This window comes from Scyliorhinus canicula, chromosome 13, assembly GCF_902713615.1.
Source record: "Scyliorhinus canicula chromosome 13, sScyCan1.1, whole genome shotgun sequence".
NCBI classification, from domain to species: Eukaryota; Metazoa; Chordata; class Chondrichthyes; order Carcharhiniformes; family Scyliorhinidae; genus Scyliorhinus; species Scyliorhinus canicula.
The window spans coordinates 11469633-11611702 of NC_052158.1; the positions used below are offsets into that span (position 1 = coordinate 11469633).

At 48.1% G+C, this 142070-nt stretch overlaps 2 protein-coding genes across 2 annotated transcripts; both read right to left on the bottom strand.

Annotated features, from left to right (window-relative positions):
* Positions 1–202: 202 nt before the first annotated feature.
* On the bottom strand, positions 203–11202 carry LOC119976481 (zinc-binding protein A33-like). Its single transcript, XM_038817018.1, has 7 exons — positions 11160–11202; positions 8073–8149; positions 5767–5862; positions 5440–5673; positions 3231–3253; positions 3031–3146; positions 203–1015 (listed from the first exon to the last, which is right to left on the bottom strand). The coding sequence occupies exons 1-7, from the start codon at positions 11200–11202 to the stop codon at positions 450–452; spliced, it is 1155 nt and encodes a 384-aa protein (XP_038672946.1). The 3' UTR covers positions 203–449.
* A 10760-nt stretch (positions 11203–21962) lies between these two features.
* Positions 21963–87187, bottom strand: LOC119976482. The gene is given in 13 exon segments (XM_038817020.1): positions 21963–22762; positions 26264–26379; positions 28087–28109; positions 40478–40619; positions 40621–40709; positions 40802–40897; positions 40990–41471; positions 55501–56049; positions 66028–66143; positions 84178–84200; positions 86162–86395; positions 86489–86584; positions 86673–87187. Coding segments are annotated over 13 exon segments (2928 nt in total). The 5' UTR covers positions 87084–87187; the 3' UTR covers positions 21963–22211.
* Positions 87188–142070: the final 54883 nt, after the last annotated feature.

The following is a 142070-nucleotide window of genomic DNA, read 5'->3' on the forward strand; positions in this document are numbered from 1 at the left end:
TTCATTATCTGGACTATTCCAGACACTCACGCGTTCTGTTCATTTCCGATGCTTGTGTTTCCCGTCGTCAAATTGCTCCCTTTCTGTATCACTTCTATCTGGTTATTTGTTTTTTTTAAATTCCTTTTTGCACTATTCACACATCGGGTCTGTAATAGTCTCTTCGTCCTGTGCTCCCCACTGTTGTTCCATCTCATCCTTGTTCATCTCCCTTTTCCCAACGACAAATCATGGTTTTGTTGGTAGATTTCTTTATTGATTACAGATGCATTGATGATTATTTTATTTGTAGAAGAATGGCTGGCACCATCTGTATCTTTGCCCGTCTGATTAAACCAAATTGTGTCAGATTTTTCTGCACTCTGAATTTGGGTAGCATTTGACCCACCCACATAACCTGTGATCGAGACCAACAGGCAGCTGGCAGGAGGCTGGGAGACGGTGTGAAATTATGGGTTGGATCTGTTGTGACCTATAATCCCGCAGATTGTCAGAGGTGCCGAATTCTGACCACGATTATTCTCTCCTGGGTTGAAGATGGGAAAGATTCTCTCAGTGAAAGTGTGGGTGAAAGTGTGGAGATGGGACATGTTGTCCGCATTGTAAAATGACACCTGTCCCCCTTCGTAATCCAGGAAAACCCCGATCTTCCCGGGATTCACACTCAGGGAGAGGGGGATGTCAAAGGGAGATGTACAGGTGACATAGCCTTTTTCGGGTTCCAGCCACAATAAACAATATCCGATCTCAGGTGTCAGTTCAAGGTTTCCTTTCCTGTTGGCTGAACCTCGGGGCACTCCCAGGCCCCACCCAGTCTTGTTTCCCACTTCTACCTCCCAGTAATGTCTCCCTGATGTGAATCCCGCCGATCCCAACACAAAAAGCCAACGATCAAATCTCTCCGGGGTGTCAGCGAACTTCTGTCGTTTGTCTCTGAGACTCACACTGGTCAGGTCCTCAGACAGGAGAAGCCAGGGATTCGCTGTATTCAGATCCAGAGTCAGAGGGGCTGGAACTGAGAGGAGAGATAACAGACAGTGATTTAAATAATTGATGTTATACACTGGAACACATTCCATTTGAAGTACTGGCTGCTGTGTGCATGAAATTTGCTGTCACTCGAGTGTTTACACCCTTGGGGTTAATGTACATCCTTCACTGGCCTGACGGAGATGCAGCAGAACCAGTGCCTGTAGGTTATTAATCGAGGAGCAATAGAGAGCCGGGGTGACGATACTGTGTAATGGCGGTAGGGGGCGGTGCCTGGGGAAAGTGACAGAGACAGGGGGGAGGAAATCTCGAGACTGGACTGCCATGGAAGAGACCGGTTGTGACTTGTGAGACAGAATTATAGAATAATAATATTTATCAGAGTCACAAGTAAGCTTACATTAACGCTGCAATGAAGTTACTGTGAAAATCCCCTAGTCGCCACACACCAGCGCCTGTTCAGGTATGCAGAGGGAGAATTAAGAATGTCCAATTCACCTGACAAGCACATCTTTCAGGACTTGTGGGAGGAAACCAGAGCACCCGGAGGAAATCTATAGTGCATTTGACCGATCCAGTCTGCACTGACCCTCTGAAAGAGCACCCTATCCCACGCCCGCTCTCCATCCCCATAACCCTATAAACCCAAGCCAACCTTTTGGGCACGAAAGAGCAATTTAGCATCACCAACCCACATTACATGCACATCTTTGAACTACGGCAGGAAACCTGAGCACCTGGAGGAAATCCATATAGACACAGGGAGAATGTGCAAACTACACAGAGACAGTCACACAAGGTCGGAATGCAACCCAGGCCCCTGGCACTGTGAGGCAGTAGTGCTAATGACCAGAAGCGGTGACAATTGGGCAGGAACGATACAGCGGTGCTGAGACCCAGAAGCCAGACAAGTGATGCAGCTCAGTTGCCTGTTGGAGTAGAAATCTCACATCACAAAGGGCCAGACCTCTGCTTCTCTTTGAAAGAGCCGAGCAATTCTTTCCAACAGAGCAGCTTTTACTGTTTGTCCAACTGCCTGACAAACATTGTTCTGAAATCTGCTTCGACAACTCTCTCAGACATTGCAGTCCAACCCACAACAACCCTCGGTGTGAAATAATTGTTCCTCATTTCCCCTCCTTCTTTTCCCAGATGTTTCACATCCTTGATCCTTGGTTACAATCTCACTTAGCAAAGGAATCTTTCCTTTTCTCTGTTCCATCTGCCTGCTATGGGCGAATTTTCTGTTTTCCAAATACATATTGTTCCCGCTCACTTCACACATTTCCCTGTTCTCCACTTTTAGATAAATGCCGATCAGTGGCGGTGGCGGAATATTTGTCAGATTTTGCTGGCTCCCCACCAGGGAACACCAAGAATCTTCCCATATTTTAAATCTGTGGGAAACTCACCAATATTGTACCGAGAGGCAAACCTGAGAATGCATTGGAACTCGATCAAATTCATGGAGTGAGAAATTGCCTCACTGACTTCACTCAAAATAATAATCTAATTAAATCTAACCTGGCCCCTCCCTCCATTTTCCATGTTTGAAGCTCTCCCCTGCTTGTTGGAGAGCGTGTGACTGTGTTTATTTTCTCTACACTAGTTCAGAGCTTGGATACTTAATAAATTCATTCCAACACCTCCCAGATTGACTTAAAATATTTCCGGTTTCAACAGAGGTTACCGAATATTACTTTCATTTCAACACAAGCTCTGTGACGCCTGCATATTTCTCTGAGAGCACGTGGATAAAAATAATACCCAGAACTACAGGTGGGGAGATTGCACTCTGCTCCACAATTTATCTCAGTGTGAAGTTTGAATCCTCTGGTTATCCGGGTGCCTTCCCTGTTTTGACACAGACTGCGGACAGTTTCAGTCACTTACCCAGAGACCCACAAGCAAAACATGAGAATGTGGATTCACGCCGGGGTTAATGGGCATTGAGATCATTCACTCTGGGTCTGGAACCCACTAGGATCCTCTGAACTGGATTAACAAATATGCAAATTCATGTAAAAGGAAACCTTTTACCTGGTTTAATGGCGTTTTTCAATTCTCTCCACGCTGTGTACTGTAAAGGGCCACTGAATTTTCCGACAGATAGAGTCCCATCTGCTACTGACAGCAATCGACTTTCAGAACTAACCCTGGAAATAGTCATTCATTGCTGTTATATATTGGCCATTGTTGTTCCAAAATTGTGCAGAATTTCAGTAAAAGGCATTTCTTACCGTCTCTTCAGACAATCTATCTCCTGAAATAAATCAAACACAATTGTGAGTTGTGAAAGTCTAATTATCTGATTCTAATCCTCTGTCCCAAAGGGTTGGGGAAGGGCGGGTAGGGGGGCAGTGCTGGAGGATGTGTAAGGCTGAGATTGCTAGATTTATTTTTACATATTAAAGATATTAAGTGAATGAGGGTTATGTAGGAATGGTGTTAAAGGAGATCAGACAGCAGTGGAATGGCAGAGGGGGCTCGAAGGGCTGAATGGTGGAGTGGGCTCGAAGGGCTGAATGGCTGAACCCGCTCGAAGGGCTGAATGGCTGAACCCACTCGAAGGGCTGAATGGCAGAGCCGGCTCGCAGGGCTGAACGGCAGAGCGGGCTCGAAGTGCTGAATGGCAGAGCGAGATTGAAGGGCTGAATGGCAGTGCCGGCTCGCAGGGCTGAATGTCAGAGCGGGCTCGAAGTGCTGAATGGCAGAGCCGGCTCGAAGGGCTGAATGGCCTCTTCCTGCTCCTATTTTTTATGTTCTTATGACATTACACCTAAATTGTTGCAGTTTGTCAATAACATGAATTATGTCAGAAGAATGGACACAAAGGAGGAGGAACGTTTTCATTGATATTGATTTCCTGGATTTAGATTCTGCGAGATCGCCATTGTGTCGGTGACACAACAGTTACTAATCTCGTTAAGTGAGAGACTGTATAGTTCATGAGGAGAAAGACAGAGTGATAATATCAGCAGAGAATAGTGACAGGCTGCAATTCTGGAGGAAAATGGGTTGGGTTAATAAAATAAATGCTGCACTTTAAAATGGATTTCAGGAACAGACTGACTCGGGTGAATTTCACATATAATCTGTGAACAAGATCCTTGACTTTGTAAATACGTTCATAAATCCGAAAGATGAGGAAGTTGTGCTAAAAGAGGATAAATCGTTGATTAGGTTTCAAGTGGATTAGTGGCACCTACACTTGCGGATGTCTGTGACTTGGATGAGGTGCAGACCTTGAGCAGAATGGAATCAGTGATATGGGGTTTTATTCAGAGTGGAGCAGGCGCGGGGCAATGGCATTCACCACGTTGATGGGTTTTGATGGTATGAATGTTACAGCTGTCTTCACTGGACAAAGGGCTCAAATCCGAGGGAAAGATTTAAGATAATTAGCAAACTACTGGAGAATTATTATTGACATAAGTTCTGGTGATCGGAAGCGCAACCAACTGTGTATAAAGTGGAAAAGGAATAACATGCAGGAAAATGGGGAACGAGCAAGACGAGGGACAATAAGTGGTTGGCTCCTTCAGAGTCCTGCCTCTTAACCATAGAATGCCAAAACACCGTGTCAGGTACCATATATAACATCAACTTACGTCACCACATCCGCCCTGGATCAGTTTAAACTCAGATTTACCATATCTAATACTGATGGGCAGCAGAATACTCCAATTAATATTGGGAACACTAAACACTTTGTTTGGTCCTCCTCATAGAACCCGCTTACCAACCTCACATTCCCAGCCATCTATGGCGACTGTATGATACTCAAACATACTTTTCGTTATTTTGCTGTCGACTTTGACCCTGTGTTGAAAGTACGACCCCAAATCTCCTACCTCCGCCCACGTCAGGTCGCAGCTCTCTGGCCTGCCATTGGTTATCGTTTCTGTTATTATTTCATGGGGTTCGGGCGTTACTGAAAAGTCCAGGATTTAGTGTTCATCCACCATTGCGTTGAGAAGGTGGTGAGGGAGCTTCATGGACGGACGCACTTCAGAATTCCGACCCACTGACAGTGAAAGTAACATTGCAATTCATGTTGGTGGTCACCTGGAGGGGAGATCTTGCTGAAACTAATTATCAACATCACTATCGGTCACACTCACATCGCCAGAGAATTAAGCGGATTTTACACTCCGCGGCCCCAATTCCAGTTCCTCTACCGGGTTTGGACATTGTGTTCTACATTCCCACCAGTCCCAACATGACTTCAATTTGAAAATCGCCATCCTTCTTTCCCAGTCATGCACCCTCTCTTTCTGACCGATACTCCTTCAAACCTACTTCTTTAACCACTGTCCCAATATTGGCCGCTTGTTCTATGATATTAATAGATACATTATTCCAAAAACGTTTTTCACTCAAAGATACGAAAGAATGTTCATGAGAATGTGAAGATTAGCTGACTTGACCCGCAATATATTCCCTCACCTTCAGAAATATCAGCTCGTCTTTTTGCTCCATCTGTTTCTGCCACTTGTAGAGTTTCTCCTCAATAGAATTTAAATTCTTCTGAATCTCTCGAAGGTTTTTCTCCATTGGTTCGAGAATCCTCTCCTCTTCTTCCCTGAGATCTCTGAGTAAACGTTGCTCTTTCTCAGTGAGAATCTGGTGCATTTTACTGAACTCGGATGTGATGTGGGTCTGCAGACTGCTCGACTGTTCCTACCAAATGAAATGTGAAACATAATTAATGTCCCGCGATAAAGGGAACAAAACTAACCGAGATCCCAGAAAATCAGCACAGGGAGACCTTACCCTAACTTCAGAAATCTTCCCTTTCTGTTTCTGTTCCGTTTCTAGAACCACCCATTTCTTCTCTGTGAGAGAATCTGAGGAAAATTTCACTCGACCCTGGGAACAGGCAGAAGAATCAAAAATGAAAATATAATTTCATGAAAATGTGATCAAACTAAATTCCTGCAGCAAAAATGAATGGCAAGAGATGAAATCGGTAACCTTTTACCTTGTAGATTTCAGCAGCAGGGCCGGCTTAAGGTACCGGCAACTCGGGCAGTCGCCCGGGGCGCCATGTGCTCGGGGGCGCCAATCCCATCACGAGACAAAATCCCATCACGAGACAAAAAAAAACTAACTTGTTTGAAGGAGAGAAAAGGAACCAGACGAAGGAATGAGAGAGAGAGAGAGTCAGAGAGAGAGAGACTAAACAAACTGTGAGTTAAACCCTCACAATCTTAGTTTGGGCTACAATAAGCTGAACAGCCACAAGTGGGCTGAAAGCAAACTTTAGGAGAATAATGCCTCAGACTCTGAGACCGGCTCGGAATTTTTCCTCCTCGGAGCGCTGCAGTTTCTGAGCTGCTGTGCCTATTTAGCCCTCTTGGTGGAAATTGGAATGCGCACCTTAGGTCAGCGAGAGTCAGGTATTGTAGATTAACTGGGTCTAATTAGCTTCCCGAAATCTCATTATACTTCTGGTGCTCTCTCGAAGTGTTGTTTAAAAAACACACACACAAGGCAGATTTTGCCGCCGTAAATAGCATTTGGAGGGAGTTTCTTGTTTCTGGGTACTCCTTGCCGAGTTAACCTTATCTGTTAAGTTTATTTGCAAGGCTGAATTTTGAAACCTAAGCGTCGTGCTTATTGCGTGATTCAGAGTTCGCCCAGACACACTAGGTTTTCAAAATTCATCAGTTACAATACACTTAAGCAACTGACTGTAGTGTATTGTAACTGATGAATTTTGAAAACCTAGTGTGTCTGGGCGAACTCTGAATCACGCAATAAGCATCGACGCTTAGGTTTCAAAATTCAGCCTTGCAAATAAACTTAACAGATAAGGTTAACTTGGCAAGGAGTACCCAGAAACTCCCTCCAAATGCTATTTACGGCGGCAAAGTCTGCCTCGTGTGTGTGTTTTTTTAAACAACACTTCGAGAGAGCACCAGAAGTATAGTGAAATTTCGGGAAGCTAATTAGACCCAGTTAGTTAATCTACAATACCTGACTCTATTATAAAATATAGAGTTTTATAACACTTATAATAGAGTCAGGTATTGTAGATTAACTAATTGGGTCTAATTAGCTTCCCGAAATTTCATTATACTTCTGGTGCTCTCTCGAAGTGTTGTTTAAAAAAACACACACACGAGGCAGACTTTGCCACGGTAAATAGCATTTGGAGGGAGTTTCTGGGTACTCCTTGCCGAGTTAACATTATCTGTTAAGTTTATTTGCAAGGCTGAATTTTGAAACCTAAGCGTCGATGCTTATTGCGTGATTCAGAGTTCGCCCAGACACACTAGGTTTTCAAAATTCATCAGTTACAATACATTTAAGCAACTGACTGACCCTGACTATATTTTATATTATCTGAATCTGATTTACATAGACTTACATCGAATTTACAGTGCAGAAGGAGGCCATTCGGCCCATCGAGTCTGCACCGGCTCTTGGAAAGAGCACCCTACCCCCTATTCAAGGTCGACACCTCCACCCTATCCCCATTACCCAGTAACCCCACCCAACACTAAGGGCAATTTTGGATACTAAGGGCAATTTATCATGGCCAATCCACCTAACCAGCACATCTTTGGACTGTGGGAGGAAACCGGAGCACCCGGAGGAAACCCACGCACACACGGGGAGGATGTGCAGACTCCGCACAGACAGTGACCCAAGCCGGAATCGAACCTGGGACCCTGGAGCTATGAAGCGATTGTGCTATCCACAAGGCTACCGTGCTGCCCCTGATGTTGACGCAATGACATTGACACACGGACAAATCACAATAACGTGAAGAGCATTATATGAAGAAAACCCACACTGGTGGTAAACAGATTTATTCTGAACAGTTCCTCATCAGACTGGAACAAAAAGACCAGTATCTTACACTCACCAACAATATATATATATATATATATATTATATTCCATTTTAGATTTGTTTTATTATTTTCCTAGATAGCAAATGCCTGCAAAAAAGTTATCCGGTTATGAAAACAGAAAAAGACGTCTTCAACAAGAAGAAGCAGCCAGGAAACACCCAAAGCTATCAAGTTTTTTCAGTCCTAAGTCTAACAGTGGGGACAATGCAGGCTCAACTTCTTCAGCTACATCTATCTCTCCAGATTTGTCATCTAATGATTGTGAAGTCAAACCAACTGAAGATACTGTACTTTCTGAAGGATAGAACAATTGCATGCATGAATTAAAACATCAAGATCACAATTGTAATGCTGTTGACGACTTAGGCAATAATGTCACAGCAGGTAATACTGAGAATGTTGAAAGTAAATTTGAAAACTCCCCCAAAAGAAATATCAACTACAATGATCCAGCACACTGGCCAGATGAATTATCAATGGCTGAAAGTGATCACATCATTATCAATGGGCCGTATCCTATTAATAAACAGTACAATTTTCCAAAAGATGCAAATAAACGTAGTTTCTCTGTGACAATGATGTATAGGAAAATAAACAACGGTGAGAATTTTCTTAGAAGGTGGCTTATTTATTCAGAGAGCACCAATAAAATTTATTGCTTTTGTTGCAAAATTTTTGGCTTCTCAAATAAGTCATTGTTAGGAAAATCTGGAATTAAGGACTGGAAGCATGCTCATGAATATTTGCAGTCACATGAAAATGCAGCACATTGGGCCTCACGGTAGCATGGTGGTTCGCATCAATGCTTCACAGCTCCAGGGTCCCAGGTTCGATTCCCGGCTGGGTCACTGTCTGTGTGGAGTCTGCACGTCCTCCCCGTTTGTGCGTGGGTTTCCTCCGGGTGCTCCGGTTTCCTCCCACAGTCCAAAGATGTGCGGGTTAGGTGGATTGGCCATGCTAAATTGCCCGTAGTGTAAGGTTAATGGGGGGGATTGTTGGGTTACGGGTATACGGGTTACGTGGGTTTAAGTAGGGTGATCATTGCTCGGCACAACATCGAGGGCCGAAGGGCCTGTTCTGTGCTGTACTGTTCTATGTTCTATGTTCTATCATCTGGAATGTCTTAAGAAGTGGTTTGAAACATCACTGCGATTGCAGACTAATAAATCTATTGATAAGGGGATGCAGTCACGAGTGGGAAAAGAACGAGAGCATTGGTGTAAAGTTTTGGAACGTTTAATGAGCATCACTCTGTATTTAGCTGAACATAATTTGGCTTTCAGAGGAACTTCAGACACATTATTTACACCGCACAATGGGAATTTTTTAGGTCTTGTCGAGCTACTTGGAAAATATGATCTGACAATGAGTGAACATTTACGTCGGGTTGTGTCTAAAGAAACTCACATTCACTATTGCGGAAAAAATGTTCAGAATGAAATAATCAATTTGTTGGGAAATGCTGTTCAGGAAAATATATTAAACCGAGCTAAAGAAGCCAAATATTTTAGTCTTATCTTAGACTGTACGCCAGATATAAGTCATGTGGAGCAGCTTACATTTACAATACGATTTTTAGATGTAGAAGACATTTCAATAAAGGAACATTTTGTTAACTATAAACCAGTTATAGATACTACAGGCAAAGGATTATATGAAAGTATACTTGATTTTCTGAGAGCGAGCGAGCTAGACTTACATAACTGCAGAGGTCAGGGCTATGATAATGGTTCAAATATGAAATGAAAGAATAAAGGGGTTCAGGCACGGATCATGAAAGAAAATCCACAAGCGTTTTATATGCCATGTGGATGTCATAGCCTAAACTTAGTGGTTGGTGACAGGGCAACAAGTTGCCGGGAATCCACTTCATTTTTTGGTACTGTCCAGCGCATATATATTTTGTTTTCTGCCTCTCCTTGCCGATGGCATGCACTGAAAAAACATGTTAAATGCCTCACTGCAAAACCTTTATGCGAGACTAGATGGGAGTGCAGATTAGACTGTGTCAAAGCCATTAAATATGAAATTATAGGAATCCGAGTAACTCTTTATGAACTTTCAGAAATGCCTGCTTCTGATCCTGCAATGCGACATGAAGCAGAGACTCTTGTAACACAAATAGAAGATTACAGTTTTCTAGTGATGCTGAATGTCTGGTATGATGTCTTAGGCAGAGTAAATGTTGTCAGTAAAACTATGCAGAACACCTCTGTGGAAATGTCTACCGCAGTTTCATTAATGAATAATGTCACTGATTACTTAATTGATTATCGTGCAAATGGATATGAAAAAGCACTAGAGTCAGCAAAAGAATTAGCTACAGAATTAGATGTAGAGCCCATTTTCAGAAGTAAAAGAATAAGCAGAAAAAGGAAGCTGTTTGAATATGAGTGCATTGACGAGGTTCCAAATGCAGATGACCCAGAAAAAAGATTTCATAATCATGTGTTCAATGTAATCTCGACAGAGCTATTAATTCTTTATCAGAGAGATTTGAACAGTTACAAAGTTTCAATAACACATGGGGATTTTTAAATAACCTAAAAGATCTGCCAGATAAAAGTAAACTCAAAGTAGCATGTCAAGGTTTGGAGGATAAGTTAAAGTACCAAGAAAATAGTGATATTAATGGATGTGATCTCTTGACTGAACTGGATATTGCAAAAGAATTATTTCCTGAAGATGTAAAGCTTCCAATAGAAGCCGTTAGGTTCATAAACAATAATACGTTACAGGCTGTCATGCCAAATCTGTGGGTTGCATTAAGAATAATGCTTACAATACCTATTACTGTGGCCACCGGAGAGAGAAGCTTTAGTAAACTGAAGCTTACAAAGACATACTTACGGTCGTCCATGACTCAAGACAGATTAAATTCTTTGGCAATTTTGTCAATAGAAAATGATCTTGTAAAGATGATAGATATAGAAAGTGCCATGAAAAGATTTGCAGATCTAAAGGCTAGAAAAAAAATGTTTCAGGTAGGATAATAAATGTTTTCCAGCGTCACTGTCTGTGCGGAGTCTGCACGTCCTCCCCGTGTGTGCGTGGGTTTCCTCCCGGTTCTCCGGTTTCCTCCCACAGTCCAAATATGTGCGGGTTAGGTGGATTGGCCATGCTAAATTGCCCGTAGTGTCCTAAAAAGTAAGGTTGGGGGGGGGGGTTGTTGGGTTACGGGTATGGGGTGGATGCGTGGGTTTGAGTGGGGTGATCATTGCTCGGCACAACATCGAGGGCCGAAGGGCCTGTTCTGTGCTGTACTGTTCTATGTTCTATGTTCTATCTGTTCATTTGTTCATACTTTTTATTAGGAGCAAATTCGTCACAGCGACAGTTTTTATCATCGTGAACTTACGGAATATAGTATGCTTCTCAGTTTGTTCAGATTCTGTGCAGATTTGAATGCCTCGATTTTGTAATATTGTAATAAACTCTTTATTCTACATTTTCAGGTTTTCTCCTTGTGAAAATTTTAAAAAATTATACTTGTAAGGGCGCCGAAGTTCAGCTTGCCCGGGGCGCCAGCAACCCTAGGGCCGGCACTGTTCAGCAGCTTCTTTAATCGGCAGGAAACGGTGCTCTCTGTGTTCCAGCGAATCTCGACAAATCAGACAGATCAATTTCTTGTCAGTTTCACAAAACAGCTTCAGTTCTTCCTGATGTTCCTCACAGTGAAGTTTAATTTCCTTCTCTTTCCGATTGATGGTTAAATTTCGGGCTTTCTCGGACAGATTCCCCAAGGCCCGATTTACCCTGAGGTTTCTCTCCGGAAACTCCTCTCTACATTCCGGGCAGGAGTTTATCTCCTTCTTTTCCCAACACTGGGAGATACAGGAGCGGCAGAAATTGTGTCCACAATCCAGTATTACCGGATCCGTGAAGAAATCGAGACAAATGGGACAAATTGTCTCCTCACTCAAACTCCGGACCTGCTGTCTAGAAGCCATGTTCCGATTCAAAGCGATTTCAGTTTCGACAATACTGGGCTCTGGAGTTTTTTCAATTCAGCAATTTCCGGGTGCAACTCACTGCAATACTTGGGAATAATTCCGATAAGCTAATCTTCATGACCTTTAGACATTTACACTGAGAGACAACAGTTCCAGCAGTAAAAACGAATTTAAAAAGGGCCCGAACATGGAGGGAAAGGTGACATGTTTCAGTTCGGGAGGGTGGGTGTGTGGGGAAAGGTGGTCCACTGACGGAGGAAGCGGCCTGAGGCGGGATTCGAAGTTTCACTGCACTTTGCTACAGGTGGAACTGCTGACTCCAAAAATCGGTTTTCCACGACCCGGGGACGTTCGGAATTATTTAATACCGGCGATGAATTGTGCACTCGGGGGAGATCACGTCCAACAAATTTGATTGAATTTTTCCAGGGGGAGGAGAAGTGTAGATGGGGGCAGTGTGGTTGATATCGTCTACACAGACTCCAGTGCGGCTTTTGACACTGTCCCGCATGAGAGACTGAAGAAGGATCCCCATGGGATCCAGGGAAATTCGATAAATTAGATCCTGAATTGGCTGAGTGACAGGAGGCAGAGGGTGATGGTCGATGGTTGTTTTTGTGATTGGAAACCTGTGACCAGTGGTGTTCCACAGGGATCAGTGCTGTGCCCCTTGCTGTTAGAAGTATACATTAATTATCTGGACATCGGGCGGCATGCTGGCCAGTGGTTAGCATTGCAGCCGACGGCGCTGAGGACCCGGGTTCGAACCCAGTCCCGGGGCACTGTCTGTGTGAAGTTTGCACATACTCCCTGTGTTTCTGTGGGTCTCACCCCCACAACCCAAAGATGTGCAGGTTAGATGGATTGGCCTCGCTAACATTTCCCTCAATTGGAAAAAATAATTGGGTACTACTGATTTAACAGTGTACTCTAGATCTAGATCTAGGGCTGTTTAGCACACTGGGCTAAATCGCTGGCTTTGAAAGCAGGCCAGCACACGGTTCGATTCCCGTAACAGCCTCCCAGAACAGGCGCCGGAATGTGGTGACTAGGGGCTTTTCACAGTCACTTCATTTGAAGCCTACTCGTGACAATAAGCGATTTTCATTTAATTTATTTAAAAAAGAATGATCTGGGCGTGAAAGTACAGGGTTTGATCAGTAGATTTGCATGCTGCCATGATAATTAGTTGTGTGGTTAATAGCAAGGAGGAAATCCTTGGATTACAGGGCGATATAAACAAGCAAATGGAATTTAACCCTGAAAACTATGAGGTGATGCATTTTGGGAAGAGTAAAAATGCAATGGAATATAGAGTGAATGGTAGGACACTATGAAGTACGGAGGACAAGAAGGACCTTGGTCTGCATGTCCATAGATCCCTGAAGTCAAGAGGACAGGTAGATAGGTAGTTAGAAGGTATTCGAGACACGTGTCTTAGCCGAAGCATATCATATAATAGGAGTAAGTTAATGATGGAGCTGTACATGTGGAATTTTCACATTCTCCCCATGTCTACATAGGATTCACCCCAACAACCCAAAGATGTGCAGGTTAGGTGGATTGGCCACGCTAAATTGGTTCTTAATTAGAAAAAAAATGGTATTCTAAATTTATTTTATAAAAATCATGGAGCTGTATAAAACACTTGTTTGAGCACAGCTGGAGTGCTGTGTATCTCTGGTCACCACACAATAAGAAGGATATGATTAACTATAGAAGGTGCAGAGGAAATGCACCAGGTCGTTGCCTGGGCTGGAGTACTTCTGCTGTGAACAGAGGTTGGTTGGGATGGTATTGTTTGCCACAGAGCAGGGAGGCAGGGGATCACTGGAGGGGGGAGCATGATCGAGTTGCACAACATAGTGAGGCACATGGATGGGGTGGATAGGATTAACAGGGTGATCACTGGGATGGTTGACACCCTCCGAGCACCGGCCCATGAGGGCCAGTCTTCACAACCCAAAAAGGGTTCCACTTGTGAATGTGCAGATGGTGTGTGACCATAAGATGCACATCATGTACGTTGGCACCCAATACCCGGGCAGTGTGCATGATGCCTTCATCCTGGCACACGACAGCTCCTGACCTCTTCGAGGACTCCTGGGTGATGACGCCTGTCCGCAGGCCACAGACCGATGCAGAGACCTGCTACAATCATGTCCATGTGTTCGAGTGGTGCTTCGGCATGCTGAAGATGCTGCTCAGGTGCCTGGAAGGCTGTGGAGTGGCCCTCGAATATCGCGCTAGGAGAGTCTTCCGCATCATGATGGCCTGTTGCTTTCTCAACAACATTGCTCGGCAGACGGGATGATGTGCTAGAGGATGAGGATGAATGCCAGGCTTTGTCTGATGAGGAGAATGTGGAAGAGGGCAACAATGGGCAGGCATGGGGCCCAGGCAGGTACAGGACGTTGCAAATGTGTACACCAGTGCCGACTCGCACGGGACTCTCTAATCAGGTTCACCGACTAGGGAACGTGGCCAGCAACACAAAGGTGGGAACTGTGGGGGCAGGGGAATAGGATGGACCAGGATGGGGATGGTTCACCAGAGTGGTGAGCAGTTGTTGAACTGGCACAAGACAATCATAACATCTGATCATTTCTGTCCCGCCCCCAATGTCCCCTCTGCAGCAAGCCCAGCCCAGCCCAGCTCAGTCCAGCCCAAACCAGCCCAGCCCAGCCCTGCCCAGCCCAGCCCAGCTGAGCCCAGCTCAGCCCAGCACAGACCAGCCCTGCCCAGCTCAGCCCAGCCCAGCACATTCCTCACAACCGTCTGACAGAGCACCGAGACAGGCTGAAACATTGTGAACAGGTGTTTATTGTGAAACAGTGAACATATATGCACAGGTTCCTATCCCCCTAGTCCCTAATGCGATACAGTATGCTGCACCCATGCCAACTTAAGTGGCCTTAAGTGCCCTAATGCTATGTCTAGGTGGCTCCCCAGGTGGTACATCAGGAGTGGAGGTGATCTGCTGTGATTCCGCCCTTTGGCGGCCGGCCCATGGGTGACCAAGCCTGCTTGGTCAAGCTACTCCTTGGGACAGGAGTGCAAGCCTCCCCATCACTTGGTGCTGTGTGCCCTGGAGGGAGTGGACAACCTCCCTCTGGGACTGTGCCACATTACCCAGTGACTCTACCACCACCGCCTGGTCCAGTGCACATCAGCCAGTAACTGTGCCACCTTGCTTTGGGTCTGTGCCACATCAGCCAGTGACTGTGTCACTTCCCTCTGCGTCTATATATATCAGCCAGTGACTGTGCCACCACCGCCTGGGCCAGTGCCACATCAGCCACACTGTGCCACCTCACTTTGGGTCTGTGCCACATCAGCCAGTGAATGTGCCACTTCCCTCTGCGTCTGTTCATATCAGCCTGTGACTGTGCCACCTCCCTCCGTGCTTGCCTCAGGTCAGCCAGCGTCCAGGCAATGCTGCCGACGCCCTCAGCCATGACGTGCTGTGACTGGGCCACGCTCTGGAGCTCCGCTGCAATGTCCTGGTGGTTCTGGTACATGGCTGCCTGTGACAGGGAAGCCCTTTACTGTGACAGGCACCACCTGCACTCACTGTCCCAGGCCTTTGACATCCTGACCCATGGCCAATACCTTTGACCCATGCCACCCCTGCAGTATTGGCCTGGGTGGCATGCATGGTCAGCACTGCCTCCTGCTCCTAAGGTGGTTACACTCATCCAACTGCACCTTCAGACACTGGATGCTTGCTGATAGCCCCTCATTCAGTCCCTGGCTCTGTGACTGCATCATTCAGAATTTTCATTGTCACAAGTAAGCTTACATTAACACTGCAATGAAGTTACTGTGAAAAGCCCCTAGCCTGGCGCCTGTTCAGGTACACACAGGGAGAATTCAGATTGTCCATTCACCTAACAGCACATCTTTCAGGACTTGTGCGAGGAACTGGAGCACACGGAGGAAGTCCACCCAGACACAACAGAATGTACAAACTCTGCACAGACAGTGACCCAAGCCAGGAATCGAACCTGGGACCCTGGCGCTGTCAAGCAACAGTGCAACCCACCGTGCTATGGTGCTGCCCATCTCCATCATCGATGAGACTGCCCTTTTCAGAAGCTCGAAACCCATCTGGGCAGCAGTTAGTCCCTGGGTTTAGGCCGGTCTTCACCGTCCTCCTGCTAGGTGCTTCCTACCTCCACCTGATGAACTGCAGTATGTGTGTGGTGTAAACTAGATCGTGCCAGGAGCCTCTTTCCTAAAGTGCCAGAGAGCAATCCACACAGGGGCAGTGAAAAAAATCACTGTTATCACACTCAGTTGGGCAGAAACCTGCTGAGTCTGAAAGAGGAAACACCTCGTGTCCATTCAGGGAAATAAAAAAAATTAACCTCTGTTTAAACCTCTCAGGTCCTTCATCTGGAAGCCATTCATTCATTTCTCTTAGTGGACTGTCACTGACAGCTTCCACAAATATAGGTGTTAGCCTTGCTTCATTCATCTTCATTCAGGTGTAAGTCTAAGTGCGGTAACCACAATGTTTACAAACATCAACCATTTCAAAGAGAGTTAAGTACATTCCAATCACCCCCACCCACACTCCACGGTTAAGGAATTTTGAAATGCAGAGCTGGTAATTCACAGTACTTAACTGGGGAGGGGGGGGGGGGTGAGGGGGGGTTTCCTATCGTTAACTTGTCTCTGTAGGGGTTCCTTTAGTTAGGAGGTCTCTGTAGGGGAGGGGGTTTGTTTAATTGGAAGGTCTCTGTGCAGATCCCTTTCGTTAAGGGATCTTTGTACAGGGCCTCTTTAGTTAGTGGTCCCTGCAGGAAGCCTCTTATTTTGAAACATGCACAGGAACATACAGAGAAAGAGCGACATGGTGGCGCATTGGTTAGCATTGCTGCCTCGTGGCACTGCGGATCCGGGTTCAATCCACGCCCTGGGTCACTGTCCATCTGGAGTATAGACATTCTCCCTGTGCCTGCATGGGACGCACCCTCATAACCCAAAGATGTAGAGAGTCGGTGGATTGGCAACTCTAAATTACCCCTTAATTGGAAAATTTTAAAAATGAAAAACTAGTAACATACATAGGAGGAGGCCATTTGGCCCTTCAAGCCTTCTCCGCCATTCATTCCGATCTTGGTTGATCATATAGTTCAGTACTCTGATCCCACATTCCCCATATCCCTTGATTCCTTTTGACCCAAGAGCTATATCTAATTCCCTTTTGAAATATGCAACATTTTGGCCTCAACTATTTTCTGTGGCAGTGAATCCCACAGATTCACCACTTTCTGGATGAAGAAATTTCTCTTCACATCAGTCCTAGAAAGCACAGGCTGGTTTAGCACACTGGGCTAAATCGCTGGCTTTTAAAGCAGACCAAGGCAGGCCAGCAGCACGGTTCAATTCCCATACCAGCCTTCCCGAACAGACGCTGGAATGTGGCGACTAGGGGCTTGTCACAGTAACTTCATTGAAGCCTACTCGTGACAATAAGCCAGTTTCATTTTAATTTTTTCATTTTTCAAATGGTTTACCCCTTATCCTCAAACTATGGCCCCTTGTTCTGGACACCCTCACCACCTGGAACATTCTTCCTGAATCTACTGACTACCCCTGTTAGAATTTTATAAATTTCTTTGAGATCGTCTCTCACTCTTCTGAACTCCAATGAATATAATCTCAACCAATTTATTCTCTCCTGATTTGACAGACCTGGCATCCCCAGAATCAGTCTGGTAAACCTTTGCTGTACTCCCTCCATAGCAAGAACATCCTTTCTCAGATAAGGACATCAAAACTGTACACAATACTCCAGGTGTGGCCTCACCAACTCCCTATACAATTACAGTAAAACATCCCTATTCCTGTACTCAAATCCACTCGCTAAGAAGGCCAACACACCGCTTACCTTCTTTACTGCCTACTGTGCATGTGCCCCTACTTTCAGCGACTGATGCACGAGGACACCAAGGTCTCACTGAGTGTCCACCTCCCTCAATTTATATCCATTCAAATAATAATGTGCCTTTCTATTTTTGCTACCAAAGCAGATAATGCCACATTTATCCACGGTAAATTGTTCTGCCATTACATATGCTAGCTCACAGCCTGTCCAAATCCCACTGAAGCATCTCTTCATCCTCTTCACAGCTCACCCTCCCACCCAACTTTGTATCATCTGCAAATTTGGAGACAATACTTTTAGTTCTCTGATCCACATCATTCGTGTATTAAGTGAAAAGTCAGGTTCCGCGTACAGATCCCTGCGGTATCCCACTGCCAATTGGAAAAAAGGGGATCTCTGTGGAGGATCCTGTGGCTAGGGGGTCCCTGGGGGAGTTTCCCTGTTTAATAAGGTCCCTTTAGTTCACAGATCCCATTTGGAGGGAGGGATTCCCGGTAGAGTGGGGTTGCTTCAATAGGAAATCCTGAATCCCGCCTCCAGCGAAGGACTGAGAAACAGGCGGCGGCAGGACCGGAGAATCCAGTCTAATCCAATTACATTTCAGCCACAAATAGTTCTGGTCACCACACTTTCGGAAGAATGTGAGGGTCCTTGAGCGGGTGCAGAGGAGATTCACCAGAATGGGTCCAGAGAATAGGGCGTTTAGCTACAAGATTCAATTGGAGAACATATTGTTGTTGACGTTAATACGGGCGGAGCAGCCATGCCCACATTCCATCGAGGAATAAAACATGCGAACGAGTATTACTCAAACAGATTACTCAGTCATTTTGGGTGATGGACATTAACCAGGACTCAAGGGATATCTGAAGATGTAAAAACCCAATTAGGTTCGTTGTCAAATGTTTGTATGGAAATCTATCCCTTACTGCACCGGTTTGACCCTGAAGATCAATTTCTCCTCCATTCAGAAGCAGAGTTAACTTCCACATTCAGCATTCAAAATGTTCGACTGGCACCGTCAAAGCCGAGGCTGTTATATCCGTGACAAAAAAATCAGTTCTTACTCCGTTCATTTTCTGAGACACCAGGCAACAGATCTTCGAGAAATCTCGATGCCAGAATCTGTTACTGTGACTGGCATTGTCCATTTTAATTCTTCTGGCCAGAGATTAATAAATGGTTAAAATTACCAAACAGATTTTTTTCAGTTCAATCAAATCCTACATTCAGATAAATGTGCTCGGCACAAATTGGTTTCAAGTATCGCATGTTCTTTGAACGGAGAGGTTTTTTTGAAGTATTATCTAAAAGTATCTGTCCCGAAACATATTGTACAATGTCTCAGACTCGGTTCTAGGAATATTCCGATTGGAATAAGCAGCCACTGTGACCAGCGCAGAAACTGAGGGTGATTCTGGTTTGGCTGCACCTTGGAAATGCTGCACTATCAGCCCTGGGAAATGATGGATAATATTCAAGCCAACGCGGTTCCATTTAGGCTGCAAGAAGCTTTGTGAAAATGCTAATTCTAACACCGAAAGCAGATTATTCGGGGAGTCAGTCACGCAGAGTGAGAGATGTGGGTTTCCAAGTCCTGAGGAAGCGGATTGGCCGGAGAGTCAGACACAGAATGAGGAGATGTGGGTTTGCGAGGTGGGTTAGAGGAAGGCAGATGGGATCAGGAGGGGAGGAGGAAGCGGATGCGGAGGAGCGGGGGAAAGAGGGGTTGGGGGGGGGGGCATGAGGAGGAGGAGTAGGGTGCTGATGGAGAGCCAGCTGCCCAACAGGCCGAAGAGGAGGAGGTGCCAAGGAGGTACTACACGAGGCCTCGTGGGTACCGGCACCACCTGTCATTCAAAGATCGGGCATGCCGACGAAGACCCATGCTGAGTAGAGAGACAGTGCAACATATCTGCCAGATGATGACACACCTGGCACTGCAGGGGTACGGGGGAGGACCCTCCCAAGGTGAGGGTCACCTTGAATTTTACACCGCGAGTGGGGACCTGTCTGGGATCTCACAGACCTCAGTGCACAAGTGCATCCATGCTGTCACGGAGGCCCTGTATACCCAGACAGCTCAATACATCCATTTCAATGTGGACTGAGCCCACCAGGCTGCCTGGGCAAGGCCACCATCGCCGACATGCCCCGGGTCCGGGGGGTGATAGACAGGATGCATGTCCCCCTACAAGCATCTGCAGATGACAGACCGCCCTATACAAACCGAAAGGGGTTCCATTCGATGAACATGCAGCTGATATGTGACCATCAGCTGCACGTCATACACGTCTGTGCCTGATACCTGGACAGTGTGCACAATACCCTCATCCTGGCACATTGACGATTCCTGAGAAGTTTGAGAGGCCTCCTTCCCCCACCCTCCCTCAGGCTCCCTCCTCCCCTCCCTCCCACCCACCCTCCTCTCCCTCACCCTCATCTCCTCCTCCTCTCCTCACCCCCCACTCTCCACCCTTCTCCCCTTTCCTCAAATAAGAGGACCAAAACTGTGCACAATACTCCAGGCCTTGTACAGTTGCAACAACACTTCCTGACCTTTATACTCTATTTCTTTATCATTAAATGCCAACTTTGCTTTCTTTATTACCTGCTGTACCAGTGTTCTGCGACTCATACATGAGGACGCCTAGATCCCTCTGCATCCGAGCACCCTGAAGTCTGAAACCATTTAGATAAAAGTTGCTATTCCATTTTTCTGACCAAAATGGATGACTTCACACTTATCCACATTAAACTCCATCTGCCACATTTTGGCCCACTCTCCTAACCTATCTGAAAATGAAAATCGCTTTATTGTCACGAGTAGGCTTCAATGAAGTTACTGTGAAAAGCCCCTAGTCGCCACATTCGCCTGTCCGGGGAGGCTGGTACGGGAATCGAACCGTGCTGCTGGCCTGCTTGGTCTGCTTTAAAAGCCAGTGATTTAGCTCAGTGAGCTAAACCAGCCCCTCTATATCTATATCTATCTGTAATGTTCTTATTTCCTCATGGCAACTCAGTGTCCCATCTATTGTCTATTTATTTTCGGAACTTCGATCATTGAATCCAAATCGTTAATATGGACAGAGACATAGATATAGATCTTCAATAATCCTTTAATAAAACTGATCATCACAAATTGGTGATTCAAGAACTGTTTTGCAGATGTGATCAGTGATGATATGAAGTGCATACAACCCCCATCAGTCCACACATCATGTTCAAGACAGACAGACTGTCGAATCCGTGTTCACAGCAGTGACACATCATTTACATCTTTAAACTGTCTCAAGGCAGCTTCCTGTTTTCATGTAAAAATGTTTTAAAATAAATTAAAGAAACACGATTTCTCTCCAATTTTATTACAGATTCCCCACTGGAACATGACATTCTGGACAATATTTACAGACCTGTACAAACCCAGTCCAGTTTGTCAGTGTTATTTAATCACACAAGGAAGTTACATTATTCAAATACGGTGAGAGTTTGAAGTGAGTCAAACTGACAGATTTATCACAATTACAAGAAACAAACCAACTGGAGATTAATATAAACAGAGAATGATGGAAATACTCAGCAGGCCGGGCAGCTCGATAAGGGCACTTACTCACTGCCTGAGCCCAAACTGAAGACAGCGAGTATCACAGCAGCAGCTGGTCTCCCACCTCCCCTCCCCTCCTACTGAAAGTCAATGTGAGACTCACCGCTGAAAACCATGACAGTGAAATGTCCATCACCGTGAAGATGGGAGAGGATTCGGGAGGTTTGGGGTGGAAATATTGACAGCTGCTCAATGCAGAACTAACACTAACACTTGGGAATTTATACAAAGTGCAACAGTTGAGATTGTTTCATTTCATTTCCTCTCCCTCTTGTGTTTTTCTCTCTCTCTCTCGCCCTCTGAAGAAATTATTTATTGGATCCCCTGGAAAGACTCCCTGACCCCAGTTTGAGAATCACTGAACTGATTCATCTCAAACACGGTGATCTATCGCCACCTTCCGCCTGTGGAGCAACATTACAGGCAGGAAGGTCACCGGCTTCCTGCAGTTCACAGCTCATTCTACCCAGTCTTTACTCAGAGAGTAGTAAGGGCGTGGAATGCCCTGCCTGCAGCAGTAGGGGACTCGCCAACACTAAATGCATTCAAATGGTCATTGGATAGGCATATGGACGATAAGGGAATAGTGTAGATGGTTTTACAGGGGTTTCACAGGTCGGCACAACATCGAGGGCCGAAGGACCTGTACTGCGCTGTAATGTTCTATGTTCTAGTAAGTTCCTCTCTACAATTGAGCTTCTATTTGTTTCTTCTCTCTCTCTCTCCTTCTTTCCCCCAGCCCTACAGAGGTACTTGCTGATCTTTCAGTTCCCAGTTCCCATATAGGGTTTATACCCGGAATGTTAACCTGGTTTCTCTTTCCACCTGTGACTGGGACCCACACCCAGCAGTTTACAGCTGGCAGGAGGCAGGGAAATGGTGTGAAATTATGGGATGGATCTGTCAGTGACCTTTAATCCTAAAGATTGTCAGAGGGGCCGAGTTTCTCCCATCATCGTTCGATCCTGGATTGAAGATTGGAAAGACTCTCTCAGTGAAAGTGTGGGTGAAAGTGTGGAGATGGGACATGTTGTCCGCATTGTAAAATGACACCTGACCCCCCTCATAGTCCAGGAAAACCCCGATCTTCCCGGGATTCACACTCAGGGTGAGGGGGGTCTCAGAGTGGGAGGAGGCGGCAAAATGGCCACTGCCAGCAATCAGCCTCACAGTCCAGAACCCAGACTCTGGGATCAGGGGGATTCCCCCTTTCCTGTTCACAGACTCTTGGGCCACTCCCAACCGCCACCACACCTTCTCCCCCACCCCCACCTCCCAGTAATGTCTCCCTGATGTGAATCCCTCTGATCCCAGGACACAGGCCCAGGAATCAAACCTCTCCGGGGTGTCAGGGAGCGGCTGCTGTTTGCCTCCGAGTCTCACACTGGTCCGGTCCTCAGACAGGATGAGCCGGGGATGCGCTGTGTTCGGATCCAGAGTCAGAGAGGCTGGAGCTGGGGGAAAGTTAAAATAACACAGTCAGTGATTTAGAGAGAGAGTGAGGATGGGGAGGGGAGAGAGTGTGTGAGGGGTGAGGAAGAATCCAGGAGGGGGAGTTAGGAGTAAGAGGAGAATAGGGTCAGGGTTTTGTGGGGGGAGGGGGGGGGGTGAGGGAGGGAGAACAGAGTGAGAGGTAAGGCAGAGAATTGAGCATGAATTGGAAGGGAGCATTAAGAGTGGGCAATGGAAGCAGAAGTTGGAGACAACAGAAGGGGAGGAAGCGGGAAGAGAGGGAAGGACAGAGAGAGAGGGAGGGAGAAAGAGAAGGGCGGAGAGGGATAAGCTTGAGAATATAGAATGCAGGGCAGCAAGGAGAGTAATTGGGGAGGGGAGAGAGATGGAGGACGAGAGAGGTCAGATTGTCAGGGAGATTGGGAAGATGGGTGACAAAGGGGAGAGCAGGATGGTGAATGAGAAAGTGGCAGGATGGGAGTGAACGGATGGGAGTGTGCAGACAATGTAAAGGGAGCGGAGGGGAGAATGCCGGAATTATGAGGGAAGGGGAGGGCTGGAATGGTAGAGAGGATGTGGGTAAAAGAGGGATTTGAAGGGTCCGAGAGGAAGAGTGTGTAGTGGAAAGGAGATAAAGAGCAGTTGGGACTGATGATAGCTGCACCATGAGAGTGGAGAGTAGTGAGCGAGTGCATGGCAGTGTGCCAGAGAGAGTGAGGAAGGGGAAGCGAGACATTGCGGGAAGGGCAGAGGTAAGAAAGGGAGCAGAAATGAAAGAGAGAGAAAGTGAGTGGGGGCGGAGTGAGACTGAGGAAATGGGAAGAAAGGGCAGGTAGAGAGAATAATGGGAGGGAAGGGGAAAGAGTATGAGGGGGTAAAAAAGTGATGGCCAGGGAGTAGAAAGAGAGAGATAGTTGGGCAGTAGATGCGAGAGAAGACATTGGAAGGGAGAAAGAGAAGGTTGTGGAAGGAGGGAGAGGGGACAGAGGGGGAGAAGAGAAAGAGCGGATAGGAAGTGATATTTCCATTGTGCACAGTGCAGATGTCACCACCCAGATTGTACACAATCCAAGCCTGTAAGATACCGTACAAAAAATAATTAGGAGTAGGCCACTCACTCGGCCCCTTGAACTTGCTCCAACACTCAAAATCATGGCCCATCTGATTGAATATGTTTAATGATCCAGCCTCCAAATTTCACTGGAGTAAATAATTCAAAACACCAACAATCCTTTTGACAGAAATCAAATTCTCCTCATCTCAGTCTTCAATGGAAGGCCCCTAGTTTTAAACTCCTCCATAAGGGAAACACCCCTCAGCACGAATGCTGTCAAGTCCCCTCAGAGACTTTATTTAAATACTATCACCTCTCATTCTTCTGAACTCCAATGGGTATCAGCCCAAGCTGCTCAATCTTTCATCATAAGATAGCACATTTATCCCCGGAATCAGTCCAGCAAACGTTCTCTGAACTGTTTCTAATGTATTGCAGTTCATCTTTCAAAATGACGCACATTGCTCCAGGTACAGTCTTAATGGGTGCTGTACAGCTGCAGCAACAAGTGTATATTCATATACTTGATTCCCCTTGCGATAAACACTTTCCACGTACCTTCCTAATCACTTGCTGTATCAGCAGACTTCCAAATTTGTGAATCATGTGGCAGATCACCCAGATCCCTCTCCACTATAGAGTTGTGCAGGCTCTTTTGGTATGAGGCCAGAACAAACCCCAAACTCATTGTAGTCCTGTACGAGACCCCCCAATTTAATAAGGATCTGTTTTTTGTTCATAGAACAAATTTAAAATCCTAGTTCCTCACTAAGATTCTATGGCTTGAAACAAACAGAATAATTTTATTATTCCAGTCGACAAAGTAAAGAGTCAATGCTGTCTATTTTATACTCTAACAAGTAAACTTGAGGCAAAAATGAATTATCATGAAATGTGGTTGAACAGAGCAAAAGTCACATTGTGTATTTATCCTCTGTCCAAATTGAGGTGTCCCTCGCAGGTCCGGCAGTCTCTGCTCCTGGAAAGGAAGTGAAGGCCCCGAGCCTCGCGCTGTATTTATCCTCTGTCCAAATCGAGGTGTCCCTCGCAGGTCCGGCAGTCTCTGCTCATCGGAGTGAAGTGAAGGCCCCGAGCCTCGCGCTGTATTTATCCTCTGCCCAAGTAGAGGTGTCCCTCACAGGTCTGGCAGTCTCTGCTCATCGGAGTGAAGTGAAGGCCCCGAGCCTCGCGCTGTATTTATCCTCTGCCCAAGTAGAGGTGTCCCTCACAGGTCTGGCAGTCTCTGCTCCTGGAAAGGCAGTGAAGGCCCCGAGCCTCACGCTGTATTTATCCTCTGCCCAAGTAGAGGTGTCCCTCGCAGGTACAGCTGTTTCCACACCAGGAAAGTAAGTGAAGGCCCCTGAACCTAACTCTAACCCTATTTGATAAAATAATTTCCTAACTATGTTTGTGCCATCAGCAAATTTAACTTTCATACATTCGGTCTCTTGATCCAAGTCATTGTTACAAATTGTGAATAGTTGAGGTCCGAGCACTGATCCCTGTAAAACTCCAATTTGGGAGATAGAGAGACCATGGGAAAAGAAAGGGAGAAAGAAATCTGGAGGGAAAGGATGGGGGAATTGCAAGGAATTTGTGCAGGAGAATGTGGGAGTGAGAAGGGAGAGGAAGAGCGAAATGGAAGTAGACAGAGGGGAGGGATTATGATGAACATCTGTAGGTGGGGAGGGGAAGAAAAAGGAGAGAGAGTGAGTGAGAGAGGAGAGGAAGAGAAGATTGTGCAGAGGAGGGTGGGAGTAAAAATGAATAGAGATGGCAGAAAAGTGAAGCGCGCACATACCCGTGGAGATGATGTGCAGGTTGTGCTGTAGGAGGGGTGTCAGTGTGTAGGGAAGGAGAGAGTGTGAAGGAACCAGGCAGCGGTGTGAGAGGGCCAGCAGTGGACAGAAGTATTGAGGAGCCTAGAGAAACACTGCTGGCCCAATCACCTCCATAAGTAACTTATGAAAGCCCATAGTATGGCAGGACAGGTGATGTGTCAGGCTGCAGCATGTGGGAGCTCATAGTTACCGGTGTTATCCAGAACAAGCACATTTGCAGCAAGTGTCTGCAGATTGAGGAGCTTTGGCTCAGAATAATTGAGCTGGAGGCTGAGCTGTTGACAGTGCGACATTTCCGGACTATCAAGTGGTGCGAACACTCTTTAGGATAGAGTCTTCTGGTTTGGAAAGTGGTTATGAACAGGAATGTGTAACTGCAGTGGAAGCATTTAAGTGGAATCAAAGGGCACGAGGGCAGGAGCATCAGCTTCTGCTATTGTCCCACAGGCCTGAGATACTTTCAGATTGTTTGTATGGGAGTGGAGGCTGGAGTTTGGATGAACTGCATTAACAAAGATTTGTCTGTGAATATTTAATCTTGGACAATGGAGTTCCTTTAGTCCCTTCACAACTGTATTGGGAATCATGAAAATTAATATGAGGCTTACCGGGGTTAATGGAGTTTATCATTTCTCTCCACGCGATGTACTGCAAAGGACCTTTGAACTTTCCAATGGACAGGGCGCCATTTGTTACAGAGAGTGTTTTATAGTCGTCAATAATCCTGTAGATATCAAACAGTTGACGTTATAAATTCGTCCTATAAAACATTTTAGACATTTTAGTTAATCCAACTTCTTTTAATATTTCTGGTTTAAGAAACAATATGGTTGAAAATGAAAGGTTCATCTTGTTTCTATAACTGAGAAAAAAGATAACATTTAAATTCAAGAGCAGAGAATGGAAACACCAATGTCCTGAAAAAGGTTCACAGTCTGATAACAGATTAGTTACCGGGATATCACAAATCACAGGAGAAGAGAAACATTTAGCCTGTCCACTTGCTGTTTTACAAATATGATTGTCGACCAAAGACAAAGGCTGAAAACATCTAAAATAATGTAATACACGTGGAGTCCCGCAACTCTCATAGCCACCTGCTCTCCTCTACTTCTGGCCTCTTGAATGTTCATTACTTTAGCCGTTCCACCATTGTTGCCGAGGTCCGGAGCTCTGGAATTCCCTTCCTAAACCATTCTGCCAGATCTTGCTTTCCTCTTTTAAAACCCTTTAAACATGTCGTTGGTATGAATACCTCTTGTGGTTCAGTGTCAATTATATAAAACACAAGTTTTGCTGTTGTGTTGTTATGAAATGAAAAATGAAATGAAAATCGCTTATTGTCACAAGTAGGCTTCAAATGAAGTCACTGTGAAAAGCCCCTAGTCGCCACATTCCGGCGCCTGTTTGGGGAGGCTGGTACGGGAAATGAACCGCGCTGCTGGCCTGCCTTGATCTTCTTTAGAAGCCAGCTATTTAGCCCAGTGCTAGTTACGGATACGGATCAATAGTCCAAACTATAATAAAAACAATACCCGTTCCTCCCTTTAACATTTGACTGTCACGGGTTGGTCAGGAGTCTTGCAGGGATATGGACTGTGGAAACATGGACGGTGTGGCTCTCTCAGGGTCAGTTGGAAGGTCACAGCCACACAAACAGCTAACTGGAACCTGCAAGTGAGCATCTCAGGACTGATGGCATTTTGTAACTCAATATAATAATTTAGACTAGTTGATGAAACCTAATCAAATGGTTGCAATTATGTTTGTCACCAGAATAAACACTAGTGCTAAAAACAGAAGCAGAGGTTTTAAAAAAATTCAGAGTATCCAATTATTGTTTTTCCAATTACGGGGCAATTCATCATGGTCAATTCAGCTAGCCTGCACAGCTTTGGATTGTGTGGCATGAACCACGCAAACACGGGAAGAATGTGCAAACTCAACATGGAAAGTGACCTGGCGCCGTAGCAACAGGACGGCATGGTAGCTCAGTGGTTAGCACTGTTGCTTCACAGTGCCAGGGATCCAGGTTCGATGCCCGGCTTGGGTCACTGTCTGTGCGCAGTCTGCATGTTCTCCCCGTGCCTGCGTGGGTTTCCTCCGGGTGCTCCGGTTTCCTCCCACAATTCCCAAAAGTTGTGCTGTTAGGTAATTTGGACATTCTGAATTCTCCATCTGTTTGCCGGCATGTGACGACAAGGGGATTTTCGCAGTAACTTCATTGCAGTCTTAATGTAAGCCGACTAGAGAAAATAAAGATTATTATTATTAATAATAACCACTGTACCACACGAAAATAGAAGCAGAGTTACTGTCTCTTGATGAATGAAACTTTAATGTGACGGTAACGAGAACAGAAATCCAGAACAAACCATATCTGAGTTATTTTACCAAACTGTGCAAAGTTTCAGTAAAGAACATGTCCTACCTTCTCGTCCAACAAGCTTCCTCCTGAAAGAAATAAATCCTGAACAGTGAGGCGAATAAGAACAGATTTAGAATCAGAGAAAGATTACTGCACAGAAAGAGGCCACTTGGCCCATCCTGTCCGCCCCGCCGAGAATGGAGCCACCCGGCCTCACCCCACTTTCCAGCATTTGGTCCGTCGCCCTGCAGCTTCCGGCACCTTGAGGTGAATATCCAGACCTCTTTTCAATGAGTTGAGGGTTTCTGCCTCTCCTCCCCTTTCAGGCAGTGAGTTCCACATCACCACAACTGTTTGGGTGAAAACGATTTCCCTAGTCTCCCCTCAAACGTTGGACCATACACATTAAATCTATTCCTCCTAGTCTTTGACTCTCCCTGCTGAGGCAAATAGGTCTTCCCATCACTCTATCCAGGCCCCTCACAGTTTTGTACATCTCAACCAAATCTGCCCTCAGCCTCCTCTGTTCCAGAGAGAACAATCCGAGCCTATCTAATCTTTCCTCATTAGTTGCAATTTCCCAGTCCTGGCAATTTCCTCATATATCTCGTCTGTGCCCCCTCTAATGCAATTACATCTTTCTGTAATGAGGTGACCAGAACTGCACACATTTCAGGAGGAGTTAGACAGGCTGGTGAAATGAGCAGACTCCGAGCAGATGAGATTTCACACGGAAGTGGAAAGTGATGGATTTTGGAAGGAAAATTGTGGAGAGTCAAATAAACTGGAACTGAGCATCAGTCCCGCTCACAGACACAGTGACTCTCACACACCGTCCCAGACACACCCACACACTCACAACATGGACCTGGAACTGGATTACAATGGGAGTTCCAGGAGAAAATTAAACTTGGAAACACAGAAATAACTACAAAGGTTCAAAATCAAGACAATTCATTCTCAACGGAAGCTGTAAGAATCCTATCCCACTCCTGTCTTTTTTCCACATTCGCGACTTTCAAAAAAAATTGCGAACGTGTCTGCCTTTTCCCCAACCAAGGAATCCCACCACATGACCGAACTGTGTACCGCCCATCAGCCCTCATCCCTTCCCCTCCCTCCCAGAATCATGACAGGGTCTCCTTTATTCTCACTTGTCACCCCAGCAGCCTCCACATTTGAAGGACATCCACCTTCATTTCTGCCACCTCCAGTACGATGCCATCACTAAACACATTTTCCGCTCATCCCCTTTCAGCATTGTGCAGGGACCACACTCTGATGGTACCCTGGTCCACTCCTCCATCGCCCTAATCCTTCATCAACAGAAGGTGCAACAACGGCCCCTTTACTTGTACCATCTTCAATGTCCAAGGGCCAAGACACACCTCTCAGGAGAAGTAACATTTCACTTGCATTTGTTTCAACCTGGACGACTGTATCTTTGCTCCCAACACAGTCTCCGCTATATTAGGGAGAGTAAACACAGACTGCATGATCGTGTTGCGGAACACCTTTGCTGCATTTGTAGGCATGACCCCCTTGCACCGATAGTATCAGGGGTGTGAAGTCGGGGAAGGTCCCAGGGTAGGATGGGTACCCGGCGGAATTGTATAAAGGAAATTACGATTGAACTGGCACCACATCTGTTGGGGGTGCTTCATGAAGCGCTGGAGTAGGGGTAGCGCCGGAGACAATGGCGCAGGCAGTAATCATGCTAATCCCGAATAAGGGAAAGGATCCGGGGGAATGTGGGTCGTATAGACCTATACCACTATTGAAAACTGATGTGAAAGTATTGGCTAAATTGTTGATGGGGAGGATGAAGGATTGTGTCCCAGGGGTGGTTGCAGAAGATCAAACAGGCTTCATGAAGGGCAGGCAGCTTGCGGGTAATATAAGACGGCTGTTGAATGTGGTGATGAATCCATCGGGGATCTGGCACCGGAGGTGGTGGTGTCCATGGATGCGGAGAATGCATTTATCGGGTGGAGTGTTGGTACTTCTTCGAGGTTTTGGGAAGGTGTGGGTTTGGGCCGAGATTTGTGGTATGGGTGCGGTTGCTATATGTGGCATCAAAGGCGAATGTGAGGACAAATAATATGAGTTTGCGGAGCTTTGTCTTTCACAGGGGTACGAGGCCGGGGTACCCGCTGTTGCTGTTACTGTTTGTACTGGCCATGCAGCCATTGGCGATGGCTCTCAGGACATCGGCAGAGTGGTGGGGGATTATGAGGGGTCAGAGGGAGCATCGGGTGTCGCTCTATGCCGATGACCTGTTGCTGTATGTTTCGGATTCGGAGAGTATGGAAATGATTATGGGCCTGTTGGGGAGGTTTGGAGGGTTCTCAGGGTACTAACTGAATGTAGGGAAAAGTGAGATTTTCCCGATGAATGATCTGTGAATGAGCCAGCGAATCACACGCACGTGTTTTGGGGTTGTGAAAAATTGGGAAGATTCTGGGCGGGAGTGTTCACGGTCTTAGCCAAGATAGTGGAGGAGGAGGTGGACCCGCACACTTTGGTGGTGATATTTGGAGTTCCAGAGAAGCCGGAACTCATGGAGAGGAGGAAGGTCGATCTTGTGGCCTTCACCCCTCTGATTGCATGGCGGCAAATTTTACTGGATTGGCAGTCGGCATCGACACCGGGTGTAGCTGCTTGGTTGGGTGACCTGTACGACTTCCTGCGGTGGGACAAGATAAAATATGAGTCAAGGGGCTTTGCAGAGGGGTTTGAGAAAAGGTGGGGGGTGTTTGTTACTGGGTTTGAGGAGCTGGTCGTTGCATTGGGAGGTGTTGCATTTTGGGAGGACGAACAAGGCAAGGGAATATATAATGAACGGTAGGACACTGGGAAGTACAGAGGACGAGGAAACTTGGGGTGCATGCCCATGATCTCTGAAGGCAGCGGGACAAGTAGATAAGGTGGTTAAGAAGACATGAGATCACTTCCGGTAGCGGCAATGACCAGCTGAGCCGCACGTTCGGAGGCTCCTGAAAAAAACTGTCTTCGGGGCTTTTTTAAAGGCCCCCAACGGAGCTTAAGAGGCAAATCCCGATGGGGGAAGAGGCCAGGAGTCGCCCCAGAGGTCCCATGGTGCAGACCAGGAGCGAAGCAGGGAGAGAATCGGGAGGAAAAACTCTTGGAAAAAATCGGGACCCGAAGGACAAAATGGCGGCCGGCGAAAGTTTTGAAGAGCTGAAGAAGTGGGTCCAGGAGCAGCAGACGACTCTGCTGCGCTGCTTCCAGGATCTGAAAGTGGAGCTGCTGGAGTCCATCAAGGTAACCAACAGGGAACTGATGGAGACCCAGACGGCCCAGGGGGCTGCGATCCGGGAGCTGCAGCAACAAGCCGCCGAAAGGGAGGACGAGGTCGTGGCCGTGGTGGGGAAGGTGGAGGTGCACGAGGCGCTCCATAAAAGATGGCAGGAGCGGTTCGAGGAGTTGGACAACCGGTCGAGGAGGAAGAATTTACGGATCCTGGGCCTCACGGAGGGGCTGGAGGGGTCGGACCTAGCGGCCTATGTCGTGATGATGCTGAACACGCTGATGGGGGCTGGGTCCTTCCAGGGGCCCCTGGAGTTGGAGGGGGCCCACAGAATTCTGGCTAGGAGGCCCAAGCCGAACGAGCCGCCGCGGGCGGTGTTGGTGAGGTCCCACCGGTTCGTGGATCGTGAGTGTGTGCTCCGGTGGGCCAAGAAGGAGCGGAGCAGCAAATGGGAGAACACGGAGGTGCGGATCTTCCAGGACTGGAGTGCGGAGGTGGCGAGGCGGAGGGACGGGTTTAACCGGACGAAGGCGGTGCTCCACAGACGGAAGGTGAAGTTTGGAATGCTGCAGCCGGCGCGTCTGTGGGTCACCTACAAGGATCGGCACCACTATTTTGATTCCCCGGAGGAGGCGTGGGCCTTCGTGCAAGCCGAGAAACTGGACTCAAACTGAGGGTCCCCCGGAGGGGGATGCTGTAGAATACTGTATTTATTTATACTGTATGTGTATCTGCGGGGTTTAGGGTATGATGTGGGGTAGCCGTAGGGTGGATGGGGTGATGCCGTACAGGTGTTTTCTTTATGGGTTTTCTAGCAGGAGTTGGGTGGACGGGTTTGGACTGAGGGGTGTTTGGGGAGCTGGTGGGGGGGCGACTGACAATGGGAGTGGCCCTGGAGGAGGCGGGGCCCGGCAGGGCGAAAGCGTGGGCTTTCTGCGGGGTTCCCGCGCTGGGAGAGGGAGGGGGCGGGTTTTCTTTTCCCGCGCAGGAGCGGGGGAGGGTGGACTGGTTGATGGGCACTATGGAGGAGGGGCAGTCCCACGTTGGGAGGAGCCGAAAGTAGGGCGGGATCTGCCGGGGTCAGCAGAAGATAGCTGGCTCACGGGAGTGCTGTAGAGGGGGGGGGGCGTGGCTAGGAGGGGTCCTAGCCTAGGGGGGGGCGGGGGGGGGGGGGGGGCGAGAGGGGGGGAGGGTTAATGGGTTGCTGCTGAAACGGTGAGGAAGGAGCTGGAGGACGCAGGGGGTGCTGGAGAGGGGGAGTTGCCGCCGTGGGGAACTGGCAGAGCGTGGGACGCTGGCCGGGGGTGGGCAAGGGATGGGGTATGGCTAATCGGCAGGGGAAGGGGGCAGGGAGCACTCGGATCCGGCTGATAACCTGGAATGTGAGGGGGCTGAATGGGCCGGTCAAAAGGGCCCGAGTAGTTGCGCACCTGAAGGGGCTGAAGGCGGATGTGGCCATGCTCCAGGAGACACACCTGAGAGTGGTGGACCAGGTCCGGCTGAGAAAGGGGTGGGTGGGCCAGGTATTCCACTCAGGGTTGGACGAGAAGAGTAAGGGGTGGCGATCCTGGTGGGGAAGAACGTGTAGTTTGAGGCGTTGAAGGTGGTGGCTGACAGTGGCGGGAGGTACATGATGGTGAGTGGCAAGCTGCAGGGGGAGCGGGTAGTGTTGGTGAATGTTTATGCCCCAAATTGGGACGATGCGGGGTCCATGCAGCGTATGTTGGGCCGCATTCCGGATCTGGAGGTGGGGGGCCTGATCACGGGGGGAGACTTTAACACTGTGCTGGATCCCCCATTGGATCGATCCAAGTCCCGGACGGGTAGGAGGTCGGCGGCGGCTAAGGTGTTGAGGGGATTTATGGACCAGATTTTGGGGGGGGGGGGGGGAGACCCTTGGAGGTTTGCGAGGCCAAGGGCCAGGGAATACTCGTTTTTCTCCCATGTACATAAGGCCTACTCGAGGATTGACTTTTTTGTCCTGAGCAGGGGGCTGGTGCCAAGGGTGGAGGAAGTGGAATACTCCGCCATTGCCATTTCGGATCATGCCCCGCACTGGATGGACCTCGGGCTGGGGGAAGAGAGGGACCAACGTCCGCTCTGGCGCATGCAGGTGGGGCTGCTGGCAGATGAGGAGGTGGCCGGGAGGGTCCGGGATGTATTGAGAGATACCTCGAGGCCAATGATAACGGGGAGGTTCGGGTGGGGATGGTCTGGGAGGCATTGAAGGCGGTGATGAGGGGGGAATTGATCACCATCCGAACCCATAGGGAGAGGGGGGAGCAGAGGGAAAGGGAAAGACTGACAGGGGAGATGGTGCAGGTGGATAGGAGATATGCGGAGGCCCCGGAGGAGGGATTGCTGGGGGAGAGGCGTAGACTTCAGGCCAGATTTGACCTACTGACGACCAGAAAGGCGGAAGCCCAGTGGAGGAAAGCACAGGGGGCGGTGTATGAACACGGGGAGAAGGCGAGCAGGATGCTGGCGCACCAGCTCCGGAAGCGAGACGCGGCCAGGGAGATTGGGGGAGTGAGGGATAGCGCTGGGAACCTGGTGCGGAGGGGGGTAGATGTTAATGGGGTCTTCAGGGACTTTTATGGGGAACTGTACCGGTCTGAGCCCCCGGTGGAGGAGGTTGGAATGGGGCGATTCCTGGACAGGTTGCGTTTCCCGAGGGTGGAAGAGGAGCGGGTGGGGGGACTAGGGCGCCGATCGAGTTGGAGGAGGTTGTCAAAGGGATAGGGAGCATGCAGTCGGGGAAGGCGCCGGGGCCGGACGGGTTTCCGGTGGAATTCTATAAAAAGTATTTGGACCTGTTTGGCCTCCTGTTGGTCCGGACCTTTAACGAGGCAAGGGAGGGGGGGGGCTCTGCCCCCAACTATGTCACGGGCGCTGATTTCCTTGATCCTGAAGCGGGACAAGGACCCTCTGCAGTGTGGATCATATAGGCCGATTTCATTGCTGAACGCCGATGCTAAGCTGCTGGCAAAGATCCTGGCCACTAGAATAGAGGATTGCGTGCCGGGGGTCATACATGAGGACCAGACGGGGTTTGTGAAGGGAAGGCAGCTGAACACAAATGTGCGAAGACTCCTCAATGTCATTAAGATGCCGGCGGTGGAAGGGGAGGCGGAGATAGTGGTGGCGTTGGACGCGGAGAAGGCCTTCGATAGGGTTGAGTGGGAGTACTTGTGGGAGGTGTTGGAGAGGTTTGGGGAGGGGTTTATTCGGTGGGTGAGGCTGCTCTACGAGGCCCCGATGGCAAGTGTAGCCACGAATAGGAGGAGGTCGGAGTACTTTCAGCTGCATCGTGGATGAGACAGGGGTGCCCCCTGTCCCCCTTGCTCTTCGCGTTGGCAATTGAGCCCCTGGCCATGGCATTGAGGGAGTCAGGGAACTGGAGGGGCATGGTGCGGGGTGGGGAGGAGCATCGAGTGTCACTGTACGCGGACGACCTGCTGCTGTATGTGGCGGACCCGGTGGGGGGAATGCCGGAGGTGATGAGGATCCTTGGGGAATTCGGGGGTTTCTCGGGGTATAAGCTGAACCTGGGCAAGAGCGAGGTGTTTGTGGTGCATCCGGGGGATCAAGAGGAGGGGATTGGTAGGCTCCCACTGAAGCAGGCAGGGAAGAGCTTCAGGTACCTAGGGGTCCAGGTGGCTGGGAGCTGGGGGGCCCTGCACAAGCTCAACCTCACAAGGTTGGTGGAGCAGATGGAGGAGGAGTTTAAGAGGTGGGATATGTTACCGCTGTCACTGGCGGGGAGGGTGCAGTCCGTCAAGATGACGGTGCTCCCGAGGTTTTTGTTCTTGTTCCAGCACCTCCCCATCTTTATCCCAAAGGCCTTTTTCAGGAGGGTCAACAGCAGTATCACGGGATTTGTGTGGGCGCATGGGACACCAAGGGTTCAAAGAGTGTTCCTGGAACGAGGCAGGAATAGGGGGGGGCTGGCGTTGCCCAACCTCTGTTGGTACTACTGGGCGGCCAACGCAGCGATGGTGCGTAAGTGGGTATTGGGCGAGGAGGGGGCAGCGTGGAAGAGGATGGAGGCGACGTCTTGTGTGGGCACGAGCCTGGAAGCGCTAGTAACGGCGCCGTTGCCGCTCCCTCCAATGAGGTATACCACTAGCCCGGTGGTGGCGGCTACCCTCAAAATTTGGGGGCAATGGAGACGGCACAGAGGAGAAATGGGGGGCTCGATGGAGGCCCCGATACGGGGGAACCATCGGTTCGTCCCAGGGAGCATTGATGGCGGATTCCAGGGCTGGCAGAGGGCAGGGGTGAGGAGGTTGAGGGACCTGTTTGTGGAGGGGAGGTTCGCAAGCTTGGGGGAGTTAGAGGGGAAGTTTGGGCTCCCCCCCGGGGAACATGTTTAGGTACATCCAGGTGAGGGCGTTTGCCAGGCAGCAGGTGGAGGGGTTCCCCTTGCTGCCTCCACGGGGGGTGCGGGATAGGGTGCTCTCCGGGGTGTGGGTCGGAGGAGGGAGGATCTCACACATATACCGGGTAATGCAGGAGGTAGACGAGGCCTCGGTGGAGGAACTGAAGGGTAAATGGGAAGAGGAGCTGGGTGAGGAGATTGAGGAGGGGACATGGGCAGATGCCCTGGAGAGAGTGAATTCCTCCTCTTCCTGTGTGAGGCTTAGCCTCATACAGTTCAAGGTGCTGCATAGGGCCCAAATGACTGGGACAAGGATGAGTAGGTTTTTCGGGGGCGAGGACAGGTGTGCTAGGTGCTCGGGGAGCCCAGCGAACCATGCCCATATGTTTTGGGCGTGTCCAGCGTTGGGGAATTTTGGAAGGGGGTAGCGGGGACGGTGTCGAGGGTGGTGGGATCCAGGGTCGAGCCAGGCTGGGGACTCACAATTTTTGGGGTGGCAGTGGAGCCGGGAGTGCAGGAGGCGATAGAGGCCGGGGTCCTGGCCTTTGCGTCCCTAGTAGCCCGGCGGAGGATCTTGCTCCAGTGGAAGGATGCGAGGCCCCCAAGCGTGGAGGCCTGGATCTCGGATATGGCGGGGTTCATCAAATTGGAGAGGGTGAAATTTGCCCTGAGGGGATCAGTACAGGGGTTTTTCAGGCGGTGGCAGCCCTTTCTGGATTTCCTGGCGGAACGGTAAAAGGCCGACAGCAGCAGCAACCCGGGGGGGGGAGGGGGGGGGGGGGGGGGGGGGGGGGGGGGGGGGGAAGGAGAACTATACTCATGGGTTTGTGGAGGGTGCTATCTCTCTCCCTTGTTTTTTTTTCTCTTTTCTCTGTCTTTTGGTTTCTGTTTTTTTTTGTTTTTTGTTTTTATTTTCCTTTTGTTTGAAGTTGCTCTTGCAGCTGGGGGGCATTGTTTACGGGGTGTTACCGCGGGTGTACGTTAATAGAGTTATGATGTTTATATTTTGTATTTTGTAAAAACTTCAATAAAAATTATTTATAAAAAAAAGATATGAGATACTTGTCTTCATGAGCCGAGGCATCGAAGATAAGAGCAGCGAGATTATGAGGATTGTTCAAAACGCTGGTTAGGCCACAGCTAGAGTACTGTGTGCAGTTGTGGTTGCCACACTATTGGAGGTATAGAAATGGCGTAGAGGAACTTCACCAGTTGGTTGGGAACATTTCAGCTTTGATGAACGGTTGGTTAGGCTGGGGTTGTTTTCCTTAGAGCAGAGAAGTCTGAAGGGGAAGTACTCCATAAGGTCAAAAGACATAGGTTCAGGATTAGGCCATTCGGCCCATCGAGTCTGCTCCACCATTCAATCATGGGTGATATATTTCTCATGGCTTCTCCCCATAACCCCTCATCCCTTTATTAATTAAAAACCTATCTATTCGAGGGGTACATAATTATGAGGGACATAGATACGATAGATAGGAGGACATTTCTCCGCTTAGTAGAAGCGTCAATAACCGGGGGGCATAGATTTAAGGTGAAGGGCAAAATATTTAGAGGGAATTTGAGGGAAAACCTTTTCACCCAGAGGGTGGTGGGTATTTGAACTCACTGCCTGAAAGGATGATAGAGGCAGGAACACACAACATTCAAGAAAGATTCCGATTAACACTTTAAACACCAAAGCGTATAAGGCTGTGGACCAATTGTTTAAAAATTGGATTTAAAAAGATAGTTACATTTTTCAAGAAGGGAAGTAGGGAAAAACAGGAAATTAATGTCCAGTGAGTCATGGTGGGGAAACTATTGGAAAAATTACAGAATTAATCTCCACTTGGGGAGGAAAGGATTAATCAAGGGTAGTCAGTAGCTTTGTCAAAGGAAGCTCATGTTTTAGAAATTTGATTGAATTTTCCAAGGTGACGACTAAGTGTAAAAATAAGGCAGATGCATTAATGGAGTCCACATGGACCTCAATAAGGATCTTGACAAGGAATCCCCCAAGGGATCCAGGAAAATTTGGCAAGCTGGATTCACAATTGGCTCAGTGGCAGGAGGCATTGAAGGTTGTTTTTGTGACTGGAAGCCTCGTGATGTTCTGTAGGGGTTGGTGCTGGTTCCCTTGCTGTTTGTAGTGAGCATTAATGACCTGGTTGTGGATGTGCGAGGTACGATAAGTAAGTTTGCGGATGACACAAAAATTGGTGGTATAGTAAATAGTGAGGAGGAGGACCTCAGGTTACAGACCGTTATAGACGGGCTGGTCAGATGCGCATAACAGTGGCAAAATACAATTTAACCCTGAAAAGCGTGAGGTGATGCATTTCAGGAGGACTAACAAGGCAATGGAATATACAATGGATGGTAGAATTCCAGGATGTAGAGGAATAGAGGGACTTTGTATGCGTGTCCATAGATCCCTGAAGACAGTAGGACAAACAGATAAGGTGTTCAGAAGGCATGAGATACTTGCCTTTATTAACCAAGGCATAGAAATATTAAAGCAGGGAAGTTATGATGGAACTGTATAAAACGCTGATTAGGCCACAGCTGCAATACTGTGTACAGTTCTGGTCATCACATATAGGAATGAAGTGGTTGCAGCAGAGAGGATGCAGAGGAGATTCAGCCGGATGTTGTCTGGGCTGGAACGGTTCAGCTATCAAAGGAGATTGTGTAGGCTGGGATTGTTTTCTGTGGAGCAGGGAGGCTGAGGGGAGATCTGATTGAGGTGCATAAAATGAGGGGCATAAACAGAGTGGATAGGAAGGACTTTTCATCTTAGCGGAGGGATCAATAACCAGGGGGAATAGATTTAAGGTAATGGGAAGGAGGTTTAAAGGAGAAATGAGGAAAAACCTTTTTCACCCAGAGGGTGGTGGGAATTTGCAACTCACTGCCTGAAGGGGTGGTAGAGGCAGGTACCCGCACAACATTTAAGAAGTATTTTGATGAGCACTTGAAATGCCATAGCATACAAGCCTACGGAGCAAGTGCTGGAAAATAGAGAACCTAGTGGAGTGGTGCAGGGACAACAATCTTTCCCTCAATGCCAGAACAACTAAAGAGCTGGTCATTGACTTCAGGAAGCAAAGTACTGTACACACCCCTGTCAGCATCAACGGGGCCGAGGTGGAGATGGTTAGCAGTTGCAAATTCCTAGGGGTACACATCTCCAAAAATCTGTCCTGGTCCACCCACGTCAACGCTACCAAACAAGAGAGCACAACAGCGCCTATACTTCCTCAGGAAACTAAGGAAATTCGGCATGTCCATATAAACTCTTACCAACTTCTACAGATGCACCATAGAAAGCATCCTATCTGGCTGTATCACAGCCTGGTATGGCTACTGCTCGGCCCAAGACCGCAAGAAACTTCAGAGAGTCGTGAACACAGCCCAATCCATCACACAAACCTACCTTCCATCCATTGACTCCATTTACACCTCCCGCTGCCTGGGGAAAGCGGGCAGCTCAATCAAAGACCCCTCCCCCCGGCTCCTTCCATCTTCTTCCATCGGGCAGGAGATACAAAAGTCTGAGGTCACGCATGAACAGACTCAAAAACAGCTTCTTACCCGCTGTTACCAGACTCCTAAATGACCCTCTTATGGGCTGACCTCATTAACACTACATCCCTGTATGCCTCAACTGATGCCAGTGTTTATGTAGTTACATTGTATACCTTGTGTCGCCCTATTATGTATTTTCTTTTTATGTACTTAATGATCTGTCGAGCTACTCACAGAAAAATGCTTTTCATTGTACCTCGGTACACGTGACAATAAACAAATCTAAATCTCCTGGGGTAAACAAAAAATAGAAGACTGGATATGTGCCTGATGATCAGCGTGGACCTGCTGGGTAGAAGGCATCTTTTCATGCTGTAAAATCTCTCTGACTCATGGCGCCGAGATCCCAGGTTCAATCCCAGCTCTGGGTCACTGTCCGTGTGGTTTGCACATTCTCCCCGTGTTTGCGTGGGTTTTGCCCCCACAACCCAAAGATGTGCAGGGTAGGTGGATTGGCTACGCTAAATTGCCCCTTAATGGGAAAAAAAAATCGGGTACTCTAAATTCTAAAAAACCTCTCTGACTCTGTGATTGGACATGCTTCATGGCCGGCACAGACAGGTGGCCGAAAGGCCTCTCTGTGTGCTGTGAAACCCCATAAACTTAACAACACCTCATTGTCCAACTAGGCAGGTTGCAGCCTTCTGCACGCAACAGTGAATTCAACAACTTGAGACAGTAAACTTCCACCTCCATCAACCCACCCCACCCCCACACCCGGCCGCATCACACCCCTCCCCTGTAGTTTGTTGTCAGTTGTTTTTCAGCTCTGGGGCCTGGCCCGACACACCCTCACTCCTCCAGCACATGGTCACCTGTCCCTTGTTGTTCAGTTGCTCTCGTTAACTTGTGCTGCTATCTCATATTTTGCCACTATTAGCACACTTAGTCCCTTAATGGCATCATTAACATTTCATTTTGCCTTATGTCCGTGACAAATTTGGCAATCCCTCCTTTGTCCCAATCTATCTTCTAGTCTGCCCACCTCCTCTGTCCCCCACACAAGTATATATTTCTTAACATTTCTAATTTTCTTTAGTTCTGTAAAAGTGTCATTTGAACTCGAAACATCAGCTCCCTTCTCTCTCCACATACACTGTCAGACCTGCTGTGATTGTCCAGTATTTTCTGTTTTTGCTTCAGATTCCGGCAACTGCAGTAATTTGCTTTTATCTATGAATTTCATTCGTTATTTTGTGACTGAACTGACCCGCAATATATTCCCTCACCTTCAGAAATATCAGCTCGTCTTTTTGCTCCATCTGTTTCTGCAACTTGGAGAGTTTCTCCTCAATAGAATTTAAATTCTCCTGAATCTCTCGAAGGTTTTTCTCCATTGTTTCGAGAATCCTCTCCTCTTCATCCCTGAGATCTGAGTAAATGCTGCTCTTTCTCAGTGAGAATCTGGTGCATTTTACTGAACTCGGATGTGATGTGGGTCTGCAGACTGCTCGACTGTTCCTACCAAATGAAATGTGAAACATAATTAATGTCCCGCGATAAAGGGAACAAAACTAACCGAGATCCCAGAAAATCAGCACAGGAGACCTTACCCTAACTTCAGAAATCCTCCCTTTCTGTTTCGGTTCTGCTTCCAGAAGCGCTGATTTCTTCACACTGAGAGAATCTAAGGAAGATTTCAGCTGATCCTGGGATTGGGAGAGGAAATCACAGAATGGAAGTCTGAGACCATGAAAATGTGATGAAATTGTAAGGTTGTAAAATAGTTTTTCCCTTTTACCTTGTAGATTTCAGCAGCTTCTTTAATCAACAGGAAGCGGTGGTCTCTGTGATCCGGCGCAACTTCACAAGTGAAACAGATCAATTTCTTGTCAGTTTCACAAAACAGCTTCAGTTCTTCCTGATGTTCCTCACAGTGAAGTTTACTTTCCTTCTCTTTCGGATTCAGCTTTAATTTTCGAGCTGTCTCGGCCAGATTCCCCAAGGCTCGATTTATCCTGAGATTTCTTTCCGGAAACTTCTCCCTACATTCCGGGCAGGAGTTTATCTCCTTCTTTTCCCAACACTGGGAGATACAGGAGCGGCAGAAGTTGTGTCCACAATCCAGTATTACCGGATCAGTGAAGAAATCGAGACAAATGGGACAAATTGCCTCCGCGGTCAAACTCTGGACCTGCTGTCTGAGAGCCATGTTCACACTCAGCACTTCCTGATTCAAACCGGTTCTATTTTGGATGTTACCGCCGCACAGCGTCAGGGCAGCTATTTCACAATAATATTCACAGCAATACCCAGATTTTTTACAGTGACTTTCACAGGGGCGGAGCCGGGGGTGGGGAGCGGAGCCGGGGGTGGGGGGCAGGGGCCCGTGCCTGGGGGGCGTGGCCGGTGTTTGCAGGGGCGGAGCCGGTGTGGGGGCGAAGCCGGTGCCTGCAGGGGCGGAGCCGGGGTGGAGGGCAGAGCCGGTGTTTCGGGGGCGGGGCCGATGTGGGGGCGGAGCCGGTGCCTGCAGGGGCGGGGCCAGTGTGGGGACGGGAGGCGGAGATGGGCGGGATCGAGATTCCAAAGCATGTCTCACTGGTCTGAACTCTCTCTCGGTCACAAACCCTCTGGCGCGAATACAGCCAGGATAACCACAGGCACTGAGGCTCTGAGATATACCTTTCAACAGACGTTTGAAAAGATATTTCGGTAAATTTGGGAATATAGAATAAAGGCGACAGTGGTAATTTACAGAGGTCAATGTTGATTGGAAATAAACGTCTTGTTTTATTGCAGAGACGATTACAGTGCAAAATGTTTCACATAACTGACAGTATTGAACATTACATTTTCTTGTTGTTGCTTGGGTGTTAAACAGCTCCTGGGTGGAGCACAGAAAGTACAATTTGGTCTGGGCGACATTATCATGTTCTCATACCAGACCCCAACAGTGGCTATGATACTGGAAAGAAACCCCAATCTTTTATTTAAATTTTGTAAGGCTGTGAAGAAATTATACCTTGATCCAGGAAGAATTTCAGAAAGAAATGGGGATATGATATATTAAAACCAACTTTATTACTAACACAGAATTAAAACATCTTTAACATCACACCAGAAAATAACTTGCAATTACTACTTAAACAATGCGACTCAATACAGTGCATGCACAACCCCTTTAAACACTATCTTCATTCCCACTCAAACAACAAAAAAACCATCACAGTTCTCAATCCAATTTGTCATACCATTGACACACAGGAATACCTGCTTTACACAGATGCTCTTTGAGAAAGAGTGATCTTGTGACTCTGATTTAAAGAAAATAACTGAATCCTGGCAGAACCATGCAGAAAATATGTCTGTATTTTTTCCAAAAGTTGTTTCAGCTTGTTAGTTCACTTTTCCAACCACACTGCTCTTCTGTCTGCATACAAACTGAACTGCAGGGAACAAACTGCTTGACTTCTGTTTCCAGCTTCATCTAACTCACAACTGAACCTGCTTTCTGCAAAATGCCTGAAATCTTAGCTTCACTCAGTAAAAACAGCATTTAGCAATCTTAAATCCAATTACCTTCACAGGCAATCCCCTCAATCCAAACAATATTCCATTAGCCCAAGCTTTTTACCATTGTTTAATTACTCCCCGTTCCCAACCTTTCAAATTAGGATTTATTTTTAAAACATGACTGCAGCAGTCGAATACACAGTAACTTCTACCCTTACTGTACCAAATACATATAATATATCACAAATACCTACATCCATCACAACATGGACACCCCTAATGCAACCCAGTGTAATTTACTGACATCCATTTCAACACAAAGAAAATCTGGGAAGTTTCTGTCATTGGCGACAATCATCCCGTTGAACACAATTCAACTCAATTTTGGAAAATACTCTCACCCATCAACTTTGCGAGAGCTCTGTAACTTTACATCTTTAAAATTGGACCAATGATTTTAGCAATGAAATCGCAAAGCAACTTTTCTCAAAGTGTCGGAGAAATCTGGAGTTCTCTCTCCTCTGAGAGGGACAGGGGGAATTGTGTAACTGGTATCAAAGAGCCGAATGAAGGCACCCTGGGGCACCGTGGGTGAATGAAGTCCAGGCAATGTCTCTCAGAGTGAATCGGAAAGCGACAGACCCAAAGACAGACTACATTCTGTAAGTGATCATTCTGGAACTGCGTGCCATCTTGTAATTTAATACCATTGTGCAGAAAATGTATATAAAATTTAACACTGTTTCAACACTGAAATAACATTTATTATATATAGAACATAGAACATAGAACATAGAACATAGAACGATACAGCGCAGTACAGGCCCTTCGGCCCTCGATGTTGCACCGACATGGAAAAAAAAATCTAAAGGCCATCTAACCTACACTATGCCCTTATCATCCATATGCTTATCCAATAAATTTTTAAATGCCCTCAATGTTGGCGAGTTCACTACTGTTGCAGGTAGGGCATTCCACGGCCTCACCACTCTTTGCGTAAAAAACCCACCTCTGACCTCTGTCCTATATCTATTACCCCTCAATTTAAGGCTATGTCCCCTCGTGCTAGCCACCTCCATCCGCGGGAGAAGGCTCTCGCTGTCCACCCTATCTAACCCTCTGATCATTTTGTATGCTATATAAAACACCAAAAGCAAAGTCATTGTCTCTTGACAAACTGCAATTTAATGTTGGGGTGATAACCAGGAAATAAATTCATAAAAATAATTTTCTGAGTTACATAGAAATCAGGAGCAGGACGGGACCATTTGGCCCTTTGAACCTGCTCCTCCATTCACTATGGTCATGGCTGATCATCCAACTCAATAGCTTTCACCCATATCCTCTGAACCCTTTCGCCCCGAGAGCTACAAGCAGCTCTTTCTTAAAAACATATGTTTTGGTCTCAAATGCTTTTTGTGGTAACAAATTCCACAGGCTCACCGCTCTGCGTGCAGAACTTCTGATCTCAGTCCTAAACAGTCTGCTCTGTCTCCACAGACACCCCACCACCAGGAGTTTCAGTAAAGAACAGTCTCTACCTTCTTTTCCAGGAAGCATTCTTCTGAAATAAATTATCGTGAAAGATGGTGATGATGGCAACAGATTTCGGCATTTAAACAACTTGGTGAAAGGAGCACGCACGGGGGCAGATGGATGGAGCAGAAATGGAGTCCTGCAGCTGCTCCGTCATTTAGTGTCGATATTCTGAGTCATTGCTGCAGCACCGATATTCTGTCAGCAGGTGGCAGCAGTGTATTCACACAGAGTCTCAACCCACCCCAGAAATGGACTGGATCCGCAATCAATTACTCACAACAGCAGGAACTGAGCTAGGTTTTATATTCCTGAGTGACACCATCGAATTATGTAATCAGATTAGTTTATAACTATAATTCCCCAAATATTGCAGTGAAATTCATCTGGAAATCAGGGAACTGAAGTTGCTGCTGTAGAAACGTAGCAGCGAAATAGCTCGAGTCTATTGTCAATGACGTGTTAACAGGAGACTGAGAAAATATCAATAGGATTTGACAAAGTCCACCTGAATTTATGAAAGGGACATTATGTTTGACAAACCTACTGGAGTTTTGTTGATGGAATAACGAACAGATTAGATGAGGGGGAACCCGTGAATGTGGTGGATTTGGATTTTGAAAAAACCTTTGCTGAAGTTCCACATAGAGGTCAGTGTACACAATTAAAGTGCATGGGATTGGGGTGATATATTGGCTTGGAATGACAATTACTTAGCAGACAGAAATCAGAGAGTAGGAAACATTGAAACATAGAAAATTGCAGCAGGAGGCGGCCATTCGGCCCTTCGAGCCTGCTCCACCATTCATTATGATCATGGCTGATCATCCATCTCAATAACCTGTTGCCGCCTTCCTCCCACTACCTTTAATCTCCCTTCATCCCAAGTGCTGTATCTAACCCCTTCTTCAAAACAAACAATGTTTTGGCCTCAACTACTTCCTGTGGTATTGAATTCCACAGACTCACCACTCTCTGGGTGAAGAAATCTCTCCTTATCTGTGCCAAAAGTGGTCTAACCCAAATCCTCAGGATGTGACCTCTGGTTCTGAACATTTCCACCATCGGAAACATCTTTCCTGCATCCACCATTCCTGCACCTACTCCTGTTAGAATTTGATGGGTTTCTATGTGATTCCCCCCCTCATTCTTCTGAATTTCAGCGAATATAATCCTACCCGACTCAATCTCTCCTCATATGTCAGTCCTGTCATCCCAGGAATCAGTCTGGTGAACCTTCTCTGCACTCCCTCGGCAGCTAGAACATCCTTCCTCAGGTAAGGGGACAAAAACTGCCCACAATATTCCAGGAGTGGTCTCACTCAGGCCCAGTATAATTGCATCAAAGCATCTTTGCTCCTCTACTCAAATCCTCTCTCTATGAAGACCTACATGCAATTTGCCTTCTTTTTTTTAATAAACAATTTTATTGAGGTAGTTTTTTGGCTTTATAAACAGTTACATACATCATCAGAAAGAAAGCAAAAAAGGCAAAAATGTGCAAACATCCATGTACTTTCAATACTTCAATCGTAACATATTGCACAAGCCCGCTCCCCTCCCACCGGTACTACCCGCCATATTTTCCCTCCAACTCTACTCTACCCCCCCCCCCCCCCACCCCACCCCCTGCTGACGCTCACTCTCCCGCAAAGAAGTCAATAAATGGTTGCCACCTCCGGGTGAACCCCTGCACAGATCCCCTCAAGGCGAACTTAATTTTCTCCATATGCAGGAAACTCGACATGTCCGCAAGCCACCACTCAGTCTTCGGGGGCTTTGAGTCCCTCCATGCCAATAGTATTCGTCGCCGGGCTATCAGGGAAGCAAAGGCCAAAACATCGGTCTCTTCCTCCCCCTGGACTCATCACCACCCTTGTTTTTAGCACCGCGCTGGTGGTGTACTTGGCCGGCGGCAGCGGTAGAGGAGCCGTGACCAGGGCCAAGCTGGAGCCCCTGCACGAAGCCGCCTCCACCCGCTCCCAAATAGACCCTGTACCCACCATCCACTTGCAATTTGCCTTCTTTACCGACTACTGTATCTGCAAGTTTAACTTCAGCCTCTAAGGTATGACGACAACCTGGAGTCGTTGCTCACCACCTCTCTCAATTAACAGCCAGTCAGATAATCTGTCAGCCAGGCCACCCACAACGTCCACCTGATGCACCAGGGAGAGAAGGGGCAGAGGGAAGGCCAGCACAGTGGCACAGCGGTTAGCATTGCTGCCTACGGCACTCAAGACCCAGGTTTGAATCCCGGCCCTGGGTCACTGTCCGTGTGGAGTTTGCACATTCTCCCCCGTTTGTCTGGGTTTCACCCCCACAACCCAAAGATGCGCAGGGCAGGTGGATTGGCCATACTAAGTTGCCCCTTAATTGGAAAACATAATTGGGTACTCTAAATTTTTTAAAAAGGGAGGGGCCGAGGGAGTCCGAGGTGCTGCGATGATCTGGCACCTCCCCTGTGGGAGTCACTGACATGGGCCCCATCACCTCCTCCTCTCTCGTGGTTATCAATGGCCCCTGGACTACTCCATGGGACGGGGTGAGCAGAGCTATCCCCGGAGGCTCCCCCACCACCTGGTGCTACCAGTCCTGGAGGCTCACTCTGCTCTTGACCAGGATCCGCCTGCTTGCTGCCACGGAGCACAGGGAGTGGACCATCTCTATCTGGGACTGTGCTGCATCATGCTGCGATTGTGCCACCACCTTCTGGGTCTGTGTCACATCAGCCAGTGACTGCGCCATATCCCTCGGGGACTGGGCCACCTCCCTCTGTGTCTGTACCAGCACCTGGGCAGTGCCACTGATGTTCCCAGCCATGGCCCACTGTGACTGGGCCAAGTTCAGGAGCGTCGCTGCAATTTCCAGTTAGCTCTGCCACATGGTTGCCTGTGAGATGGCAACACTGCCCTGTGCCTCGGCCAGTACCCACACAGAATCGATTGTGTTTCACGTGGCGCTGGTGCCAGCCCCTTAACAGTAGCGGAATCAATCCAGATGTGGTGCCAGATTTGCTGTTGTGAAAGTCCATGAAGTCAATGAATTCTGTGTCAACACTTAGTCTCAGAAAGGGAGAATCCGCCCACTCACCTCAGCAATAATTTCCTTTTTTCTGAACACAATTAGAAACTTTTACTTTGTTATACCTCTTTCTAATTTTCATTTACAGCCCAATTTCTGTCGCTTTTTTTACACTTTTCCTTTCCTAGTTTTTAAAACTTTACCAATTTTGTGGCCTTTCGCTAATCTTTGCAGTATTTTCCGTGTTTTCTTTCAATTTGAAACCACTCTTCCTGACGTTAGTGAATGGAGCATCCATCTGGTGGAGCCCTTTTCCTCAGGGAAATATATCTCTCTTGAGAAGTGACAAAATCATCTGCTTAATTGCTTCTGCATGTCTATTCTGTAACCATTTAACATGTTTGTCACTTGAACCAACTCCGGTTCCCTTTGGGTGGAGGGTTTGACTGCAGAATGTGGAAATTAACTTTGTGCTATTCCGGCGGAATGGAGAATGGGATAGAAACTAAACCTCATTTCTGGGCTCAGACGAGAGCATCACGGTGGCGCAGTGGTTAGCCCTGCTGCCTCATGGCACCGCGGTCTCAGGTACGATCCTGGCTCTGATTCACTGTTCGTGTGGAGTTTGCACATTCCCCCGGTGTTTGCGTGGGTTTCGCCCCCACAACCCAAAGATGTGCAGGTTAGGTTTATTGAACCTGCTAAATTGCCCCTTAATTGGAAAAAAATGAATTAGGTACACTAAATTTATTAAAAAATTATTTTTAAAATTCTGGGCACAGACAAGTGCAACAAGGACTAACATGTGGCACTCAACTGGTTTCAACAGGTGTACTTCAAATGTGCTTAATTAGCTGTAAAGTGTTTTGAAACGTGAGGTTGTAAAACGGTGAAAAATATTAATGCAAGTTTTTTTCCATATTTCTTGTTTTTTAAAAATGTATTTATTACAAAATGTATCAAAACAGGTTTCAGCAAATAAACGCCCCGGGAAACATACTTCGCAACAATCAACAACATAGTCTGTACAGACTTTTCCTCTTTTTCACCCTCCCCCCCGCCCTCCCCCCCTCCCCCAGCCCTACCCCCCTCCCCCAGCCCTACCCCCCTCCCCCCACCCTCCCCCCGCCCTCCCACCGCCCACGCCCACCCCACACCTCCCTCTCCCCCCGCCCTCCCCCACCCCCCTCACCCCACCCCTCCCTCTCCCCCCGCCCTCCCCCACCCTTCCCCTGCCCTCCCTCTGCCCCCTCCCCCACTCCCTCCCACCCCCCTCCCCCTCCCCCTCCTCCTCCACCCTCCTCCTCCACCCTCCCCCCCGCCCTACCCCCCCCTGCCCTGTGACGAAAAGCTCCTCAAACACCGTCACAAACATCACCCACCATTTCCCAAACACCCCCTGCTGGGCCCCCTAAATCATACTTTTTTTTTAAATTAAGGGGCAATTGAGTGTGGCCAATCCACCTAATCTGCAGATCTTTGGGTTGTGGGGGTGAAACCCACGCAGACACGGGGAGAATGTGCAAACTCCACACGGACAGTGACCCAGGGCCGGGATTCGAACCCGGGTTCTCAGCGCCGCTGTCTCAGTGCTAACCACTGCACCACGTGCCGGCCACCTTTTACTCATACTTTATCTTCTCTAACCACAGGAAGTTGTACACGCCACACCAGCAAGCCTCTACCCCGGTACCGATGCCGACCATCACTCCAGTAGAATTTGCCGCCGTGCAATCAGAGAGGCGAAGGCCATGACTGTCGTGTTGGTCATTCTGGGGTAACACGGATTGCTCACAATGCACTTAACTGATCAAGTATACACCAAACGTGGGCGTTGGTTCCATATGAGACTTACTGAACTCTAGTAACGAAACACACAGCTGCCTGTGGGTTGACTCTCTATTACCATAAGTAAACTAAAGTTAACTATCTAGATCAGGCTAGCTCTGATCCACGTGTAGGAGGTGTTGAATGATTTGTACACCCTGACTGTCACTACAGCTATCACCAGTGGAAGAGGCAGAGTGTTGCTGCCTTGTGTGTTTTATAGGTGCAAGCCCCCCCTCCGGTGTCCTGTCTTGTGATTGGTCGTGTTCTGTTCTGCATATTGATTGGCTCACCTGGGTGTCTGTCAGTGCCTGCTTTTACCTCATGATGTGCATGGGTGCCTATTCTGACATTCCCCCCTTTTAAAAATAAATTTGTTGGCTTGAAGAGTGCTGTTAGTTGAGGACATGGCATGTACATGCTGAACGAGATGGAGTAGCTTGCATGCATGGGCACCAAGCAGAGAAGCCTTGCCGGGCTGGACGATCTCAAACCGTAAAGTGGCCTTGATGGCCTGTTGGATACCTGAAGGTGACAGGACCGTAGCGCCGTGATGGCATTCCCATTGTAGTTGAACAACTGGCAGGCCAGCGGAAGAATGGTAGGCTGCCTTTGGATACGAGCCAGATCTGCTTTGGATATTAGGTTGGCCGAAGCATCGGTGTCCATTTTGAACCAGATGCTACAATCGTTGACCTGTACTGTGGCACGCCACTCGTCCGCACAATCCAGTTTTAAGGATGGGTGTGTATGTTGGTGAATGTGAGGAGGCCTTGTCATGCATGGTGATGATGCCCACTCGATATGGGCACTCTGGGCAGTCGTGCTCTGGATGGGTGATGGGATCCGGTTCCAAGTCCAGCAGCCCTTGCTGCAAACTTTGAACTCGTATTCATTGGAACTGGAATCGCTGTCCCCCTGTCGAACGTGCAGAGCTGCACAAAGCAGCATAATGGCCAAGCTTCTTGCAGTTGAGACATCGCCTACCTCTCGCAGGGCATTGCCACTTTAAATGGATGGTGCCACAGTTGGGGCACGTCATCACGTCGAGACGCTCAACGCGTCGTTGCGCCTGCACAGTGCGCTCAGCCGCCGCCCGCACTTGTGCAGTTTAGTCTTTGGCCGCTTTGTTTTCCCGACCATGGTGCACATGCGTGGGACCCCTGGAAAAGCAGGTGAAATGGCCGCTTTCATCGATGCTCAGGCCCCGCATTCGGGCCATGGCCTGTACACTTCAGCCTCGTGGGAGGCAAGTTGGTCCTGCTCTGCCGACTTCAGGCGGGAATAGCAACTTTTCGCCTGTTCGTGGACTTTTCATGTCTCGGTGGCCACTGGCCACTGGCAGGGTCATATTTTTTACTTTTAGGAGCTGCTCCCGCTGGGTGTCGGAATGGACGGCAAACACAACCTGATCCCTGATAAGGGAGTCAGCGGTGTCTCCGGAGTTGCAGGATTGCGCAACAATGCTAAGATGAGTTAGAAAAGACTGAAAAGGTTCGTCCTTACCCTGAAGGCGCTATTGGAATACATAAAGCTTGAAGCTTTTGTTTGTCTCGACCTCGCAGTGACTATCGAATTTGGCTAGGATGGTCTGGAACTTGGCCTTGTCCTCACCGTCGGCAAAAGTGAGCGAATTGAAAATTTGGATGGCCTGGTCCCCCGCAGTAGACAGCAGCAGCGCGATTGTTCGAGCATCGGAGGCACTTTCAAGGCCCAAGGCCTCAAGGAATAGACTGAATTTCTGCTTGAAGACCCGCCAGCTGGCGCCAAGCTTCCCGGAGCTCCGGAGTTGTGGAGGTGCCTGGATCTTTTCCATGCCACTGGAAGGCAGTTGCTGGCCTTCAGTGAATTTTCGAAGGTAAATTACTGAGAGGCAGTAGCCACTTCTGGTATCATGTCGTGTTGTTCACCCTGGGGTAACACGGGTTGCACACAATGCACTTAACTGATCAAGTATACGCCAAACGTGGGCATTGGTTCAATATGAGATTTATTGAACTCGAGTAACGAAACACGCAGCTGCCTGTGGGTTGACTCTCTATTACCATAAGTAAACTAAAGTTAACTATCTAGACCAGGTTGGCTCTGATCCACGTGTAGGAGGTGTTGAATGATTTGTACATCCTGACTGTCACTACAGCTATCACCAGTGGAAGAGGCAGAGTGCTGATGCCTCGTGTATTTTATAGGTGAAAGCCCCCATCTGGTGTCCTGTCTTGTGATTGGTCGTGTTCTGTTCTGTATATTGATTGGCTCACCTGGGTGTCTGTCACTGCCTGTTTTTGCCTCATGATGTGCGTGGGTGCATATTATGACAATGACATCGGCCTTTCTCCTCTCCACGAGCACCAGCTTTTCTGAAACCCCAAATATCGCCGCCAAAGGGTCCGGGTCCATCTCCGCCTCCACTACCCGAAGACTGCAAACACTCTCGCCCAGAATCTTCCCAATTTGTCGCAACACCAAAACACGTGCGCGTGATTCGCAGGTCACCTCCCACACCTCTCACACTCACCTGCTTCTCTCTGAGAGAACCCACTCATTCTCGCCTGAGTCATATACACCCTGTGCACCACCTTAAACTGTATCAGGCTCATCCTTGCACAGGAGGAGGTCCCGTTTACCCTGCGCAGTGCCTCAGTCAATACTCCCCAATTGATCACCCCTGCCAACTCACCTTCCCATTTCTCCATGATCTTCCCCACCCGCTCCATATTTATGTGTAATCAGATCAGCCTATATATTAAAATAGTATTATGTTTATTTTCCAGAATGTCCACTTCCTGATGTCTGTAATCGTGCCCGGTTTTGACCTGATAAGGATGCTAGCCCCATGTCCAGCCCCACTCTTTTTCCAATAATGCTTGTTGGAAGACATTGTAAGACAATACAGCATCTTATATGTATAGTAACACCATAAGCATCTCACACTCTGACTCCAGATGCTGCATCAAGACCAATACTAGCACGATGGACTCCTTCAGCATCATCATAGGAGTACAGTCAGGCTGCAATCCCTCCCCATTCATTGTCCTCTTGGTTATCAATTTTATCATGAAGAAGGTGATGTTGGGTGCAAACTTTGGCATCTTGTGTGAAAACCACTGGTTGCTGGACTTGCATCTCCCAGACATCACTGCGCGCTCCAAAACATGGCCACCAGGTTTCAGAGCAATGGCACCAAAGTTGGTCCATGTATCAGCTGTGTGAAGGCCAAAACAGTGACGACTAGATAGAAATGAGGTGCTACCATCCCATTGGGCAACACACTATTGGTGGCATCTATCACTTCCCCTACCTAGATTGCATCATCTCCATTGAGGCTAATGTTAAGATCAATGTTTACACAAGACTTTGCAAAGAAACATTTAGTTATTCAGACCACATGTTCTGCCATCCAGCCATGAAACTATAACTGCACATGTCCATCGTGGTAACAACTATAATCTACACCAGAAAGTCATGGAATAGATCAGCAAGGGTGCCACATGAGTTAAATGTTTCACCAGCATTGCTGAGGTAAAATCCTGGGCATCACATCTCGACTGAACAGCACCAAAGGGGAGATGCTACAGAGGACAGGTCAGAGGCACCTGGTGGACATTGTGATGGGGAGATGACTGAGACGAGCGGGACACGTGCTTTGCCTTCCAAACACATTCCCACCGGAGTGGAGGTAGAATGAACATGGCCAGATTGTAAAGGGAAAATGGGACCAGCCAAGGAAGACCTGGTGAAGTACACTGAAGGAGAACCTTCAAGAGCAGGACACCACCTGGGCTGGAGTGAGAGAGATTGTGATGAATTGGTGCTGGTGATGGAGTCTTGCTGCCTGCTGTGCTGCCTGGTGTCCGACACGTGATCGGAGGAACTAAGTCTGAGTAACTGTGTTTTGGAGTTTGACTTTACATGTTGGGTCGTGTGAATCTTAATAGGAATTAAAGTGAATCAGTGTAACCATTGACCAATAAAGTTAAGGTAATGTCCCCATGGATCCTTGGATGGCGATAAGTTTTCTTTTTAATAAACCTCAGGATTCAACATTGACATATCGGTGACAGTGAGGCAACTTTATTCAACATAAATGAGTCGTGAAACATGACAGTATTTGAACAGTAGTTACATTTTCTAATTGAGAATTATATTATCCTGTTTATCCCTTGGGTGTGAGTTGCAGTAACACGTGCCTGCACCACCTGACCTAAACACCTGGCTTATCCTCCAAGTGCGTCTTGAAGTCTTCTCCACTTAGGTTTTCTAGTCTCTGTTCCCATGGCCATGTAGCTGGCTCTGCTTGTTGTTCTGTTCTTTTAGGTCATATAGCACACAAGGAGTCCATTCAGCCCTCTCAGTGCAGGCACGATTTCTTTAGAGGAATTCAATTAGTCCTATTCCCCCTGTCCCAAGACCCTATCTCCGTAGGTCTTTTAGATTCAAGAATTTACAGTTTTAATCTTTTATGAAGGTTTATTTCCTGGTGGTACACAGCACAGTGGTTAGCACTGCAGTCTACGGCGCCAAAGACCTGGGTTTGAATCCCGGCCCTGGGTTCCTGTCCATGTGGAGTTTACATTCTCCCCATGTCTGCATGAATTTCACTCCCGCAACCCAAAGATGTGTAGGTTCGGTGGATTGGCCTCGCTAAACTGCCCCTTAATTGGTAAAAAAAAAATTGGGTACTCTAAATTTAAAAAAATGAAGGTTTATTTCCATGAAATGGCCATCAATTCCCCTTTGGAAATAAATATACATCACTCACACCAACATCATTGGCAGACCATTCACACTCCCATTATAATGTGCTCTTCCTGAAATCACTCCTGTATCTTTTGCCCAATCCTTACATCTCTCTCTGCTTGTGAATGCAATGTCATATAGGGCTGATTTAGTATGGTGGGCTCGACAGATGGTTTGTGATGTAAAACAAGGCCAGCAGCGCGGGTTCAATTCCTGTACCAGCTTACCCGAACAAGCACCAGAACGTGGTGACTAGGGGCTTTTCACAGTAACTTCATACTTGTGACAATAAAAAGCAACAGCTTGGTTCATTGGCCTGACCAAAACCTGTCATAATGATGCACACACACATCAACTCTCCCCTAAATCTCATTTTCTCAATGCAAAAAACCCACACAGCTTCTCCCACTGAACATTGCAGCTAAAATCTCCCATTTATGGAACCATTCGGGTACATCTCATTTGCTCCCTCACAAGAGCCCTCACATCCTTCCTCAGGTGCGGTGACCAGGACTGGATGTAATATTCCAATGTGGGCTATCTTTTCATTTAATTAGATATATTATCTCTGACCATTCTTAATTCTCCCACTTCTACTACTACCTCCACTTTGCTACAACAATGGAAACCTGCAAGGTATAATTGTCTATTTGGTTAATACAAATAAAAAAGTACAACAGTAAAAACAAAACAACTAAATAACTTGTTCGGGTGCACTTAACATAAAATGTCCCAACATGCTTCACAGGAATTTATAAAAGAAAACATCTCATTGAATCACAAATCAAGAATGAGTTAAACCATGTATGTGGATTACATTGGAGTTTTATATAATAGGTACATTTCTAATTAAGTATCTCTCCGAGTAAGCCACTACAGTGAATGGACGAGAGAACTCCCAGATACCCCAACACCCTGAAAGTGCCTGTTTCATCTGGCTGCAGTGGCTGTACCAAACCAGAGGGTGGTGCTAGTGTTCCCGATTACTGCTGGATGTGTTCAGAGACATCCTTCACTGAGATGCACTATTTTAAGCAGACAGGCAGACTTGACAACAGAAGTAGAGGAGATATGAAGAGAGTGGAATATGCAGCAAGTTATAATCTGCAAAACACTGTTTGAAGGAGGAGGTTAGCAGCTTCAACAGTAACTATTAAAGGGAATTGAAAGGATATTTGAAGGTCAACATTATTGTAGGACCAGCTGGACAGCTTTTCAAAGAGCTGGCATGGACAGGACGGGCTGTGTAATCTCCGACACGGTTTCCCATCTGAAACAGGAGGGAGATGCCGCTGTCCATTCAGATCCTACCCTCGGTGCTGAGGGATGAGGGGCCAGTGGAAGCATTCGCTTCACTTTAGGGTGAAAATCACTCCGTTTGTCCAGGGCAGTAATTTCCGAATCAGGGTCAATGAATTATTGATGGATTTTTAAAACGCCGGAATCTGGAGCCAGCAGAAAATGAAACACACACTTTGCTATCCTGCTCTGTGATCTAATCATTAAAAAAATGTCACCTTTTTCAAATAAATTGTTGTTTTGTCCAGTTTAATAACAGCGTTGGGCAGTTGAACCATTTGAACCATCCGCACCCCCTATGACTGAGACCCACACCCAGCAGTTTACAGCTGGCAGGAGGCAGGGAGATGGTGTGAAATTATGGGATGGATCTGTTAGTGATCTTTAATCCCGCAGATTGTCAGCGGGGCCGAGTTTTCCCCGTCGTCATTCTCTCCCGGAAAGAAGAAGGGAAAGATTCTCTCAGTGAAAGTGAGGGTGAAAGTGTGGAGATGGGACATGTTGTCCGCATTGTAAAATGACACCTGTCCACCCTCATAGTCCAGTAAAACCCCGATCTTCCCGGGATTCACACTCAGGGTGAGGGGGGTCGGTGAGGGGGAGGTGGCGGCTAAATAACCAGATCCGGGAATCAGTGCCAAAATCCAGAATCCAGACTCAGGCCTCAGGGAGATTCCCCCTTTCCTGTTCACAGACTCTCGGGCCACTCCCAGACCCCACTGAGTCTTCCCCCTCACCCCCACCTCCCAGTAATGTCTCCCTGATGTGAATCCCTCTGATCCCAGGACACATTCCCAGGAATCAAACCTCTCCGGGGTGTCAGGGAGCCGCTGCTGTTTGTCTCCGAGTCTCACACTGGTCCGGTCCTCAGACAGGATGAGCCGGGGATTCGCTGTGTTCAGATCCAGAGTCAGAGAGGCTGGAGCTGGGGGAAAGTTAAAATAACACAGTCAGTGATTTAGAGAGGGAGGGGGAGGGAAGAGAGAGGGAGGGGTAGAGAGGGGCAAACGGGGTAGGTGAGGGAGAGGATAGTGAGGGAGGAGGAGGGGTCAGAGGAGAGAAATCAGAGCAGCAGAGCCAGGGAGTGGGTGAAGGGAGAGAGCAGGAAAGGAGAGAGGGAGTGTGAGAATGGAGTGAAAGTAAGGCAGAAGTGGGTGACGGAAAGCTGGAGGGTTTGAGAGTGTGGAAGCCGGATTACAAAGAGATTGGGAGAGGGTTGAGAAATAGAGGGTGTGGCAGGTAGAACAGGAAGTGACAGGGAGTGTAGGAGGGTGTGAGAGACTGAGGTGGAGGAGTAGAGACAGCAGGTTAGCAGGGAGAGTGTGAGGGTGAGAGAGAGAGTGCAGAGGAATGAATGCAAAAGTTGGAGAGTGTGAAAAAGAGAGAGGGGGTGTTGGCAACAGTAGGAAGGTGGGAGGGAAATGGGAGGGTAAGAGAGAGAGTGGGGGAGAGAATGTACAAGATGGGATGAGAAAGAAAGTTTAGGAGGTCGGGTCGGAGGATGACACTGACTTCCCGTCACAGCGTCTCCAACACCCTCCACCATCCCAGAGACACTCACCTCGGTTGGCCATGTTAGTGAAGAGGCTCCTGGGAATCTCTCTGGTGCTCAGCACACAGCTGGCCCGGTACAGCAGGTGGAGGTCGGAGCCTCCGAGGGGGGAGGATGGACGGAGGGCCGATCCCAGGGACTAGCTGCCGTCCAGTCTGGTCTGGGGCTTCTGGAACAGACAGTCCCATCGATAATGGAGATGCAGTCACAGAGCTAGGGACTACATGAGGGGATGTCGGTGAGCATCCAACACCTGCAGGCGCAGGTGGAGGAATCCAACCGCGAGCAGGAGCAGGAGGTGGTGCCGACCGTGCCTGTCACCCCGGCCAACACTCCATGGGTGGCGTCCGCAGTGGAGGCATTGGGGCGATGGTTTGGACTATGGATCGGCGATGCCCAAGGCCTGGGGCATTCTGTGCAGGCGCTGGCCGAGGCCCAGGACAGGGTTTGCTGCCTCACATGTCCCAGAGCCACCTGGAAATTGCAGCGGCGTTCCTGAGCATGGCCCAGTCACAGCAGGCCATGGCTGGGAACGTCAGCAGCATTGCCCAGGCACTGACCAACATGGCGGAGACACAGAGGGAGGTGGCCCAGTTCCAGAGGGAGATGGTCCACTCCCTGTGCTCCCTGGCCTCCAGCATGCAGACCCTGGTCGAGACCAGAGCGGGCCTCCAGGAGTGGCAGTGCCAGGTGACGGGGGAGCCTCAGGGGGTAGCTCCCCTTCCCCCCTCAGTCCCAGAGAGAAGCCCTGGGGCCATTGGGCACCCTGAGGGAGGAGGAGGTGATGAGGCCCATGTCGGTGACTCCCGCAGGGGAGGTGCCTGATCACAATAGCACCTCGGATTCCCCCCTCCTGTCCCTGGCGTATCTGGCGGGCAGCGGGCAGAACATGGCGGTACCACGCCACCTGGGACACCTGAGCAGGGGCCGGGCCCATCCAGGCCCGGTTTCTCCAGAAGACGCCGGCCAGTTCGCAGGGCAGGAATCACAGTTGGCCGGCGTCTTCTGGAGAAACCGGGCCTGGATGGGCCCGGCCCCTGCTGTACCCTCTGGAGACCCACCTAGACATAGTGTTAGGGCCCGCAAGGCCAGAAAAGTAGACACCAGTTAGGTTTGGCACGGGTGCAGGGCACATTTTAGTTATGGGGCGAGGGAATAAACCTGTATATATTTGTTCACAATAAACACCTGTTACCACTGTTACAACCTGCCTCGGTGCTCTGTCTGATGGGTGTGTGGGGTGGGCTAGCCTGGGCTGGCTGGGGGTGGGGGAATGGGTGAATGTTGGGGGGGGATCTGGGGAATGGTGTGAATCCTGTGGGTGGCCCGTGATCCCCACCCTCCTCACCTCACCCTGACCGCCCCGACCACCGCCGCCCCAGGGATTCGATGGGACCGTGTGTGGGAATGACCGGCTCACAGGCAGGGATCACCCAGGTGGACGGTGGAAAGTGTTACCGTGGGCAGGAGTCAGACATTGTCATACGATGCAGAGCAGCAGAGCTCATCGCAGAGCGGGTTGTCATCATCCTCCATCCCAGGGTCTCCACCCCGCGGTGCGGCAGGTATGTGTCACGGAGGGGGTTGCAGGAGGGGGTGGGGGTCGGTGGCCGAGGCGGGAAGTGAGGGGGTGTGCGGTTGGGATGCAGTGTCCGTGCCCCTGGACAGTTCCCCCCCCCCCCCCCCCCCTACTTGTTGGCTGTCAGCGTGTCCCGTGCTCGTAGGCCCTGGTGCACACGTCATGCGGCCTCCCACACCTGCCTGGGCTCCATGTCCTGGCCGCCCTCACCCTGCCCCGCATCCTCCTCACCTGATGAGGCCTGGCGTTCCTCTTCCTCCTCCAACACATCGCCCCTCTGCTGTGCGATATTCTGGTGGATGCAGCAGGCCGACATGGGCGACCCTCTCAGTGTCATACTGGAGGGTCCCTCCACAGCGGTCCAGGTACCTGAACCACATCTTCAGGAAGCCAAAGCACCGCTTGATCACACCGCTGGTCGCTGTGTGCGAGTCATTGAAGCGGGTCTCCGCGTCGGTCTGTGGCCTCCGGATAGGAGTCATCAGCCAAGACCACAGCGGACCAGAGGCGTCTTGCTGACTGCCCGGCTACCGGGTACAGACGTGTACGATGCGCAGCTGTTGGTCACAAACCAGCTGCATGTTCATCAAGTCAACCCCTTTCGGTTTGTGTACAGCGGCCTGTTATCCTCAGGTGCCCGTAGGGGGACATGCATCCCGTCGACCACCCCCTGGACCCGGGACATCCCGGTGATGGTGGCGAAGGCCGCTGCCCGGGCATCCTGGTGGGGTCAGTCCACATCGAAGGAGATGTATTGATCCGCCTGGGCATATAGGACCTCCGTGACGGCATGGATACACCTGTACACCGAGGTCAGTGAGATCCCGGACAGGTCCCCACTCGGCGCCTGCAAGGACTCCGTGGGGTAAAAGTTCAAGGCGACCATCACCTTGGGGGCGGGTGTCATACCTCCGCGGAATGCCCGGTCCGGCAGCTCCTCGAATGACAGGCGGTGCCGGTAGACACGAGGCCTCATGTGGCGCCTCCTTGGGACCTCCTCCTCCTTGGCCGGTTGGACAGCCGGCTCTCCAACCTGGGCGGCTGCCCTCTGCCCCTCTGCCCCTCTGCTGCCTGCTCCGCTGCTGCCCGTTCCGCTGCTGCCCGCTCCGCTGCTGCCTGCTCCGCTGCTGCCCGCTCCGCTGCTGCCTGCTCGGCTGCTGCCTGCTCCGCTGCTGCCCGCTCCGCTGCTGCCCGCTCCGCTGCTGCCTGCCCCGCTGCTGCCCGCTCCGCTGCTGCCTGCCCCGCTGCTGCCTGCTCCGCTGCTGCCTGCTCCACTGCTGCAGCTTCCTCCTCCTCCTCGAGGAGCTCCCGCTCGTACAGCCGCAGGGCATCCCCCAGGGCTGCGGCGACCAGCAGGAAGGCCACCATTGCTGGTTGAATTCCAATATCCAATATGCGATTTCCACCCCCCGCCCCCCCCCTTCCACCCCGCTTCTTCCTCCCTCCATCCCCTCACCCCTGGCCCTATCGGTCCCACAGTCCCAGCTCCTCAGCTGAGCTGCTGCCAACAACTGCTGCTCCCAGCTCCTTAAACTAAACACAACTGAGCACAAACTGTTGTTCACTGACCCTTGAGCTGACCTCTGACCTGTGACCCCCGTCAGTTCAGCCTCCTGCCCTGGGACAGGATCTGAATGTGTCAACCCTCGGGACAGTCTGAACCTTAAATGTTACAATCTCCAGTCAACTCAAAGGTCCCTCCCACAGGTGTTCCTCACTTAAAACCAACACAAGACAATCTCCAGAAATATATATTTCCTCACCCTCTCCATGTAATTAATATCTTGGGCTGGATTCTCCGATACTGAGGCTAAGTGTTGATGCCGTCGTGAAAACGGTGGAGTTTCATGACGGCATCAACGGGCCTCCAGGTGGAGCTATTCACCGGCCCACAGGGGCTAGCACTGTGCCCCTGGCACCAACCACCCTACCCCCACACACATGTGACCCGCCACCCACACCCCTCAGGGGGACAGTCGCAAGCCCACCTTGACCCACATGGCTGCACCCACCCATGCCAGCCCCAATGGCCGGGTGCCCTGTGCACTGATGCCATCAGAAACCCAACCCCTGGGCTGCATGCGTCGGACCGTCTAACACTGTTGCTGTTTGTGTCTCCCCCCCCCCCCCCCTCCACCGCCCCCTCCCCCCCACCCCCGCCCAGGACGAGGCTGCGCATAATCCGCTGGGAGCGGGAGAAGATCGGAGGGGGGAGGACCACAACTGCGTCCCCTCACCGTGCCCGAGCAGAGGGTCCGGGACAACGTTGGCGGGCCGGAGGAGAGGGAGGTTGCTGATGCGGAGGTCGGAGGCGCGCCACCAAGTGAGAACCCCCTACGTGTATGTGGCCCTCACCCCACCCCACCTCACCCCCTACCCCCACCCCCATCACACCACCCCGTCACCCCAACCCCTCACCCCACCACCCACACCCCAACCCCCCTCACCCCCTACCCCCACCCCAATCACCCCACCTCACCCCCTACCCCCACCCCCTCACCCAACCCCTCACTCCAACCCCCCTCATCCCAAAACCCCGCACCCCACCTCCCTCACCCCACCCACTCACTGCCTGACGCCTCACCCCCGTCCGTCTGTCTGACCATACATGCTGTCTTGTGTCTGGCAGGAACAGCCGGCGATGGTCCCGGACCAGCCGGTGCCCCCCCCCGCCCCCAGCCGGTGCCAGGGCCGGTGCCCCCCAGGGACCTAAGCACCGACGGGGAGGGCAGCCGTAACAACAGCCCTCCGGCCAAAACGAGCCAGGAAACCACAACCCAGGAGACCCCGGACTTCGGGTCCGATGAGGAATTGGATTTTCCATCACTGCAATCTCCCAGACCCTCCACCATCACCTCGACTGGGCTCTTTAGTGAGGAGGCTTCTGGGACACTTACCGGTGTGAACCACACAGCCGCTCCGGTACAGCAGGTGGAGGGAGGAGCAGCCGAGGGGTCGGACAGTCGGAGGGCAGCCCGGCCCCAGCAACCAGCTGCCACCCAGACGGGTCCCGGGTTCCTGGAATATCCACTCCCACCCATAGATCAGGTGCAGTCAGAGAGCCAGGGACCAGAGAAGGGGATGACGGCCGGCTTCCAGCCCCTGCAGACGCAGGTGGAGGAGTCCAACCGTGTGTAGGAGCAGGGAATGGTGCCGGCCGTGCGTGCCACCCAGGCTGAAACCACACGGGTGGCGTCCGTGGTGGAGGCACTGGAGGCGAAGGTGTTGGACATGGGTCAGGCTGTGCAAGGCCTGCGGCATTCTGTGCAGGCGGGGGCCATGGCCAAGGACATGGCTGCCCACTCACAGATTACAGCGGTGCTCCGCAGTGTGGCCCAGTCTCAGCAGGCCATGGCTGAGAGCATCGGCACCATTGCCCAGGTGCTGGCTGGCGTCACAGGGATAGCCACTTCCTGAGCTCCATGGCCAGACCCTGGTCGATACCAGAGCGGGCCTCCAGGAATGGCAGCGCACACCCCCATCCCATTGAGAAGCCGGGGTCCATCAGGCACCCCGAGGGAGGAGGAGGTGCTGGGGTCCATACACTGCAGGGGAGGTGCCGTAACACCGCAGCACTTCAGACTCCCCCCTCCTGTCCCTGTTTTCTCTAGTGGGCAACAGGCAGAACAGGGCGGCAGTACGCCAGCCGGGACGCCCGAGGAGCAGCCTGGACCACCCAGGAGACGTGCGCCAATGGGGACCATCATCATGGGGCAGGGGTCACAGCAGTCCACCGCCACCCCTGCTGTACCATCTGGGGAACCACCTAGGTGTAGTGATAGGGCCCATAAGACCAGAAACATAGACACAGGTTAAGTTGGCATGGGTGCAGGGCACAGTTTAGTTATAGGGGCTCGGGCACAGACTGTATATACCTCTGCACATTAAACACATGTTATCACCGATGAAAGCTGCCTCTGGTGCTCTGTCCGATGGGTGCGGGGGTGGGGCGGTAAGTGATGTCCACTGTGGGTGAGGGGTGGTGGAAGAGTGTGTCCCAGTGGGTGAACCATACAGCCCCCCCCCCCCCCTCACCGGACGTCCCCATCACCCCGTCCCCAGTGATACGACAGGGCCATGGGATGGACTGTCCAGCTCGGACGCAGGGATCACCCAGTTGGGAGGTGTTACTGTGTCCATGAGTCAGACATTGTCTCACGATGTGGAGCTCGGAGCTCATCGCAGAGCGGGCTGACATCATCCTCCATCCCGTGGACCAGACCTACTGTCACTGGCTACCCGGTGCCCCAGGTATATATATAATGGAGGGGTGGTGTGCATGCGAGTGGTTCGGTGGGGCGGGAGGTGAGTGTTCGGTGGTGGGGGTGGGGCGGGGGGGGTGAGTGTTCGGTGGTGGGGGAGGTGTGTGTTCGGTGATGGGGGGTGAGTGTTCGGTGGTGGAGGAGGTGAGTGTTCGGTGGTGGGGGAGGTGAGTGTTCGGTGGTGGAGGAGGTGAGTGTTCGGTGGGGGGGGAGGTGAGTGTTCGGTGGTGGGGGAGGTGAGTGTTCGGTGGTGGGGGAGGTGAGTGTTCGGTGGTGGGGGAGGTGAGTGTTCGGTGGTGGGGAGGTGAGTGTTCGGTGGTGGGGGGGGTGAGTGTTCGGTGGTGGGGGAGGTGGGAGTGGTCGGTGGTGGGGGAGGGGAGTGTTCGGTGGTGGGGGAGGTGAGTGTTCGGTGGTGGGGGAGGTGAGTGTCCGATGGTGGGGGAGGTGAGTGTTCGGTGGTGGGGAGGTGAGTGTCCGATGGTGGGGGGAGGTGAGTGTTCGGTGGTGGGGGAGGTGAGTGTTCGGTGGTGGGGAGGTGAGTGTCCGATGGTGGGGGGAGGTGAGTGTTCGGTGGTGGGGGAGGTGAGTTTGTTCAGTGGTGGGGGAGGTGGGGGTGGTCGGTAGTGAGGGGGTGCGGTAATGTGGTGTCCGTGCCCATGCCCAGTAATCCCCCCCCCCCCCAGTTCAGTTGGTGAAGTGTGCATCGACCAAAGCATCGCACGCTCGCTGCCCCTGCTGGTGGCGTAGTGCAGCCTCCCGTGCATGCCCCGCCCATTGTCCCTCTGCCCCATCTCCTCCTCGTCTGACAAGGCCTGCCCTTGCCCCTCATCCTCCTCCAGCCCATTGCCCCTCTGCTGCATGATGTTGTGGAGGAAGCAGCAGACCACAACAATGATGCCAACCCTCCTTGCCTCGTACTGGAGGACCCGTCCAGAGTGGTCCAGGTTCCTAAAGCGCATCATCAGCCCCCCGAAGCACCTCTCCACATACCCCTGGTAGAACAATGGGCCTCATTGTAGCGGTTCTCCGCGTCGCTCTGTGGCCTCTGTATAGCAGAGCGCAACGGGTAACCCCTGTCGCCCAGCAACCAGCCCCGCAGCCGGGGGGGGGGGGGGGGGGGGGGGGGGGGGGGGGGTGTGCGCGTCACTCGAACATGCCGGTTATGAATGATTGCGCCAAGATCAACGAGTCATGCCCACTGCCTGGGTACCGGCTGCAGGATCTTCATCTGGTGGTCACAGACCATCTGTATGTTCATGGAGTGGTGCCCCTTCCTGTTCCTGAACATCGGCCTCTCATCCGCCGGTGCCCACAGGGCGACATGCACCCCATCGACGACTCCCTGGACCTGGGGTATCCTGGTGATGGCAGCAAACCCCGCTGCCCGGACATCTTGGTGGGCACGGTCCACAGGGAACTGAATGCCAGGGCATACAGGATGTTGGTGACGGCACGGATGCACCTGTGCACCGATGCCTGTGAGATGCCGGACAGATCCCGACTCGGCAACTGGAACGACCCCGTGGTGTAGAAGTTGAGGGCGATCGTCACATTGATGGCCACCGGTAGCGGGTGTCCTCCCCCAGTCCCATGCGGTGCCAGGTTTGCCATCATGTGGCAGATGTGAGCAACGGTTTCCCGGCTCATCCGCAGCCTCCTCCTGCAGGCCCGGTCCGGGAGTTCCTGGCGGCACCGGTAGGCGTGGGGCCTCCTTTATCACCACCAACTCCTCCTCCTCCCCCTCGTCCCGTTCCTCCTTCTCCTCCCCCTCGTCCCGTTCCTCCTCCTCCTCCCCCTCGTCCCGTTCCTCCTCCTCCTCCCCCTCGTCCCGTTCCTCCGCCTCCTCCCCCTCGTCCCATTCCTCCTCCTCCTCCCCCTCGTCCCGTTCCTCCTCCTCCCCCTCGTCCCGTTCCTCCTCGGCCTGTCGGGCAGGCGGCCCTCCAGCCTGAGTGGCTGGTACCTGCCCCACTGCAGCCGCTCCTCTGCTGCGGCCTCCGCCACCTCTCTGAGCCGCCTGCGCTGACGCTGCCACAGGGCTGCATGCAGGGCAGCGGCCCCCGCCACGGCGGGCAGGGTCGCTGGGTGGTGCCCGAACAGTATGATCTGCAGGGGGTGAAGGGGACACAATGTTACCATGGCCATACACCCATGCACAGCCAGGTACCTTGGGCAGCATGGTGGCCCCGGTTGGCACCGCGCAGCCTAGCCACACATGTCCCCCACCCCGGCCCATCGCTGCCCCGCTGCTGACGCCCGTCCCCGCTGGCAGGGCCACTGTTTGATGCCACTGCCTCACTGGGGGCTGCCGTCGGTGTGGCCCTGGGTGGTCCCCTGTGGGTGTCGCTGGTTGGGTTGGGTGGCCAGGGAGGGGGTGGGCACCTACCCATACGGCCGTTAACTCTACGTTCACCCAGGGGCCAGGATGGATGGGCACCAGGATGGCCGCCATAATGGCGCCCGTTGCATGAGCACCGCCCTGTCATGTCGGAGGCTCCCCGACTGCTTGGCCTGTTTCCCCCCCCTTCCCCTCTCCCCCTGCAGAAAACACGGCCGGTGCCCGTTACGGGAGCCCGCAGTCCCCCCGTGCCAACTCCTACCTCCTCCCACCGCCGCATCAGCCAGCACGCCGGCATTGCGATTTTTTACACGTGGTTAGAACCACGCCATCGGGACTTCGGCCCATCCAGGCCGCAGAATCGCTCAGGCCCCGGAGTATCGGTCATCGGGACACCTGTTGCGAATCCGTCAATTTGGGGGGTCCGGAGAATCGGATATCGGCGCCAAACCAGTCATGGAGCCGTGGGCCCACGCAATCTCAGGAGTTCCTTCATTTCTGGTGCCACTCCGAGGTGCAAGTCCGCCATGTCCCACTGGGCGGCCAGGGTTCACTGGTTCACTACCTGCTCCATCAATGGAGTCACTCAATAAATCAACCTTACTCAATCCAAACTCCCTATTCTAGATTTAAAACTATACCTTCTTTGATCTGGACTCTGTGACTGTGTCAAACCTGTGGATTTTTACATTCTCCCTTCTGTTTTGAACCTTGAACATTTCAATAAGATCACCACACTCCCTCCCTTATCCAGTGCAGACTCGCAGTTTCTGCAGCCCCGCCTCTTGATGAAGGTGTCCAATTCCACCAACCAGATTCTCTGCCGTTTAACACTTGCTCTCTAATGTCTGAATGTCTTCCCGATAAACGATGATAAAAAATGTTCCCCAGAATGACAGACGGGACCAGTCCAGTCTCCTCTACAAATTGGGTTTCCCATCCTGAGATTGGTGCTCTATCCCTCTGGTTATACAGATCCCTTCACTGCTTTGACACACGGTGCTGATGGCTTCAGACACTCACCCAGAGGAACCCACAGAGAGTAAAATATGACAATGGAGCGGCTCCCGAGGATTAACAACCGGCAAAGTGAATATTTAATCTGGAACCTTGGAGACCCTTTAGTCCCGTCGCAACTGGATTTAAAATCAGGAAAATGAATAGAAGAGTTTTACCGGGGTTAATGGAGTTGATCATTTCTCTCCACGCTGTGTACTGCAAAGGGCCTTTGAACTTTCCGATAGACAGGGCAGCAGCAGATACTGAGAGTTCCTGATCCTCCTCACTAATCCTGTGTGTTAAAAAAATGCAATAAATTTCTCTGTTAAATTTTAGAACGTATGTAAATGTTTTCAGCATTTGTGATGATGGAGACAATGTACAAAGTGAAATATTAATCACGTTTCTATAACTGAGAAAGGGATAACTTGGGAATTCAAAGGCAGAGAATGGAAACCCCCATATCCTGAAAAAGGTTCACAGTCTGATAACAGATTCGTTACCGGGATATCACAAATCACAGGGAAGAGAAACATTTAGCCTGTCCACTCGCTGTTTTACAGACAAAGTTTGTAGAACAAAGACAAAGGCTGAAAACATCTGGAACTGAATAATCCTAAATAACTGATCCCCCAACCCGCCGAGAATCCTGCTCTCCTCGACTGGCATCTTGAATATCTCTGATTTTAGTCACTCTCCCATTGAAAACTGGACCTTCAGCTGCCGAGGTCCTGAGCTCTGGAATTCCCTCCCGGATCCTCTCCATCTCTCTGTCTCTCTTTCTTCCTTAAACACTGTGGTCATTTTAAAATCATACTGCAGTCAAATCTCAGGAAGCCCAGATCGAGCCAGTCTTTCCGATACCGAGAGTATCCACTGTTACCTTATATGGGAACAGGTCATGTGCAGCCCACACCACCAGAGATGGGACACCTGGGGCAGGCTCAGGTGGCCTATCAAACAGTCATCAAGCGGCCCATTGGCTGCTGGGACCCGCTCCCAAGACCTCATTGGTTGGAAGCCAGAAAAGTTTCTGGAAAGGCAGGGAGGGGAATAAAAGTAGGCATCTCAGAGACACCAGAAGCAAAGGACTAGCAGCAAAGACTCGAAGCAAAGACTCAGAACAAAGAATCAAAGCAAAAACTGGGTGTGTGAGGTGACCCTGACCAGGCCAAAAGGAAGCAAGCATGAAACAGCCAGCGAGAATCACCTTTGCAAAGAGGAACCAGAGAGGCTCAGGGATCGGATCTACAACTTACCAAACAACCTTTTCGGGTAATATAGTCGAATCCTGGGTGTTTCTTGTATGTACAGTGGGTAATTTACGGTTTATTTAATAAAGTGTGTTGCATTATAGCCATGCCATACTTTGTTCCAGTCATAAATAAAGACATCTGGGTAAACTTTAATTAAGGAGCTGGTTGAAGTATCTGAATTGGACAGATACAACATTTTGGCACCTCAGACGGTCCTTCGATAAGAAGCGATACGTTGCTCCGAAGTCGAACCTTCAACCCAGTATTCTCCAACACTCTGTCTGAGCCTGAAATAAGAGGACAGATTGTCCCATCTAATGGCCAGTAGTAAGAGAGTGAAGGACTAATACATTTTCGACCAGCTGATTGGGCCATAAACCAGGATTCTGGAACGTGAGGAGTACAAACTTTAGAAAAGATCTAGGATAGTTACTGGACTTGAAAGAACTCTGTGGGCGGGAATTTAGTGGAAACCAGACCCTTATCCCAATTGTTTTCTCCCTCCACCCCCACCAAATTCTAGCAGAATAGTGATGGCCAGTCGTGCCGAGTTGGTTGATGTCCTCCATGTATATAAAAACAGGAAATGGCCCAAGTGGGTACAGTGGGGCGAAACCCCTAAACCAGATCTGGGATCCTAAGGAGAATATTGCTGGAGTCATACTCAGCTTCTGCTCTTCCTTCCTTCTTTGGGGTTGTTGCTGGTGATGGCCACTGTTGTGGTCGGTCGTCGTAAATTTAATCAAATTAACGAAGACAAGGATAGCCAAATAATAAGATTACAGCAGGACCTAGTGGGCACTGCTGGATGCATCCACCAGCTAGAAGCCGAGGTAGCAATGAGAGAGGAGAGGAACCGTGTCAACCTCATACATATGAGTGAATACCAGGCCCAGTGTGACAAGGCCCATCAATAAACACAGCGCGCTATTGGTGAGAAAGATGCCGCTGTTACCCAATTAGAGGAAGTGAAATTAAAATGCAGCGACCCACAGGCTGCGGTAAAAGTCTTACACTGAACAGGGAAAGAAAACAGGAGCCGCGCTGTGGACCATACCAAATGCCTGTGTGGGATAGGCAGATTACAGTCCCAATTGGCAGTTACAGGAGTAATGTGCACCTTCACCACAAATTCCAGGGACAGTGACCCAGGGGTAGAATGGCAGCAACTAGAAGAGGATGCCTCTGACTATGCGTCGGCAAGGCCCACTGCCGACTGGGGGCCCCTTCCGCGTTCCAAGAGGTAGAACCAACCGCACCTCCTGAACAGGCCCCGGAACCGACCCCGCCCCACTGAATCCAGTCACCACCCACAGACAGGACGGACAGAACCCCAATGTCACCTACATAGCGCCCTACACGGTGACTCAGCTCACTGACATTGCAAAAGCGATTAGGGTGTTCGAACCCACCGGGGCACAAACGCTCTTTTCGAGAACATCGGCCAATACCGTGTCCTAAATGGGTTAGACGAGGCAGAGGAGGTCAAGCTCATCCTCCTGTGCCTGAGTCCCGCAATCCGCTCTGCCCGACCCAATCCCCAAAATGTAGCAGGGGGAACCTTGCCCCAAATGAAGGCGGCTGTTCTGACTGCCATAGGATGCAATAGAGACGACCGAGCGAACGGCCTCAACAATTGTCAGCAAAAGGAAGGGGAACATCCGACAGCGTTTGCAAGTCGGCTGTGGAACCAGTTTATTGGGGTTTCCGGTTCACTAAACAGAGCCTAATTAGATCCACATCACCCATCCACATGGATCCGGACCCTGATAGCCCATGCCACGCACACCAGTCGCAAAGCATGCGCGAATTACGACCCTGAAGACGATCCACACAATGGCCTGGGCTATCCGGAAAATGACTCGCGCTTGGGAGTCAAATAGATGAACACCCCAAAATTAAAAATGAATCCCATCTGCCCCAACTGAAATCCCAGCCCGGTGTAGCGAAACGTGGGGTGAGGTAGAATCAGGGGACCAGTAAACCACAACTACCCACCGCCATATACCCTGCTGATCACTGACGCAGGGAACCACAAGCCCACACAGGACATATGACCAACCCCAGACGCAGGGTACCATATACAGCCGAGCCCAGAGGCCCACAAGCACATTGTTACAACTGTGGGCAACCCAACCATTTCGCCCGTGACTGTAGGGCACCAACCAACTACCAAAAGACCATAAGACATCAGAGCAGAATTAGGCCATTTGGCCCATCGAGTTTGCTCCGCCATTCAATCATGGCTGATATTTTCTCATCCCCATTCTCCTGCCTTCTCCCCATAACCCCTGATCCCACACGACCGTCTCAGTGATTCCCCAATGATGGACCCCGACACTTGCCCCTCGAAGGACTGGCCCGACAAGCCACCATAACCTCGCTAGAAAACTCCGACATTCCCTTTAACCTTTATCCCCAATTAGAACACGGACCTGAAGCATGACGGTGCCCGGCCTCACCGACGTGGGTGTGTAACACCAAATGGGATAGTGTAGGGAGACCCCCTAGTACAAGGAGAGTTTGGAGTCCACCTCGCTGAGTTCCTTTGGGACACAGGGTGGATCCTGCACTGCTCTAAACACATCCCGAGACCTCAACTGTACATGGCATATCTGGAATACAATCATATTAAACAGTTTTACAGGCCACCCACAGGAGGGTGCGGAAATTGATCTGCTAGAATTTCGATTAGGAAACCTGGTATGTCACCATCCCGCCATCTTAGTGAAACTCCAGCCCGAAGCTGAACATATACTGGGATCTGATCTGATGAGAAAATGCAGTTTATCATTCGACCCGGCAAGTTCTTGGATATGGCGCATGCCGGCTACCCGCGGTCCACAGTCAAGGTGGCCACCGACAGATACATCGACCAAATCTTTTGGAGAATTATAGATCAGCCCCACAGCAATGACGGAGGACCCTGAAGCACAGGGTATATTAGCCAAACACACACAGGCATTCGCCAGTCACAAACATGACTGCGGCCGAATAACAGGGGAAGTAATCATAGAAGGTCCTGACCCTCAACCCCAAAGCAAGTCAAAGGGGAAGTGGCCAAGGTCATTAGCAGTTTGTTAACACAAGGAGTCCTGGGCCCTGTTGCTTCCATTAACAATTCCCTCATATTGCCGGGAAGGAAACCGGACGGTTCCTGGAGGCTCACCATTGATTATCAAGCCCTAAATCAGACCACCCCCATCTCAGCCTCCACAGTGGCGACTAGTCCAGAAGCCATGATGAAATAAGCCCCACACGCTCAATTTTTCACAGTTTCAGACATCAGTAATGGCTTCTGGTCAATTCCCTTTGATCAACACTGTCAGTACAAATTTGCCTTCACATTCCAGGGACAACAGTACACCTGGTCCTGTCACCACAAGGTTTTCATAACTCCCCCTTCATATTTCACCAGCACTTAGCAAAGGGCTTGGAGGGATTCTCCAAACCAGAATGATTGGTTCAATACGTAGATGATCTCCTCTTACAGACTGAAACAAGAGGGGAACATCTCGGATTATTGGACAAACTGCAGAACCTCCTCACTACATTAGGGTTGAAGGTAAATCCCAAGAAAGCCCAGATCATGAGATCACAGGTCTCTTACTTGGGTACAGCAGTGACTGAGGGAAAGCACGAGTTAGAAAGGAAGCGAATCGAGTCTGTAACACACCTTCCCTTACCAAAGGAAATGAGCTCGCTATGCTCGTTTTTAGGCTTGGTGGGTACTGCCGGAACCATATCAACGGTTTTGCCACTAAAGCCGCTCCCCTGTCCCAACTCTAATGAAAAATCACCCCATGGGTCTGGACTATGCGACACACACAAGCAGTCTCAGACCTCAAACAATTCCTTGCACAAGCCCCTGCCTTACAGATACCCAACCCTGAGCTCCCCTTTGCTATTGAAGTAGGGCCCACTGACAGCACACTAGCCACCGTGCTCCTCCAAAAACTGCACGGGCGACTGGGCCCAGTAGCCTCCGCTCCCCGCATGTTAACACCGGGGGAACACAGCTTCACAATATGTGAGAAACACCGACTATCGGTCTTTTGGGCAATACATCGTTTAATTGCATAGTCGCCCTAAATCCCCTCACCATCCTCACTGAACATACCCCGATACAATTGCTGCTGAACAGGCGGGTAAAGGACGGGGCAGTCAGCCAGAACAGGATAGCAAGGTGGACACTTATCCTCCAAGGCCAGGACATTGTAGTGAAACATACTGGCACCTCCACCTTCCTGGCAGACAACATAGCGTACAGAGGGGGAGCCTCACAAATACCTGATTCCTGCAGTAAATGGGTGGAGGAAGCAGGGGAGCCAGACAGACTCAGAACAGCTTAAAGATTTATGTCGATGGATCCTCCATGGTGGAGGACGGAAACAGGAAAACGGGATGCAGCATCTATGTGGAGACCACAAAAGCAAGCCCCTGAGGGAGATAGCCTGAAAACTTCCTGCACACATGGGTACCCAGGCTGCAGAGCTCGCAGCAATAGCTTACATAGTCAGCCACCCTGACCTGTTTCCCACGCCAGCAGGCATACATTCAGATAGTGTGTATGTCTGCCACAGTTTAAGGGATTTTATGTCCCTCTGGGCAGCAAGGGGATTTATCTCGGTGGATGGAAAGCCTCTGCCATCAGCCCCACTATTGAGATTCATTCTCCAGACCACCCAAGGCAGACAGTATGGAATAATAAAAGTCAAGGCCCACCACTGCACCTCACAGTTGGGAATGTCAGAGCGGATGGATCAGCCAAACAAGGTGCCCGGGAGGGAGAATTTTTATTTTTTTAAAAAATAATTTTTATTGAAATTTTCAAAAAATATCAACAACAGAAAAAACATTATTCACAGCAACAAAAAGAAAAACATAATAACCCTCAAACCCAACCCCCCCTCCCCCCAGTAGCTACAAAAAGAAGAAATATATAAGCACCCAGCATATTCAATAAACACAGATACACATTCCTCCCCTCCCCCGAAACAACCCCCCCCCCCCCCCCCCCCCCCGGGTTGCTGCTGCTGCCGGCCTATTTCCCTACCGTTCTTCCAGGAAGTCAAGGAAAGGCCGCCACCGCCTAAAGAACCCCTGTACTGATCCCCTCAGGGCAAATGTCACCCTTTCCAATTTGATGAACCCCGCCATATCATTGATCCAGGCCTCCACGCTTGGGGGCCTCGCATCCTTCCATTGAAGCAAAATCCTCCGCCGTGCTACTAGAGATGCAAAGGCCAGAACACCAGCCTCTTTCGCCTCCTGCACTCCCGGCTCCACTGCAACCCCAAAAATTGTGAGTCCCCAGCCTGGCTTGACCCTGGATCCTACCACCCTCGACACCGTCCTTGCTACCCCCTTCCAAAATACCCCCAGCGCTGGGCATGGTTCGCTGGGCTCCCCGAGCACCTAGCATACCTGTCTTCGCCCCCGAAAAACCTACTCATCCTCGTCCCGGTCATGTGGGCCCTCTGTAGCACCTTGAACTGTATGAGACTGAGCCTCGCTCAGGAAGAGGAGGAATTCACTCTTTCCAGGGCATCCGCTCACGTCCCCTCCTCAAACTCCTCACCCAGCTCCTCTTCCCATTTACCCTTCAGCTCCTCCACCGAGGCCTCATCCACGTCCTGCATGATGTGGTACACGTCCAAAATCCTCCCCCCTCCAACCCACACCCCCGAGAGCACCCTGTCCCGTACCCCACGTGGGGGCAGCAGAGGGAACCCCTCCACCTGCCGCCTGGCAAACGCCCTAACCTGCATGTACCTAAACATGTTCCCCGGGGGGAGCCCAAACTTCCCCTCCAACTCACCCAGGCTCGCAAACTTCCCCTCCACACACAGGTCTCTCAACCTCCTAATACCTACCCCATGCCAGCCAAGAAACCCGCCATCGATGCTCCCTGGTACAAACCGGTGGTTCCCCCGTATCGGGCTCTCCATCGAGCCCCCCACCTCCCCCCTATGCCGTCTCCATTGCCCCCAAATTTTGAGGGTAGCCGCCACCACCGGGCTCGTGGTATACCTCGTTGGAGGGAGCGGCAACGGCGCCGTTACCAGCGCCTCCAGGCTCGTGCCCACACAGGACGCCATCTCCATCCTCTTCCATGCTGCCCCTCCCCCTCCATCACCCATTTATGCACCATCGCTGCATTGGCCGCCCAATAGTACCCACAGAGGTTGGGCAACGCCAGCACCCCCCCCCCCCCCATCTCTGCCCCTTGTCACCCTCGGAGTCCCATGCGCCCATATAAATCCTGTAATACTCCTGTTGATCCTCCTAAAAAAGGCCTTCGGGATAAGGATGGGGAGGCACTGGAACAGGAACAAAAACCTTGGGAGCACTGTCATCTTGATGGACTGCACCCTGCCTGCCAGCGACAGCGGCAACATGTCCCATCTTTTAAACTCCTCCTCCATTTGCTCCACCAGCCTAGTGAGGTTAAGTTTGTGAAGGGCCCCCCAGCTCCTAGCCACCTGGACTCCCAGGTACCGAAAGCTCCTCCCTGCCCTTTTCAGTGGGAGCCTACCAATCCCCTCCTCTTGATCCCCCGGGTGCATGAAGAACAGCTCACTCTTACCCAGGTTGAGCTTGTACCCAGAAAAGCCCCCAAATTCCCTAAGAATCTTCATCACCTCCGGCATTCCCCCCACTGGGTCCGCCACATATAGCAACAAGTCATCCGCATATAATGACACTCGGTGTTCCTCACCACCCCGCACCAGACCCCTCCAATTCCTCGACTCCCTCAACGCCATGGCCAGGGGCTCAATTTCCAATGCAAAGAGCAAGGGGGACAGGGGACACCCCTGTCTCGTCCCCCGGTACAACCGAAAGTAGTCCGAACTCCTTCTGTTCGTGGCTACGCTCGCCATCGGGGCTCATATAACAGCCTCACCCAACTGACAAACCCCTACCCGAACCCAAACCTTTCCAGCACCTCCCACAAGTACCCCCACTCAACCCTATCAAAGGCCTTCTCCGCGTCTAATGCTACCACTATCTCTGCCTCCCCTTCTACCGCCGGCATCATGATAACATTCAGAAGCCTACGTATATTGGTGTTCAGCTGCCTTCCCTTCACAAACCCCGTCTGGTCCTCATGAATGACCGCCGGCACATAGTCCTCTATCCTTGTGGCCAAGATCTTCACCAACAGCTTGGCATCCACGTTTAACAACGAGATCGGCCTATACGATCCACACTGCAGGGGGTCCTTGTCCCGTTTGAGGATCAAGGAAATCAGTGCCCATGACATAGTCGGGGGTAAAGCCCCCCCTCCCTTGCCTCATTAAAGGTCCTAACCAGCAGGGGGCCCAGCAGGTCTCCGTACATTTTATAAAATTCAACCGGGAACCCATCCGGCCCCGGCGCCTTCCCCGACTGCATGCTCCCTATCCCCTTGACCAGCTCCTCCAGCTCAATCGGCGCCCCCAGCCCCTCCACCTGTCCCTCCTCCACCTTTGGAAATCTCAGCCTGTCCAAAGAACGCCCCATTCCCCCCCCCCCCCACCATGGGTTCAGACCGGTACAATTCCCCATAAAAGTCCCTGATGACCCCATTGATGTCTACCCCCCTTCGCACCACATTTCCTCTCCTATCCTTCACTCCACCAATCTCACTGGCCGCGTCTCGCTTACGGAGCTGATGTGCTAGTATCCTACTCGCCTTCTCCCCATATTCGTACACCGCTCCCTGTGCTTTCCTCCACTGCGCTTCCGCCTTTCCGGTGGTCAACAAGTCAAACTTGGCCTGAAGGCTACGCCGCTCCCTCAACAATCCTTCCTCTGGAGCCTCTGCGTATCTCCTGTCCACCCTCACCATCTCCCCCACCAACCTCTCCCTCTCTCTTTGCTCTCTCCTCTCCCTATGGGCTCGGATGGAAATCAACTCCCCTCTAATCACCGCCTTCAATGCTTCCCAAACCGTCCCCACTCGGACCTCCCCATTATCATTGGCCTCTAAGTACCTCTGGATACACCCCTGAACCCACCCGCCCACCTTCTCATCTGCCAACAGTCCAATCTCCAAGCGCCAGAGCAGGCGCTGGTCCCTCTCCTCCCCCAGCCAAAGGTCCACCCAGTGCGGGGCATGATCCAAAATGAATATGGCCGAATACTCAGCATCCTCCACCCTCAAAATCAGCCCCCTACTCAGAACAAAAAAATCGATCCGGGAATAGGCTTTATGCACGTGAGAGAAAAATGAATACTCCCTGGCCCTCGGCCTCGCGAACCTCCAACGATCCACCCCTCCCATCTGATCCATAAACCCTCTCAGCACCTTAGCTGCCGTGGGTCTCCTACCCGTCCTGGACATGGATCGATCCAATGGGGGATCCAGCATCGTGTTAAAGTCCCCCCCCCAATATCAGGCCCCCGTCTCCAGATCCGGAATGCGGCCCAACATGTGCCGCATGAAACCCGCATCGTCCCAGTTTGGGGCATAGACATTCACCAGCACCACCCGCTCCCCCTGCAGCTTGCCGCTCACCATCACATACCTCCCGTCACTGTCAGCCACCACCTTTGACACCTCAAACAACACCCTTTTTCCCACCAGGATCGCCACCCCTCGATTCTTTGCATTCAGCCCTGAATGAAACACTTGGCCCACCCAACCCTTCCTCAGTCTAACCTGGTCCGCCACCTTTAGGTGTGTCTCCTGGAGCATAGCCACGTCCGCCTTCAGCCCCTTCAGGTGCGTAAACACCTGGGCCAGAGTGACCGGCCCATTCAGCCCCCTCACATTCCAAGTTATCAGCCGGATCAGAGGGCTCCCTGCCCCCTCCCCTGCTGACTAGCCATAACCCATCCCCTGCCCGCCCCAGGCCAGCCCCCCCCCCTCCCCCCCCCCCCCCCCCCCCCCCCGGCTCGGCCCGCTCCCCATGGCGGCAAACCCCCACCCCGGCCCCCCCTGCAGACTCCAGCTCCTTCCTGGCCATTTCAGCAGCAACACGGTCCCCCCCCCTCCCCCCCCCCCCCAGGCTAGGACCCCTCCCAGCCACGTTACTCCCTCCATAGCACTCCCGTGAGCCAGCTAACTTCTGCTGACCCCGGCAGCTCCCGCCACACCTCCGACCCCTCCCAACGTGGGGCTACTTCTCCTCCCCCAAACCCATCAGCAGACCCTCCTCCTCCCCATCCCGCTCTCGCGCAGGAAAAAAGGCCCGCGCTTCTCAGCTCTGACCCCACCCCCATCCACTCTCAGTGCGGGAAACAGAAGAAAAGCCCGCGCTTTCTCCCTGCCCGACCCCGCCCCAGGAAAAACAGACCGCACCCCACCCGCCCTAGAAACACCACACAACGAGCTTAAAACAGCATAAAACAGCACAAAACAGAGACCCTTCCCACCAAAAGTTAACAGTTATTTACAAACCCCCGACCCTCAGTCAGAGTCCAACTTCTCAGCCTGCACAAAGGCCCACGTCTCCCCCGGGGACTCAAAATAAAAGTGCTGGTCCTTGTAGGTGACCCACAGACGTGCCGGCTGTAACATGCTAAACTTCACACTCTTCCTGTGGAGCACCGCCTTCGTCCGGTTGTATCCGGCCCTCCGCTTGGTCACCTCTGCACTCCAGTCCTGGTAGATCCGCACTACCGTGTTCTCCCACTTGCCGCTCCGGTCCTTCTTGGCCCACCTAAGCACGCACTCTCGGTCAACGAACCAGTGGAACCGCACCAGCACCGCCCGTGGCGGCTCATTCGGCTTGGGCCTCCTGGCCAGTATTCTGTGGCCCACCTCCAGCTCCAGGGACCCCTGGAAGGACCCAGCGGCCATCAGCGAGTTCAGCAAAATGACCACATAGGCCCCCAAGGTCTGACCCTTCCAGCCCCTCCGTGAGGCCCAGGATCCGCAAATTTTTCCGCCTCGTCCGGTTCTCCATCTCATCGAACCGCTCCTGCCACTTCTTGTGGAGCGCCTCGTGCATCTCCACCTTTACCGCGAGGGCCGCGGCCTTATCCTCTCTGTCGGAGGCTTGTTGTCGGAGCTCCCGGATCTCCACCCCCTGGGCTGTCTGCGTCTCCAGCAGCTTGTCCGTATTCGCCTTCAGCGAGTCCAGCAGCTCCGTTTGGAGCTCCCGAAAACAGCGCTGGAGAGTCTCCTGCTGCTCCTGCGCCCACTGCCTCCATTCCTCGAGGCCTCCGCCGGCCGTCATCTTGGTTTTCTTCCTCCGTTTTTCCTTAGGTGCTGCCACCGCTATTTTGCTGTCCCCACTCCTGGTCACAACCATAGGCTCCTGGGGATCTGCTGCAGACACCCGTCGAGCAAGTACCGTTGGGAGCCCTTAAAAGAGCCCAAAAGTCCGTTCCTGGCGGGAGCTGCCGAACGTGCGGCTTAGCTCCGCATAGCCGCAACCGGAAGTCACGGGAGGGAGAATTTTGGCAACCACCCGTCACTGAACGCACTGAAGCTGTTAGTGTCAGTCAGACCAAGGTCGAAGACCTGAAACAGGCCCAAAGCAGTGACTTGGGCCTGAAACAGATTCAGGAAGGGGTATATCCCGCCCCCTTTGACAAATGGAGGGGTGCCATCACCGTCCAGGACGGGCCAGTCCTCAAGGATGGCAGATACGCGGTTCCCACCAGAGACCAAAATCAAATTATTTTCCAAAATCATGTGTCCAGGGTCATCAGCGAGCGGGGGCCACAAGCGAACAAATCCTAGGATTGTGCTGGTGGCCGGCGCTAGAACAGGATGTGGACATTATGTCAACAATTGTATCATCTGCGCCCAAAACAACCCTGATAAATATGCCCAAAAGGCAGAACTCAGACACACCCGCCCAGTAGAGAGGCCCTGGACAAACCTCCAAATTGACTACATCGGTCCTCTACCACCCAGTACAGGGGCGGACAGGTACATCCTGGTCATTGTGGATACCTTTAGCAAGTGGGTAGAGGCTTTTCCAACCCGCACCAACACTGCCAAGGTCATGGCTGACATCCTAGAGCATCACATCTTCATTAGGTGGGGTCTGCCCCGCAGCATTGACTCCGACCAGGGCACTCACTTCCAGCCCAGGTAATGCAGCGGGTGATGGGACTATTTGGAGTAAAACAGCAATTCCACATAGCATACCGCCCCCAATCCAGTGGCATCGTAGAGAGAATGAACCGCACTCTGAAAGATCCGCAAGACTGTTTAGCAGAACAACTATTTCTGGAATAAAGTCCTGCCCTTTGTACTCATGATAGTGAGAAACACTGTGTCTAGTTCCACCGGTTTCACTCCCCACGTCTTAATGACTGGGTGACCGAGGCGGGGAATCGAACCTCTATTGGGGTTGGATTTATCAGGGCCCGAAGTCAGGCCCTCACCCAGAAGAATGGCATCAAAGGGATAATACAAAACTTACAGGCAGCTAAATAAGCGGCAGGGATTTAGGTGGGCAAACGGAAACAGCAGAGCAAGGCCTACGATGGGAAAGTAAATCCAGTCGAGTACAAGGTGGGACAAAAGGCAATGCTCCGAGTTTTCCAACCAGGCACCTTCTTATCCCCCAGATACGTTGGACCCTATCCGGTGACAGATGAAACGAAGTATTGGTGGGCCCCAAGAAAGCCGGATGGTATCATATCAACCAGATGAAGACACTTGGCTCGCAGCAGAACTTCCACCAACACCACGTCACACTAGAGAGGATCTTCGAGCCCCCAGAACCTCTTAACCCACACCCTGTACTCCAGGAATCGAACTTCCACCCTATACCTCCAAAATAGATTCCGACATGCCCGGTCCCAGCTCCGATTCACCGGACGTCAGGAAGAAGGCCTCGTTTGAGGGAACCTCAACCAAAAGGACTCCGGGAAACCAGATAAGGTCACATGCTATGGCGTCCCTGGTACAGAGACTCACTGAACCGCTTGACCCTACACTCACTACCAGAGGTGATAACGCAGCGGGTACCCGGCAGCCGAAGCCGACCCATGCAGGTTCCCTCCACTGAGGAGGAATCAGGACATCACGGTCCAAATTGTAAATAGCTTTATCCGTCCACTCCACGCATCGGCCAATTGGAAAGTGCTTTTATCCGCCCACATTGTATTGTTTCCATCATCTCCAAACGCACCAAAGTTTGGTTGTAGGGTGAAAAATGTAATGGTACTGATTACTGACTAACCCTTCATATGATTATTGGGCCTTTATTATTAATTTACTTATTTCTTTGGTTATTTTTAAAAAACAAAAGGGTCATCCGACATTCCAGTAAATAAAAGGGAAAAGTGAATCAGATATTAATAAGAATTAACCGGTGTTAACTTGATCCCCCCAGAACCACATTCTGTCACAGCTGGATGTTACAGAACTCATACTTATGATAGTGTATCCCATCGTCCGAATATGTCCGGTGGAAGAAGGCATTCCTACAACAACTGGACTCGGCAAGGACCATCCGACATCGGGAAAGACTCGACAATCAAGAACATTGATGTGTTGTTTCTTCATTTTAAAAATTATTTTACTTCATTTCAATTTGTTGTGATTATTGTGGATTAGGGATAATACTGTAAAACCCGGATTCAGGGTACATGCTCATTCAGATGGTTTGTAAGGATTGTGTAATCCGGTTCGCTGACGCTCACTGGATCAAGGGGAGGGAATGTGGTCATTTTAAATACATACTGCAGTCAAACCTCAGGAAGTCTGTTGATCGTAGTCCAGATCGAGCTAGACTTTCTGTATATACTGTATCTAGAGAGTATCCACTGTTACCTCATATGGGAACTGGTCAAGTGCAGTCCACACCACCAGAGATGGGACACCTGGGATGTGCTCAAGTGACCTGTCAAATGATCATCCAGCCGGACCATTGGCTGTTGGTACCCCCTGTCGTGACCTCATTGGCCGGAAGCCAGAGAAGTTTCTAGAAAGGCGGGGAGAGTGGTAAAAGTAGGAATCGCAGAGACACCAGAAGCAAAACACTAGCAGCAAAGACTTGAGCAAAAAACTAGCAGCAAAGACTCAAAGCAAAGACTCGAAACAATGACAAGAAGCAAAGACGCGAAGCAAAGACTCGAAGCAAAGACTCGAAGCAAAGACTCGGTGTGTGGGGTGATCCTGACCAGACCAGAAGGAAGCAAGAAACAGTGAGCGAGAATCACCTTTGCAAAGAGGAACCAGAGGGACTCAGGGATCGGATCTACAACTTACCAAACCACCTTTGTGGGTAGTATAGTCGAATCCTGGGTGTTTCTTGTATGTATAGTGGGTAACTTATGGGTTAACTATATTTAATAAAGTATGTTGCATTATATCCATGCTCATACTTTGTTCTACACAAAAATGAAGACATCTGGGTCAACTTTAATGAAGGAGCTGGTTGAAGTATCTGAATTGGACAGATACAACACTCTCTCTATAATACACTTCCATCATCTGTATTAATATTTCCTTATGTGTCTCTGTGTCAATTTGTGCTATTTAACGCTCCTATGAACCCCCTTTATACATTACATCACATTAAAGGCGCTATATAAATACAAGTCTTTATTGTTATGGTTGTTAAGGATACAGAGACAGTTTATATTATAGAATAAAAATAGAACCCGTTTTGCCTTTTAACATCTGACTTTCTCAGGTTGCTCAGGCTCCATGCAGGGACATGGATGACCCAGTCCTTGGATACATGGGCCGTGCGGCTCTTTCAGGGTCAGTCGGAAGGTCACAGACACTAACAGCCAACATCAGGCGAGTGGTCACTTCCAGCCTGGGAACCAGGTTGTATTATTTGCCTGACATAGATATATAGAAGGTAGAAGCAGGAGGAGGACCTTTGGACCCTTCGAGCCTGCTCCTCCAGTCATCACGATCATGGCTGGTCATTCAACTCAATAGCCTAATCCTGCTTCTCCCCATAGCCTTTGATCCCATTCTCCCCGAGTGCTATATCTAGCTGCTTCTTGAACATATTCAATGATTTAGCATCAACTACTTCATGTGGTAATGAATTCCACAGGCTCACTACTCTTTGGGTAAAGAAATGTCTCCTCATCTCTCTCCAAAATAGTTTACCCTGAATCCTCAGACTGTGACCCCTGGTTCTGGACACACTCATCATTGGTAACATCTTCCCTGCATCTACCCTGTCTAGTCCTGTTAGAAATGTATAAGTCTCTATGAGATGCCCCTAATTCTTCTGAACTCCAGTGGGAACAATCCCAACCGAGTCAATCTCTCCTCATATGACAGTCCCGCCATCCCTGGAATCAGTCTGGTAAACCTTCGCTGCACTCCCTCGAGAGCAACAACATCCTTCCTCAGCGAAGGAGACTAAAACTGCACACAATACTCTGGGTGTGGCCTCACCAAGGCCCTGTATAATTGCAACATATCCCTGCCTCTATATTCGAAACCTCTCGCAATGAAGGCCAACATACCATTTGCCTTCTTTTCTTTTAATAAACATTTTATTGAGGTATTTTTGGTATGACAACAACAAAATAAACAATGTATATGAAACTATGAACACAGTGCAAAAGCCGTCTCCCTCCTTTACAGGTCCCACCTTTATTAACCCCCTACTCTAAGCTAACCTAATCCCCCGCCCCTTCTGCTGATGATTAATTTTCCGCGTAGAAGTTGACGAACGGATGCCATCTCCGGGCGAACCCTAACAGTGACCCTCTCAAGGCAAACTTGATTTTCTAAAACTGAGAAAGCTAGCCATGTCCGATAGCCAAGTCTCCGACTTCGGAGGCTTTGAGTCCCTCCAAGCTAATAGTATCCATCTCTGGGCTACCAGGGAAACAAAGGCCAGAACGCCTGCCACTTTCTTCTCCGGGATTCCTGGGTCTTCCAACACCCTGAAAATCACCATCTCTGGACTCGGTGTCACCCTTGTTTTTAACACTGTGGACATGACATCTGCAAACCCCTGCCAGAATCCCCTAAGCTTCGGACATGCCCAGAACATGTGGACATGGTTCGCTGGTCCTCCCACACACTTTACACACCTGTCTTCCACATCAAAGAATCTGCTCATCTGGGCCACTGTCATGTGAGTCCAGTGAACAACCTTGAATTGTATCAGGCTGAGCCTGGCACATGTTGTAGACACGTTGACTCTACTCAACGCGTCTGCCATAGACCATCCTCTATCTCTCCTCCCAGCTCCTCCTCCCACTTGTGCTTCAGCTCGTTGGTCTGCGCTCCTCTGACCCCATAAGTTCCTTGTAAATATCAGAGATGCTCCCTTCTCCTACCCACCCTCTGGAAACTACCCTGTCCTGAATCCCCCTTGGTGGTAGGAGTGGGAAGATTTACACCTGTCTACGTAGGAAGTCTTGCACCTGCAGGTACCTGAATTTGTTTCCCCTCGCCAACCCAAACTTCTCCTCCAGCGCCCTCAGACACGGAACGATCCCCTCTATAAACATCCTCTCAATCCCTGCTCTCCTCCATATCCGGAACCCCCCCCATCCATACTTCCTGGAGCAAACCGGTGATTATTACAGATTGGGGACCAGACCGATGCTCCATCTGCTCCCACATGTCCCCTCCATTGCCCCCAGACTCTCAGGGCCGCCACCACCACGTGGCTGGAGGAGTACCGTGCCGGCGGGAACGGCAGAGGCGCCGTTACCAACACCCCCAGACTGGTGCCCTTGCATGAAGCTGCCTCCATACGCTCCCATGCTGATCCTCCCACACCCATTTCCTGATCGTGGCTATATTCACCGCCCAGTAATAGTTACTAAACTTTGGCAGCACCAGCCCGCCCTCCCCCCGACTCCGCTCAAGCATTACCTTCCTTACTCGCGGGGTCTCGCCCGCCCAAACAAAGCCAGAGATCACTTTGTTGACCCGTTTAAAAAAGGACAGTGGAATAAAGATGGGGAGACACTGAAACATAAACAGGAATCTCGGGAGGACCGTCATCTTCACCGTCTGCACCTTCCCAGCTCGTGACAACAGAAACCCGTCCCATCTCCGAAAACCGTCCTTCATTTGGTCTACTAGGCCGACCAGATTTAATTTATGCAGCCGGTCCCATTCCTGTGCCACTTGAATACCTAGATACCGAATGCTTCCCCCTACTAATCTAAACGGCAGCTCCTCCAATCACCTCTCCTGTCCCCTCGCCTGGACCGCAAACATCTCACTTTTCCCCATGTTTAGCTTATACCCCAAAAATCGGCCAAATTCCCCTAGAATCCTCATGATTTCTTCCATCCCTCTATTGGGTCCGATACATACAGAAGCAGGTCGTCTGCATAGAGCGAGACTCTGTGCTCCACCCCCTCCCTCCTCCCCGGACCAACCCCTGCCAGCCCCTTGAGCCCCACAGTGCAATTGCCAGGGGCTCTATGGCTAGCGTAAACAACAGAACAGTGCAGTCTAAAATAGTCCAATGTTGTCCTATTCGTCCGTACGCTTGCCACAGGAGCCTGATACAGCAACCTGACCCAGTCAATAAAGCCCCGCCCAAATCCGAACCTTCCCAGTGCCTCCCACAGATAATCCCATTCTGCCCGATCAAAACCTTCTCTGCATCCATTACGATCACTACCTCCACCTCCCTACCTTTTGGGGCATCATGATCACGTTTAATAACATTCTCATATTGGCCACCAACTGCCTAACCTGAACAAACCCCATCTGGTCCACCCAAACTCTGACATCACTGCAGTAATATGAGCAGACAGACATTTCTTAAAGTGACATTCTCATGACACACCCCACTAGTTACTGCCTGCCAGTTTGAAAAGGACCCATTAATTCCTACTTTTTGTTTCCTCTTTGCCAACCAGTTTTCAATCCACCTCAATATATTTCCCCCAATCCCATGAGCTTTAATTTTGCACAATAATAATAATAATTTGCATATCTTGTCATTTATATAATATTGTAGAACAGTTACAGAAAATCTAATACTGTTTAATCACAGCCATAAAGATAGTTATTATAAAATACTCGTCAGTGAACTATAGGCGGAGTTTTCATGGCCCGATGAACGGACATTTAAAGTTGTGACAACACCAATAAATAAATCCATAAGAACACTTTACTGAGTTATTTTACCAAACTGCAGAATTTCAGTAAAGAACATGTCCTACCTTCTCTTCCGACAAGCTTCCTCCTGAAAGAAATGAATGAGGAACAGTGAGGATGACAGTAACAGATTTCAGGAGGAGTTAGACAGGCTGGTGAAATGAGCAGACTCAGAGCAGATGAGATTTCACACGGAAGTGGAAAGTGATGGATTTTGGGAGGAAGATTGTGGAGAGTCAAATAAACTGGAACTGAGCATCAGTCCCGCTCACAGACACAGTGACTCTCACACACCGTACCAGACACACCCACACACTCACAACATGGAACTGGAACTGGATTACAATGGGAGTTCCAGGAGAAAATTAAACTTGGGCAAAACAAGTTTGTTTTATTCTCAGGAGACTACAGTTATTCCCGGGAATCTGCAGACCGTGTGGGAGCCGTTAGTTTAGAGACAACAGCAGAACCGTTCAGGATGGGAAACAATTTCAGTTTAATTCTGTATTTTTTTCAGTAAATTCTATGGGCGAAATTCTCCCCCCCCCACGACGGGTGGGAGAATAGCGGGAGGGCCTTCCCGACTTTTTTGACGCCCTCCCGCTATTCTCCCCCCCCCCCCGCCGAAATCCCTACACTAATCGCTGCCGCCGTTTTTTTACGGCCGGCAGCGATTCACAGCTGTTAGAAGGGCCGAAGTCCCAGCCCTTTACGACCTTTTTACGAACGGCAAACACACCTGGTCCTGCCATTCGTAAAAACGTCGTGACCACCTGGAAAAAAATAACCATGGCACCGATTGGCACGGTAGTACCACGGCCGTGCCAAGGGTGCCATGGGCCCGCGATCGGTGCCCACCGATCGCGGGCAGCGGGCCCGATGCCCGCGCACTATTTGTCCTTCCGCCGCCCCGCAGTATCAATACGCGGGGCGGCTGAGGGGCAACCCGGACCGCGCATGCGCGGGTTTCGCGCAAAAACGCGATGACGTCACCCGCGCATGCGCGGGTGGAGTCTTCCCACCTGCGCATGCGCGGCTGACGTCATATGACGCGTCAGCCGGCGCTAAGTCCGACAAGCGGGCTTAACGATTTTCGTTAAGCCCGACTTGTCGGGGCCTCCGACGTCGGGCTGCTAGCCCCGACGGGGGACCAGGGGCGAAATTCTCCCAAAACGGGAGAAATCGTCAAACTGCCGTAAAACCCGGGCGGGTTTTACGGCATCGCGCCCCTTCCCGACGGGGGACCGATTCTGGTCCCCCGTCGGGGCTAGCAGCCCGACGTCGGAGGCCCCGACAAGTCGGGCTTAACGAAAATCGTTAAGCCCGCTTGTCGGACTTAGCGCCGGCTGACGCGTCATATGACGTCAGCCGCGCATGCGCAGGTGGGAAGACTCCACCCGCGCATGCGCGGGTGACGTCATCGCGTTTTTGCGCGAAACCCGCGCATGCGCGGTCCGGGTTGCCCCTCAGCCGCCCCGCGTATTGATACTGCGGGGCGGCGGAAGGACAAATAGTGCGCGGGCATCGGGCCCGCTGCCCGCGATCGGTGGGCACCGATCGCGGGCCCATGGCACCCTTGGCACGGCCGTGGTACTGCCGTGCCAATCGGTGCTATGGTTATTTTTTTCCAGGTGGTCACGACGTTTTTACGAATGGCAGGACCAGGTGTGTTTGCCGTTCGTAAAAAGGTCGTAAAGGGCTGGGACTTCGGCCCTTCTAACAGCTGTGAATCGCTGCGGCCGTAAAAAAACGGCGGCAGCGATTCGTGTCGGGATTTCCGCGGGGGGGGGGGAGAATAGCGGGAGGGCGTCAAAAAAGTCGGGAAGGCCCTCCCGCTATTCTCCCACCCGTCGTGGGGGGGGGAGAATTTCGCCCCAGAATCGGTCCCCCGTCGGGAAGGGGCGCGATGCCGTAAAACCCGCCCGGGTTTTACGGCAGTTTGACGATTTCTCCCGTTTTGGGAGAATTTCGCCCTATATTTATTTCACAGTTATCAGTCATTTTGTGACTGGGAAGTTTCACTGAACTGACCGCAATATATTCCCTCACCTTCAGAAATATCAGCTCGTCTTTTTGCTCCATCTGTTTCTGCAACTTTGAGAGTTTCTCCTCAATAGAATTTAAATTCTCCTGAATTTCTCGAAGGTTTTTCTCCATTGTTTCTAGAATCCTCTCCTCTTCTCCCCTGAGATCTCTGAGTAAACGCTGCTCTTTCTCAGTGAGAATCTGGTGCATTTTACTGAACTCGGATGTGATGTGGGTCTGCAGACTGCTCGACTGTTCCTACCAAATGAAATGTGAAACATAATTAATGTCCCGCGATAAAGGGAACATAACTAACTGAGATCCCAGAAAATCAGCACAGGGAGACCGTACCCTAACTTCAGAAATCTTCCCTTTCTGTTCCAGTTCCGTTTGTAGAACCGCCGATTTCTTCACAGTGAGAGAATCTAAGGAAGATTTCAGCTGATCCTGGGATTGGGAGAGAAAATCACAGAATTAAAGTGTTAGAGCAGGAAATGGGACAAAACCATCAACTTAGAAATTGTTTTCCCTTTACCTTGTAGATTTCAACAGCTTCTTTAATTGGCAGGAAGTTGTGAGATTTGTGTACACGCGAATCTCTACAAATCACACAGATCAATTTCTTGTCAGTTTCACAAAACAGCTTCAGTTCTTCCTGATGTTCGTCACAGTGAAGTTCACTTTCCTTCTCTTTCGGATTCAGCTTTAATTTTCGAGTTTTCTCTGTCAGATTCGCCAAGGCCCGATTTATCCTGAGGGTTCTTTCCGGAAATTCCTCTCTGCATTCCGGGCAGGAGTTTACCTCCTTCTTTTCCCAACACTGGGAGATACAGGAGCGACAGAAGTTGTGTCCACAATCCAGTATTACCGGATCAGTGAAGAAATCAAGACAAATGGGACAAATTGCCTCCTCGGCCAAACTCTGGACCTGCCGTCTGGAAGCCATGTTCACACTCAGCACTTCCTGATTCAAACTGCTTTCAGTTTCAATGTTATTGCGCTGCTGACTCGCCTGAACAACTTCACCGAGTGATCAGGAGATTGTATCTGAGAATTTAAATTGTGTTGACGAAAATACACTGGTCTATATCTACTCGAAATTTGTTCAGCTTTGACTATACACTATTTTGGGCAACTTACACTTTAAATTACAGAAGAACTTTATCCTCTTAATTTGAACGCAACTGAATATCCCACTTCCTGATTGGACTTTACACTGACCCTTATGTACAGATAAGCAGATCTGGCAGCATCTGTGGAGAGAGAAACATAGTTTATGTTTGCAGACAGGGACCTTTCATCAGAACAGAGAAAAATTGGAAAAATTGGGATTAATGTCAGGGTGAGGATCAGATCTAGGGCCAGTCAGGATAAGGGTGAGGGTTAGGGTGAGGGTGAAGGTTACATGTTAATGCCAGGCGTTTTGAGGAAGTGAAGGTGATTACTGTTAGGGTGAGGGTGAGGGTTAGATGGTAATCTTATAGATGTTGGGAAAGTGAAAGTTTGAGGGTGGGAAGAAGCACAAAAGGGAAGGTCTGTAATAGGGCGGAGAACAGAACAGGTTAAAGGTTTTATGGTGGAAGGCCAGAGCGAGTGGTAAAGGACAAGTGAGAAAATAAAAGACGTGACGAGAGTGGGTGTAAAAGACATACTAGCAGCCACTGGAATACAAAGTAAAGCAATTAAGAAAAAAAGTGAAAAATAAATCAACCAACTAAATAAACATGTGGAGAATGGGAGCAGAGATTGTGATCTAAAATGGTTGAACTCAGTGTTGTGTCCAGGAGGCTGTAAAGTGCCCAGTGGGAAGATGAGGCTCTGTTCCTTGAATTTGTGTTGAACTTTATTGGAACACTGCAGCAGGCCAAGGACAGAACGGTCAGAGTGGGTGGAAGGTAGAGAATTAAAATCACTGGTGAGTGGGATCTCACGATCATACTTACAGTCTGAATGGAGGTGTCTGTAAAACACTCAGCCAGGCTTTGTTTAATATCCCCAGGGTAGAGGAGACACGTCCTGAGCAGCAAATACAGGATATTTAATTGAAATAAATATAAATTAATCAGTGTTTAATTTGGAAGGAGTATTTGGAACTATACACAGTGAGAATGGTGAGTGTTAAGGTCAGGTTTTGCACCTTCTGTGTTTGTAATGAAATGTTCTGTAGGTGTTGGTTGTAACTAAGTAATAAACTACCTGAAACGCTAACTCTGTTTCTCTCTCTACCGATGCTGCCTGACCTGCATTTTCTGTGTTTATTTCAGATTTCCAGCCACGACAATATTCTGTTCTGACTTTTCCCGGTATCCTGGACCATACCAGCAACCACCCCACATTCCCCCACCAACCACCTTTCATTCCACCTCTCAGCAAACACCGTCGAAGTGAGATTAACTGGCCATTCGTGTCATTATAACTTTGTGTGTTGTTTCTGAGTAAAATAGTTACTGCATTTTCATATAAACTCAAATCTTCCACAGTTACAAAGAGCACCGCTGCCACCTGCTGACAGAATGTCGGTGCTGCAAGAAAGAATGCAAGATTTTTTAATGCAAGACATTAAAAACAGCCCGAGAAATGGGGAGTGTCTTTGAAGGTTCACAGACACGATGGGCCGGATGGTCACTTTCCATTGTGACATCATATTGTGATTGTTGCGTCACTAAGGTTCGGATCGGATCAAATCCACATTTTCAAAGTTGACTTAATTCAATCCCATGATTTGATTATATGTTTGATGGCCATCATTGAGAAAGATCAGTTACAAACTGTCACAATGATGTGACAGATGTCTACTCATTAGGATCCCCTATTCCTGTGTAAGAGTTAGCAAATGCTGAAGCTGGTTCTGGATTGCGCTACAAAAAATCAATCTGATTGACAACTGTGTGCTTTTGCACCAACAGAACGATTTAAGTACAAGAATGACAGAAAACAAGTGATTGGAGAACTGAGGAATCGGATCGGATCGCTCTCAGTCTTGGTATTAAATCTCTGCTTTGGGAAAGTCTGCTGCAGTCCTGGTTTGTCGCTGCTTCTGGTGAATATTGCAACGGGAATCTGTCTGCAAATATAGAGAAACTACACTGCACCTGAAATACGTGCATAGTTCTGGTCTGCTTCATGAAGGAAGCAGATATATTCCTTGCGGTGACAATGGTCTAGGCTGATTTCTGGGGAGATTGTCCTTGCAGAATTGAATGAACGGTCTGTCATTGTTACAAAGAGCACCACTGCCACCTAGTGGCAGAGTCTCGGTGCTGCAGGAAATAATTCCAGGAAACAAAAACGGCCATTACAATTTACTCTGTTTGAAATATCACACGCAAAATGGGCCGAATGGCCTTCTTCTATCCTGGATCACTCTATGATTCTGATACTGTACTTGGATCTGACCAAATCCACACCTTGAAAATTAATTCCATCTAATCTAATGTTTGATGAAGCTTTCTCTGATTGGATTGGATTGGATTGGATTTGTTTATTGTCACGTGTACCGAGGTACAGTGAAAAATATTTTTCTGCAAGCAGCTCAACAGATCATTCAGTACATGGGAAGAAAAGGGAATTAAACAGAATTCAAGAAAATACATGAGAATACATAATAGGGCACCACAATATATACAATGTACTACATAAGCATTGGCATCGGATGAAGCAAACACGGGTGCAGTGTTAATGAGGTCAGTCCATAAGAGGGTCATTTAGGAGTCTGGTGACAGTGGGGAAGAAGCTGTTTTTGAGTCTGTTCGTCCGTGTTCTCAGACTTCTGAATCTCCTGCCCGATGGAAGAAGTTGGAAAAGTGAGTAAGCCGGGTGGGAGGGATCCTTGATTATGCTGCCTGCTTTCCCCCGGCAGCGGGAGGTGTAGATGGAATCAATGGATGGGAGGCAGGTTCGTGTGATGGACTGGGCGGTATTCACGACTCTCTCATCATTGGGAAAGTTTAGCTGGAAAATCCCACACTGAAATTCATAATCACGCGGAAATTATTTACCAATTAAGATTTTCCATCAATGTACCAGGTTCGATAACTGCTTTACTATTCATCTGGCTTTGATTTGACCCACAGGAAACAATTGTGCCAACAGAGCGATTGCGGGTGGGGAATAAAAATGCTGCCCAGCCAGCAAAACCCGTGAGAAAATGAAAAGGGACCAGGTTTAACCCCTCAGGTCCCTGACCAGAATCCATCCAGCGCTGGGCTTCACTGGAACATTGCAGCAGGCCAAGGACGGACACGTGGACATGAGAGCAGGACGGTGATTGAAATGGAAAGTGGCAGAGAGGTCTGGGTCCTGCTTGCGGACGGAATGAAGGTGGTCACTCAGTGACGCCCCTTTCCAAAATGGTGAAGCTGACACCTCTTCATTCTTCCTTAAACGTGGTTTCCCACTGTGGTTGTCAGGGCTTTCAACCGAGTCTGACCATTCTCCCACAACTCTGCTCTCACCCCTTCCCCCTTGTTCACACTTTTCACCCCACCAGCCTCCACCCGCAAAGAAACATCCTCTGCCACTTCCGCCAACTCGAGCTTGACGCCACCACCAAACACATCTTCCCCTCACTCCCCTGGCAGCATTTCACTGGGACTGTTCCCTCACGGATACCCTGGTCCAGTCCTCCATCACCCCAACACCTAATCCTCTTCCCAGGGCACCTTCCCACGCAATTGCAGAAGGTGCAACACCAGCCCCTTTACCTCCTCCCTACTCACCATCCAAAGGTCTAAACACTTTGTTCAAATGAGGCAGCGTTTCATATGCACCTCCTTCAATCTGATCTATTTCATGTGCTGCTCCCAATGCGGTCGACTCTACATTTGAGAGTCCAAACACAAGCTGGGTGACTGCTTTGCAGAACCTTTGGTCTGCCCGTAAGCAGGAACCAAACTTTCTCGTCTCATTTCAACTCACTGTCCTGCTCCCAGTCCACATGTCCCTCCTTGGCCTGCTGCAATGTTCCAGTGAAGCCCAGCACAAACTGGAGGAACCCTCTGGACTAATCATTGAGTTCAACAACTTTCGACTGTGAACTCCCTCCTTTACCTTCACCCCATTTTTATTTCTATTGATTTATTTTCATTTCTTCCATCGATCTGTTTTTCCCCATTGTCCCCCTTTCCCGGCCCCCACCCCACTTGGGACATCTGTTCCCTCTTCCTTGTTGTCCTTTGACACACTGCTTAGCAGTTCTGCCATTAACATTCTAATCTCTTTGTGTGCGAATATCAGCACCTTTCTTCGCCTTGATCACCGCCATTTATATTCCCATTGCCTTTCTGTCCACGATATCTTTATCGCTGGTCCTCTATCCAGCCCCAAAAGGTGCACCCCCAACCCCAATTTACATCTCGACAATTTTGAGAAAGAAATCCAGACTCGAAACATTTGCTCTCTTCTCTCTCCACATATGCTGTCAGACCTGCTGAGATTGTCCAGCTTTTTCTGTTTTTGTGTCTTTAATGGTCACCTGTTGGGCCGTAAAACAGCCGCCTGACAACTAAACTTGGTGATAATTTGCAGATGTTTCCTGTGTGATTGGGACAGGAATGGTGTGAACAGAGGAATAAGAAGATGAAAAGCACAATGTAATGTTGCAGTGTGGGTGTGTATCAGTGTGTGTAATGTTTGAATGGAGCTGGGGAATCAGTGGGACTCAGGATGACAGAATGTGGTGAGAAACCTCAATCAGCTGAAATTTGGGACATTGTCACTTTCTAAAGCCCGGAGCTCCGAGGCCTTTCCCGCGCTCCCCTCCCCACTCGCGCACCCGCTTCCCACCCCGTGACGCTGTGCTGAGTACAGCCCTCCCCCCGCTGACGCTGGCTGATCTTCCAATCAGATCCGCGCTTCTTCCCGCGCTCTCTCTGTCACGGGCTCCTCGCGCTCTGATCACTTCAGCTGAAATCAACTTTGAAAATGTGGATTTGATCCGATCCGAGTCTCAGTGACACAACAATCACAATATGATGTCACAATGGAAAGAGACCATTTGGCCCATCGTGTCTGTGAACCTTCAAAGACACGCCCCATTTCTCGGGCTGTTTATAATGGGGAATTCTTTCCTGCAGCACCGACATTCTGTCAGCAGGTGGCAGCCGTGCTCTTTGTAACAATGAAAGACTCGAGTTCACAGAGTCTCAACACATCCCAGAAACTTACTGCATCCGCAATGAATTACTCACAAGTACAGGAGCCGCCAATAACGAGAAAAAATACAGCAGCAACTTTATACACAGCAAGATCCACAGAGCGATAAGGAGATGGATGCGAAGTTAACCATTTTTTGGCGATATTGGTTGAGGGATGAATGTGAGAACTCCCCTGCTCCTCTTTACCGTGGGTTCAGAAACAGCCACTTGAGGCTGCCGTGGCCTTTGTTGAATATCCCACAGGAAGGACTGGTGGGAGGAAGATAGGCACAGGAGTGGGCCATTCAGCCCCTCGAATCATTTCCACCTTTAAAGTAGACCATGGTTGGTGACTTCTGGTAGCTGCCATGGTGTGAGTGGTCGCACATTTGGCAGCTCCAGCTCGAGGCTACTTTTTCGGACCTTTTCCCCGTTTGTAGGGTGGATGTTTTGTGGAAAAAAGGTGTATGGATGACTGGAGAAAAGTTTAACCACTGGTGGGGCTGGTGGATGGATCCACGGATCAGAAATGGGTCGAGAAGAAAGGAGGAGTTGGAGCAAGAGAATCTTTGTGCGACACAAGGCAAGATGGTGGAGGGTAAAGGGTCTGTCTCGCCTGCCCAGTGGCCTACGGAGCAACCGGTGGATCTCTTGAATGAAAAGTTTAGCCGACAGAGGAGGGAGGCCCAGGAGGACCTAGCCAAGGTGGTGGAGCCGTTAACAGCAGGAATTGACCGTGTGGAGCAGAGGATGGAAACCCAGGGCCAGGCTATTCGGAAAGTGGAGGAGGCGGAGGGGGAGTTCGAGGGGCAGCCGCCTCGTTGGTGATGAAGTGGGTCTGATGGGAGAGACCCAAAAGTGGTTAAAGGAGAAGGTCGTTTGTTGGAGAGCTTTGTTCCTTTGAGATGTTTTGTTGCTTTGAGTGTGAGTTCACTCTTTTTTCTTTTTCATTGTTATTTGTGAGGTGTGCGAGGGGGGGGGGGAGGGGAATCGGGGGTGGGTGTTGGAGGCCTTCTTTAGGAAGATTAATGCATTGATCTCGGGGGTTGTGTGGGCAGGAAAGCCCCAGGGGTGAAGAAGGTGCTGCTGGAGCGGGGATGTGGGGGAGGGGGGGGGGGGCAGGCTGGCCTTGCCAGATTTGATGAACGACTACTGGGCAGCAAATATAGCCCTGGTCAGGAAGTGGGTAGTGGGCACGGGGTCTGTGAGGGAATGGACACTAGTTTAGGGGCATTATTGACAGCGCCTCTGCCATTTGCGCCGACCAAATAGTCCATACGTCCATTAGTGGCAGCGGCCCTCAGGGTGTGGGGACAGTGGCAGCAGCACCTGAAGCTGGAAGGTGCCTCAGTTTGGGCTCCAATTTGCGGGAATTACAGATTTGTTCTAGGAGGGCTGGGCGTGGGGTTCCCGGCGAGGCGGCGGACGGGGATTGAGCGGTTTGGAGACTTATTCTTCGGGGCCAGCTTCTCGAGCTTGGAGGGACTGGGAGAGGAGTATGAGATGCCCAGTGGGAATGGGTTCCGGTACTTACAGGTGTAAAACTATGTGAGGAAACAGGTGCCGTCCTTTCCTGACCTGCTGTCACGGGGTTGCAGGACACGGTGGTGTCAAAAACAGGAGTCGGTGAGGGCAGGGTGTTGGAGATTTACAAAGAATTAATGGACTGGGAGGGCGCTCCCAATAAGAGAAGTTCAGTGAAAGTGGGAGGAAGGGCTGGGAGGGTGTTGGAAGCTGGGTGATGGGAAGAGGCTCTGAGGAGAGTGAACGAGGCTTAGCTTCATTCAATTTAAAGTAGTCCACAGGGCGCATATGACGGTGGCCAGAATGAGGTTTTATGAGGGGGTGCAGGATAGGTGTGGGCGGTGAGCGGCTGGGAACGTGAATCATATTCACACGTTCTGGGCCTGTCTGAAGGTGGAGGGGTTTTGGCCGGGGTTCACTGACGTGATGTCTGAGGTGCTGAGGGTGAAGGTGGTCCTGAGTCCAGAAGTGGTGATTTTTGGAGTGTCGCAAGACCCATAAGTCCAGGGGGTGAGAGAGGCCGATGTTTTGGCCTTTGACTCTCTGGCTGCCCGGAGACGGATCCTGTTGGGATAGAGGGACTGGGGGCCGCCGAACCTGGAGGTATGGGTGAGCCAGCTCACGGAATTCCTTTGGTTGGAAAAAATCAAGTTCGCCTTGAGAGGGACTGTGGAGGGGTTTGTCCAGAGATGGAAACCGTTTATCAACTTCTTCAAGGAGAGTTAAAAAGTCATCAAGGAGAGAGGGGGGCAATGAGGAGGGGGGAGATTTTGGGGTTAAAAAAGGAGGCAGAGTGAGTGCAGGGTAATGACAGGAAGGCTGGGGCGCGGGCGTGTGGGTTATTTATTTGTTATGTGATTTCCTGTTTGTTCTCGATTGGCTTGGGTTGTGTTTGATTATATATATAAATGCCTTAATAAAAACATTTAAAAAGAAAAGAGATAGCAGATCAATGGGGAGAGACAGATTATGAGAGATGGAGGAGAGATTGTGAGGAGAGTGGGAGGGGAAAGGCAAGATTGTGGAGAGAGGGAGAGGAAACAGAGGGAAGGAGAGAAAGAGCTGGAGAGAGAGTGGGAGGGAAGTGATATTTCCGCTCAGCAGCGTTTCGATGTCACTGCACAGGTTGTGCACAATCCGAGCCTGTAAGATACCAGACAGAAATTACATTACAAGAACACAAGAATTAGGAGCAGGAGGAGGTCATTCGGCCCCTCGAGCCTGCTCCACCATTCAGTAAGATCATGGCTGATCTGATTGAATATATTTCATGACCCAGTCACCACTGCTCACTGGGGAAGAGAATCCCAAACACTAACAACCCTCTGACAGCAAACAAATTCTCCTAATCTCAGTCTAAAATGTCAGATCCCTCATTTTTAAACTTTCCCTTCATGCTCAACTCCTCCACAAGGGAAACATCCTCTCAGCATCCACCCTCTCAAGTCACCTCAGCGTTTTACAGATTTTTAAAAAACTTCATTTTTATCGGGCAGCATTTATTGCCCATCCGTAAGTTCCCTTGAGAAGATGGTGGTGAGCTGTCTTCCGGAATTGCTGTCGCCCCTGAGGTGTAGATACATCCACTGGTCTGTTCGGGAGGGCATGCCAAGATTTTGACTCAGGGACAGTGAAGGAACGACCGATATATTTCCAAGCCAGGATGGTCAGTGACTTGGAGGGGAATTTCCTGGTGGTGGCATTCCCATGTGCCCTTATCCTTCTCAATGGGGGTGGTCGTGGGCTTTTTAATACAAATCTCTATTGTCACAAGTAGGCTTTGTTGTTAAATTGTCCACAACCATTCACGGTTGGATGTGAGAACTGTAGAGGTGAGACCTGATAAATTGGTTGTGGGATTTCCTATCTCTGTCCATTATTGCTGCTTGTGCTATTTGGCACGCAAGTAGTCTTGTGTTGTAGCTTCACCAGGTTGACACACCATCGAATCTCGACAGTAGGAGGCTATGTGGCGTGCAGAAGGAGGCCATTTGGCCCATCGACTGCATTGATCCACTCTATACCTGTAATCCCGTAATTTAAACTTTACATCCCTGGACAGCGTGGGGTAATTTAGCATGGTCAATCCACCTAACCTGCACATCTTTGGACTGTGGGAGGAAACTGGAGCACGCAGAAGAAATCCATTCCCGGCACGGAGAGAATATACAAACTCCACGCAGACCATGACCCAAGGCCGGAATTGACCCGGGTCCTTGGTGCTGTGATGCAGCAGTGCTAACCACTGTGCCACCCATTTATAGGTATGCCTGGGTTTGCTCCTGGCATGCAGTCTTGCAATGTTCATTGAACCGGGTTTAGTCACTTAGTGGTAATGGAAAAGTGGGGCAGATGCCATGACATGAGGTTTCAGATTGTGGTTAACTAAAATTGTGCTGCTGTTCACCAACACGCCTCATGGATGCCTAGTCTTGAGTGGCTATTTTGCAGGCTGGTAGTGCCACACACTCACCACCTGCCCCAGTCTAGTCCTTTAGGATTCGATCGGACATTCAGAGTATATCCCGGGATCCGGAGAGTATTTAAGGTGACCTAATCGAGGCCTACAAAATGATCAGAGGGTTAGATAGGGTGGACAGCGAGAGCCTTCTCCCGCGGATGGAGGTGGCTAGCACGAGGGGACATAGCCTTAAATTGAGGGGTAATAGATATAGGACAGAGGTTAGAGGTGGGTTTTTTACGCAAAGAGTGGTGAGGCCGTGGAATGCCCTACCTGCAACAGTAGTGAACTCACCAACATTGAGGGCATTTAAAAGTTTATTGGATAAGCATATGGATGATAAGGGCATAGTGTAGGTTAGATGGCCTTTAGTTTTTTTTTTTCCATGTCGGTGCAACATCGAGGGCCGAAGGGCCTGTACTGCGCTGTATCGTTCTATGTTCTATGTATGTCTGGGAGTTTATTCTGTGAGTATGACTATGTCAGGCTAGTCTGTAAGACAACTTTTCCAATCTTGGCACAAGCCTCCAGACCTTACTGTTCTTTTTGAAGTGGGCAGTTAAGAGTCTGGAGTTATTGTAGGCCAGACCAGGTAAGGACATTAGTGAACCAATTTCTATGGCAATTAGACTTTGAATTTCCAGATGTTTTCATTAGTTTATATTCCAAAATCTGCCACGGTAGGATTTGAACCCTGGGATTATCCTGGGTCCCTATTATTAGTCTAGCGACAATACCACTGCATCACTGGCTCCTGATTGGTTGTGAGGTGTAAAGCTTAAATAAGAACACTCAGATTGGACATCACAAACAGTCAGAGATGTGAGGGAGCTCGAGTGAGCCTCTGGTCACCGGGTTCAGAGGAAATGTGGGCGGAGTCTGCTCCATGAAGAGACAGGGAGGCTTCCTGAGAGCAGGGAAGACATTTTAATGTGAGGCTTCTATATTAACCAGGATACTGAAAAGGGGATTAGTGTTTATAAATGTGAGACATATAGTGCTTGTTAAGCAGATGAGGTTGTGGTTTGATTCAAGTGAATATTGTGGACAGATGCTGAGGTATCCAAATCTTTCTGACTGGGTTCCATTGTAGCGAAATCTTTGACCAATCAGCTCTAAAAAGAAACTGACGCTCAGTGAATTAGAGCAGGCGACACAGAATTGACAGAATACACTGGCAAAGATAATAAATAGTTTGAGCCGTGTCGCCTGTAATTTACTCCAACCAAGTGCAGACTGTGAGACTTCAAAATTTGCCAGAAATCAAAATAATAATTTTTTTTTGGAAAATCTTTTTGTTGGCTTTTCTCATATTTATAAACAGTTGTTGTGTATATTACATTACATTTTGTAATAAATGTGAGGTTATCCACTCCGTTAGCAAAAATAGGAAGACAAATATTTGAAAGTGTGTAAATTGGGAGAGGTGGATACTCAGCGAGACCTTGATGTCCTCGTACATCAGATGCTGAAAGTAAGCATGTGGGTAGGACAGGCAGTAAAGTAGGCAAATGGTATGTTGGCCTTCATAGCAAGAGGATTTGAGTACAGGAATAGAGATGTTTTACTGTAACTGTATGGAGAATTGGTGAAGCCCCACCTGGTGTATTGTCTGCAGTTCTGGTGTCCTTTTCTGAGGAAGGATTTTCTTGCTATCAAGGGAGTACAGGGAAGGTTTACCAGGCTGATTGCTGGGATGGTGGACTTCACATGAGGACAGACAAAAACGGTTAGGATTATATTCATTGAAGTTTAGAAGAATGAGAGGTGATCTCCCAGAATTTCTAACAGGATTAGACAGGGTAGATTCAGAAAGAATGTTCCCGATGGTGGGTCAGTCCAGAACTAGGGGTCATAGTTTGAGAATAAGGGGCAACCCTTTTAGGACTGAGGTGAGGAGAAATGTCTTCACCCAGAGAATGGTGAATCTGTGGAATTCACAACCAATCTGTGGAATTCACAGAAAATAGTGGAGGCTAAAACATTGTGTAATTACAAGAAGGAATTAGATATAGGGTTAAAGGGATCAAGGGATATGGGGGGGGGGGGGAGCGGGATCAGGGTATTGAACTTGATGATCAGCCATGATCATAATGAATGGCAGGGATGGCTTGAAGGGCCAAGTGGCCTCCTCCTGCTTTTATTTTCTTTGAAGAAGAGTCATACTGGATTCGAAACATTAACTCTGTTTCTCTCATTAGCACTGCCGCCTCATTGGGACGATGACCTGTGTTTGATCCTGGCCCTGGGTCATTGTCCATGTGGAGTTTGCACATTCTCTCCGTGTCTGCATGGGTCTCACCCCACAACCCAAAAGATGTGAAGGTTAGGGGAAATGGCCACGCTAAAACTCCTCTTAATTGGAAAAAAATAATTGGATACTCTAAATTTCAATAAACTCTCTCCACAGATGTTGCAGGACTTGCTGAGTGTTTCCAGCATTTCCTATTTTCTGAAGGCAGAAAGCAGTGCTAACTGAAAGAATTACCTTTCAAAGCCCAAACAAATGGCGACTAAGACTGTTAAAGGGTCATAGTTTTGATGGGCCGAGTGGGCTCTTTCTGTCTTTACCACACAAGGATAATTATGTGTTCTTAGACTTGGGTCTGATCAAATCCGGATTCACAAAGTCGATTCATTAAATCCCATTTTTTGGTGATATGTTCCCAAGGGCATTCAGGGTCTTCATACCTTTGTCCCTGGCCTGAGGTCTAGTGACCCTCAGGCTAAGCCAGCACCAATCAGCTCTCATTCTCAAAGAGGAGAGCAGCCCAAGGTCCTCTGGGACTCTGGGAATTTCATTTCTTTCCAGTGGACAAGATTAGCTGGAGAATTTGACATTCATATCTACAATTATGCAAGAATAATGTTTATGTATTAAGGCTCTGCATTACTTAATACATGTTGCATTATTGAGCCATTTTGAAATCCACTCTGTAAACCAATATATTTGTCATCGCGGCAGTGCTATGCTAACAGACGGATTTGACAATTGTAATGGTGGAGAACAAGTGGTTGGTGAAACGGAAGGGAAAATGCTGGTAAATCTCATCAAGTTTGGCAGCATCTGTAGGGAGAGAAAAGAGCTAACGTTTCGAGTCCAATGACTCTTTGTCAAAGCTAACAGACAGAGAAAGTGGGAAATATTTATACTGTGGAGTGAGAATGAAAGATGAGTCATAGCCACAGAAACCCAGGGAAACCGGGTGCTAAGGCCACAGAAACCAAGGGGAAAGAGTGTTAATGGCAGTCCCCAGAGAGGACAAAATATGTGAAAAGTCAAACAGCAGGGAAACTAACATCAGAGGATGAACTGTAGGTGTGGGGGGAGGGGAAGGGGGAAGCAAAGAGGAGAAGGGTGCAGGAAAGGTGGATAAGATTGGGGAGGGGGAATTAAATGTATATTAAGAAAGAAAGAAATGGTAAAAGACAGTTAAAATGAAATGAAAACAAATGGATCGAGGTGGGGCTGATCATCTGATGTTGTTGAATTCTATGTTCAGGCCGGAAGGTGAGACGTTGTTCCTGCAGTTTGCGTAACGCTTCACTGGAACATTGCAGCAGGCCAAGAACAGATATGTTGGCATGGGAGCAGGGTCTTTTGTTAAAATGGCAAGCAACAGGAAGGTCAGGGTCCTGAATGCACATAGACCAAAGATGCTCAGCAAAGTGATCACCCAGTCTGTGTTTGGTCTCTCCGATATAGAGGAGACCACATTGGGAGCAGCAAATGCAGTAGACTAAATTGGAAGAGATGCAAGTGAAACGCTGCTTAACCTGGAATGAGTGTTTTGGGCCTGGAATGTTAAGCATGGAAGAGGTAAAGGGGCAGGTGTTGCACCTTCTGCGATTGCATGGGCAGTGGGTGGTGAACTCAGGAACTGAACAGGATCACTGTCAGTCTGGTTGTCGAGACTCTGACTTGTACAAGTCAACTCCAAGCAGCTGCACTCCTGGTTTGTCGTTTAATCTGGTGAATATCACAAAGGGATTCATTCTGTGGGAACCTACAGATTTTCGTTCAACTCCACAGAGGGTCGTTGGGTCACTGAATCCATAAAATCGAGTCTGACCCCCGTGTTTTCCATCTAAAGTGTGTTCCTATATAAATATTACTGCTCAGTAACTGAGTTCACTGTTAACTGTTTGTTGTCTTTGAGTCTAAAATGACATCTACACGTCTCTCTTTCAAACAGCCATTTATGCGTAGCTCTGGGAATGTAGTGTTAGTTGCTCCTGACAGGAATTAGGAATATTGTCATTCTGCCTTTTCCAGCTTTTCAGACTCAGCGTTGAATTCATGAAGTTCAGATTCAAGGGACAACAGAAGTCACTAGATTCTGCCCTGAAACATTCCGCAATATTCCTGAAGATTTATTCCCCAGAAATTGCCACGCCCCAAAACGAGCTGCTCCAGTCCGGGTACAACACGCAGCAATGTGGAGCATTGCCGAGCTTTGTCCTGTGTAGGTTAAAAAAACAGGACCCAGCCAATGACCACACAATCAGTGCACTGCCGATCATCAGTGAAGTGATGGAAAGGGGTGACCAACAGCGCCACCACCTGGCATTTACTCAGCGGTGACCTGCTCACTCACGCTCAGTTTGTGGTCTGCCAGGATCACTCTGCTCCTGACTTCATTGCAACCTTGTTTCAAACATGACAAGAGAATTCAACTCCAGAGGCGAAGTGAGAGTGACTGACTTTCATCAAATCAACATTTGACCAGTCTGGCATCAAGGAGTCCCGGAAAAATTGGAGTTAATGGGAATCAGGAGAAAAGCCAGTCATCACCCTGATTTAGAAATATATCGTCGTCCCTTCACTGTGGCTGGGTCAAATTCCTGGAACTATCTTCCTAACAGAACCTACACCACATGGACTGCTGCGGTTCAAGAAGGCAATTTACCATCACCTTCTCGAAAGAATTAGGGATGGGCAACGTTCCATGACAAATCAAAACGAAGCCTTGACCTTGGCTTGAGCTGCCTGCAGTGTAGGGGTGAAAATGTTTAAAACCTTCCCGTGAAGCATCTTGTGATAATTCCCCATGTTAAATAATTAACATAAAAGTTGTTGCTGTCTGCCTAACCATCAGGAACCACCCTCGGGCTGTGGAATGTGTTAATTCAGTACAGGCTGGGGAAGAGGGAGTGAATCCTGGGATCTCACTGTGTCCCTGTGCAAGGCTCAGGGTCAAATGCAATGGGCCCATTATTGACTGAGATTATCTGCCGCGGGTTCTAAATAAAGTCGAGTTAACCTGAGAATGTGAGGCATTCGTTCAATCTCGATTTGAGAGTTGAGGCTTGTCGAAGGCTCAGTATGAGAGACATGGGCTGGTTTAGCTCACTCAGCTAAATCGCTGGCTTTTAAAGCAGACCAAGCAAGCCAGCAGCACGGTTTGATTCCTGTACCAGCCTCCCTGGACAGGCGCCGGAATGTGGCGACTAGGGGATTTTCACAGTAACTTAATTGAAGCCTACTCGTGACAATAAGCAATTTTCATTTTCATTTTCATTTTTTCACATATTGACTGAAAGACAATACCGGATGTACATCCACACAGTCCGGTTTTATATACTCTATTTACAGCACAGATACAGGCGATTTGACCCAGTTTCTCCTGCCAGTGTTTACGCTGCAGGCTAGAGTCCTCCCACCCATTTTCATCTCAACCCATCAACGTGTCCTTGTGCTCCTGTCTCCTTCATGTGTTTGTCTCGTGTTCCCTTTAATGCATCTCGGATATTGACCTTAACCACTCTCTGTGGCAGCGAGTTCCACATTGTCACCACTCCTCACAGATAATTAACAATAACCATGTGTTTGCCTTGCCTGTGATACTCACAACACGTGGACAAATATGAAAATGTTCTCCTGAATTACCTCTTGGATTTATTTTCTTAAAAAAACAAACTCTTCCCTCTATCTCAGTTCAAACACATGGACCATACAACCTCCCTCCCTCTACACACTTCTGTCTAATGTTTTCCACACTTTTTATCCAACCTCGATTCGAAAGGATGATAAAGATTCCAAAGGGCTATGAAGAGTTATTAAGAATTCAGGCTGAATCTTCGAAGTGTGCTCTCCTCACCTGGGTGGTGCATTTGTTATCCTGGTTGTTATGGAGACTGTCACAGGGCCAGGCCGCTGGTGACGCAACACTTTTGCTTCTCCAATGGGTGAGCAGGTATTGGGTGGACCCAGATATTGTCCTTCCCACTACACACATTAGAATTAGAATTAGAACAGTACAGCACAGAACAGGCCCTTCGGCCCACGATGTTGTGCCGAGCAATGATCACCCTACTCAAGCCCACATATCCACCCTATACCAGTAACCCAACAACCCCCATTAACCTTATTTTTTAGGACACTAAGGGCAATTTAGCCTGGCCAATCCACCTAACCCGCACATCTAGGGACTGTGGGAGGAAACCGGAGCACCCGGAGGAAACCCACGCACACACGGGGAGACCGTGCAGACTCCGCACAGACAGTGACCCAGCCGGGAATCGAACCTGGGACCCTGGAGCTGTGAAGCATTGATGCTAACCACCATGCTACCGTGCTGCCCATTTGTGCTGCACATTGTGCTGTCACCATTTGGAATCTGGCCTCCCCAATTCCGTGGATTGGACATGATGAGGACTACACCCCCCCCCCTCCCCCCCACTACAAAACCAACCCCAAACACTCTAGTCACCAAGGCTCAGATCTCTTTCCCTGCCCCGGGACAACATGAAGAAAAGGCCGCATTACATTAAGCCTGGAGCCATCATGGGAAACAAGCTGTGCCCAAGCTACCATTACCGTGGAGAAGTGGAGAATAAGCTGGACACCCTCCCAACCTGCCACTGTGATGGGGAGCAGGTCCGACCCTCTCCTCACTCCATCGAGGCACAGGCCCTTTGTCACACATAGCCCCTCACCTGGGACAATACTCAGCATCCAGCACCCCATCAACATGTGAAACAGACCATGCCTCAACTTCAGTTTCTGCAGAGACGACAGGCCAGGCCTGTCCCAGTCACCACGATGAACAACAGGCCGCATTCCTACACCCAAGCCCGAGCATAACCAAGGGGAATAAATGACAGATCTTGCAACCACATACCCAGTCTCGACACAGCTATGGGCCCGTCCAACATTGTTTCCATAACGGCAGAAACCAACTCTCCTCCTTACATGCTCCCCTCACCCGCCCCCCCCCCCCCCCTTCCCAAGCACACCCTATCCCGCCCAATCTGTCACCATAATGGCAGGTCACAGACCCGCTGTAAATCAGAAATGAAATTAGCAAACTGGAAACTTTCTATTTCTCTCTTATTTGAATGAATCGAATAATTTGTGTTATAGGATATGTCAACATATTCCTAAACTGCTGTCTGAACTTCGTCTGGGTCACGGCATAGATACATGTGTTTGTGCAACAACTCAGGAGCTGTAACATGAAGCCTAATTCCAGCACAAATTCATCCAGATATATCGACACATGCCCCAAAAACTGCATTCTGTTCCATATATTAAACACCATAAGTATTGCCCATAACAATATGAAATTTGCTGAGATAACAAAGAGCAAAATGATGGATTTCTTCCTGTTCTGCATCTCTGGATCTTCGGGATTTTCGCCACTGTTGTGAGCCCGGAGTCTCCTGCGGGCTCTGCTGTTCACTACAATGTATCTGATGGTGAAAATATTGAGCACTAAAATCAGAACAAAAGGGACTGCCGAGGTTAGAATGGAATGAATGAACTCAATTATTACCCAGACCGGAGAATAATAAGTAGACCAGACGAGGTAACAAAACCAGGGGACATTACCAAGCTGGTACCGACCTTGTAACGTGAAATACCAGGTGATGTTCTTTGAAAAGCTCAGCACAGTCACTGTTCCCAGGAACAGAGCCGCAGTTTTCTCAGTGCAATATTTATTTTTGAGTTTCTGGCAACAAATGGCCACAAATCGATCAAAGGTGAAAATGACAGTGAACCAGACAGAACAGTCTGTGGCTGCAAACAGCAATACGGCGTGGATATTGCATATATTAATGTGGGCCACAAAAGAAAACTGTTCCTTATAAACAATTGGAATGTGCCTCAATATCAGGTCCAGAATAATAACCAGGAGATCCGCCGCTGCCATTGCCACCAGGTACCGTGTAACACAATCGGAAAGACCACACTTTCCCCGACAAAGAATCACAATCGTCATTACGTTAACTGTCAGGAAGGCAAATAAGCAGGAAATTACACATCAAGTTTGGATAAGGTTAGCTGTATGACTGATGCCTTACTGAAAATTTCAAATGTATTACTATATCCAGTGACGTCGTGAAATCACAATACCTGGTAGATCAATAAGGAAGGCCAATGATAGGGATGAATGCAGGAGATATTAACTTATAAAATTATATTGAAATATTCCATCTTAATGTTGCTCATTTTCCACCTCTCCCTGCTTTTTGACTGATTTAAAAGCTTTTCCACCTCTAAGACTATCTACTCTGGTGAAGAGTTACCGACTTGAAACATTATCTCTGTTTCTGTTTTCCCCACAGACTTTGTCAGACCTTGTGAATGTTTCCATTTTTTCTCCGCGTAGTCCAGGTTTCCAGCACCCACAGTGATTTGCACTTGTGTAAAAAAACTATGGAATGAGGGATTCTGACAGGCAGCTTGGAGTTCATTTACTTCAAAACAATGTATCAAACTGAATCCAGTGAAAAGTCAATGAAATGAATCTTCATAATCGTTACTAAGTTCACCCCAATTAAGGGAAACTACGCTGGGGTTGGGAGTAATAACACATCAGAGAAGTAAAGGGGTGAGGTGTGTCAATTTGTTATATTCGTTAATGAATCTAATTAGCTCCCCTGTGACAACGCTTTCTGGTAGAAAAAGGGTTTAATTTGGATCATCATAATGAGTAACAATGAGTAAAGCAGATTTCTAATTCCTCCCCCATACTCAACCCATTAAATGTTGATGAATATATTAATAATCGACATTAGTTAAGTGTTTTGATGATTGAAGGGTTTTCGTACTGTAAATGAAATGGGGCTCAGTACCAGGACCACTGCTCTACCTCGTACACATTAATAGTATAGATTGCGGCTTACAGGGCTCAAAGTTTCAGAGCACCCCCATCCCACCCCCTTTCCTCATCTTTATAGACCCCCACCCCACTCGAAAGCACTCTAAAGAGAAAATAGGGATTTGCAATAAATATTGGATTGCACGATAATGTCCACAGCAACGATGCTCATAACAGAACCTGCAGAAAAATTATCCAGAACAATTGTACTGACTTTCCGATAGCAGCGATATGCAGAGAGCACATCTCTTACAAACTGCGTGCCTAAATAACGCTAGAGGGCGTTTTTTGTGCTGCTGAGTACATTGTTTGCCGAGCCTGTCAAACACAAGCACTCAGTGAACATGGCCATTGCTCGTTTCAAAATATCTGTTAAATCGTCAGAAGACATGCTGGGCATGCCAGAAGTGGCGGCAGCGATTTTTGAGGCTCGAAGTGCCAGACTTATGCTTCTATGGAGTCCAAAATCATGGCCAGATGGAGGTACAGGGGGAAAGAGATTCCTTTTGGATAGGGGGGTCATTTAAGACTTAAAGGAGTAAAAGTTGTGAGACTATACCAAATAAATAATTGGATGAGATAATTGGAGAGATCAGGCTATTGGCGGAATAAAATAAAGTAAAACATATTTAAGTTGCTGTGTTGCCTTACCGGGAACCGACTGAGAACACAAAGACATTGGGTGACTTGTGTCCTGGTATCAGTTTGGATATAGGTAGCAGCTTTTTGGTTGGGTTGCGGTTTTTGAACGTTTGCACTGTAAGTACAGTGTTCCATTAGACAAAGCTGGGTGTAGCAGCGGTATGGAGGAGGGTGTATATAGTTGGTGGCTGAAGAATAGAGAGATATGATGTGGTGATATTAGGCGTGATTAATGATGGAACGGATATGGGCGGCAGGGCAGAACAGTGGTTAGCACTGCTGCCTGAGAACGCCAGGGACCGGGATTCAACTGCAGCCTCCGATGACTATCTGTGTGGAGTTTGCACTTTCTCCCCGTGGGTTTCCTCCGGGTGCTCTGGTTTCTTCCCACAGTGTATTAGATGGATTTGCCATGCTAAATTGTAATAGTACCGAGGTTGGCTTACTGGGTTACAGGGATGGGGCGTGGGCCTGGGTGGGGTGCTCTTTCCGGGGATCGCAGCGGACTCGATGGGCCGATTGTCCTCCTTCTGCACTGTCGGGATATGATCTTTTATAAAATCTAGTTCAGAGTCTGATGTTGGTGTGAGAATGGCTTTCAGTCAGGAACAGAACTGGAATGGGAACCACAGAAAGTGGTTCAATATTTAATTCGCAAGAACAGGATCACAGCAAATATGATTTGCGGAGATTATAGCTGGAAATAGAGACTGACCAATGTCAGTAACAGAAGGAAATAGGTGAGAAAATAAACACATGCAATTTTTGACTTACCTGGAAAACCAGAAGCATCAAGGAATAGAGTGTAAATTACAACATTAATAATAATACAGTTAAACATGGATTACACAATTAATAGCTGGAGTGAACACCTTACCAGGAACAGCAACTATGGCCAGCATGGGGTAGTAAATGTACTGAATCAGCAGAAGTAAGTAATATAATTTCATTTTTGATGGTATATTCCTGTAAAGATAGTCAACCTCCCAAAATAAACTCCTGTCTTTTTTTGTCACATTCCAGTCTATTGTTTTCATAACCTGACCCAGAGTTGTCACATTCCAATCTACTGTTCTCAGATTCTGATCCATCATTCCATCATTCCAATCTATTGAGCTAAGATTCGGATTCATTGTTGTATCATTCCAATCTATAGTTCTTAGATTCCAATCCATTGCTGCACTATTGCAAATTGTTGCTCTCAAATTTCTCTCTATCCTTGTTCTCGCTCTGGAGCAGTTGATGCCAGCTAGTGCAAGAAGGGGTGCATCGTCTGACACGATGGAATGACATATCGAAATCAGTCTCATAGTAATAGAACAAGAAAATTCTCCAGTGACACAGTTGCGGTCCATGGAGACTGACATTGATTCCAGTCACTGAACAAACAGGGTCATTAACTGAAGATCAGAATTTCTGTCACCTATGCTCTGGTCAACTTTGTGCACTTTTTTTTGCTTCTTTGTTAAACGCTTTACTTTCCATTCCAAACCTTACTACAGTATACAGCCATTTAAACCTCATCTGAAGACTTGCTTCTTGCTTCTTTATTTCTCCCCGTTGCTATTCTCTTTTTTTCTTTTACGAATAAAATGAAAAAAATCTCTTCTGTCCCTATTCTATAGCAACCCTTCACTTCTGATACCCCCTCCCACCAGCCCCGCCTTTCACTCGATCAAAGGCTGTTATATTTCTAACTTCCCTCTGTTCCGATGAAGTTTACAGAACTGAACCATTCAATCTGTTATTCTCTTCACAAACCTGCTAACTATGTTCATCCTTTTCTGGTTTCATTTCAGATTTCCAGCATCTGCAGCATTTTACTTCTGAATTAATGTTCCGTTAATCCTCTTTAATCCAACGTTTCTTGTTCAACAATCAAATGGGACATTACCCAGTCTGAAGGAGATATATGGGGGTTTCTGAGGGATTCTGGTTGGAACAATAGAGGAACTGGTCAGAATATTTCAATTTCCCTTTGAAGGGAGTGGTCTCAGAGGATTGGAGAGTTGCATATTAAACCCTGTTCTTTTTCTAAGAAGGATGTACTACACATTGTAGCCACAAGCCAGTCAGTCTGAAGTTTTAAAAATACTGGGAAATGTTTTACAGGGTGTGTTATGTGCTCAGAACTGGAGATAATTTTAAGTAAGTTTCATGTGTGTTTGTGCGTTTCAGAAGAGAAAGCTTTAAGTTTTAGTTTAATTTATTTATTTTTCTAATTATGGGTTAGAATCTGAAAACTGGTATCTAGTTTGATTTTTGAGTGGAGCCAGCAGGCATAAGAGAATGTTTGTGTGCCTGCGTTTTAATGATCCCTTGAGTGGGAGCTGCGATATCAAGGGGTGAGTGGTTTATGGAAGTTTAAACAAAGTAGAAATATTCTGCTGTTGCTTAGCAACAGAAGGCGCACAGACACAGGGAGAAGCAGAACAGCAGGTTTAGTTTAGTGGAAAGAAGTTGCGAGGAGGAGCTGGACGCAGGAGTAGATTTCTGGACTGCAGAAATAGATTTCCCATCTGAACTGAAAGGTCCCATTATCAGGGAGTGGGACAGAAAGTGGGTTCCAGGGAGACCTTGTATTAAACACCAACATGCTTATATATGTAAAATCATATTTGAGATGAAGGATTCGTTCATTAAAATACATCTTTATCAAGTACATAATTTATTATTTTGGGGAAGGTTTACCAGCTGACACCTATAATTCTGTTCAATAGCCATTCTGAAGTTTCTAAGCAAATAATCAAAGTTTGTCAAGATGGACTCCAGCCTGCAGTCTGACTTGTCCATTTGTGATTTCAGGAGGTTACACATGGGGCAAAATAATCTGTCTTTTCTTTGCCACAGGTACATAGATTGATAGAACCCCTGCAGTGCACCGACCCTCTGAAAGAGCGTGCTACCTCGGCCCACACCCACGACTCATACCCAAAACCTCGTACTCCCACCAAAACTTTTGGACACTAAGGGGCAATTTAGCATGGCCAATTCATCTAACCTGCACATATTCAGACTGTGGGAGTAAACCAGAGCACTCGGAGGAAACTCAAGCAGAAATGGGGAGAATGTGCAAATTCCACACAGTCACCCAAGGTCAGAATTCAATCAGGGTCCCTGACTCTGTGAGGCAGTAACACAAAACACTGTGCCACCGTGCTGCCCACACATGTAGAATAATATAAACAATGTAACCTCTGAATTCCGGAAATCTATTTTTTGAATAAACGAGTTGTACGGAAATGTTTTGAGCCAACCCAAGCAACTCATGGCATAATTTTTGTATCGCCGTTTGGGAGAGGAATCATGCAATATGCACTGTTTAAATAAGTAACATATTTTTTATGCCCAAAATCTTTTATCGCTTCAGGTAAATATTTATATCTTTGGTTGTTTTCAGCTTACCAAATTGTGGTTAGCCAGAAAATCAATTCAGAATAACTTGATCACAAGCATTCTGGACTTCATATTTATGTGCTAGAAAAAGGGGTTATATATTTTTTTTGTTCTTAGGGTGTCAGTGGCGAAGCCAGTATTTGTTGCCATCGTTAGTGGCCCTTGAGAAGGTGGTGGTGAGCCATCTTCTTGAATGGCTGCTGTCCATCTGTAAATATGCAGTGCATTGAGCTTTGAACAAAACTACAATCTTAGGCTGCAAATACCAACTGGAGTGCAAAAGCAAGGAGAATGTGACTTAGTCTCAGAGTGAGATTGGGGTATCATACACGGGACGCTTTGACATTTCTAATCTATTTTATATATAATCAACTAATTTTACCAGTACAATGCTGTTCAAAATATTTTTTGTACTACTTAGAATTTAAAAAGTTGGTAAAATATATATAAATGTTCTTGATAAATATAAGTTAATAAATGAGAAGAAGCTAGCATTTGGTAATGGAAAATACCATTACCAAATGGTACCAAATACACAGTAACCATCAAGAGAAGATATTTAATACAGCAAATGTCACAACCTGGAATATACCGCCGGAAGACCTGATAAAAGCAGGTTCAATACTTTCTTTAAAAAAGGAACTGGATAAATACTGGCTGGGGACGGTTACATACTGGATATGGGGAAGGAGAAGACAAAAGGGACAAAATATAAACCTGTCACACAGCGAACTCGGCCATAATGGGCCAGCTACATTCTATGCAGGCTTCCCATTCTCCAATTCCCTGGTAACAGTATACTTTAAATCTTAACTCATATTTTTCAACTTTTCATTTTTTTCAATAGCTGTTTAGCAGCTTTTGATTATAATTAGCTTCCTGCTAAAAGCTATAGCAAGAGCACAAACACAATGCGCTGATGGGCTAATTGTAATGCAGGAAGTTTGTCAAAGAAGGATGTCCCGCTCTGATCACAGACCTCGCCTGGTTTCAATCAGGGAAGTAAATAATCGTGGTTTTCATCACAATTTTATTTCGTGCCTATTTGTTCTCAGGACATGGTTCTCGGGATATATTCTCAGAACACTGACAAGGTCAGCATTGCTTCACTAGGCTGACTAACCCGGAGAACATTGGTGGTTATCCTGTATTCCTGCAGTCCGTAATTCTGCTGCAGAATTCAGCTCCTGTAATTCTGCTACAGGAAGTATTTCAGACGTCAATGCAGACCGTCCCGCACAGGGATGACGGGTGACCGGGTCTCAGTGTGAGTTAGACTAAGAGCAACAGAGTTTAGGATGCCTGGAGGTCAGAGGAGGAGGATGATCCCAGGCTGTCCAACTAACCATTGGAATTATCAATTCTAACGGTAACAGCAGCCTGGACATGTGTTTCAGAGGAGCTGAGGCCTGGCAGAGACAGCCACTGTAACAGAGGTGGAAGGTTTTTGTGGCAAGGTTGGGAGATTAACACAAAACAAACAAGGATGCTGTGAACCAGCCCCATGCTGTGGTGGTGGAGGATGGAATGGGTGGAAAGGGCTGTGCTGGGCGATGGCGTGAGGGACTGGCTGTGAATCTTCGCCTGGCTCATTAGCAACACTCAGCGCTAACCCGCGAGGGCCCTTTCCATGGAACCCTGTCCCCAGTGAGAGACAGAACATCCCGCAATGACCAGAAATAGATTTGTAGTAGCAGAACTGACCAATGAAAACACGGCTACAGTTCAGCAATGTGAGTCATGGGAATAACGCAGCAATCTGAGTTTGAACAGTTCCAGCAGAAGGTACAGCATGGGTTAGCTGCAAATTAAAGCTCCTTAAACGTTGTCCCATCAACGCATAAGAACATAAGAACTGAGGGCAGGAGTAGGAAACCTGGCCCCTCGAGCCTCCTCCGCCATTCAATAAGATCATGGCTAAGCTTTCTGTGGACTCAGCTCAACTTATCCGCCCGTTCACCACAACCCTTAATTCCTTTATTGTTCAAAAATCTATCTTTGCCTTAAAAATATTCAACGCGAGAGGCTCAACTGCTTTACTGGTGAGTGAATTCAACAGATTTACAATCCATTGGGTGAAAAACTTGCTCCTCAACTCAGTCCAAAATCTGCTCCCCCTTATTTTGAGGCTATGTTCCCTAGCTTCACCCACCAGTGGAAACAACCACTTCTATCTCATATATTCCCTCTATATTTTCATATGTTTCAATAGGATCCCCCCCCCCTCCCCCCCCCCCCCCCCCGCCCCCATTCGTCTAAATTCCAATGAGTATAGTGCCAGTCTACCCAGTATCTCATCATAAGCCAATCCTCTCAACTCCGGAATCAACTTGCTGAATCTCCTCTACACCCTCTCCAATGCCAGTACATCCTTTCTCAAGTAAGGAGACCAAAACTGTACAGTACTCCAGGTGTGGCCTCGCCAGCACTCAATACAGCTGCAACATAACCTCCATGTTTATAAACTCCATCCCTCTAGCAATGAAGGACAAAATTCCATTTGCCTTCTTAATTACCTGCTGCACCTACAAACTAACATTTTGCGATTCATGCACATGGACACCCAGGTCCCTCTGCACAGCAGCATGCTGCAACTTTGTAACATTTAAATAATAGTCCATTTTGCTGTTATTTCTACCAAAATGGATGGCCATGCATTTACCAACATTGTACTCCATTTGCTAGACCCTTGTCCACTCACTTAAATAATCTATGTAACTCTGCAGACTTTCAGTGTCCTCTGCACACTTTGCTCTACCAACACTGATCCCTGAGGCACACCAGAAAATCTTTCTGTTAGTTAACCAATCCAATATCCATCCATCAACACACTGAGGGCAGACACCAAAGTGGTACACACAGATTAACACACCCTCCTTACAGCCCTATCAAACATTCCTAGGGCAATTACAATATGTGTTAGATACAGAGCGAAACTCCCTCTAATGTACACTGTATCATCATACACACATAGAACATGGATCAAATACATTATAATGCTCCATCTACAGAATTTGACCCAAAACACCCAGAACTGTTAGACACAATTTGATGTGGAGTAAATTTAATCCTTTGAGAGGTTCAGGAGGAATTTTAGGAAAATCTTTTTTACCCAGAGGGTGGTGACAGTCTGGAATGCCCAGCCTGGGAGGGTGGTAGAGGCGGGTTGTTGAATAAACACTTGGCGCGTCTTAACATTCGAGGCTCTGGGTGAAGAGCTGGCAAATGGGATTAGGATTGGCAGATCAGGTGCATTTCAAGCTGTGGTGCAGACTCGATGGGCCGAAGGGCCTTTTCTGCACTGTATTTTTCTGTGACTCTTTGATTCTATTTAAACTTTCCGAGGGGAGGTTCAGCTCGGGTCGATACAGAGTCAAGCTCTCTTTACACAGCCATATTAACTAAACCCTCCATTGTTACATCAAGTGTTAGATTCAGGGACAGATTACGGAGCTTATTATGAAAGTGACAATCGGTGTTCTTTGTTGCGAGTGTGATAGGTGGCCGCAGGTTCCTCTGGGAGAGATGTTCTGGAGGGGTAAGTGGGCAATGGTGACACCGGTTTCACCAAAGTAAATGGCGCAGGAGTGAGAAATGAATAATTGAAACTGTTCTCTGGTTATGATTTTATCAACAATATTGGAACCTGATGAGCCTCTCCACCTACTCCAAGCCCATTCCTTTTCCGCCCTGACATCTAAATCCGGCGACAGATACAGAACAGGCAGACCACCCAGCCAATATGTATTTTCCATCAATCTTCACTCCATCCATTGCCTCTAACATCTCCACTTCTGTCAATATTTTAATAACAACGTTGTCATTATTAAATACAGATACAAAATAATCAGAAAGGGTTTTAACTCGCAGGTGGCCTCTGAGAATGTATAACTCTCCTATCCATAAGAGGCCCCATCCTACCTCTCAGTCCCTGCAGACAAGTTACAGGCTGAGTGAAGATTGTGGTTTTTATATTAGTTCTCATTCTATTCTTACATAGACTTACATAGAATTTACAGTGCAGAAGGAGGCCATTCGGCCCATCGAATCAGCACTGGCTCTTGGAAAGAGCACCCTACCCACGGTCAACACCTCCACCCTATCCCCATAACCCAGTAACCCCACCCAACACTAAGGGCAATTTTGGACACTAAGGGCAATTTTTCATGGCCAATGCACCTAACCTGCACATCTTTGAACTGTGGGAGGAAACCGGAGCACCCGGAGGAAACCCACGCACACACAGGGAGGATGTGCAGACTCCTCACAGACTGTGACCCAAGCCGGAATCGAACCTGGGACCCTGGAGCTGTGAAGCAATTATGCTACCACAATGCTACCGTGCTGCCATTATTCTCATGATCTCACTTTGTCAGTTCCATTTTCCTCCTGACTTCCCCTCCCATCTTATTGTATTTGACCCGCTTCTCGCTGGAGGAGAATCAAAGGACATTCGCCTCTTCTTGTTGCATCATATTCTCTATTTCCCTCATCATCGGAGGAACCCTGGCTTTCATCCTCCAACCTACTGACCGTGGTGTACAGCCGTTTGTTTAATATCTTCTCCTTATTAATATTTAGTGTTCAAGTGCATCAATTGCCCTATATTTCATTCTGACTCGGATATCACCGTCTTCCTTGTGAAAGACCAATGCAAAGTATTAATTTAATACTCTATCCATCTCCGCTGTCTTCATGTGTAAATTCCCTTCTCTGGTTTGTAATGAAGGCCATTTCTGTTTTTACTTTCGTTCTGCTATCCCCATGATGGACTAGAGAAGTTTGTATGATTCCCATTTCTGTTACCAGCAGTGTTTTTTCACACTCTCTCTTTGTTTCTCTTCTGTATTTTCCATTTTCCATTGGACTTTCAATACTCAGCCTGGTTCTCACATGTCCTGGCGTTTGTGATTGGCCTTCAGCTCCATCACTTTCGACATCCAGTGAGCTCTGGTGTAATAGTTCTGTGCTGACAATATTTCATTCTAATATTACAGGGTCATATATTTCTCCCTCTCATCCAATGAAATGCTGTAGTTTGTCCCTCGTTCTTTTCCGTAGCTAATGTAATCTTAATGATTCAGTGATAACTGTCCACGGCATGTACCCCTATTCGCACTTGATCCAATTGACACATTTCATTTCTCCAGAATGCAGCGTCTCATTACTGATATTGATCAAGAAAATACTGTTTAACACGTCACAACCTTAGATACCTTTTACACTGCCATCATTCTGGTCTGTAATAGGTGTGAGGAAGCCAAAGGCAGATTTAAGTGCTTTATATTTGTATGGGTAAACATTAGAAATGTGCAATTGCTTTAGGTGCGTTTTAAAAATGTGTTTTATTGCCAATATGTATCAAGACAGGTTACAACGCACAATCACCCTAGGAAACATGCTTACCAGCAAACAACTATGCAGTCTGCATCATTTATTTCCTCTTTTTTAGCCTCCCCTCCACCCGCCCCCCTCCCCCGCGAATAACAGCTCCTGAAATCCGGTCACAAACACCCCCTACCTTTTTTCAACCCCATCTGCAGAGCCTATTGACTCATATCTTATCTTTTCCAACGGCAGGACGTCATAGTCACCCAACTAACCGCTACCCCCGGTGGTGATGCTGACCGCCACTCCAGTAAAACTCTCCGCCGCCGTGTAATCAGAGAGGTGAAGGCCACAACATCGGCCTTCCGCCTCTCCATGAGCTCCGGCCTCTCTGAACCACCAAATATCACCTACAAAGGTCCGGGTCCACTATCCTCCTCCACTATCCTGGCTAAGACTGCAAACACTCGCGCCCAGAGTCTTCCCAATTTTTCACAACCCCAAAACATGTACGCGTCATTCGTTGGCCCCCGCCCAAACCTCTCACACTCACCTGCTACCTCTTGGAAGAACGCCCTCATTTTCACCTGAGTCATATGCACCTTGTGCACCACCTTAAACTGTATTAGGCTCATCCTTGCACAGGAGGAGATATATTTTACCTGACGCAGTGCCTCACTCCATACTCCCCAATTGATTTTCCCTTCCAACTCCCCTTCCCATTTCTCCTTGATGTTCACCACCCGCTCGCCTCCCTGTCCCCCCCCCCCCCCCCCCCGCCAAACACCCCCAAAGCCACTTGTTTATATCCCCGATTCTTCCCTCCCGTTCCACAGCAGCAGTCTCACCAGCAGGGAGAATCCGGCAACGTAGTGAACCCTTCCTGACCTATCACGCAAAGTCCGTAACCTGCAGATAGCTGAACGCACCCCCCTCGGCATCTCTACCCTCTCCCTTAGCTCTTCCTGACTGGTGAACCATTCCTGCAAATTCAGATGCCCCACTTTCCTCCACCTCCTGTATACACTATCCATCCCTCCTGGCTCAAACCCATGATTCTCACACAGCGGCATGAACGCCGACATCCTTTCCACCCTAAAATGCCTCCTCAACTGATTCCACATCTTCACCATGGACTGCGCCACTGGCCTGTGTTGCACGTTTTACTTGAGTGTTACGTGTTTTATTGGAGTGTATTAACACGCCTCCGTTTAAAGGCCATGTGCTTAACACTACTACAGCTCTATGTATGTAATTCTGCTCAGGAGTCGCCAGGTGCCTTATTTAGACACCTCACAAGTACATCAAGGTCAGGTTCAAAGTAATAAATCTGTACACCGATTAGTAAGTTCAAACGATTGTGTTTATTATAACCAATATAATAAATACACATGCATACGCTAAAGAGACTAAGTTACTTCTAAACTAAATGACTAAAATACTTATCTAGACAGGAACAGGCAAGGTCAGGGAGCGAGGCCTTCGTCCCGTTCTTGGTCTGCAACTCTCAGGGTCTTATAATCGTCGGGGTCTAGTAAAGTCTGGATCACGTAGCAATCGTTGTGGTGACACTTACAGTTCGATGGCTGGTGGCTCAACGGCTGGTGATGGAACTGGAGTCAGGATGCGATGTATCAGTAAAGCGATGAAAACAGCAGAGAGCCGGAGCCAAAAACAACAGACCGGACCATGTGCGGGGTCTACTTTTATAGGTCCCCCAAAGTCCGTGCCTCTTCAGGGCGGTCTCTACCTGCTGTATATCGATTGGGCCTTCTCCCAATCGATATTTTCCAAACCCCCCAATCTGAGGGTCGCTTCTCGATGGGTGGGGCGGTCTCTATGGGTCTTTGTGATGGATACTTATGGTGCCGTTTCGTCTGGGCGTCTACTCAAAAGTATCCATTCATACCTAAATGTTTCTATTGTGTGGGCCTGGATCTGGATCACCTCATTACTATGTAAATCGTTGTTGCCATTTACACCTTTGGCTGAGATTCTGCACCTGGCCACAAACTGGTTTCTGTACATGCAGAATGCTAATTATCCTTCTGCAAACTGCTTGTCCTTGCTTAGACTGTTTTCTCCCTGCAGCCTTAGCAGTTCTCCATTTTGTAGCCCAGTGTCCATCTTAGGTGGCTACACCTGCCTGAACACCTACTTGGAGGCATTGGTAATGCTGCAGTCACCATCCCTTCAAACTAGACCCCTTACAAGTTTCCTCCTCCCACAGTACCCCTGCTCCTGCTCACCACCCCCACATCTTGTTCACATTCGCTGCCCAATAATAATGAAGCAAGTCCAGCAAGGCCTCTCCCTCTGTAGCAGGGTCCTCCCGATCCTCGGCACCTTAACCACCCTTAAAAAGTCCGTAATGATCGTGTTCAATTTACGAAAAAGACCTTTGGTGTAAAGATCGGGAGAGCCTGAAAAATAAACAAGAATCTCGGCATAATATTTTCACCACCTGGACCCTCCCTGCCAACGTCAACTGCAGTGCATCCCACCTCTTCAGATCCTTCCTAGCTTCCTCCAACAGCTTCGCTAAGTTCTACTTATGGAGCCCCGTTCCACAGATGGAGGCCCATCCATTCACTCACTACCTGAATCCCCAAATACTAAGCCTATCACTGGCTACCGTAAATGGCATCCCCCTAAATTTGCCCACCTTCCCAGTTCATTCATCGGGAAAATCTTGCTTTTCCCTCCATTCAGTTTATCCCTCGAGAACCCTCGAAACACCCCAGCAGGACCATAGTCCTTCCCATACTCTCCAGTGGATCCGAAACATACAGCAACAGGTCATTGTCATAGTGCGACACCCAATGCTCCCTCTGTCTCCTCATAATCCCCTGCCACTCCACCGACTCCCTGAGAGCCATCGCCAATGGCTCTATGGTCAGTGCAAACAGTAATGGCGAGAGCGGGCACCCCTTCCTCATAACCCTGTGTAAGTCAAAGTTCCACAAACTCATATTACTTGTCCTCATAATCACCTTTGGTGTCACATACAGCAACTGTACCCATGCCACAAATCTCGGCCCAAATCCAAACCTTACCAAAACCTTGACTTTAGTTGCATTTAATTTCATGTTTCTGATTGGGATCGATAGTTCCATTCATGCTTTTAAAAAGTGTTTGCGTGTGTGGAGGTTGGTTAAGTTCCAACTGGGTTTCTATTGAACTTAGAGAGGGCTAAGGTGTGAAAAATTAATATACCAACAGGCGTTGATTAGTAATTGTAAGCCACTTACCTGAATATTAGTTATCTTATCAAATTTGCTAATTATCTACAATCTTATTCTTCTGCTTATTATGCATGGTTCCACAATTAAATGTAATCTTATTCTCCCGAAAATTACTTATTAAGTAATGTGATTATCAATTGTAACTTGATTCTCCTGCGTATTTGGTATCATGTTGAAACTAATAACTAACTGTAGCTTACAATGGCAGACACACAATACCAGCACCATTTCAATAAATAACTGTCTTGTAATGCAAACTAACTGCAAATTTGTTATCAACACAATCTTACAATTTACTGCAACAAACTCGGTCTACTGGTTAACAAGTCTGGTTCATAAATCGCTGCAAAATAAAAACCCTGGCCTAATTATTGGTTATCAAGCCAGATTTCATAACTGTCTTTAACTTTCTATCTTCTCCTTTAGTTGTCATGTCTAATTTAATATTCAATTGTAATTATTTTGCACTATTCATTTTTAAAAATATGTTTACATTGAATCTAACTTTATACTGTGCTCAATTTCAAAACATGGGAATAGGAAATGTTAATTTAATCTCTGGAGTATTTTCTGCCATTTAATGAGATCAGAGTTGCCTAATTTTATAAACCCATTTTAATCTATACGCTAAGCACTTGCAGGTAACAAAAATCTCTCTCAGATCTCGCATTTTCAATTGATGTTGCATCATTTTCTGTTTTTTGGAGAAATTCTATTATACTTCACTTGAATAAATGTTTCCCAATTTCACTCCTGAAAGTCTTTCAACTAATTTCTAGATGATCTCTCTAATCTTTGACTCCAAACTATTTGAAATAGCTCCATATCTATCCTAAATGTTTCCCGTAATGCGTTGAAATAATTGGTGAGAATACACAACCTCCTGAATTATAGGACTACAACTTTAATTTCCATAACCTCCCCAGATAATTTAACCCTTACACTCCATGGTATCATTCTGTTCCATCTCCTGCCCTCTCTCGAAGGCAAATATATCCTTCCTTTATTGTGTGGTCCAGAACTGCTCATGGTAGTCCTAAGCTACATCCCCAAGGTCTAGTCTCTCTCATAAAGGAAACCATCCTTTCAGAATCCACACTGTCAAATTTCAAACAGAGTGGCATCATGCAGTAAGTTAAAAAAATTGAAATTTCAGAGAGGTCAACACCATTTAATTTTTATTTATGTTGTTGGACATTTCACAACTTGTCCAGAGTTTACTCCTTCGGCCATTTTTTGCAGTCCAAAAAGGAGAGACAACAATTCTTACTTGAAATTGTGAATTGACTTTACTCTATTTTAAATAAATTCATGTGATATTGGCATTGCTGGCTGGGTCCGCATTTACTGCTCATCCCTAAATGCCCTTGAACTCAGTGGAATGCTGAACAATTTTAGAGGATTTTTAAGAGTTAACCATAGTGCTGTGAATTTGGAGTCATGTGTCGGACAGTCCAGGTTAAGGGGTGGTGGGTGGTGGGGGGGGGGGGGGGGGGGGGGGGGGGGGGGGGGGGGGGGGGGGGGGGGAGGGGGGGGGGGGGGGTGGGCTGCGGTCAGATATCCTTCCGTCCAGGGCATTAGTGAACCAGATGGGTTTCAGGACAAATTGCAATGGTTTCATTGTCATCATTAGTCTTTTAGCAGCAGGGTTTTTAAAAAAACATTTTAAAAATGACAGGCGAGTGCAAAATTAGAGACCAGTCTGAAAATCAGGTCAAAACAATAAAATAATCTCTGTTAGGGGTGAAAATATTCACACGAAGGCCTGAGTATAAGTTAAAAAAAGCAGTTTATTATGTCAGATTTCTGGGGGACAAGATCTGGGGGCTCCGCAGCCCCTGACAGCACCTTATCCCACTTGAGCTAAGGCTCGCATGGGTTCATGTACAGATACAGAAGCAAAATCAGTTTGTAATCTCATTTACATACAACCAATCACCTTTATTCGCATCACAATCATTACATGCAATTAATTAGACCTAATTAGTCCTCCATTATCTCAGTCAATGCCATAAATGGTTATTAGGTTGTAATCTATTGCCTCTTCCTGTTGTTGTTAAGTTCCCAGGTCCTAGCTAGCTGGGCAGAACAGAGTTATCTTAAGGCATTTAGTCCTTGGGCAAAGTTTGTGAATAGTTCATTGCCTTTGGGTCAGCACCTGGCGATGAATCATTTGTTTTGCACACAGGACTGTCTTTTGGACCAAACACAGAAAGCACATCGGGCTACGAAGTTAGCTACAATTTGCAACAATTAGCTAAAATGCAAACAGCAGGTTTCCCACCAACATGTTCCACAGCCATATAATGTGTGAACAGAACTGAATATGTGAGAGCTATATAATGTGAGAGCTATATAATCTGAGAACAGAATTGAATATAATGTGAGAACAGAATTGAATATCATGTGAGAGCTATATAATGTGAGAGCTATATAATGTGAGAACAGAATTGAATATAATGTGAGATACAGAATTTTCTTAACAACAATCTCCATAATTCCAATTTAAATCGGACCAATATTTAATTTGCTTAACAGAATTCATATAATCTCTAAGTACAGAAGGAGGCTATTCGGCCAATCGAATCTGCACCGACCCTCGGAAAGAGCACTCTACCTCGGCCCACTCCCGCCCTATCCCCATAACCCAATGCTTTGCTCATGGCCACCCCACCTAACCTGTACATCCTTGAACATTAAGGGCAAATGTTATCACGGGCAATCCACCTAACGTACAGATATTTGGGCTGTGGGAAGAAAACGGAGCACCCGGGGGAAACCCCAAGTAGACACGGGGAGAACGTGGAAACTCCACACAAACAGTCAACCAAGGCCGGAATCGAACCCGGTCCCTGGGACGATGAGGCAGCAGTGCTAACCACTGTGCCACATAACGGATGAAGTAAAGAAAGCAGCACGTGCTTACAAAAACACAGTCAGTTACGTCATTGCTCTTCAGTGCTGACAGTAAACTATGGAAGGAAATATGTTGCCGCAAACAAAACTACATCTACGTTGATCGCAAATTTCTAAATTCTCATCATAACAACCGCAAAACATAAATGCTATTTTAAGGCAAACTGTTTCTGTTTTGTTGTTGCACAATTGTACCAATAAAAATTAGCCTATTTATATCTGAATATTTAGTACAATATGGAAAGTTAAAAGTCTTTTTCTACTTTTACGTACGTGACATTAAATTCAAACTGCATAAACTCGATATATTCACACTTTCATTCAACTTAGAAATATTGATCCCTGTGATCAGTTGTGAACTCAGAAATTGCCTCATCTTTACTTGTTCCTCACGGACATAAACCAAAGGAATATCTATAGTTCAAATCAATTCAAAATTAAAGCATGATATAAAATACCTCATTAACGATGCATAACTGTAGATAAAATAATGACCACACTTGCTTGCTTATAGAAAATACATTGATTACATTTTTTGACATAATACGTGATCATCAAATGGAAAACTAAAGCAAGTTAAACAGCTTTTTGCTCTTTCATCTCTCAGAGCGCGCACGTCTAAACACTGTGTCAACTTCAGATCTCATTTGCAACTCGTACCGTTTTCCTCTGGTTATGTGTACCTGGGTCCGTTGTGTCTCCAGTAATCTCTCAGTTCACCCTGAATGTTTCTGGACTGTAACTAAGTCACTGGTTAGTTCTCTGCATTTAGTTTAAACGTTGTTTTAAAACCTCCTGCACTCTTTGCCTGGCTTCGCATTGTTCCAGTACATGTCGTCCGCTTTATTACAGTGACTGACTTTGTTTGCATTACCAGATATAAACAACTTGGTTCCCAAATTCTAACAATCTCCGCTATCATTATTTGATAGCAAAGGCCATCACAAGCTCCAGAGTGACACTCCAGACCCTCCACACGGCGGGGTTACCCCTGACCCTGGAAAACTCCAAGGTTAATGGGGGTGGGGTGGGAGAGGGGCTGATATTAACCACAATGCTACCTCGGTCAGGCCTCACGCGGACACAGTTTGCATGTTTAATCAAATTGCATCTTCATCTTTTTCGGCTTTCTATCCGTGCTACAGGCATTGCGTGCGGTTGGGCTAAATAAGTATCCCCTTTCCAGATCTCTCGTTCATATATCGAGGCAGGGTTAAGTTCTCACATTCGCACATTTAGACACAAATGCTTAAAGAAAAAGACGTTGGGACGGATTTCTATTTTCCATCATGTCAAAAAATTAGAGCCCTTACTACCTGAAGCAGAGTGACACAGGAGCTGCCGAGTTGCGCCTCAGCATCCCAGGGTTTCGAATGGGGAAAGGATCCGTTTCTTCACATATTGGATAACTTGCCATTTGCTGCACATTTTTTGGGTTTGATTCCGTCTTGTTTTCCGCATTAACTGCTGATTAACACTGTCTAAGCTGAAACGGGAACAAGAGCAGACCATTCAGCCCCTCGAGCCTGTTCCGCTAATCAATTACATATTTTAAAATGTGCATCTTTACTGCTCCTGACTTGGTCATAAAAGGCTCGATTATAACGTTCTCAGATGACAAAACAATGGGAGGATAAAGGAGTACAGCGATTATCATCAGCAGGGCATGGACAGAGAGGTTCAATGGTCAGAGAAGTAGCAGATTCCATTTAACTTCAGGTGAAATTAAGTTTGGAAGACAATGTGGAGAAGGAAGGCAAAGTAAATTGTACAGTTGGAAAGGGGAGGTGGAAGAAGGGACCTGGTGGCGGAAATTAAAAAATAATTGGCGGTGGGAAGACAAGTTGTTCTGATGCTGAATATACAATAGCCTCCGCTTTACTGATGGACACAAAACAAATAAATTATCTTAATTTTTCCTAAATCACTGACTCGATAGGCCATTGGTTGGTATTGTTGGCAACATTAGGAGAAAACAATTTAGACAGAGATTAAGTATTCCACCAGGAATGTGGGAATCCAGTCACATACCGGAAGCAGTGAAGCTCCCTCCTCGGTTGATGACCTTCTTCATTATCTGGACTATTCCAGACACTCACACGTTCTGTTCATTTCCGATGCTTGTGTTTCCCGTCGTCAAATTGCTCCCTTTCTGTATCACTTCTATCTGGTTATTTGTTTTTTTTAAATTCCTTTTTGCACTATTCACACATCGGTCTGTAATAGTCTCTTCGTCCTGTGCTCCCCACTGTTGTTGCATCTCATCCTTGTTCATCTCCCTTTTCCCAACGACAAATCATGGTTTTGTTGGTAGATTTCTTTATTGATTACAGATGCATTGATGATTATTTTATTTGTAGAAGAATGGCTGGCACCATCTGTATCTTTGCCCGTCTGATTAAACCAAATTGTGTCAGATTTTTCTGCACTCTTAATTTGGGTAGCATTTGACCCACCCACATAACCTGTGATCGAGACCAACAGGCAGCTGGCAGGAGGCTGGGAGACGGTGTGAAATTATGGGTTGGATCTGTTGTGACCGATAATCCCGCAGATTGTCAGAGGTGCCGAATTCTGACCACGATTATTCTCTCCTGGGTTGAAGATGGGAAAGATTCTCTCAGTGAAAGTGTGGGTGAAAGTGTGGAGATGGGACATGTTGTCCGCATTGTAAAATGACACCTGTCCCCCTTCGTAATCCAGGAAAACCCCGATCTTCCCGGGATTCACACTCAGGGAGAGGGGGATGTCAAAGGGAGATGTACAACCACAATAAACAATATCCGATCTCAGGTGTCAGTTCAAGGTTTCCTTTCCTGTTGGCTGAACCTCGGGCCACTCCCAGGCCCCACCCAGTCTTGTTTCCCACTTCTACCTCCCAGTAATGTCTCCCTGATGTGAATCCCGCCGATCCCAACACAAAAAGCCAACGATCAAATCTCTCCGGGGTGTCAGCGAACTTCTGTCGTTTGTCTCTGAGACTCACACTGGTCAGGTCCTCAGACAGGAGGAGCCAGGGATTCGCTGTATTCAGATCCAGAGTCAGAGGGGCTGGAACTGAGAGGAGAGATAACAGACAGTGATTTAAATAATTGATGTTATACACTGGAACATATTCCATTTGAAGTACTGGCTGCTGTGTGCATGAAATTTGCTGTCACTCGAGTGTTTACGCCCTTGGGGTTGATATACATCCTTCACTGGCCTGACGGAGATGCAGCAGAACCAGTGCCTGTAGGTTATTAATCGAGGAGCAATAAAGAGCCGGGGTGACGATACTGTGTAATGGCGGTAGGGGGCGGTGCCTGGGGAAAGTGACAGAGACAGGGGGGAGGAAATCTCGAGACTGGACTGCCATGGAAGAGACCGGTTGTGACTTGTGAGACAGAATTATAGAATAATAATATTTATCAGAGTCACAAGTAAGCTTACATTAACGCTGCAATGAAGTTACTGTGAAAATCCCCTAGTCGCCACACTCCAGCGCCTGTTCAGGTATGCAGAGGGAGAATTAAGAATGTCCAATTCACCTGACAAGCACATCTTTCGGGACTTGTGGGAGGAAACCAGAGCACCCGGAGGAAATCTATAGTGCATTCGACCGATCCAGTCTGCACTGACCCTCTGAAAGAGCACCCTATCCCACGCCCGCTCTCCATCCCCATAACCCTATAAACCCAAGCCAAACTTTTGGGCACGAAAGAGCAATTTAGCATCACCAACCCACATTACATGCACATCTTTGAACTACGGCAGGAAACCTGAGCACCTGGAGGAAATCCATATAGACACAGGGAGAATGTGCAAACTACACAGAGACAGTCACACAAGGTCGGAATGCAACCCAGGCCCCTGGCATTGTGAGGCAGTAGTGCTAATGACCAGAAGCGGTGACAATTGGGCAGGAACGATACAGCGGTGCTGAGACCCAGAAGCCAGACAAGTGATGCAGCTCAGTTGCCTGTTGGAGTAGAAATCTCACATCACAAAGGGCCAGACCTCTGCTTCTCTTTGAAAGAGCCGAGCAATTCTTTCCAACAGAGCAGCTTTTACTGTTTGTCCAACTGCCTGACAAACATTGTTCTGAAATCTGCTTCTACAACTCTCTCAGACATTGCAGTCCAACCCACAACAACCCTCGGTGTGAAATAATTGTTCCTCATTTCCCCTCCTTCTTTTCCCAGATGTTTCACATCCATGATCCTTGGTTACAATCTCACTTAGCAAAGGAATCTTTCCTTTTCTCTGTTCCATCTGCCTGTTATGGGCGAATTTTCTGTTTTCCAAATACATATTGTTCCCGCTCACTTCACACATTTTCCTGTTCTCCACTTTTAGATAAATACCAATCAGTGGCGGTGGCGGAATATTTGTCAGATTTTGCTGGCTCCCCACCAGGGAACACCAAGAATCTTCCCATATTTTAAATCTGTGGGAAACTCACCAATATTGTACCGAGAGGCAAACCTGAGAATGCATTGGAACTCGATCAAATTCATGGAGTGAGAAATTGCCTCACTGACTTCACTCAAAATAATAATCTAATTAAATCTAACCTGGCCCCTCCCTCCATTTTCCATGTTTGAAGCTTTCCCCAGCTTGTTATAGAGCGTGTGACTGTGTTTATTTTCTCTGCACTAGTTCAGAGCTTGGATGCTTAATAAGTTCATTCCAACACCTCCCAGATTGACTTAAAATATTTCCGGTTTCAACAGAGGTTACCGAATATTACTTTCATTTCAACACAAGCTCTGTGACACCTGCATATTTCTCTGAGAGCACGTGGATAAAAATAATACCCAGAACTACAGGTGGGGAGATTGCACTCTGCTCCACAATTTATCTCAGTGTGAAGTTTGAATCCTCTGGTTATCCGGGTGCCTTCCCTGTTTTGACACAGACTGCGGACAGTTTCAGTCACTTACCCAGAGACCCACAAACAAAACATGAGAATGTGGATTCACGCCGGGGTTAACGGGCATTGAGATCATTCGCTCTGGGTCTGGAACCCACTAGGAATCTCTGAATCTCTGCATATTAACAAATATGCAAATTCATGAAAAAGGAAACCTTTTACCTGGTTTAATGGCGTTTTTCAATTCTCTCCACGCTGTGTACTGTAAAGGGCCACTGAATTTTCCGACAGATAGAGTCCCATCTGCTACTGACAGCAATTGACTTTCGGAACTAACCCTGGAAATAGTCAATCATTGCCGTTATATATTGGCCATTGTTGTTCCAAAATTGTGCAGAATTTCAGTAAAAGGCGTTTCTTACCGTCTCTTCAGACAATCTATCTCCTGAAATAAATCAAACACAATTGTGAGTTGTGAAAGTCTGATTATCTGAATCTAATTCTCTGTCCCAAAGGGTTGTGTGGGGGGGGGGGGGGGGGGGGGGGGGGGGAAGGGGGGTTGGCAGTGCTGGAGGATGTGTAAGGCTGAGATTGCTAGATTTATTTTTACATATTAAAGATATTAAGGGAATGAGGGTTATGCAGGAATGGTGTTAAAGGAGATCAGACAGCAGTGGAATGGCAGAGTGGGCTCGAAGGGCTGAATGGTGGAGCGGGCTCGAAGGGCTGAATGACTGAACCCACTCGAAGTGCTGAATGGCAGAGCAGGCTCGAAGGGCTGAATGGTGGAGCGGGCTCGAAGGGCTGAATGGCTGAACCCGCTCGAAGGGCTGAATGGCAGAGTGGGCTCGAAGGGCTGAATGGTGGAGCGGGCTCGCAGGGCTGAATGGCAGAGCAGGCTTGAAGTGCTGAATGGCCTCTTCCTGCTCATATTTTTTATGTTCTTATGACATTACACCTAAATTGGTGCAGTTTGTCAATAACACGAATTATGTCAGAAGAATGGACACAAAGGAGGAGGAACGTTTTCATTGATATTGATTTCCTGGATTTAGATTCTGCGAGATCGCGATTGTGTCGGTGACACAACAGTTACTAATCTCGTTAAGTGAGAGACTGTATAGTTCATGAGGAGAAAGACAGAGTGATAATATCAGCAGAGAATAGTGACAGGATGCAATTCTGGAGGAAAATGGGTTGGGTTAATAAAATAAATGCTGGACTTTAAAATGGGTTTCAGGAACAGACTGACTCGGGTGAATTTCACATATAATCTGTGAACAAGATCCATGACTTTGTAAATACGTTCATAAATCCGAAAGATGAGGAAGTTGTGCTAAAAGCGGATAAATCGTTGATTAGGTTTCAAGTGGATTAGTGGCACCTACACTTGCGGATATAGATAGATAGAGATAGAGAAATACAGCACAGAACAGGCCCTTCGGCCCACGATGTTGCGCCGAACTTTTGTCCTAGGTTAAATCAAAGAATTTTGGACAATTTTTCATGGCCAATCCACCCAACCTGCACATCTTTGGACTGTGGGAGTACCCGGAGTACCCGGAGGAAACCCACGCAGTCACGGGGAGGATGTGCAGACTCCACACAGACAGTGACCCAAGTCGAAATCGAACTTGGGACCCTGGAGCTGTGAAGCAATTGTGCTATCCACAATGCTACCGTGCTGCCCTTAAGAAGTTAACCTACACTCCATTATTCTACCCTAATCCATGTACCTATCCAATAGCCGCTTGAAGGTCCCTAACGTTTCCGACTCAACTACTTCCACAGGCAGTGCATTCCATGCCCCCACTACTCTCTGGGTAAAGAACCTACCTCTGACATCCCCTCTATATCTTCCACCATTTATCTTAAATTTATGTCCTCTTGTAGTGGTGTTTTCCACCCGGGGAAAAAGTCTCTGACTGTCTACTCTATCTATTCCACTAATCATCTTATAAACCTCTATCAAGTCGCCCTTCATCCTTCTCCGTTCTAATGAGAAAAGGCCTAGCACCCTCAACTTTTCCTCGTATGACCTACTCTCCATTCCAGGCAACATCCTGGTAAATCTCCTTTGCACCTTTTCCAAAGCTTCCACATCCTTCCTAAAATGAGGCGACCAGAACTGCACACAGTACTCCAAATGTGGCCTGACCAAGGTTTTGTACAGCTGCATCATCACCTCACGGCTCTTAAATTCAATCACTCTGCTAATGAACGCTAGCACACCATATGCCTTCTTCACAGCTCTATCCACTTGAGTGGCAACTTTCAAAGATCTATGAACATAGACCCCAAGATCTCTCTGCTCCTCCGCATTGCCAAGAACCCTACCATTAACCCTGTATTCCGCATTCATATTTGTCCTTCCAAAATGGACAAACTCACACTTGTCAGGGTTAAACTCCATCTGCCACTTCTCAGCCCAGCTCTGCATTCTATCTATGTCTCTTTGAAGCCGACATCAGCCCTCCTCACTATCCACAACTCCACCAATCTTCGTATCATCTGCAAATTTACTGACCCACCCTTCAACTCCCTCATCCAAGTCGTTAATGAAAATCACAAACAGCAGAGGACCCAGAACTGATCCCTGCGGTACACCACTGATAACTGGGCTCCAGGTTGAATATTTGCCATCCACCACCACTCTCTGTCTTCTATCGGTTAGCCAGTTTGTTATCCAACTGGCCAAATTTCCCACTATCCCATGCCTCCTTACTTTCTGCACAAGTCTACAATGGGGAACCTTATCAAATGCCTTACTAAAATCCATGTACACTACATCCACTGCTTTACCTTCATCCACATGCTTGGTCACCTCCTCAAAGAAGTCAATAAGACTTGTAAGGCAAGACCTACCCCTCACAAATCCGTGCTGCCTATCCCTAATCAAGCAGTTCCTTTCCAGATGCTCAGAAATCCTATACCTCAGTACCCTTTCCATTACTTTGCCTACCACCGAAGTAAGACTAACTGGCCTGTAATTCCCAGGGTGATCCCTATTCCCTTTTTTAAACAGGGGCACGACATTCGCCACTCTCCAATCCTCCGGTACCACCCCTGTTGACAGCGAGGGCGAAAAGATCATTGCCAACGGCTCTGCAATTTCATTTCTTGCTTCCCATAGAATCCTTGGATATATCCCGTCAGGCCCGGGGGACTTGTCTATCCTCAAGTTTTCAAAACGCGCAACATAGCTTCCTTCCTGACAAGTATCTCCTCGAGCTTATCAGTCTGTTTCACAGTGTCCTCTCCAACAATATGGCCCCTCTCGTTTGTAAATACTGAAGAAAAGTACTCATTCAAGACCTCTCCTATCTCTTCAGACTCAATACACAATCTCCTGCTACTGTCCTTGATCGGACCTACCCTCGCTCTAGTCATTCTCATATTTCTCACATATGTGTAAAAGGCCTTGGGGTTTTCCTTGATCCTACCTGCCAAAGATTTTTCATGCCCTCTCTTAGCTCTCCTAATCCCTTTCTTCAGTTCCCTCCTGGCTATCCTGTATCCCTCCAGCGCCATGTCTGAGCCTTTTTTCTTCAGCCTTACATAAGTCTCCTTCTTCCTCTTAACAAGACATTCAACCTCTCTTGTCAACCATGGTTCCCTCACTCGACCATCTCTTCCCTGCCTGACAGGGACATACATATCAAAGACACGCAGTACCTGTTCCTTGAACAAGTTCCACATTTCACTTGTGTCCTTCCCTGACAGCCTATGTTCCCAACTTCTGCACTTCAATTCTTGTCTGACAGCATTGTATTTACCCTTCCCCCAATTATAAACCTTTCCCTGTTGCACACACCTATCCCTCTCCATAACTAAAGTGAAAGTCACAGAATTGTGGTCACTACCTCCAAAATGCTCCCCCACTAACAAATCTATCACCTGCCCTGGTTCATTACCAAGTACTAAATCCAATATGGCCTCCCCTCTGGTCGGACAATCTACATACTGTGTTAGAAAAGCTTCCTGGACACACTGCACAAACACTACCCCATCCAATCTATGTGATCTAAAGAGTTTCCACTCAATGTTTGGGAAGTTGAAGTCATCCATGACTACTACCCTGTGACTTCTGCACCTTTCCAAAATCTGTTTCCCAATCTGTTCCTCCACATCTCTGCTGCTATTGGGGGGCCTATAGAAAACTCCCAACAAGGTGACTGCTCCTTTCCTATTTCTGACTTCAACCCATATTACCTCAGTAGGCAGATCCCCCTCGAACTGCCTTTCTGCAGCTGTTATACTATCTCTAATTAACAATGCCCCCCCCCCCCCCACCTCTTTTACCATCCTCCCTAATCTTGTTGAAACATCTATAGCCAGGGACCTCCAACAACCATTTCTGCCCCTCTTCGATCCAAGTTTCTGTGATGGCCACCACATCGTAGTCCCAAATACCGATCCATGCCTTAAGTTCACCCACCTTATTCCTGATGCTTCTTGCATTAAAGTATACACACTTCAACCCATCTCCTTGCCTGCAAGTTCTCTCCTTTGTTAGTATTACCTCCCCCACTGCATCACTACGTGCTTTGGCGTCCTGAATATCGGCTTCCTTAGTTGCTGGACTACAAATCTGGTTCCCATTCCCCTGCCAAATTAGTTTAAACCCTCCCGAAGAGTACTAGAAAACCTCCCCCCCAGGATATTGGTGCCCCTCTGGTTCAGATGCAATTCATCCTGCTTGTACAGGTCCCACCTTCCCCAGAATGCGCTCCAATTATCCAAATACCTGAAGCACTCCCTCCTACACCATTCCTGCAGCCACGTGTTCAACTGCACTCTCTCCCTATTCCTAGCCTCGCTATCACGTGGCACCGGCAACAAACCAGAGATGACAACTCTGTCTGTCCTGGCCTTTAACTTCCAGCCTAACTCCCTAAACTTGTTTATTACCTCCACACCCTTTTTCCTACCTACGTCGTTGGTACCAATGTGCACCACAACTTCTGGCTGCTCACCCTCCCCCTTCAGGATCCTGAAGACACGATCCGAGACATCCCTGGCTCTGGCACCCGGGAGGCAACATACCTTTTGGGGGGTCTCGCTCTCGACCACAGAATCTCCTATCTATTCCTCTAACCATTGAATCTCCTATTACTATTGCTGTTCTATGCTCCCCCCTTCCCTTCTGAGCCCCAGAGCCAGACTCAGTGCCAGAGACCTGGCCGCTGGGGCCTTCCCCCAGTAGATCATCCCCCCCAACAGCATCCAAAACGGTATATTTGTTTTGAAGGGGAACGGCCACGAGGGATCCCTGCACTGTCTGCCTGTTCGTTTTCTTTCCCCTGACTGTAACCCAGCTACTCTTGTCCAGTACCTTTGGTGTGGCTACCTCCCTGTAACTCTTCTCAATAACCCCCTCTGCCTCCCGGATGATCCGAAGTTCATCCAGCTCCAGCTCCAGTACCTTAAAACGGTCTCTGAGGAGCTGGAGCTGGGTGTACTTCCCGCAGGTATAGTCAGCGGGGACACCAGTGGTTTCCCTCACCACCCACATCCTGCAGGAGGAGCATGCAACTGCCCTAGCCTCCATCCCCTCCTACTTTACAGAATCAGCTGCCCTGTAGACCAACTGGACCTCTGCCCTCTGACTCTGCTTCCAGTCAGCTGTACTCTAAACTCCTGGCTCCCTTCACGCTCTTTGATAAATATAGGAAATTAAATGTCAGGAGCACCTTATTCCCTCCTCACCTAACTCCCTCAGTCACCAAACTCTCACTGTCGCACTCAAATGCCACAAGTTCAGCACTCTAGTGCAAACAATTATGTCTGTGACTTGGATGAGGTGCAGACCTTGAGCAGAATGGAATCAGTGATATGGGGTTTTATTCAGAGTGGAGCAGGCGCGGGGCAATGGCATTCACCACGTTGATGGATTTTGATGGTATGAATGTTTCAGCTGTTTTCACTGGACAAAGGGCTCAAATCCGAGGGAACGATTTAAGATAATTAGCAAACTACTGGAGAATTATTATTGACATGGGTTCTGGTGATCGGAAGCACAACCAACTAGGTGTAAAGTGGAAAAGGAATAACATGCAGGAAAATGGGGAACGAGCAAGACGAGGGACAATAAGTAGTTGGCTCCTTCAGAGTCCTGCCTCTTAACCACAGAATGCCAAAACACCGTGTCAGGTACCATATATAACATCAACTTACGTCACCACATCCGCCCTGGATCAGTTTAAACTCAGATTTACCACAATATCTAATACTGATGGGCAGCAGAATACTCCAATTAATATTGGGAACACTAAACACTTTGTTTGGTCCTCCTCATAGAACCCGCTTACCAGCCTCACATTCCCAGCCATCTATGGCGACTGTATGATACTCAAACATACTTTTCGTTATTTTGCTGTCCACTTTGACCCTGTGTTGAAAGTACGACCCCAAATCGCCTACCTCTGCCAACGTCAGGTCGCAGCTCTCTGCCCTGCCATTGGTTATCGTTTCTGTTATTCTTTCATGGGGTTCGGGCATTACTGAAAAGACCAGGATTTATTGTTCATCCATCATTGCGTTGAGAAGGTGGTGAGGGAGCTTCATGGACGGACGCACTTCAGAATTCCGACCCGCTGACAGTGAAAGCAACATTGCAATTCACGTTGGTGGTCACCTGGAGGGGAGAACTTGCTGAAACTAAGGGCGCGATTCTCCGCACTCACGACGGGTCGGAGAATAGCGGGCCGCGCAAATTGTCATGGCGACGCTGGTCCGACGCCCTCCCGCTATTCTCCGAACCCCGTACAAACTCCAAGTCGCCATTCCCGCCAAACGCCTCTAACGCGCCCCAGACACGACAAGAATCGCTAGTTTTTGGCCCCCCGCTATTCTCCGGCCCAGATGGGCTGAAGTCCCGACGTCCTCACGCATTGTTTACACGGCGTCAAACACACCTGCTTTTCAAGTTTGTCAACCAGTCGTGCTGGCTGACGACAGCTTCGAGGAGGTGAGCGCACCACTTAGCGCACCGCTCAGCGCACCGCTCAGCACACCGCTGGAGTCTGGCCACAACGGGGAAGACATCCCTGAGAATGGGAGGGGGTCCAGAGCGGGGGGGAGTGGGGGAGACGGAGGGGGGGAGTGGGGGAGACGGAGGGGGGAGTGGCGGAGACGGAGGGGGGGAGTGGTGGAGACGGAGGGGGGGAGTGGTGGAGATGGAGGGGGGGAGTGGGGGAGATGGGGGAGTGGGAGAGACAGAGGGGGGGGGAGTGGGGGAGATGGAGGGGGGAGTGGAGGGGGGGTGTTAGGGAGAGAGTGAGCGAGTGACCCGTCCAACCCCGTAACAAAATGTCTGCCACCATGCCATGGCGTGCCGGTCACAAGGACAAGGCCACTGTTTGCCCTGTTGCTTACGGCCACAGAAGCACCGATGAGGAGGACATAGTTAACTGCCCGTTGGATGCAGAAAGTGACCAGGGGTTAGGCTACCCGCGTGTCAGCAGCGCGACCAGGCCACCGGGACACACAGGTATCCCGTGGCAGGCAGCTGCCGAGGTGTCGACTAACCTCCGTCTAACATGTCCCGTTTCTCTGCCCCCACCACCCTTCTGTAGGTTAGCACAATGTCTGTGAACAGAACGGCTATGTTCTGCGCAGTGGTTGGGGCTGCTGCACTGCATTTGGTGATTCAGCCGCATCCACACCCACAACCCGCAGTGGATGCAGGGCCAGCTACAGCAGCAGAGGGAAGGTCCGAGGAGTTGCCAGTCATCGAGCAGCATGGGGAGGAGGAGGAGGAAGAGGAGAGAGTGAGGGTGCAGCGATGGAGCCAGAGGCGACGACCAAGGCCGAGGGTGTACCATGTCCGGATCTCTTTCCTAACAATGACGGACATCACCTTCAGGAGGACACTCCGGCTGAGTAGGCGGACGGTGATACATATCTGTCACCTCGTGGCGCACCTCGCCTCACGTGGAACGGGAGGCGGACTCGCGATCCTGGTTGCCATCAAGGTGACCGTCGCTCTTAACTTCTATGCCACCGGCTCATTCCAGTCTCCGAGCGGGGACCTCTCCGGGATCTCCCAGTCATCGGTGCGCAGGTGCATCCGGGATGTGACCGACGCCCTTTATGCCATCGCAGACTGCTACATCACCTTTCCCGAGGACCGAGCAACTCAAGACTCACGAGCTCGTAGATTTGCCAGAGTGGCCGGGATACCGATGGTGCAGGGGGGCAATCGATTGTGTTCATGTCCCCATGCGCCCGCCTGCAGGGGACAGGGACTGAAGTTAAAACTCACCACTATTCTTAGAATTCCCCCTATACCAAAAAAAGGTCGATATTCTAAATGGTGAACAGGTATTCTCACTCCGACTCCAATGCAGGCTTCTGTGGGTGCTATTCAGGTAAAACTATCTTTTCAAGTTATCCCCCGGTATAACCCATACCTTCACCAAAGAATTTTACCTACTTACCCCTTAATAGCATTGATGTCCTGGGTCCTGCGTTATTAAGGAAGTGAAGTAAGCTAATAACCACTTTTTCAGGTTAAGTTAAGTTATTTTATTATTATATTTTTTCTTTTAAAAGCTGCAAACACTTTCTTTACAGAAAGGAAAAAAGATCTTGCTTCTGGCTGCTGCTGGTTGGTTGTACAGACTTTCAGTCCCACCTTGACAATCGATCTTCTTAAAATCTGGTCTTCTGGAGTTGTATTCACTGGTGAACTCGGTTGCTGTGTCCTGTCTTTCCCATGCACCGAGCTGTGAGAGCTGGCTCTGGCTCTGTTTAAATTCTAGTCTTCCTTAGATGTATAACTGTTTAAACTCGGCTGCTTGCCTTGTCTTTCCCATGACCGACCGAGCTCTCTCTCTCTCTCTCTGAGTTCTCCTCCCCTTCTCTCCTGTTGCTGGTTTCCTCTGTCCTGTCCTCTGTCCTCTGCTCCCTGGGTTTATATTCTCTTTCTGAGAGTTATTCAGTTTTAACGACTTTATTGTAAATGAGCTTGTTTCACTTTGATAGTTTAAAAGTATCTTTGATGTAAACATCTTACTACAACTAATTATTCATTTTGGGCATATCGTCTCCTCTCAGATCTGATTAAAAAATGCTTTGGTTTCAATAGTTAACTTTTATTTCTGTGATTTCGAATCGTTTAATTTTCCAATTGTCCCCATCTCATAACTTTGCCTTTGATTTTGACTTAAATGATGTTTCTCGTAGACAGGTCGTCTCCAATTTCTTTTAATTGACTTGATGTTCGTAGAATTTTACACTTTAAAATTGACACCAAATTCGACTGGGCATCTTCCATCCTTTCCAGCTGTTTACTAAGAGAGTTTATTTCAATTAAGGTGTGAAACTTTGCTTTTAGCTGTATGCTAAAATTTAACTTGGTTATGACTTGAAAGACTTGCCTGTTTTAAACATTCGTCACTTAATGCAATTGAAACTCTCATCCATGCTTTTTCAGATGCTTCCTGAGATAGTTACATTCCATGAAGGTGTGAGCCATTGTTTTAGCTTACCACATGAAACCTGTGTGTTTGCTAAGCCTGTTTGTGAGCAAGAATCTGCATTTTACAACCCTGCTCTTTGAAGCTGCTATGAAACTTTTGTGGGATCTTTCCCTGTATCCTCTCAAACCAGATATTGCCAGACTTCAAATGACACATTTTTCTGTATTTTCAAGAACACCCCGTCTTGACATTTGAAACATAACTATATAATTTGGTTAATTGTCCCCCCATCCAATTGTACTAACATATATCCCCGATCTTTGTCATTTGTATGCATGTGTTGGAATTTCAAATTGTGCACCAAAATCAACACGTAAATGCATCCATATCTCACGCCAGTGTCGATAAGAGTCTTTTCTTTTCCTCAAGTCCAATTACCGTGAACCATAGCCGTTGTTGCTCAGGAAGGTAACATAATCGCTTTCCGTGTGTTCCACTACCGCCAAAGCATTTTACTTCCTTGGGATAGCAGCACCGTAGAAGCTTCCTCATGTCCCTTAGAAACAGCACACAACTCAGTCCATCAGTAACTACAAAGGTCTTTTGTCCATCACTGGCTGTTACGTGTCTCATTTTTCCGTCATCCAAATTGCTTTTCCATTTCTGATTGGAATGGTAAATTATGATATCATGTACCACCCACTGATTCCCTTGTTTCATTAATTTAAAAGGTTCAATTGATCCTGCTTGTATTCCTAACTTCCCCATTAATGTCTAACATTGTCGTGAAATGAAATGAAAATGAAAATCGCTTATTGTCACGAGTAGGCTTCAATGAAGTTACTGTGAAAAGCCCCTAGTCGCCACATTCCGGCGCCTGTCCGGGGAGGCTGGTACGGGAATCGAACCGTGCTGCTGGCCTGCTTGGTCTGCTTTAAAAGCCAGCGATTTAGCCGAGTGAGCTAAACCAGCCCCTGGTTTACATGAGAGAATATCTTTCTGACAAATTTCCTTCAAATCCCTTTCATCTGTCATCATTTCCCTTACACCATGAAAGTGTATATTTTCCATTACAGCATTTGTAAAACCACATTGAACTGTCACTTTTCCAAATAAATTCTCCCTATTGTCAAATACATAGTAAAAAAAATTAAGTCTTATCTTAACATATTACTCATTACCTAACCACACAAATAGACTGTGTGCTACAACTTTACATATTGGCAACTGTTATCACAATTTAAATACTAGAAATAAATTACAATATCGAAACATCCCTTCTTGGCTTTGGGACCAATAGTCATTACATACTAATTATGGCATATAAACAACATCAATATGATTTGTAATGTTCTATGTAGTTAAATCAAGAAAACACACTAAACTACCCCTCTATTAAAACATTCACACAGTTTAGAAATGCGGATCAAGTTCTTTAACGACACACATACATATATATATCAGTCCCTACCAATTTACATGACATTTCTTTCTTTAATAACGATTACAGCTCTTCAATGCAATATTGTTTTGCCGCATTGGTAACAATTTTCCCGCCATGGTATCAAGCTACAAAAATTCTTAAATGATTGTCATTTATCATGTTGGGGTTCCTCGTCAGTCGCTGCTGTCTGCCGAGACCCTTAATAACTCCACCGTGTAGTACATACCCCATGGAGACCACAGACCATCCATCCGCTAATGTCCAGTTAGAGATGTCTGACCGGAGGTTTCACTGTCCAGTAATAATTTGATATTTTGATTTGTTTCTAACCCGTAACGTTTTCCTCTGGGTTCTGTCATTTAATTCCCTCAACTATGTAGCCAATTCTATCATTAGTTTCCCCCCAATCCTGTCTAAAAGATTCTTCTCTGGAGCGTAGTTCGCTTCCTTCTTGTGAACTGGTTTGTTATTTATCTGAAAAATCAAATGAACAGATCAAGGGTGGAGAGGGCCCTATTCTTTAATTTGTACTTTCTATTTTCACCTGGATTATCCCAGAAGTGCCCTCTCCAGGACTTCCGGATTTCTTTTGCCACCATTTCTTTTTGAACTGGTTTATTTTCCATATCCTTGATGTACATCATACAATTAAAGCCTGTTAAGCCTCCTCCTTCTGTCATTGCACCCCTGAGTGAGATGCAAAGAATCTCAAACTCCTCCTCTTTTGCTCACCCTGTGATCCAATCTGGTCAAAACCTTACCCTGATACATTCCTGATATTGCTACTGCATTTACTTTAATTACTTTATTTTGATTACGACCGGATTTTTATGAAAGTAAGATCCGAACATGACATTTTAACTTTATCATCTGTCCAATCAATGCTGCTAACAGGTTTTAATTCACTGTCTTCCCACCAATTGGATCATGTGTTTTAATTGTGATACAATTTCTTTTGCTCCAGACACCATGCTTCTCTAATTCAACTCCCAGAATCTGAACAATCTTGTCTTTACATTTTACAGCTTCACTGATTATTTTCCTGCAGTTTTCGTTGGTAGCTTCACCCAAATTTCCTCTATTATCAATTGGTTTTAATATTTTAATTTTTCTGCATCAATTTGTATTAAATCTTTTCCGGCAATCAGATACTAATTTCCTGGTACTGCAATTAATTCTCCAAATTCTGGTCCAATATCTTTATTCTCTAAAGCTCCTTCTTCAATGTATTTAACATTCTAACATCATCATTTCTGCTAGTGACATTTTGTGATCAGCAGGCACGAGGACCCTGCGGAGCCATGCAGTGTCAACTTTATCGCAGCAGTTTCAAAGTCTGCAGCAGCTGACTGCTGCCCAGCACAAACTCTTTATCTGTTTATTCTGAGACCAATTTAGTTCTGAACATACTGATTTACTTATCCCATAATACTGATCGCATTTCTACCTGCCATTTATAACTTCCAATTTATGTGAAAATCGGCTTTACAAAATACAACATTTTTTTAAAATACAAACATTAAAGGAAATTCACAATTCCTTATTAGATATATACACACTCATTCATCCACTCAGATCTTGGATCTTTACTCTGCAGGATTTCACAAATCCTTATTAAACACACACTCATTTATCCACTGAGATCTTGGCCTCTATTCAGTAGGGTTTCAGTTACTCTTAACAAAAATTGAGACCCCTCCATGCTGATAAGTTTCACTTCTGCAGGAGTTTTTTTTTGCCTCTGTTAAGCTTTTCCACTCTTGTTTCATTGTTTCAACTCTCTTGACCATGTTTCAGAGCAAGAGGATTATTCTCATTGCCATTTTTCGGAATTCTAGTTCTGTTCCTGGTTGTCCCTTTCAGGTGCACTCTGAAATTAAGGATAAGTACCCTTTCTGGGCCCTATCCAAGGCTGACTAAGGCACTATCTTCCTGTTTTAGTTAAGGGTCGATTGGTTATTGGTTTCTGAAGATTCTAAGCGTCCCTATTTTCCAGAAAATGTCCGCACAATCTGCCTTACTCCGAGGATGATTTATTCTTTGGCCTCTTTTACCAGTAATGGATGCAATATTTTAGTGCTGTCACCAAAATGTCTTGCAGACTTTTTCTCAGGGTCAGTATCTTCTAGTCTACTGATTTTCACACCCAACCTGAGCTTCAGTCCCCTCAATCCACAGAATATCCTTACAAAAGCCAATCACACATGACGTTCCAAACTAAACTCGGCAGGTAAAGTTTGACTCACACATAGACTAGAAACTTCTAATATTCTAGCCTTTGTGCCGGTTAGAAACTTCTAATATACCAACCGTTTCTTGGGAACTAGAAACTTCTAATATTCTAGCCCCTACTCTGCTTAACTAGAAACTTCTAATATTCTAGCCTCACTTTACCTAGAAACTTCTAATATTCTAGGCTCACTTTACCTAGAAACTTCTAATAGTCTAGGCCTCCACGCTGGGCGCCATGAAGTTAAAACTCACCACTATTCTTAGAATTCCCCCTATACCAAAAAAAAGGTCGATATTCTAAATGGTGAACAGGGATTCTCACTCCCTGACTCCAATGCAGGCTTCTGTGGGTGCTATTCAGGTAAAACTATCTTTTCAAGTTATCCCCCGGTATAACCCATACCTTCACCGAAGAATTTTACCTACTTACCCCTTAATAGCATTGATGTCCTGGGTCCTGCGTTATTAAGGAAGTGAAGTAAGCTAATAACCACTTTTTCAGGTTAAGTTATTTTTATTATTATATTTTTTCTTTTAAAAGCTGCAAACACTTTCTTTACAGAAAGGAAAAAAGATCTTGCTTCTGGCTGCTGCTGGTTGGTTGTACAGACCTTCAGTCCCACCTTGACAATCGATCTTCTTAAAATCTGGTCTTCTTGAGTTGTATTCGCTGGTGAACTCGGTTGCTGTGTCCTGTCTTTCCCATGCACCGAGCTGTGAGAGCTGGCTCTGGCTCTGCTCCTGTTTAAATTCTAGTCTTCCTTAGATGTAGAACTGTTTAAACTCGGCTGCTTGCCTTGTCTTTCCCATGACCGAGCTCTCTCTCTCTCTCTCTCTCTGTTCTCCTCCCCTTCTCTCCTGTTGCCGTTGCTGTTGCTCTTCTGCTTCTGCTCCCTGGGTTTATATTCTCTTTCTGAGAGTTATTAAGTTTTTACGACTTTATTGTAAATGGGCTTGTTTCACTTTGATAGTTTAAAAGTATCTTTGATGTAAACATCTTACTACAACTAATTATTCATTTTGGGCATATCGTCTCCTCTCAGATCTGATTAAAAAATGCTTTGGTTTCAATAGTTAACTTTTATTTCTGTGATTTCGAATCGTTTAATTTTCCAATTGTCCCCAGCTCATAACTTTGCCTTTGATTTTGACTTAAATGATGTTTCTCGTAGACAGGTCGTCTCCAATTTTCTTTTAATTGCCTTGATGTTCATAGAATTTTACACTTTAGAATTGACACCAAATTCGACTGAGCATCTTCCATCCTTTCCAGCTGTTTACTAAGAGAGTTTATTTCAATTAAGGTGTGAAACTTTGCTTTTAGCTGTAAGCTAAAATTTAACTTGATTATGACTTGAAAGACTTGCCTGTTTTAAACATTCGTCACTTAATGCAATTGAAACTTTCATCCATGCTTTTTCAGATGCTTCCTGAGATAGTTACATTCCATGAAGGTGTGAGCCATTGTTTTAGCTTACCACATGAAACCTATGTGTTTGCTAACCCTGCTTGTGATCAAGAATCTGCATTTTATAACCCTGCTCTTTGCAGCTGCTATTAACCTTTTGTGGGATCTTTCCCTGTACCCTCTCAAACCAGATATTGCCAGACTTCCATGTTTCAAATGACACATTTTCCTGTATTTTCAAGAACAGCTTCTATGCACAGAGAGGGCGGTGCGCTGGCTGCAATGTTCCTGCTGGGGGAAGGGGGCGGGAGGGGTGCTCTTCATTTTACCTTTTACCTTTAAGTCCACTGCAGGGCACTTGACAGCAAGACAATGAATCACTATTAGGACTGGGGATCATGGCTTAATGTTCCCATTCTCAAACTAGGGATACTGAGACTAACTGTATTGCATCAGCTCAGGAAAAATCAAACTTGGGTTTTCTGAGTTGCAATCAGTCTGTTTCATGTCACAAACATTGAGCCTTTAGTGGAGGTGGAACAAGAAACAACAGGAAATAATTTTAACCCACTTTCTCAGGCTAATTCTGTCCATTGTATTTCTTCATTTCTTTTAAAGGAGAATTTAGCCTCAAACTCCATGAGTGTAATATTGTGTCATATTGCTCTGACACAATATTCTGTACAGTTCAGGGCAGTGAAAACTCCTAAAGAATGTGTTCTTTATGATTCAGGTGTTGTGAGAAAGACATTCCCCCTTCCCCACACCCACACAGCCTCAATGAAAAGGAAGCCCCTCTTACCTGGGCCTGTTACCGGGTGGACAATTCCTCCTTCTCCCATTGTCGGCTCCCAATCTGATCTCCCAGTCACCGCTCTTGCTGGGTGGGGCCTTCAGGCTGTGGTGACGTCTGATTTTCACTGACCTCACACTGACCTCTGCTGCCAACAACTGGGCGTCATCACTCTGAGTGACAGGGGCTTCGGCAAATCCACTTCCTCATCCCCCGGGAGCCCGCGTTCCATGCTCGGAGTTACAGGTCGGTTGGCCAATCAGCTTCTACGTTTCCAGAAATCCCGCCTCCCGCATAATGAACGGCCGAATAACTGAACAATCCACTTCCGGTACCACGCTCGGTTTTTCGGTCCATCTTTGTGAGTGGCACTTTGACCAATCTGCTTCGGCATTCCCCGGAAACCCGCCTCCCTTAGTCTGAGTGACAGGACGAGCCACCAATCGACTTCAATAATCCGCATAAACCCGCCTCATAGCTGAGTGACTGGAGTTGCAACCAATCAGCATTCCTATTGCCCGGAAACCCGCCTCCCTCACTTTGAGTGACAGGCCCTCTGCCCAACCCGCTTCCCTATTCTCCGGAAACCCGCCCCCCCCCAACTCAGTGACAGAGGCAAACAACATGTTGAGTTTCAGCTTCTTGGATTTAATGATGAACTGTGTAAACTTTCAGAAAAACTGTTTCTATTCCAGTGGTTCTCAGATTGTTTTGTGTTGTTTAATGAATCATTTTACAAATGTAACCATGTACCCTCCAATGTAAATTATAATTCTATATAATAACTACAATATGAACAGGTTCCATTTACAGTTAATATTAATACTGTTTTAACAAAACAGGTAATTACATCCTAGTGATTTCAGGATTATTTCTCTGATGTGGACAGTGATGAGACAGAGCAGACAAACCAGAGATAAATGATAACTGAGACTCCACTAACATTCTAGTGCAGCAACTGAACTGCTTTTCATCTGGTTAAACATTATCAGTTAATGTCTTACAAACCCCATCAGTTCACAC

Excerpts from the sequence above, each read along its gene's own strand:
- LOC119976481 (XM_038817018.1), bottom strand. The coding sequence starts at position 11,202 with ATGATAAAAACTGTCGCTGTGACGAATTTGCTCCTAATAAAAA. Across the intron at positions 5,674-5,766 it reads GGAAGATTTCTGAAGTTAGG|GAACAGTCGAGCAGTCTGCA; the intron begins GTAAGGTCTCCC and ends TTCATTTGGTAG. Across the intron at positions 3,254-5,439 it reads ACGAGCTGATATTTCTGAAG|GAGATAGATTGTCTGAAGAG; the intron begins GTGAGGGAATAT and ends GATTTATTTCAG.